Source organism: Rissa tridactyla, chromosome 4 (genome assembly GCF_028500815.1).
Source record: "Rissa tridactyla isolate bRisTri1 chromosome 4, bRisTri1.patW.cur.20221130, whole genome shotgun sequence".
NCBI lineage: Eukaryota > Metazoa > Chordata > Aves > Charadriiformes > Laridae > Rissa > Rissa tridactyla.
Window position 1 is genome coordinate 49106303 of NC_071469.1, and position 144179 is coordinate 49250481.

General features: G+C 42.8%; 2 protein-coding genes across 6 annotated transcripts; both read right to left on the bottom strand.

The window, feature by feature from the left end:
* Positions 1 to 38072: 38072 nt before the first annotated feature.
* Positions 38073 to 99409, bottom strand: TTC17 (tetratricopeptide repeat domain 17). Of its 3 annotated transcripts, XM_054198489.1 has the most exons (26): positions 99165 to 99409; positions 84002 to 84091; positions 83000 to 83169; positions 81873 to 81984; positions 80563 to 80694; positions 79772 to 79881; positions 79345 to 79489; positions 78825 to 78964; positions 78420 to 78580; positions 77994 to 78106; positions 76278 to 76418; positions 75778 to 75893; positions 74468 to 74642; positions 73812 to 73889; positions 71326 to 71550; positions 68943 to 69129; positions 67866 to 67949; positions 51349 to 51519; positions 50430 to 50680; positions 49621 to 49786; positions 47021 to 47141; positions 46527 to 46686; positions 45986 to 46069; positions 44167 to 44286; positions 41846 to 41989; positions 38073 to 39157 (listed from the first exon to the last, which is right to left on the bottom strand). In XM_054198489.1, the coding sequence occupies exons 1-26, from the start codon at positions 99378 to 99380 to the stop codon at positions 39026 to 39028; spliced, it is 3744 nt and encodes a 1247-aa protein (XP_054054464.1). In that variant the 5' UTR covers positions 99381 to 99409; the 3' UTR covers positions 38073 to 39025. The 3 variants fall into 3 exon arrangements, with proteins under 3 accessions (XP_054054464.1, XP_054054462.1, XP_054054463.1); XM_054198487.1 differs by lacking the exon at positions 67866 to 67949; XM_054198488.1 differs by lacking the exons at positions 67866 to 67949; positions 80563 to 80694.
* Positions 99410 to 100376: 967 nt separating this feature from the next.
* Positions 100377 to 117008, bottom strand: API5 (apoptosis inhibitor 5). Of its 3 annotated transcripts, XM_054199464.1 has the most exons (15): positions 116818 to 117008; positions 113165 to 113326; positions 112101 to 112194; positions 111006 to 111071; positions 110487 to 110638; positions 108951 to 109157; positions 108339 to 108443; positions 107556 to 107645; positions 106780 to 106961; positions 106470 to 106563; positions 105911 to 105967; positions 104932 to 105008; positions 104440 to 104576; positions 103990 to 104161; positions 102797 to 102881 (listed from the first exon to the last, which is right to left on the bottom strand). In XM_054199464.1, exons 1-14 carry the CDS (start codon positions 116884 to 116886, stop codon positions 104034 to 104036), a joined length of 1620 nt encoding a protein of 539 aa, XP_054055439.1. In that variant the 5' UTR covers positions 116887 to 117008; the 3' UTR covers positions 102797 to 102881; positions 103990 to 104033. The 3 variants fall into 3 exon arrangements, with proteins under 3 accessions (XP_054055441.1, XP_054055439.1, XP_054055440.1); XM_054199466.1 differs by lacking the exon at positions 103990 to 104161 and having other exon boundaries at positions 100377 to 102881; positions 116818 to 117007; XM_054199465.1 differs by lacking the exon at positions 102797 to 102881 and having other exon boundaries at positions 103978 to 104131.
* Between the last annotated feature and the right edge of the window lie 27171 nt (positions 117009 to 144179).

Consider the following 144179-nt stretch of genomic DNA (forward strand, 5'->3'; position numbering starts at 1 on the left):
GATCTTCCTCCAATGGCTGCAAAACCAGACCCTAGAGACATACTTCTGTGCAACAGGGATGAAAAGAAGAAAAACATTAGCATAATGAAGCTGGTGGAAAAGAGTACTAAGGTCTCAATACTGAGGATGATACCAGAAGAAAATCATACCACTTTTTAATAAAAGTTGAACCTATGGAAGAAATATGGTGAATAGACATCATAGTTCAGATACATGGAGCATAACCTTTGAGGAATCCTGCTATGAATTTGATGAGCCTTTACCCTAAGATTTGATTTTCATTAGCCTTTAAAATGGAACTTTTCATGAATAAGGCCCATGACCTTTAACATAATGTGCACACATATCTGGCAACCACCTTAAAGAAAGAGTTATAAACAAGAATAAAAGGATAAGACAACACTTTGAGGTGCATTATACAGGATCTTGTACTGGTAGAAAAAAGAGAAGGCAGTGATGAAGAAATGCCAAAAATCTGTGTCAGCTAGCCAGTATCGTAGCCAGTGGGAGAGAATGGGATATGGAGTGGGGTGATATCAAAGGAATTTAGGAAGAATTTATTTATTGATACAACAGAACATAAAGCCAAAGGGTCCAATCAAAGGAAAAAAATCAAGCTCTCTCAAGGAAAAAGACAGTGGGGTGGAAAACAAAAATACATTCATTTAGCTGCATTTCATAGATGGTGAGGTGAAAGACAAGGTGCGATGCCTAGGGTTATGAAGACACGGCCTTGTGAGCTCTTATCCTGACCTATGATGCTCCTGCAACACTGTTCTTTCCTAGTTTGTTGCCTCTGATTTGTTCTTCCCTAAGAGGCAGTTCAATCTAGCTATCAAAAATTACAACATAAAATTGCTACTCAGCCAGAAAATCCAATGGATATTTAATCCAGGACAGGATGGCAATTTTACCAGTCACTTCTCTACTTACCTTTTGGGTTAAGAAAACCTCAAATGCACACCATTCAGTAGTTCTGGCATTCCTATCTACCTAGAGCCCAAACTTCTAAAAATCCACATTCAGTAGGGCAGAAACATCTGGCGAAGTGGTTTCCAGTAACATCAGGGACAATTAAAACATGAATGAAGCACAAGGTCTAGATCACATATGACTTTTTGTCTGAACATCTATTTTTACCACCAGTTAACATGCACTGCGTGCTAATAGCAAGTTCAACCCTATAAACGGCACCAAGATCCAAGCTGTTTCTGCTTGGATCCAAGCTGTCTTTGCTATGCAGAGTTTACAAATTAAGCCACTGGTTCCCTGACTGTGACTGGCAAACCATCAGTGTGTACAGAACTTGTGGAAGTCCCAGGAGGACCAGCTGGCCAAGCAGCAATGGCTTTTATTTTCCCAGCTGCTGAATCTTCTCTATAGAAACTTACAATACTTCACGGCCTTTTGCTTTGCCAAATCAATGACTACAGCTATTGGTACATGGCGTTATTTGATCGTGAATCGGAAGGAGGTAATTCACGTGGCTGTGCATGGGAGTGGAAACATCTACAAGTTTTTACTGCTAAGACGTGCTTCAGTTCCCCTAGGGAAAACTGTGACAGCTGCTGGACTAACAGCTATCACTGAGAAGACAGGACATGCCATGAGCTTAACAGGAAGAGGGACACACTTCAATACTCGGAAGAGTATGGACCCTTAAGATAGTCTTCAGAAACACCACCGCATTGCATACACCTGATCACACCACTCCCACTAGCTGACAGATGGCCAAACGTGTGTAGTGGAACCATGGTGGTTTTCTCCATTTTGTCCCCTCACCAGCGGGCCCACCAAAGCAAAGGATGGGTAGCAGCTGTGTCTCTGTTCCTTACTGTGGCTGCATTTGCACTCTCTTAACATCCAGAGATGTGTATTAATACTTACCCAGCTCATCATGTGAACTGGATGGGGAAGTGAGTATCATACATAACTTACTGAGTATTAGTAGAATATCTGGAGATCCATGGATGAGCGAGAGAGAAGTGCAGGCTATTATCATACTGCTATAAATGCCTGCTGCAGAGCCAGCTGATGAAACACATATACTTCTGCAAATCCCTCACAGATCATCATTTTGGTACTGCTTTTGCAGTAATTGCAATTATTGTAGGACTGTATGAACAGAGATACAAAGTCTGAATTATATTCTGTGTAATGATTTTCTGAGTAGTTCAAGGTTTGCATATAAAAGCTATCCTGAGTTGTTGTTCAAGACTGACAATGAGTACTTAGCTAAATTTAGAAACATGTTATTTTTTTTTTTTACTTTAATATTGTATCAGTTGATTGCTTCTTACATTAGCAACACATGTGACAAGTTAAACTTTCAAACACAAACCTTGTTATTACATATTGGCAATCACAGATTAAGCTCCCATTCTGTGGGATGCTGTGCAAACACAGAATCAAAAAGTAACCACGTGGGACATTCTAGCTGGAAGCCAACACCTGAAAACAGAGGTTGGGGCATTAAAATAAAGCTGATCCTTATTCAGGGTGCAGGGGATGGGGAGGGGAGGGAAAGAAAAGTAATGACAGATTATGTAATTTTTACCTAACCATCCATGGTGTGGTGGGTACTGTACAGAATAAGGAACAAGAGACAGTACCTGCCCCATGAGGTTGCAAACTAAATAGAAGGGCACAGAACGAAGACAGAATCCAATGAAGAACAGAAGAAAATGACTTGTGTCCTGGCATGGTTTTGTATTTTGGAAGACACACGGTAAAACTGAATGGGGTATTTGCAGAAAGGTATTCCAGCTATGGGGATCATTTTGGTAAGATCACAGTAAAAGACAGACACAAGTTGATAGGAAGGAGATCTTGGGTAGAACAAAGAGGATTGGAAAGTCACAAGTGGCAAGAGCAAGACGAATGGCCTTACAGTTGATCTCACTGTGGAAGTCAACGGGAAGCCAGCCACAAAATTTGAAAAGTGGAAGAAACCAAATCTTCTATACACCGAGAATTTGCAAGAATGCATTGCAATAAGGCAAATAACAGGCGTGAGACAGCCTTACAGTCTTATTTGTGATCCTGGTGTTTCAAGGGGAAAAATGTCATGGAGTGTCAAAAATACTCCATGGAATATGTGGATGAGTAAAGCCGCTCATCTTGGCTTGATGCTAGTTTTTGAAATGAGAAAGTAGAGGTGAACTAACCTGGCAGTGAGATTGCGCACGGGTGTCAGTGAAGTTTGGAGAGTCTTTCAGAGAGGTCTGCGATGAAATTGGGAGAGGGCAATACCTCTGCCAGACAGCTTATGGGCTTATGCCCTCTTCCTCATTTTTCTATAAACTAAAGGTGAGTCCAAGCGATAAACTGTTTTGTTCTTCCAGTTATCCACTCATAAAGTACAGTATTTAGCACAATTGAAGCCTGATTGATCAATGGTCATAAAACAGCATAAGATGTCTGATGAAAGGACAAAATATAGTTGTATCTCACCAGCATTGATTTTTTTGTCCAGTCCTTCTACTATATACATAGTTGAGTAGAAGACAGAGTTTTGCTTCTTATTCCTAAAGTATATAAGGTAGTGTGGGGTTGCCTCTCTGAGGGGTTTTTCGTAAGAAACTGCACATTTAGCTGCTCATTTACTATGAGGAAGATTATACCTAGATCTCTAATAGTACTATGCAATTAAGGCAATCTGGAGAGATATGGTAAGAAGAAATGCAGGATTTTCATCTCCATGGCTGTCCACCTGACACTCAATATGTTGCATGGTGGCATATGCTACCACCATCTTGAATAAAAATTTCATTATAGAATTAGCTTATGAGGCCTCCTTGAGATAAGTGGCATCACAGGACATAGTTTGACATGAGAAAATAAAGAGTAGCAGAAGAAATACAAAGCAGGAGGAGCCTTAATGAGGCATAGCCCTCAGCACGAGCATCTGAACCTAGATAAGCACTTTCGGGGGAAGATCCTTTGTTGATGTAGTTCCATTCATTGCTGGACTAGGAGGAGATGGAAGTAAAGAGAAAGGACAGGGCAGAAAAAGAGGTAGTGGTTAGCTGTTTCAACACAGAGAATTCTTCTAAACCTGACATGAAAAGACACAGCATCTGGAATGCTGCAGGAAGGTAGATGAGCTGTGTGCAAGCTGGAGAATTCCCTCTATTGCACAAGCTATGCAAATGTAATTGTAGGCTAGAAAGTGCAGTGACTCATAGGTGAAGTGGATGTGAGAATATCTGGGTTAAAGAGAGTGTGTACTGAGAAGACCATGTGTAGGACCTCAGAAGTTCCCAGAGAAGGCAAAGTGAAAGGAGTTAATGAAAACTTATTACAAAGAGTCATCCTGTCACAGACTGTTGCCTTCATGCAGCAAGTGAGGAGCTCCTGAAGCTGTTTAAATCTGGTGGCATCTCAAAACACTCAGATACCCATATCAAAGATTTGGGGGTGGGGGCAAGCAGCCGAGAAAAGAAACAGATGAAGCCCAAATCTCAGAAAATGAGTGTTGGGAACAACTTGGTTTTTTTGGCAGGACATGATACAGGTCATCGAACCAGAAATCAGAGGTACTAATGCATATTATGAGGGCACAGGCTGGACTTAAAACAGCACCCCCAGGTGATGGACTCCAGCTGTTGTAAAGCTATGCAGAGGAAAGAAGAGAGTGGCACTGCCCCATGGCGTTTCACCTCCCGCAGTTCCCACTAATCAGATGACCCCAATGACGTACGCATCAAGATTCACAACAATAAACCACAGGATTTCCACCTTTTCTCAGCTGGATAGGCAAATGACAGATGAGGGGTGAACAGATGGCATTAGAGGCGATTCAAGGCCAAGCTAAGTAAAGAACTCCATGTTTCTGCAGGGGAGGTGGGCCAACAGTGCAATAGGCAGGAGAATTAATACATGAGGGCTTTGTAACCTCTGGCCCATTCCTGACAGATCTGTACTTCATGACAACGGGTGAACACAGTGCATGAGCAAGCAAGAAGGGAAAATGCTGCCTCCAAACCAGCTCCCTTTTGACTTTTTGCACCACCTGCCACAGCTTTGACTTCCAGTGCCACCTCACACTTCTGAGGCATTTGGCCACCACCCTGCAGTTGCACGTTGGGTCCCCTCAGAGGTCAGGCTGCTTCATCGCTCCACTGAGTGCCCTGAGGTTCCTCAGAAGAAAAGGCACTGCACAAGGTGTGGCACATGACTCACACGGTGCCCTGTGGCAGTTCTCACGCAGCGCTAGTTATTACTCTTTTGGTTACAAAGAAGTTGAGCGGGGTTCTCTGAGGGGAAAAGGCTTTCCATTGGTTAGAGCAGTCGGTCCTCACCGCAGCTACTTTGGAAACCTTCCCCTCAGACCGTGAAGATGATCCGACTTTTCCCGATTAAGAAACCCGCTTGAAATTAGCAATAAATCAAACCCACTCTTCCCAGGCAAGACATCTGTTGATTACCACATCGAGCGCAGCAGCGTTAAAGAAAACCAGGACATGCACCACAGATGGCTGCAGCCAAGGTGGAGACTAAGACTCGGTAGCTGCTAAACCCTAGTTTCTCCCGAGCTAACAGGCTCTGCAGTTTGCAAACCCCCGAGAATTAACTGAGCACTTTGGCATCTCGGCTTGCACATTGCAGAGCAGCAAAGTTTGGAGCATGTAATTCTCTTCAGTTTCTCTATAGATCAGCTATCAGAAATTACTGTGTATAAAGATTTCCCTCTACAGGTGGTTAGAGCTTGTAACAGCCTCTCACTTTCTTGCATCACTTTAATGAGTATTTTGTCTCATCATTTACTTTCTTATTATTTTGCCTATCCCCCCCCTCCCCCCCCACCTTTCAGTCTATTCCCAGTGGTAGCAAATTCTCTATGCAAGAAATGTCAACTCCCTTCTACCCTCCTTAAGCTTTAACGCTGCTGACTTGGACTCTTTTTGCAATGAAAATTTAATTTGCAAGCTCATTACCCGAGTGAGTCGATGCCTGCCTTCGCCCCCCCCGCCCCCCCCAAATGTGACAAAGTGAAAGTTGCAGCCTCTGCAAAAAGTAGGGGGGGGATGTCTTAAATCCATAGCTCCCTGGATGCAGTTTGAGCTCGCGAACTAGCATGCTTTCCTGCAGGAACATCAAATACACAGGACACACGACACAACAGCCTAGAGAACTCTTTGCAAAGAGGGGGAACGCAACGTTGTCCAGTCTTTTCAAAAGGCAGGCAGCAGAACAAATCAGAAAAGTCTACTTCTTGTAAAAGCATCTAACAACTGAAATCAGAAAACTTTGCAAAAAAGCAAAAGCCAAACACCTGCACACGCACGCACACGCGCGCACACACACACACACACACACACACAGAGAAACCTACCTTGCAAAATCTTCTTCACTTATTTTTGTATGCAAAGAAAAAAAAAAAAACAAAACCCACAAAAAAAACCAAAACAACAAACCAAAACCCCAAACCAAAACAATCCCCAAACCGAACAAAAATAAAGAATTCCTCCTCCCCCCCGCCCCGCTCCAAAACCGCTTTCCTCTCTTCCCCACGCCTTAGCTGGATTTCTAGGGAATTTGGGGACGGGTGGGAAGAGCCGAGGGCGGAGGGGCTATATAAATAAACTGGAGCGTTTCGAGCTGTGTATCGCGAAAGGCTGTGGGTTTCGCGTAATGTGTGCCTGCACTCTGCCAGGAGAAAGGCAAAAAAAGAAAAAAAAAAAAAAAAAAGAAAGAAAAAAAAAGGAAAGAAAGAAAAAAAAAAAGGAAAGAAAGAAAAAAAAAGAGGCAAAAAAAAAAAAGCCAGTTCGTGTTCAGAGCCTGACTTGGAGACAGGGAGAAGCAGCCCCCTCCCTCCCCTCCTCCCCCTCCTTTCCCCCCCCCCCCCCACTCCTCCCGCCCCGCCGCCCACGCGCCGCCCCCGCACCGCCAAGCCCGGCACCTCCGGAGTGACTGCGCGGGGCGGGCTCGCGCAGCCCCCGCACCCCCGCCGCCACGCGCCCCCGCCGCTATTTATAGCCCAGCGGCTGCCGGGCCGGGCGGGCACACGCGTGTCCCTGCCTGCCTCCCGCCCTGCGCGGGCACCGCCACAATAACGCTGCCTCGGGCAGGTAGCGGGGGGGTGGGGTGGGTGGGTGGGTTTTCCCCCCCCCCCCCCCCCCCCCTCCCCTTCTTCACTGCACTGCGTCTCATCACATAGTTTTTGTATTTTTTTTTTTATTTTTTTTTTTTTTATGGGGGGTGGGTGGTGGTGCTCGCACCCGTGGGGGTGGGGTGGGAGGGGGGGGGTGGCCGGGGAGGCGGCGGGGGTGCGTGTGCGGGAGGCAGGGTGTTGGAGCGGGCTCCCAGCCCTTGGCTCCCGGTAGCACAGTCAGTTCCTCCAGTGTGTGCTATTGACCTGCATTGACGTCATTGCGTCATTAGGTCTCCCTTAGAAACACTGACTTTCAAAAATAGTATCAAATTAATTCAACTGGCAGAGAGAAGCCACTAGCTGGAATGAGCCATAAAACTCCAGAATCTTCAGCCCGGCTTTGCTGTGCTGGCCCCCCCCTTCCCCCCCCCCCCCCCCCCCCCAGCCAAGTGGGCAGAAATCAGATTGTATGGAAAATACCACCGATGGAATAAAAAAAAAAAAAAAAAGAAAGAAAGAAGGGGGGGGGAGAGACCAAATTAGATTGCAAACCCTAGACCAGCCTCTCCCCCTCTCTTTCCTTTCTCTCTCTCTCTCTCTCTCCCCTCCTTTCCCTTTTCTGATCTAAAAATATCCCCCCTGCTTGAGCTGACTGCGGTATCTTTTGTGTTGCATCTTTCTGTTTTTAGCCTTTGCATGAGCCATTGAAGGGTGGCCCGCAAGAGATCAGAAGCACAAGATATTGATCTATCGATACCCTCCGGGGCCAAGAATTAATTTTAAATGAAAGAGCTGCACCTTGATTTTGGCAGAGGGTGGGTGGGTGGGCAGATGACAGGGGTTATTTTAGGATACCATTCACATTCTATGAAGCCGCAGCTTCCACTTTCTCCCTCTAGATTCATTTTAAAAATATCCTTCCTTCCTCACCCCACCTCTCTCACGTGGACCTGTGGGCAAGCACATGTCACCCCCATTCATACAAACACAATGCAACGGAGCAGCGGTAATTTGCAGAGATGGTACATTCACAAACAGCAACCCAGTCCCTTTAATGCAGGTTGATTTCACAGAAAGGACACCGCAGCCCAGAGGAATTTGATTAGACTGGTGATTTAAATTTGCAAGCTGCTTATTGGGTTCCTTATTGTCTTCACCCTAACTTAGCAAAACTGATTTAATCTCTCTCACTTCCTTTAAAAAGAAATAGGAGAAAAATTCCATTTACACTGTAAATGGAAGACCTAAATCTTAGAACTGTCGGTAAAGGACGGTAAAAAAACATCGACGGCGATCAGCTTCCAAGTGCTTTGCATCAGAGCCTTAAGAACACACCCATGGCAAGATACAGCTCTATCTATCTATCCGTGACCTACGCTATGCAGAGCTGTGCATACGTACCGTACAGCAGATCTAATCCTGCAATGTTCACAATTCAGAGGAGTGTTTGAGGCTTTTTTTTTTTTTCTCATCGATGAAACTATTCAGGAACAGAGGCACAGTGCTAGACAGTAATAATTTGCAAGATCAGGCCATAAATAGGGCTCTAGCCCTGCAAACATTTATTCACGTGCCAAGTGTTAAGACTGTGACTAATCTAATTTGAAATCAAGGGGATTACTCATAGTAGTAACATTAAACTCATGCATGTTTGCAGGATCAGGGCCTAAATGATTAATCACCACTGCAGCTAGGCACTATTGGGTACACCATTTATTACTTAGAATACTTCAGCACTGTAGACGCTCAGATCCATCCCGGAGAGTGTGCATTGCTCTGCTGTAGTGAAGAACGAGCATCATATTCTGCTTAACGAGGAAGCATGCAACACACCTCAATGTTCGCATGCTTGATCTGATTTTCGCGACGCTGATGAGCCTCCCAGAGGCCCTGGCTAGTACCACTTGGGGCAAATTTGGCGTCATTTGAGCAAGAAGTTGTGGATACGCCACCTGGCTCAGACGGGCATCTCACGTGTCACATTTTCATATGTAATGGCTACACATGTACTATGGCTGCAACTGTATCTGCAGGCTGCTGATTACTCCAAGTTTAGCATCGGTGTGCGCAGAGGCTCCACCCTTAGTTCTGAGGGTAAAATCAGGGGGAAGAACGAAAGCATGGCCATTGTATGAATCCTTCATTCATGCATTCATTCATCTTTGTATTACTGTTGATATTATTATTATTATTATTTTGCAAAAGGTGGTTCGGTCCTGTTCTTCGGTATTCATTTCTGCTGGTGCTCAGCACCCAGTGATGACACTCTACTGCAAAAAAGTGACTGACCTTTGAGCTCGAGCCCCCCCATCAGCTTGGGGCAAACTATCGCGTCAGAGAAAGCGAAGTGCACATGGGCAGTAAGACATGTGCTAAGGCAAGAAGGTTTCCAGGCAGCTTGTTGGTGAAATAACCGGGTGATTTCAGGTGACACAGGGTGTTGGCTGAACCTGAGCTACACCCCTGCACTGCGCAGGTGACTTCTCTTGACAGCTTTTGGGAAAGGAGTGATGTACATGCCTCTCGTGTTTTACAAGGGTGCCTTTTGTTGAAACCCCGCTATCTCTGGCTTAAAAACAACGTTTGTGATTTCTCTAAAATAAACAGTCCAGTGTTGTTTTAGAAACATAAGTAGTCAGGAAAAATCAGTAATGACTAACTGAGGGAAGATAGAAGACAGTTAAAAAAACAGGATTAGGTTACCTGGAGCAAGGAAAGTGAATGCAGTCAAAGAAAAACAAGCAACTTGGTCATCTGCCCCAATGAGGCAGCGATGCAAAATCCCTTTAACAAAACCGTTATGGAGTTTCTAAATTTTTTACGTTTTGGGGGCGGTGGTGGTTGTGAACAGAGGGAAGGCTTTGGGGCACGTGCACTGACTGAAGAGGGGCAGGGTGGGTTGGTTGGATGCAGAGAGAAGAAGGGTCTGGGGTGGAGGCTAGGGCTCTGGAGAGGCAAAAGGGATTAGAGGGAGGGGGTTAAAAGGTGGCAGGAGGAAGGGTTAAAGGCAATGGAGTAGAGCTGGGGCCCTCGCCCAGAAGTGTGATGAGAGGCCTGGCGGAGAATGAAGGCCAGGTAGGCAGTGAAGAAAGCAAGTTAGAAACTTTCTCCTTTCCTGCTGTGTGGGCAGAATATGTTAGTCAGGGGGAAACCTGCATCCGTCTCGCTGCCCTTGTGCTGAGCACCGAGCCCATCTCTGTCTGGAGCCGCTCAGAGGAGTGTTTTCCTTCATGCGGCATTTTTGCTCGACCAAGAACTCTGAAGTTCCAGGGCTGTCAACCCTTTCCCAATGCACCAGGAGCAGTCTGGGGCTGGACCCTGGCTCTTGTTCCCTGTCCTGCCCCTCTGCGCCTGGTACGATCACACCTCACAGCACTGCCATGTTCCTACTTGCCCCCAGTTCTCTCAAATTACCTCTGCGCGTGGGGTGGGAAGGAGAAGGGTAAAGCTGAGATGGACCTGTGGGAGGAGAGCTGCAAGCAGCGCATGCATGGAGGGGAAGAGGAGGGTGTCAGAAGACAAAGTATGGGTGTAATGGAGGGTATTTCAGAGGAGCTGGAGTACTGTAGGGGAGTAAAAAGAGCCAGAAGGAACACGGTGGATGAAAGCAGTGAAGAGAAATGGGAGAAACTGAGCAGTTGGGCTTCACAAACTTCACAACCAACATCCATACCTCACAGGGCTTTGTTTCAGGTCTCCTGCTTATTGTACATGCTCCCTTCACATTTGTCCTCTCCATCTTTCAAAGTGTTCTCAGTGTCTCCAGGCTACTGGAGTTGTCCTTCCCCAGCTCCTCCTCTGAGGCTGCACGCTGGTACCTGCAAACACAGGAGGATAAAGGAGAGGGAAGCAGCATGCAACACAGTGAACCAAATGCAGTGTAGGGAGCTGGGCTTTGGACAGGGAAAAGGTTCCTTTTTTGGCGGGGGGCGGGGTTGTGTCTGGGTGTGAAGTGAAGAAGGTTGGATGTTACAAAACTTTGCTTAGAGGGAAATAAATTTCCTTAATTTGCTTTCAGGAAGTAGAGGAGCAGAGAGTGGCTGAAAGCAAGCATGGAAACCCAGGAGACACAGAATTGCGTCGCACACACCGTTTGCAATGCTTCAACAAAGACTTCAACCCTGCCCTCTGGGCGCTGTGCCACAGCAAGGCCCTCACCCACACACCGGCACCCTCCCTCACCCCTCACCCGCCATTGCAGAGCTGCTGGAAACGAGGACGGAGGACTCCCAGACAAAGTCTAACATCTCCCTTGCAGCGGCAAAACACAGGAGAAGGTCATGCACAGCAAACAGGCACAAGCTAGACTTGGCCTACATTCAAGTGCTGAGACTACACACATCACACTAAAAGTTCTCTTGGCTTTTGCCTTTCTATACAGACTCCTTCTGCGAGACGGCCTTCTTCACCTCTCCCAATGACCAGGAGATCACACTGATGTACACCACCAGGCTGTGGACAATTCCTACAGCAAGAGATTACTACGGGCACATTGGCCAAACCTCTGTCAACAAACCAAATAACCTACGCTCCGTCCCTCAACATAGACCTTGCACTGTATCATGATATCAGCTTTTCCAAGCTGCTCCAACGGATAATCAATACAGCTACAGTCAACACAGTTAATACACTCAGAATAGATGCAGATAAATGCTGGATTTCCAATTTGTTGTCTGTGATTCTAATAATAGCACACCCAAAGAGAGCGTCTCAGGTCTATTTATTAGGCTCCTCGCTTTTTGCCATGCCATTCCCAGGACCTAATGACAGCAGGACACAGTTAAGATTGTGTTGGGGAGGGATGTTGCTTCTAGCATTTCGTTGCTGACTTCTCAGGCATTGCAGCCCTGTGAATATCGGAGTTTTCTAGAAGAGCAGGAAGACACCACACTAACTGTGCAGCAACAAATGTTCTGAGCACTAAATAATGGTGAAAGAAGGCAGTTCAGTGCACAGAGTTCTTTATGGTCAAGTATAGGAGAGCACAGGAGATTACAGTCTGAATGAGGAACCATACAAAGAAAAACAATTAGAAAGGGGGAGGGAGGATGGAAAAGGTAAGTTACCCAATTTAACTGTAGGTCGGACAGACACATCTTGCTATTTTCAGCTTTTTAATCAAATTGGCATCCTGTGTTTAAAGACTACTAGGAATTACTGCAGAAGGTTCAGTCGTGGAATAAGCAGCAGATTTTCAGTCTGGATGGGCTGCGTGGCACCTGGGTTCAGATGTGTTAGAGGCCAGAGGCCACACAGGCATCAGAGCACACGAGCAAGTGGCTGCACCTAGCCCCAGGCCAGAGGAAGATGTCTTTTTCCCTATGCAAGGGAAGGCTACCCTCACAACTTGAAGTCCAACGTAAAACTTCTGTTCCGCAGAGAGTGCAAGGAGCCTGAGGGATGGAGGATTTATGTGGAATTTAACAAAAGCAAAATCATGCTCAGCTATGGCACTACCAAAGCTCTGGCAACACAGTGGTAACACAGTGAAAGGCGTCCATCCTGCATCCTACCCAACCAAATGTGTCCCAGGGGTGAACTGGACTTCCCAAAGCTTTGTCCATGCCACACATAAAATGTTGAATGGTGTGGTATTGCCGTCAGCATCATGAAATAGTCACAGCGTTTCTGACAGGAGACCCCTATGCAGCAGCCTTGGATACGATGTCCCAGGCTTTAGCATACTTCAGGCTGGGTTTGTTTCCGCTGATCTCCTAAACAATTTTATCATAACATGCACATCACTGTTGCATCAGAGCATCGTTCAGGATAAAAAGCCCTTTGCAGGTTTATTTCTACCTCCACTGCATTGTAGCTCAAAGTCTCAGAGAGGCCATTTTGGGCAAATTCATTCAAGAGCTAAATCTGTTTCATACCGCAGGTAAATCCAGCCTGCTTCCCCTCTTCCTTTTTGTATAAAACCTTGCAGCACCTACATCCTGCTCGTACCTGTGCAGGGGGAGACATGGAGACAGAGGGCAAGGTTACCTTCTGACCCGTGTGACAGGGGCTTTCTGCCTTTTATAAGTGAGATGAAGGGGCTTGAAGGCTGAATCGTTGAAGCTGAGTAACGGTGGCTGTAGGCCTGGTCCTCCCCTGCGTGGTTACTGGAGGAGGTGCTCCCTGTGACGCACCAGCTTGTCACTATGGAGCAATCCAGTATCTCCCCTCTGCACGCTGTGGGGACAGCGCTGGTAGTTTTTCTTTTCTGCCTGGCTTTTTCCCTCCCACTCCCTGACAAAGAGAGGAAAGGGAGGCAGGACAATACAGGGAGCCCTCTGCAACCCTGCCCCTTATTGCAGTGCAGTCTGTAAGGGCTGCAGGAAGGGCCCCTGATGGCGTATGCCGGTTGGTCCCAGCTCATGGTGGGTGAAGGTCTGACTGCGTTGTCCTGACACCCAGAGGGGAAGGGCTGTGGCAGACGGGTACGGGCTCGCAGGGCAGGCAGAAGTGAGGATTGCTTACCCATACCTGATATTGCTTAGGACCATCCTGACCACCCCTCTTTGCCAAATTCATCCTTGGCTGAACTCCACTGCAGTCACTGGACTTACAGGCAGTGAGCTGCACATTTTGACTCATATCCTGCGAAGTTCTAAGCTGACTCCCAGCACATCTGGCTCCATTTTGGATCCAGAAGATAGGACTCTATGAAGCCAATAAAACAATTATTTGCTGTGAGACACCCAGCCAGGAAAGCTTCTGCTCATCTCGTGTTTTCTCTTATCCATTGCATTGAGAAATCTGTCTGAAAGCAGGACTTTGCAGCGGTCATCAGCAGTTCCTGGTCCTCTACTTCATCACAGCACCCGCAGGCACCTGATGAGGCCATAGCAAAGCTGGGCTAAAGCATGCCCAGGGGTCCAGGCTCCCCATTCAGTGCTCAGTCCCCCTCTTTCCCCTCCACTCTTCTTGCCCTTTGGTGTAACCCCCCAAACCCTGACACCAGCGCTGTAGGGCAGGAACAGACAGCAGAAGCTGGGGAACTTACCGCTGCGAGGACGGGCTCAGTCACACCAGGCTGGGAGACGGAGGCGAATGTCGAGTTTGCTGAGAAATAAATACTCGGTGTGTAAATATTCCTCTTAGCCATTAGTCTCCTCTCTCGTCTCACCTAGCAGAGGAATTAAAAACGTTTGGCAGCTGAGCGCATTTGCTACAAAATCTTAAAAAAACCAAGAAAGCATCCCCCGAGCCAGCTAAGGCTCCAGCCTGTGACTATCGCTAACGTCCTCCCGGCCTCGGCGTTGCTGCTGTCATTACTTTCAGTGGAGTTTGGGAGCAGAATTAGGCTCTCTGACTCTCCCCACACCAGAGCTCCCTGCAGGAGCGAGCCGCAGGGAGGCCACAGGTGTATTTTAGGCCCCCATCGCTCCTCCGGGTCCCTCTCTTTCCCTGCAGACAAGCCCCACGGCCACGCTCCCCTGTCACTACCCGTGTATTCCCCAGCAGCATTAACTTATGCACACACCATTCACCAATTGTTCAGCATTTTTGTCAATGAAGGCACATTTTATGAATTAGAAGAGCACATGCCCCCTTGTGGCTTGACTTGGCTCCCTGCTCCACGCCGCCAGCCCCCTCCGCCACCCCGGCGGGGGCTCTCCGGCAAGGACAGGCTCCGCTGAAACCCGCACACGGGTTAAAAACAGCCCACGGCACCCGGAGAGATGGCCGGAGTGTTTGAATGATGAGCCGAAAGGACAGCATGCAAGGAAAAGGGGAAAAAAAAAAAAAAGAAAGAAAGAAAAAAAGCAGTTGCTTGAGGAGTAAAGGGATATTTATTTCTACAGGGTTTTAAGAAGGGTTTAGCTAATTGAATCCAAGTGAGAAGCAAGGCGGCTGACACATATGCAGAATGCAGTCCCCTGTTCATCCATGGAGCAGGTACAGCACAGCAAATGGCTTCTGCCTGACCTATATGGCTCAGACACTCACTAGAGAGCACGAGTGGAGCTGATTCTTCACAGCCTTTTCTCTCCTCACCCCTTCCAGTCCCTAACATGGGATTTTCAGGTGTCAGCTATGGTAGCAGTTTCATTATGGGAACCAGTTTTTACTGAGAAGTAAAATGAACCCCATGACCTAATCCAGAGAGGAACTCCTGTGAGGACCCGGGTACAACACAGTGATTTGGGAAATAGAAGACCAAAGCGCATCCACCAGAGGAGCAGAGGCACCACTGACAGTGCAGAACCCGCCCATGAACCTCATTTATGATTAGGGTCACATCCCGTGGCTGTTATTCACAGCAAAACCCAAGGAGGCAGAAGCCAGAACAAACCTTCCAAAGCCAGTGAGAGCCCTAGTGTCACAGGTTGTGGGATTGCCGGCTCCAGGACTGTGGCTGGGGATAGAAACCAGGAATGCCAGGGTTCCGATCCCAGCTATCACGTCACTCCTTTCTTAGGCAAGTCTCTGTAAAATGAGTAGTTAGTTTTCCACCTCCTGGGGGCTGTGTGGCTGAATTATTGATGGTAGAAGGGGAAAAGCAATAAACAAGAAATCAGCCAAATTGCTAGCATGAGGGAAGAGCAGGTATTAATATAATTACGAAAAATAAAACCTTTGTTCCTGCAAATGTGGGAAGGAGTGCAGTCTCATGGTTACCGGAGGCAGGGAGAACCAGGACTCCTGGGCTGCAACACCGGCATGTGCGTGGCAGCTTGTTAGGCTCGGACTAAACGCTCAGATCAGTTTGGTCTTTACTTCCATTTGCATGTTCTTCGGTCAGGGATTTCCTCATTACTTTTGGGGGAACGTGTAGCACTGTGGGGCCCAGGGGCTATAGTGTGAAGTGATACAATGCCAGATGTAAAATACGTACACACACTCGTGGATTTGCATATTTGTGACCCCTTCCTGCAAACATACTTGTCCTGTGTACATTATCAAAAGCATTTTGGGGTGGGCACCTTACCTTTATGGCTGTATACACAAGGACCTCGATCATGATTAGGGCCCCTGAGAATGGACATAATAAGAGTTTAAAAATACACACAGTAGTGGGTGTTATGAGTGACCTTTGTTTCTTCTCCCTTAGACAGAAAGCCTTGTTTTTCAGTAAGCCTTACACACTCTTATATAGCTTGTGGGATTTTTTACTTCATGTGGCTGTCAGTTTAAAATACTCTGGTGGAATATTTAGCTTGAATGCTTTCCACCTTCTCCTCTCGCTCTTTGCATGAACCGGCACAGGTTTCTTCTCCTGAGTGAGCAAAGCGTCTCTAATAAAAAATATGGCAGCTAAATCTGGGATTGCTGCATATTCTCCTTCACAGGTCTTGGTTCAAAATATTCAGTCTTGCAGAGAAAGCCCCTTCACACACAGGGAGATCTAGAGCAGCCAGTAAACTAGATCATCTCTCTCTCCTCCTCAGGAATGCAGCAGAAGAAAGCAGCTTGCTAAGATGTCTTTCTTGGGGCCAGGGGCCAGCTCCCCTGGCTCCCAAAAAGAGAAGGGGAGTCAGCACTTGGAGAAAAAATCATAACCACCACCTGTTCACAGGAGAAAATTACTAGGACTGCAACCCAAATTTTTCCTCCACGCTTTTCAAAGGTACAACACACAAGATGCTACCCAGGAGAAGGCAAAGATGATTTCGCCCTCCTGGATTTGGAGCTTCTGCTAGAGGTGGCTGGAGGGTTACTCTAGTTAGCAAAAGCATCCTAAGGACCCAATATAGCCCAGAATATCTTTGGTGCTCCATGCTGCAGAGGCCAACTCTTCTAAGGCCCTTGTCTCATGCCCACTAAGTTAATGAGGAAATTAATACAAAGATGCCTCCGCTGAGATACAGTTCTTCCCTGATGTTGCTGGTACCTCTCCCTGCCTGCTTTGCCAACAGAAGTGGGGGTGTAGGAGAGAGGTCTAGGGATTTTCCTCTCTGTTGCCCAGAGTGCAATAATCTGCCCCTTTGAAGGAAAGAGCATCTTTTCACCTAAACTTCCTACTGTCCAGGCCTAAGCCCATATCAGACTGACCTGCTGCAACGGGAGCTGGAGGGCGGGGTTCAAGGCTGACCCCCAAGGGCACTGGAAGCCCCCATCAGCGCTGGTTCTTCCCTGAGGAGAAGTCCAGCCCTGCCGCTGCTGGCCACCACCGCTCCCAAGTGCAGTTCGAAGGGTTGCTCATTCTTGTTCACCACGTTTGCTCTGGTGTGGACATTGCGCACCAGGGACCTGGTCCCCTCTCTGTGCTGTTCACCCAGGACGGCTGAGATGAGAGTCCTTGCCCACTCACGCTGGGGCAAAGGTGCCCTTGAAGAGGAACTCTGCTTTCCCCTGCCCATGTCCCTGGAGCAGCTGGTAGCGCTTGAGGGGTGACACTCTACAGGTCTTTGCATCGATGCAGCCTTAAACAGGGGGTGGGAGGAAGCCGGCTGGTGATGGGCTGCAGAGCCCTTGGTAGTGACATCATTTCTGCATGATAGAAATGGGGGAATCCAGGTGGTTCATTCATTTCAGACCCAGCCTTAGAAGAGCGGATGGTAAGCAAGCGCTGCATAAACTGGGCAAAGGTACAAGGACGGAGGATAAAACTGTGCCATCCATTACCCCGCTGTAAACCCCAGTGGGGTCGGAGCAGTCATGTTGCCACAGCTACAGCCCACCAACACCTGGAGCTGTATTTCTAATTTTTCCTCCCCTCCTTTCCAGCTCCTTGGCACAGTGGGGATGTGACTGTCGGAGTCACAGTGCAGGTGGCCTCTTGTAATTTGGGAATAGAGGGAGGCAAGGGCACCAAGTGCCGGGGCCGGTGGTGGGGATGTGGGCTACAGTGAGGAGAATTTCCTATCCCACTGCTGGATAACTTTTACCTTGGGAATCTCTGGGGTTTCTAACGGGGTTGTTTGGAGCTTATTTGCCCCCTAGCACATAGGGCTTATGTGTCTGTGTTTAAATATAGAGTCAAGCTCGCCGAGTCCCTGGTTTCAGTGCGGCGGGCAGAGGCTGTGGCTCGGCGGAGCGTGGCTCTCTCCTCCCCAGCCTGCCCGGTGCCGCAGGGACACGGAGGGGAGCCTGCGGCAGGTGGAACCCTGTGTCCTGGGGACGGGTGGGATGTGTGCTGGCACCGTGCTGGTTTTGGGTGCAGGGCTCACGTGGAAGCCCTCCTGCAAGGTGGTGGTGTGTGGGTGTGTGGGGGCCTGAGGAGGCGGGGGGGGGGGGCCCAGTGAGGCCTCCCCCAGGCCACCCGGGCTTCTGGCCACCTGGAGGGAGCGCAGGGCAGGAGTACGGCTAAGCTGCGCTGAATCCCCTCCAAAAATCTGCAGTTTGATGTCTTACTGGGTTTTATTTCTCTCTCCTGTTCTTCTCTTGCCCTGGAGTTCTGTAGTAGCCCTGAATTAGCATGTCACGTGTATGGCATGTGGAAATGAATCAGGGGCATGTGAGGAGGAGGAGGACGCCTGTGTCTGTGTTTGCATCCAAGGATCTCCTCTCACTCTGTGTTTGCGTAGGTGTCTAGCTCCCTTCTCCCCCCTCCCATCCCTGCCTGCCTCTCTCTCCCTGCCTCCCTCTCATCCCTCCATCTGGCCAGCCCAGCTCTCCCTGCCAGCTCAAGCAATACCTCAAGCAGAAACTGCAGCTTTTTCTCTGCGCCCCGTTAGGAAAATAGGGTGGCCCTAGACTCTGGACACCTACTCAGGGGAAAGCACGCGTACACGTTCCCAAATGAGGGCTCCCTTTCCCGCTCCCCCCCTTCCCCAGATTTTTGCTCCTTAGTCAGCACCTCAAGCCCTGCAGACTGCACCAAGGGCAAGCTTATTAACGCTAAAAACAACAAAACACAGCCGCCAGCCGAGCCCCCGAGCTCTGCCGCTGTTACCGAGTAGGTTGCCCTCACCCCTCTTTAGGCAAGTGCCACCAGCACACGTCTGCACATAAAGCCAGGCATGAATCAAACCCACCCACGGGGAAACGTCCCCGGTGGGGCGCGGGAGACAGGCAGGACCCCCGGGGAGAGGGGCCAGGCGCGGCGGGGAGAGCAAAGGCTGAGCTCAGGGAGAGCCAAGGGGGCTGGGGAGGAGGCAGCGAGACCCTCTCGGGGGGGTTGTTGCACACATGCCGTGGCTCTGCCCCTCCACTCCAGCCGAGGGCAGAGCCTGGGACCCCAAAACAGGGAAGATACCGGGGAAGGGGTGGGAAGCACGCCCTGCACCCTGTCCCCTGCAGCAATTGGCCACACAAGCCCAGAATCCCCCAGTCCCAGTTGTAACTCTCACTGGACCAGTCACTCTCTCCCCGTGGGACAAACTCCGGTACCACTCTTTTTTGAACTCTCTCTCTCTGTACTGGGTGAGATGGGATGTTTCTGCATCCCCCCAGTCCGCTTCCCAAGAGGCAGCTCTCACTCTGACCAGCCCACAGGCGCTCCCAGATCCCAGGCAAGGGTTGCCCCAAGACAGTTTCATTCAAAGCCCCCCATCCTAACTGGGGAATAGCTGCCTCCCATCTCCCTCCTCCAGTCTCTCCCAAAACAATTTTTTGGCGCTTCCAGATTCTGTCCCCCGCCAAGTGTCTGAGATGGCTCCCCTTGTCCATCTGCTGTTCTTCTCCGTGCCATGCCCCCCTCCTGCTTCACATACCTCCTCTGCTCCGCTCCCTGCCCCTCCTTGCCTTCCAGGCTTTCTACTCCTTGCCCGGGGGCCCTGTGCCCTGCCCTGCCCCATGGCCTGCCCTGTCCCCTCCTGTCCCCCCCCGGGGGCGGCTGCTGCCGCTGCCGCTGCTGCTGCTGCTGCTGGCAAGGTGCAGCCTAGTGTGGCGAGAGGCTATAAATAGCTCCGTAAGCTCCGCTCTCATTGACACCGTTTGGACAGAGGATGGAAAAATAAACAAAGGAAACTCCGTTGGAGCCAGGCTCCAAGCGGCAGCCACATTCCTCACGCTAAATAATAACAGATTTTCCACCAAGGTGTGTGGGTAATATATAGATTGGCATGGGGTGGGGGGGGTGAGAGAGGGAGAGAGAAAGCAGGAATCAAAACAAATTATACACACCCAGTGCATGTCAATATTTTGGTCCCTCTCATTCTGCCCTGTAGTAGTTAAGCGCACGCAGATTGCCTATATTTAGAAAAGGGTATATTTTTAAATACTCAGAGATGGAGATTGTTTCCATTAATAATGGTGGAGCACATGGGAGGAGGCAGACCTGGCGAGGAACTGTCGAATGTTGCTTTAGTGACATATAGAGGCCTGAGAGATAAAGGACAGGGCAGAAGCAGAACAAATATTTTGAAAACAAGCAGTGATTACCCTGAAGTTTGCAGTTGTGTTGCTATTTTTACACAGGGGGTTGTTTGCACTGGGAGATTATTCACAGTTCCCTGGTGCAGAGACTCAGGCAGTGGGAGAAGAATTATATTATTGGGGGGTTATTTTATTTTGTGTTTTTTCCTTTTTTTAATTGAGGACAGAACATACACTGCAGCAGAAAGGTTCAGCTCAGAGTGACTGAAAGCAGGGATGGACACACGAAAAAGTAGCATTTATTACCTAATTCTGGGATGCTAACTCAGCCTGGCTTAGGAAAGGCAGTGTCTGCATTTTAACAAAATATTTTTTTTTTTTTTCCCCTCCATCCTGTCCTTCCCAAAATAACCTCTCCCAATCTCAGTATTCATACAGGGATTTTAATAGTGAATTTTCATTTATGTTATGAGAGGAGGTAAACAACCAAATAAGATCTGCACCGTAGCACGCTAGGAGCTATACATGCCCAGTATTAAGAGGCTGCCCAAGAAGCTTAACATGTGAAAAGAAGAGAAAGAGGAAAAAAAAAATAATTCTAAAGACAAAAGGAAAAGCCCTCTACACTTATTTTATAGCTGGGTAAATGAAAGTTGGGTGTCTCACGCAAGGCTATAGAGGGAATCTGTGACACTGCCGGGACACAAAGCCAGCTTTTCCATCTTAGCACAACACCCTCCATGTGATCAAGAAGATGCTTCAATTTTTTTTCCTCCTCATTGTTTCTGCTTAGCTATTTCACAAGCAGGGGGGTTTACAGAAGCAGAAATCCCAGAAATTTTCCTATTACTCTCTCTCGTGGAGGGACATAGCAGTCAGAGCCGCCCTCCTCCGCCAAGGCCCAGCATGGTGGGGGGACACGGGCCCCTCCAAGTTATGGTCACTCCTGCACTCCATCTGGCAGTGGGGCTCCGGCAGCCCCTGCCTCCACCTCGGCGAGCAGGCGGGGACACCTAGGGCTCAGGGCGGCAGATGCCTGCCGTCATGCCGCCACTGCCTGGCCCTGGTGCTGGTGGGGCTGCCCGGGTGTCCCCCCTCCCAGCCTCTGCTGAGCCGAGTCAGCCCCAGCCCAAGGGTTTCTGGTCCCTGGGAAGGTGATGGCAGAGGAGGTTCCAGCCTGGCGGCTCAGACACCTGGTGTGGGGGACTCTAGCTCTTCCCCCAGAGGGGTGTCCTGGCGACGATAGGGAAATCCACTCCTGAAGGGCCACGACCTGTCCCCTGTCCCCACCTCCTGGTCAGGGCGCAGCCCCGCTCCCCAGCCACACCAGGCGGGGACGGTGGTCTTCCTCTATGGCCTCCTAGGAGGGAGCTAGCCTTCACCAACTATGGCAGTTACTTAATTATCAGATCTGCACATGCAAATACACGCCTACCTCCTGGCAAAACCCATTCAGGTGCCAAGTTTGCCCCACACTGAAGTGAAGAGAGAACAGACGTAGTCTGACAGGTAGGAAAGCTCTGGGAGCAGGTGCTCCTCAGGCTTTCTCTTGCTTCTCCCATGGTCTGACCTGGGTAAGTCGTGCTACTTTACCCAGCAGGATAGAGCAGGAGTAGCTGGGGAAGCCACGGGGTGAGATTAATTTGTGAATGCTCCTGAACTCTGAGTAAATGAAATTTAGATGACGGAAGATGCTGAAAAGTTTGGGAACATGGAGGAGATCCTAACTAGAGGATTTCTTAACCTGCTCTGCACACACACACCCCCCACACCGCTAGGAATGGACAAAGCCCTGCCCCTTCCTCAACTGGTCTTCACCAACATCAGGGTGAACCTCAAGCTGTCAGCTCTCCTGTGAGGATCTTGGTGGGTTTGTTGGGTTTTTTTTATTTTTTATCTTGGAGTGCTCAGCCCACATATTTGAGCTTTTCCCTCACAACTTTCTTACAAACAGATATAGTGAGAGGCAACAGAACTGAGCTGCCTCCTTTCCCCAGAGGGAGAGGGGTGGATAGAGGTGGGCATTTCAGGCTAAGCATACTACACTTGCTGAAAAAATTTCCCTTTAAATATATGTGTGGAGTTCAAATCTATCTTCAGCTAAACCTTTGAATGAAAAATAAGTTGACAGCCTCATTCCACCCGTCTGAGGCACAGACGGCACACCCCACACGCACGAGCTAGGGATTTGGGGGAGAAGCAGTGGAGGGATTCCCATTAAGGAAACCCCACTCACTATCTGCTCGGGTAAGACGCGGGGGAGGGCTCCTCCTCGCCTCCCCAGTACTACGAACATGAGATCAGTTGCCTCACCGTTGCATAATTCCCTCGCTCATTTGGGAATTCACGCATTACTCCCATTTAGAGCCACTAAGAAGAGACCCCATCTTTTGGGGATTAGGGGCTGAGGAGCGCGACTCGAGTGACGTAATTGGGCTTGTGCTCCCACCGCCCATCTGGCACCTCATGCAAACTCTTCCCTCTTCCAGGATTCCCTCCCCAAGGGAAAGGGCTGCTTCACCTGGGGCTGGAGGCGGGGGTAAGAGCATACGTGCTGTGCGAGCCCCCAGGCACTGGAGCCACAGCACGGGAACTGAATGGATTTGACCTTCTAGCACAACACGGCTGCCATGTCAGCCACTGGTAGAGAACAGCGTAGTGTAGAAGACCAGCTATTTCTGGGAAACTAATCTTGCCCTCGCAACCTCCTTCTTGTCTGCTCCTGGGCAGCAGATGAGATGGACCCTCGTCTCAATTGTGGCAGGGTACCAACTTTTGCATTTGTGACATATCTGCATCTACACAATCAGAGGTTTGGAAGTACACTAATTTACTACGAGCTCTCTTCCCAAACTGAGAAAGGCTCTTGCCTCTTTACGTTTTGGTTGTGATGGCTCATCAAGCTAATCGTGGTGGAAACGGCTCTAAGGGGGTTGTCACAGAGCAGCAGGGCTGGAGGGCACCTGTATTGCATATCTAATCTGTGCTGCTAGCTGGAGTAGGGTCAACCGTAACCAACGTCATTCCTCACAGATGTCAGTTCAACCTTTTTAAAGGCTTTGCCAATATCCACTATGCCACAATCTCCGTTTCACAGAGGACCTCTCTGTGCTGCAGAAAGCAAGTGCAATGGTTCAGGCTTGGCCACATCCATGTCCCCAAATGGAGAACCTGGATGGGCCAGGCCAAGGTCTGCGGTCACACCATGTAAAAGGGACTTCATGGCCATGCATTGGATTGTTAATCCCGGCCGGCAGCAACCAGCTTCCCAGTTAGCCCAGAAATATTAAGGCAAGCGTAGGTTGAACCTGCACTGCGGAGTTGTTAGAGTTGTGGGCAATGTAACTACGAGAGGAAGAGACCCAGGTACCTACTATTACTGCTTTTGAAAACTCTCGGGATCATGAAAATCAAACGGGGGTGTAAAGGCAATGAAGAGAAAGACAGCTGTGGAAGACAGCTCTGAGGAAGAGTTGCGATAGGAGGCTGAGGTGTAGGATGACTCTTACCCGAGCACCAGGACTAAGATTTCTATTGGCCTTGATGACAATAAGCCTCTAGCTGACAACGCAGGCTGCTGTTATGCTCTCATATATCTACAGGGATAGTGGCACCATGCCAGCTGGGTGCTTTATTCATACTTTGCTACTCTTGTAAAGATAGGCTCAAGTGACTCATATGTCACTGGCCACATACCATACATTTAAATTCATTGTCATGGATTTGATTTCTGGGGGTTAGGTTGTCATTGTTTTCTTTCTTTTTTTTTTTTTTTTTTTTTTTTAATAATATTAATTCCTTTCCCTCTGCTCTCCTCAATTTAATTATGGCTGTGTAATCTGGAGATCTGTAAGGCTCTAGCATGAGGTCTCTGGCTATCAAGTTTCCATATTCACAATTAGCAAATGGAGACATGAAGAGCAGCACTGGAAGAAAGGGGTTTAAACTTAAGATCCTTAAGAGGATCTGTGATGCAGTGGTCTCATCGCTAACAGGAGGGCCATGGATGAGGAAGATTTTAGGTTTCTAGCCCCAGTTTTTGGGACACTTAAACCAATATGAAAACCAGTCTCTGTTGTACTTTCTAGCGGTAGATAAATGTTAAGCAATTAGGAGCACTAAAGGGATTTTAAACCTTCCTCTGTAGTGTTCAAGAAACATTGAGCCATGCTGATGTCTGCTTGATCTTAGCTGAGAAGTTCTCATTTCTGGTCAAATGCCACCAAACAGTGGCTTTTGAGCAACACAAGCCTGAAACTAGTGTTTTTTTCAGATTCTGATTGTCAGCTTCTGCTTTCTCCCTCTTTTCTCCCCCATCTCGTGCCACAATACCCTCAGAGACTTCTCTTTCAAACTTTGCACTTGCTCCTAGACAGATACCCACAAAGGGCAAAGTCCTGAGGCACAGTCAAGAGGAAGACAGGAGGCTTGGAAAAGTCCAGGATGTCAGGTATGGTGCTTCCCCCAACACTTCTACACTGCACTGACGTGTGGAGAGCACAAACACAATAAACACAAGGCAAACTGATTAGCAAGATCAGCCAGAAACTTGCTGGCATGCTTTTGAATTCAGCATCAGTCCACCATACTTTTCATACCATGTAACACCTGCATGTCTCATACCGCATTCCTGCAATGCTAACTGGGCATCTTCAACCTGGTGTTATCTCATTTTCGAATGAACTCAAAGTACAGATTCAGAATAGTACCATCTCAGAATCAAGAAAGGTAGAGGTGGTGTTTTAGGAAAATATTTCAATTAAGTGATTGGATACAGCTCGTGAACATTTTCCATTTCTAGAACAGATGTGCAGACGTGAGGAATTTCCTACCATAAATCCCTTCTTCCCAAGAACCCATTTCCCCCTTTTCTTTTGAGGGAGAAATTTTAATTTCCTTTTTTGTAATTTTCTTTTGGTGCAGTAAAGTGAAAACTAGTAAATATTTTACACTTGGCTTTCCCAAGGAGAACATCATACCTCTTATGACCTACCTGTCTCCAAGGATCTACCCTCTGTCATGGGATTTTCACTGCCGTCTCAGATGCTATGGAGCCTCTTGCTCAGGTCCCATTCTGTAGCACGGTAAGTGGTTATCAGAGAAACAGAGAGCCGATGTCTACACATCTCCCATGCAGATACCAGTCAGGCACCCCAAGATGCTATTTGTGTCCAGTCAGACCTGAAAGTAAAAAAAAAAGAGAGCTCAAAATTTGCTGATTAGGGTGAGAAGGACAACCTCATTTAGGCAATGCTATGCCTTAATTGTCATGGCAATGGAAAAATTCTTCTACACTGTTCCCATTTTTTCTGGCTGCAGCCACAGCTGAGACCTGCTATGGGCTGTATCCCTGTGCAGGTGGTCCCATGGTAAGACTTTGAATTGCCCACAGATACAGGGAAAAAAAATGGAATAGGAGTATGTGGTACATCAGGAAAAACATCAGACCTTCTCACTGTGCTTAAACATGGGACAGATGCAGTGACACAGTACCTGAAGCAAGCAATTTCTGTGTAATTCCCTCCTCGGCGATGATGCTCCATTGTAGAAATGAAGGATAACGCAGGTAGCCAAAAGCGCGAATCTCCTAGTCCAGTTTTCTAAATGGCAGTCTCCTAGAAAGGCAGGTGAGAGTCTGGAGGCTTGCAGGCTGCACGTCCCTCCACCCCGACGTCGTACCAACGATGGCAAGAAGATGGAGGATGCTGTTGCACGTTTGATACTGCAGTGGTCTGGCACTGCAGGTTTGGGAAAGGGAGGAAACCTGACTTGAAGGTTAAAGTCAAAACTGAGAATCCCACCTCCTAATTTCTGTTCCAGGTACTGCCCGTAAGGTGGCTTTACACAAGTCCCCCCTTGTGGCTCATTGCCCCTCTGTATAAGGGGGGTTAATAACACCAGCTGTCTCCTAGATGGGGGTACCTGAGACGCAACGAAGCAGTGGCTGCAAAGGGCTTTAGGAACCTCAGTTAAGGGGTGAGGCTAGCAAAATATTAACCGGTTGGTAGTAGACGTGCAATAGCCTCCCTTCTGCATATTTACTACAGGAAAGCAAAGGGGAAAATGACTCCAAGAGCTTTTCCTTTTCATTTTGCTTTAGACTTCCACTGCCTATTTCTTGTGTCTGCTTCATAAGGGAAATTTCTTTGGACCTGTTATATGGGCAGAAAAAACCTGGACCAGGGTTGTGGAGGGTTTTTTTGGGTGGAGGCAACTGCAGATAGGTACTAAGCCTGTACCTTTTAATCTCCCTATCTGGCTAGATTAAATACATTTATAGCACACAAAATGTGCTGCAAAGTAGAAACTAGAAGGCTGGCTTTGTTGGGCAGGAGAGAGTTAATCCCTATGGGGTGCTCATGTACGTCAGAGCAGGTTCCTGTCTGTGCAGTGCTCAGCTAGGATTGAGAGCTTTTGTTCCTTGTTGTTTTTCATGATTTCTTTGCATTTAATAGTGTTTGGATTTTTTTTTTTTTTAATACATTTTAAAGAGCATTTCAAACTGGCAAATGGGGGGCAGACTGAGAGCCCTGTAGACTGCAGTCCCCTACGTACCCTAAGACATTAAAGAACATCATAGACACGGGCAGGACAAGTCCCCACTGTGTCCATGGCTTGTGTACTTTAGCTTTTAGTGCCAGTGCCACACCCTGCAGGGGCAAAATCCCAGTTCATCTCCCACCACCTTCCAGGGGGCTGAGCTGGGACTATTAAATGGTCGTGGGACTTGAGGTGGGTTATGCTTGCAGCACCTCTCCAGCTCTGCCCCTCTAGGTCTCCAAACAGGCAGCTGTTCCCTGTCTCAGCAGGACTGGCGACCAACAGATGAGAAGCTCCGATGTTTCGCTCCCAGGTCCTGAGCCAAGCCCAGCCCTAAGCGTGACTCCTCTGTTTGATTTTTGACTGAATTTAAATCAGTTTGGAAGAAAGCGCTGTCATTGTTCTCTGAGTGTGAATCCAGCCTGAAAGGTTTGAAGCTGACAGAGCCTGAGGTGGCTTCTGGTCTGAATTACAGACATTTCAGGACAGAGGCAACGCTGGATAACGCCTCTGCCTCCTCCAGAGGCAGGAAAGGTGAGCAGGGAACTCCCTGCGAATAGGCTGTCCCCTGAGCTCTGGGGAGGTAGGCTGGCGTGAGGAGCTGGAGGGCACGTAGAGGTGAGGGACTGATCTGGTAAGGGAGCTGAGGAGGGTCAACTTGAAAGGAAAGATCGTGAAATTCGTGAAACATATATAGATTAGCCCAGCTGTGACTAAGGTTTGGGCCAAAATAACAACCTACAGTGAAAGGCGAGGGAATTGCACAACGCAGCCCGAAGGGCGGATCGGCGTGAGCCGGCACAAAGGAGCGTTTCGGTGGGCTGTGAGGATCGCCAGGAGACATCTCCTGATGCGCAGACCTTTCCCTCGCCCTATCTAGAGCTGAAGTAGGTAAACCCCTCAGAAACCCTTCAGAAACACAGTGCTGGACACCGCCTGCCCGGGAGGGGATCGCCGGTAACACCGCACCGCTCCCGTCTTTCCACCCCCGGCACCCCGGGTCCCGCATCCCCCGCCTTTTTAAAGAGCCCCGGTTTCCAGACTGCGTGGGCGGTGGAAAAGGTCCCCCCTCAGCATCCCGGGGAAGCCGCAGCCGCCCCCGGGGCCGTTCGCCGGGCGGCGGGGGCGAGGCGGGTGGTTTCCCTGCAGCCAGAGCTGGCACCGGAGCCGGGGGCTACCAGCCTGGGGCTGCCGGGCCACCGCCGCGCCCCTCGTCCGTCCCGTCGCGGCGGCGGGGAGCGGCCGGCAGCCCCGCTGCGCCCCGGCCAGAGGGGCCGCGGGGGTTCGCACCCCGAGTAGCTCAGACGGGGCCCCCCGGGTCTGACGGAGCGGCTAAAGCTGCTCAACCCGCCAGGGAGCTGCTCCTGCAGGGGGGCGAAGCGGAGGCGGTGCGCAGCCCCACGCAGGGTGGGTCTCAGAAACACCACAGCAAAGCCTGGTTTTCCCACAGCGGTGCCACGGGGTCTTCCACCGCCAAAAGAGCCGACAACGCGCCAGACAACCCCCCACCCCCTCGCCCCGACCCCGAAACGCAGGGGGTCGAACCTGGGCAGAGGTGGGCACCCCACGAGCACCTCGGTCACGGAGGGGAGCGGGGGGCGGCCCTCCCCGGCCGCCCGGGGCTGCTCTCCGACGGCAGCCCCCTCCCGGCTCCGCTCTGTGCCGGGGGGGGCAGCCGGCTGGCCGCAGCGCTGAGCCCCACCGCGCCGGTGGGGCCCGTCCTGCCGTGCCCCACGCGTGGGTCGGGCCGTGCTGTGGTGACCCGGCCTGTCACCCACCGGGGGGGCTGCTGAGATTTGGGACCCTTAAGGACCCGCGAGTCACATTTTGGGGAACCGCTCTGTGCGGGGGTGGGCTGAGCACGGCAGAGGGACAAACCGACGGGAGCCGTAGCCCGGCGGCGGGCACCTCTCCCCCAGCAGCCCGCAGGGAAGGGGGGTCCCGCTGCCCGGGGGGGGCACAGGGGTGGCCGTGCCCGGCAGCGGGGGTGCGACGGGGCGGCCGTGCCGTGTCGTGCCGCGGTGCCCGGCTGCGGGGCGCTGCCCCTCCCGGCCCGGCTTCCCCCGCCGCCGCCGCCTCCAAGTTGAGCTCCGGCTGCCACCTGCAGGCCGTGCGGGGGGAAGGCGCCTCCCCGCCGCCCCCGACCCTGCCCCGGGCTCCCCCCGCCTCCGGCGCCGCCGAGCTGCGGCAGGAGCAGCTTTTGCCTCTGCCGGCGAGAGGCGCCGGGTACTCTGCCCCCCCCGGAGGGGGCGCGGACCGGGGCATCTGCGACATGACACCCCTCCACACCCCCGGCGTGAAAGGCTTCCCCCCGAGGTGTTAGTTTACCCCGAAGCGGGGGGTACTGGGGAGTCATCGTGACCGTCGCCACCTCGCCCCAGGGGGAAACGTCCCACTGTCAAAGCCCAACAGGGAAAGGAGAGTTGCCATGGATCAGCAGCGAGGGGCTCAGCCCAGGGACCCCCTGGACGGGCAGGGTGGGCGCTGGGTGGGTATCCAGGAGGCTCCAGCATTGCGGGTGCGTAGGCACAAAACTGGCCTGCCGGGGAGGCCCAGGGCCAAAGCTGTCACACAAAGCCAGGCAGGGCAAAAACTGGGACCTGAGAAAGAGAAGTCAGTGGAGACCAAGACTGCGGTGGCGGAGGAGGGGGGCAGGGGGCACGACTGCAGAGCGGGAAACCTGATGCTCCCAGACTGGCGCAGGGCTGCGAGGCTCTCACATCACACGGGTTCCCCACGGAAGATACTGGGACAGTCTGTGGGTAAGACAGTGTACTGGGATGGAAGAATTCTTACCTGCTCCTAGTTGGATGGACCGTCGATCCAAGTCCAAATATGCCTGGAGAAGAGGCAGTAATCATTTTGTCCTTGGGCACTTCTTATCTTTGCTTCAGCTGCCCATTCACTAACCTAGAGGTACAGGGAATGAGGCAATGATAGTGCTGGAGTGGTTCGGTATCAGTAATGGCTCTTTTCCTGGCATGGAGAAAGGCAGAAACACAGTAAGGGAGGTGAGGGGATCGCCCCATGAGCCGCTGCTCACACCACTACGTGTTCCTCAGCCCCTTTGGCTACCTGGTGGGTGACAAAACCACAGCTGGCGGGGGCTGCAAAAGGGAGCAGACAGCGAGGCTGGGCTCTCAGCCCCCAGGTGCTCTTCCCTCTTCTTCCTCCCACTCCTCCCACCTCCCTCCAGCTGCTGGTGCTGCTCTTTCCTCCCACACAGCAGCTCTAAGAGGCTGGAGGAGACGGTAAGGAAGAGGGGAAGCACTTAGAGGCTGATAGCTGCCACTGCCTGGTTTCTTTCCAGAGCCCCATCTTCCTTCGACCTTCACTGTCCCCTCATTTGCTCAGAGCTCTCAGCGGTGCTCGCAGGGGTGGCTGGGCTGCGCGACGTGGATGAAGTGGGACACAGAGAAATGTGGGTGCCTGGGAGCTAAAGGTGGTGGTCACCACAGCCCTGAGAAGAAGCCACTTCCCTGTGAACAAGGGAGGATCCCAGGAGGATTAAAAATAAAATAAAATAAAAAAGAGTAAGACTCATCACCCCAAAACCAAGCCAGGATCCATTTTTCTGGTGACCTCAGGAGTAGTGTGGCAGCAAGGGTACAAGATGGTAATCGAGGGTTGCTGGTGGCACCTGGAAGCGAAAGAGTCACAGGGATGAATTCATTTCCACCTTATCTGCTGTGCCCTTGTGGTTCATTCTACTAAATATCATCTATTTAACTAATATTACAAATTCATTGACACTTCTCATTCCCCTCTCAAACTTCCTAGTGCCACGCTGACAATATTAGAAAGTCTTGTTCTTCTTTTTCAGTACCTTGAATGATTCTATGTTGAACAGACAAATCACAGTGACCTGATGTGCTAGGACATGCTATCCAGACCGAAAGAACTACAACTGCCACTCAGTCACCCAAAAAAAAAAAAAGTCAAAAAAAAAAAAAAGCTCAGGCCTAAGCCAATAAATAAAAAGAGGGAAAGAAATATGAAAGCCCTGTCCCTGGATTCGCGTAGCTAATGGGCAGGCTCTACTCCTCCACCAAGCACTGAGGAAGGTTGAAACTACGGGCAGCACAGAAGGGATTTGACCTGGCTTCTCTTCTGAAGAGTTTCTAAGGAAACCTCCACTCAGGGTTCCCACCCCCCACCCCACCCCCCTTTTCTTTTTTCTTTTTTTGCTCTTGCAGGTCCTCCAGTTAAAGGAAAAAAAGCCTTGCCTACACTAAAATATGCCCAGTTGTTTGTTCCTTTGGTCAAAATGTCTTTGAAACATTTTAGGGAAAAGTGGTTCATAAGAAACACTCTGGGTTTCTAAAAGCACAAAACACCCTGTTTATGAAAGGGGACACAGGGCTCTTTGTCAGGATACCGGCATCGGTGCTGCACTGATCTGATCCACTCCTGAGGAAATGCTATCTTTTCCGCCTCAGCTGGAGAAGCTGGAGAGGACTTCAGTCAGGTTGTGGCCACCCAGTTGTTTAAGAGCTTTTAGTGCTGCTGCTGCTAAGGATGGCTATTGTACACGGGTGGAAGGGGGCTGTCGTTAGAGAAGTTTAAAGGAAGGCCCATGTAAACCTGCAGTGACGAGGATAAGAACCCTTGCAGAGCTCTTGCAACCTGATGTGCTGACCAAGCTGCTCCAATTAATTAAAATTGCCCTGTGATGACAGTCGTGAATTAATTAATTAGGCTATGGAAGATCATTCAGTTCACCTCTCTCAGTTCACTGAAAAAGACCATAAGGCACTACCGTAATCAACAGGTAACACACAGATTACAAAGGTTTTAGTACCAATGCTCATTATGGCAGTCTAATAGTTAATAGAACCAGCTGAGTGAATGAATTGGTGATTTATTTTATACCCCGTGGTCACAATTAAACACAGGGTCATTTCTCATAGTGGTACACCGACGCATTCAATATCCTGGCACCCAATGATACTGGTATGGCAGGGCAGACAATGCCATCTAGTACAAAGTCTTCCAAAAAGCATTTGTTTGTGACCCCACTGAGCTTGTATGGCCAGACGCATGATCATCAAATGACCAGCAAACAGGTGTCCTGCTTCTGTAACATGGGAAGCCAGGGCACGTGTCATGTACTTTTTGTTATGCAAATATGTGCATCCGTCCATGCGTAGGGACGTACACACATGACATCATGCTCTCCGCTTGCATAGAAAACTCTCCCTCAGGTGGCCCCGCTTGCAGGCACGTCCCCGTGCCGCAGGACAACACACAGACCCCACTGCACCTGCAGGGCCCCGGGAAAAAGGGCAAGAGCCAGTGGGACAGAAGATGCATCTGGTGTGTGGACTGCAGACTGGCCACCCCAGTCTCAACACCTCAGTTACCCCAGTCACATCCTGACCTTACTTTTCCAGCAGTATTTGCAAACCAGGTGGAAAAGTCAGAAAAAAGGCAGACTGCAGATGCTGTACAGTCTCCTTTTTGCTGTTGAGCAAGTGTTCTACATTCCCAAACAAGTCATAGGCTAAAAGCCAAACCAAGTCTAGTCAGGCCTCGGTTTAGTGAAAAAGGCTTCTCTTAGATAAGCTTGTAATGGAAAAGGGGAGGGAAAACAACTCTTCGTGGTCTCTTCTAATACAAGAAGTAGGAAGCATCACATGAAACCAGCAGGTTCAAAACAAACAGATACTCCTTCACCAGAAACCAAGCTGAACTCTGGGACTCCCTGCCAGAGGTGACTATGGATGCTAAAATACCTACAATTTACAAAATGACCTGACAAAGTCATGGGACAGAACTCCGCAGTATTACACAACCGTGTTCAAAGGGAAGGATGCCGCCCTTCGGGCAGAGCAGTGCAGGCACACTGCCCCAGGCGTGGGGACTTCCCTTGGCACGGGGAGGCTGCTCTGGGACCTATCGTCCCATCGTCCGGGGGATGTTTCTGCGCTCATGTTCACCCCTCAGCACCCGTGCCTGCGCCTGCAGCTCTCATCCTCCAAAGACTACGAGGACACACAGCGCATCTCAACACGCAGAGGACTACGTGACCCACCGTCTGCAGCCGTCGACTCGTGGCTTCTCAGATGTCCTTCTTCCCTGACTACTCCAGACAACCAGAAGGAACCATTCACTCAGGCCACCTCTTTGTCGTTTTTACCTTGTCTGGTCCTGCAATAAGAAACAGTCGCTGATGCTACAAAAGCAGGACCCTCGGCTTCCTTGCTTTTACCTGGAGCTTTCTCTTCCTCCTCTGAATGTCTCACCACAAAAGCCTGGTTTCTTTTCCCTGTTCCTGGAGAATGTGATTTCTTACCTTATCTCCTAGTATGGCAATTGGGTAAAACTGGCTTAATCTGGGATTCCTCCATCCATTCATTTTATTTGGATTGCATCTGCCCACAAGTTAGCGTCTCTTAATAACTTTTAAATATTACTTCTTTGCTCCTCAACAAGTCAGGGTACAGCAAAAGGCACTCATAAGACATAGTGGTAACTCATGCTATCATACTGTAATCTGTAACACCCGCAGCTCTGGGAAATAATCTGTTTTTATAAAAAACAACAGTAGAATTAGACAATTGTAGAGAGAAGACAAGATTGGATTTAGAAAAAAAAAGCAGAATAGTCAAAAATTCAGCTTGAAAGTTTTCTATTAAATTGTACTAGAACGATCACTGCTTGATTTGGCAGAGTACTGTCTTCTCAGAGAAATGCGGTTTGTTTGGATTTTAAGCCCAGCAGTGGTGTTACTGTGGAAGGACCGCAGCCAGAAGGCTTGACTGAACAGCTGTCTGATCCTTGGCCATGGAACGAGCTCCACAAAGTCTGTAACCACTGGAAGTCTACTGTGGGCCAACGTCCGAGGCTGTACATCCTTCAGAGCAGAGACTGGTTCTTCTGTGGAACACCTGGCATGCCGTGGGCACAAATAAATATAAATAGCAAAACTCTATTAGACTAGTAAAAACCCAATTCTGAAGGACTGAACATGGAAGGAGCAGCCTGAAACTAGACTAAAGAAAAAAACTCAGCAAATGAAAACACCTGCCTTAAGACAATCCCCCTAGATTATAAATACCACAAAGCTCGTTCACCTGTATTTGAAACTGTTCCTTTCGTGGCACTGTCATTGCACCTCCCTTGGGACTACAGAACTCAGTTACTATTATTTTTGCTCTGCAATCTAGAAGCAGGTCATTAGGTTTAGAAGGTTTAAAAAATCAACTACTTGCAAAGTTCGAGGGGCTGCTTTTTTAAGCAGCCACCCTTATCAAAACACTGTTCCTAATCAATCCTGAGCTTTTCAATACTTAAAAATGAGAAAAGCTTAAAGTACAAGAACCCTCTCACTTCATTCAGACTTTCACTTTTTTAACGTCATATGTACGGACTATGGGTTGTACCACTCTTGTGCAGATTCCCTAAAAATAACAATAAAAATAAGTTGCCTTTAAGCTCACTGCCTGTTCTTTCCTGGTAGTCATTTGCAGGACAAGCTTCTGTTGGCTCTCACAAACGACCAGACAGCAGACTTCAGCAAGAAGACCACAGATTGACAGGAAAGCTTCATAAGCTTCAGTGTTCATAGACCCATTTGCTTTGTTTGAATCAATACCGGCGCACACTTGAGTACATTCAGCAAATTAAGAGGGAAAAAAAAAAATCAACAAAAGGAACCCCACAAAGCTTACTCTTTGGGGACGTTTCTTTCAAGAGAGTCTTGTTGACCCAAACAAGTCCTCTAAGAAATCAAGGCAACCTGCAGCACTCCAGAAGGACACCTCTAAGTAATGCTTGAGATGGGAGGACCGCCCTGAACCCGCCACACAACATCCAGTAGCTCTGGAGAAGGAGCTTGCATTTTTCCGAATGCCAAGGGAAGTTCTAAAGCATTTTCACTCTTTCAGTGCTGATACAGAGACTTAAACTCTTCCTCTTCCCTGCTTCATAGGTCTCCACACAGTTGTTTTTGCGTTGCTACTGTTTGTATTCTCTGGCACTACAACTGTTTCTCATGCGAAGACAGAAACAGCAATGATTCCAGCTCCAAAACCCCCCATATGTTCTAAAAAGACATCAGACAACGTGTGGGAGGGAGAGAGGTAGAGCGAGGAGGGGAAATGCCTTGCCTAACGTCATACAGGAGGACAGTGACAAGGGTAGGAACGTTACAATTCATGAAGCAGATCTAAACCCAGGAGATCCTAAATTGCTAGCCAGACAAGTTCATGGCAGCTACTGAAAAGCACGGGAAGCAAAAGCATCACGATACTGCAACAGAGCTGATATACCATCTTTGGCTGTATCATACATTTGTTAGGGAGACGTTATGGGGGTCTTTTGTTTGTTTTTAATCTTTTTCCTGGAAGAGGGAAGGAGGGAGGCTTTGAGAGTGGGGAAAGGTCCTAAGCTCCATCAGGAAACTTTCCTGATTAGTATTTTCATTCTGTTACAAAAATTGGCCATCATAGGTGATGCAAGGTGTCCACAGGTGATGGTAATTAAGATCCCAGCCTCCATTGCTTTGTAAAATCTGTTGTTTGAATGTGATGCTATAGTCGCATTGGGTGCTAACGTGGTATTTTTGGGTTTTCTTTTTTCTATGGCATCAATGTAGCCCTGAGCAGTAGAACTGTGCCATCCATGATGAATCAAAACCACCACTCCATAGACAGAAGGATCTGATTCTCTTCCCTTAACTTTTGCCTCCAAAAGCCCCTGGATGTCAGGTGCATGATGCTATCTGCAAACAAATGGAGACGTTTTTCCCCACCTATACTTAATTTCTGGGTATGCTCTGAAAACAACTGAGAAATAAACTTTTTGGAGAAGAGAGGATTTTGCCATTTACCTATGGTTATGTCATCCCTAAATTAGACTGCTTTGGTGATATGTTTAGCAGAGCCAGTCAATATGAGATGAGTTACTAAGTCTCATTATCAGAAATCATATTGAAGTTCAGTTGGTCAAAGGTACCTCAACAGTCAATGGAAAGGAACAGGCAGCTCAAACAGGCAATTTGTCACACTGTACAACAGGGAGGGTGGATCACCCTCTCAAGATAATAATCTTTTCCATTTACTGAAGATAGAGCCTAGACAACTACCTTGGCTTATTTTAAAATAGCTTAAATGGAAGGAGATGAATGCCATCCTTAAAAAGCTAGCTCACCCTGCAGAGAATTGCACCTTTGCTCCGTAAAAACTCACTGGCTTCCCTTTCAACACGCTGCCTAACTTGTCTTCTGTTCATAAGATCAGCATAATTAGTTTTTCTTTGACTAACATTTGAACACAGCCAAACCACTCAAAACCACCATTCTTTGTATTTATACAGGAGGCTCAAAGACATGGAGATGAGAAAGGAGAGCCTTCCATTTGACATCATTCTCCAGCAGATTCATCAATAGGTGAATTCTTTAAGACACACTCTGTTGCTAGTGTTAGGTCAAGTTTATGCTTGAGTAGATCTTTTTTGCGTCCCTCCTTCAGTTTTATGTACTGCTTAGGCAGTACACTTAGAGAAATTACCTAAAATTCCTGAAAATACAGTTAAGAGGGAAGCATGGACTATTTTAAAATCAGTCGTATGGCAGATACAGCATACAGTAGCCAAGTAGCAAATGAACAGCCGTACATAGAAATTTTACGAGAGTAAGGCAGAACACATTCCTTTAAAGTACTAAATCAAGATTAAAAAAATTACATGAAGTCAGACCACTGCAGTTTTCCAGAACCATTCATGATGTGCAAGTTCTCTAGAAATGCAAAGAGAGCAAGGAGAGCAATAGCCTGCTGTCTCCTTGGTGGCAATACCGATCTATAGTATGGTGACGCACACAAAACTTACCGTTTCTGCCTGTTGTGTGATGTTGGTATACAGTGCACCTTACTGCATTTCTTAATAAAAAAAAAATAAATATTGCAGTAAGCAAAATGTAAACTGACAGGAGTATTAACGGCTAATTTTAAGTGCCGTCTATGAGAATAATCCTTGGTGATCCAGAAAAGGTCTATTTTAACTCCATCTTTTGTCAAAGCCAAGGATGACCATCTGTGCTCCACATATTGCTGCTTCAGGTTCTTAAGGACCAGCCTTGCTCTTCACTTAAATCCCAGCATCTCCTATCATCAGAGAGACAGATGCAATAGAAGAGTTCAGCATGTGGCCGTCATTTGATTTGACCATATGACACATTAGGAAACCAAGCAGCAAGGTGGATCCTCTGTACCAAGAAAAGTTTTTGCATATTATGCTTTAAAGCTAGCATGTGAAATGGAAGATTTACCAAATATGTTTAAGTGACACTCAAGTATTGATCAACCAATATAAAAGTCAAGCAGATCAGTTAATGAAACTGAATGAAAGCAGCCGCTCTGTACACTGCCTTAGTTCAAGGAAAAGCCTTTGCTCTAACTTTTTTCTAGCTCGAATGGAATGTCTTCCCGTTTACTTGTACGTGCCTTACTGGTTTCCCTTCCCACACCTTTATGTGACAAATCTCTGTAATTCATTATCCCAGTCCATGATTCTAGTGGCGGTGTATCAGACCTTCCAGAAACCGATCTTCCTCTCGGAATTTATATAGATACAGCTACACCTGTCTCCAGTCAACAGCATCCAGCCTTCAAGTAGCCTTGGAAAGGGAAGAAAATCTGACACGCTGTTGGCTCTGTTGACAAAAAATGAATGTATTAATTCATTTTTAATAAAAATATACCCGACAGCAGCACTTGCTCATACCTCTGTCAGGCTTTGTAGATGAACAAAAATTACTTGCAATAAACCAGGTAAAATTTGCATTAGAACTGCTCATCTTCAAGTGCATATAAAAATATTCAGGGATCCTTTATTGAAGTAGAAAACTACAGTATTGAAAAAAAATTACATTGACGTCATAGTTTCCACACTGCCATCACTGAAAGAGGACAAAGACTGAAAAGAAAAAGAGTAAGTTCATAAACATTGTTAGTTCTGTAAGAAGAATCACTAAGCAGTATGTTTAGCATTAATAGCTGGAGGGTAGGTTATGTGAGAGACAGCTGATTTAGTTAACTTTCCCTTATTTCCTTCTGCCATGGAAAAGGAGTCAGGCGCAGAGGTGCAGGGAATTTTCCATGGATACGCAGAAAATCATTGTCTAATCAGGAGTGTTAAAAGCTTTCCTGCCTCCCAGTTCTGTCTGCTCCTGAGGAAAGGCTGTAGCTCCCCAAGCCTAGACTCTTGCAAACGGCGCATGACACACACATTAGAGGAGAAGCTGTGATTTGTTCATAAACAATTTATTTTATTTCAAATATGTGCCCTTGTTGATTCAACAATGTCTGGAGAATCGTGTCCTCCACCAACCAAAGACAGAACTGATTTGGAAATCTTCCACCTGACTTATTTGCTGATGATACCTTGACACCGCCTCCCTGCTCCTCCTTGGCAGCTGAAAGTGCGGCTCAGAGTGAGCATAAACTTGCACCTTATTCCGAAATGGCTAGAAATACAGTGAACAAAGAATTAGTAAATCAACCACTCAGGGAGGCAGAGGGCTATGAATATATAGACAATGTAAAACATCTCATTGGGATTTTTACCAATTTTTTTTTCTGCAAGTAAGATTAAAAAACACTTTGACTTTAGTATCCTGCTGTTCCCTCCTCCTCATTTCCTCCTCATCCCCCAACAGAAATAAACAATTCCAGAAATGCTTGATGATCCTAATGTCTTTTTATAAACATTTAAAATCCTGTCCCTCTCCTTCCAAAAAAGCAGGTAATGTGGTATGGAGTGAAGAAGACTGGACAAAGCATGAGTTTCACATGGATGAATTGCTGATTATCTCTTCTTACTATTTGGTACGGGTGTGTGCTTTGCATTTCCATTGACTTAGATTGTAAGACATGAAGCCAGTTATTTTGGATGCTGATGCCAATCTGAGCATTAAGGAAAAACTAACAGTGCCTGGGTCCTGGTACAGGTGGTCATGGATTCATGGAAGTTTCTCTGTTTAATATTTACACGGATGTCTTAAAATTATGGTCTGTGAAATATGTTTTCCAAAGATGCTCCTATATTTGAGAAAAAAAAATAAAAGAACCCTTGATCCAAATCCCATCTCTTTTTAAAAGTCTTGTTAAAAATTTTGATTCATCAATTTATCTTAGCACACTTAAAAGCAGAATAGAGAATAATGACATTTTTAAAAAAAGCGAAAGATGCTGATCTCTAAGGAGACCGTCGCTCTTTTTTCAGAAGTAAATGACACTGAATGGTGCGGATTCGATTCTTTGCTGGGGCAAACTCCGGCTGAAGTTTTAGTGTTGACTCATACCATTTCATCGCCTTTTCAAACTCTTCCTGTAAAGAACGAAAGAAGATTGCAAAGAGTCAGATTCTAAAAACACTAAACACATTTTTTATGCCTTTCCTGTCCTAAGTAGTTGAGTAGTATGGTATGCACGAAAGTAACTAAACCAGTCCTTGTGCTTTAGGATTTTTTTCCCCTCTCCCCCAAATAACTCTGATATTTTCTTGGGCTAATGACCCAATTCTGCATAATCCATGGAAGGGAGTCAAATCACTGCTGAGCGTTATTGACCAATGTTCTCACCCTTTCCTGCTAATAGTAGACCTTAGCATTCTTGCTGTAAAAGTAACTTTTAAAAACAGATTTCAGTCAGAATTTACATAGATCAAAGCTTTAAAATCTTGGACAACGCAAAACCATCAAATTTGCTGAAAAGCTAACATTTTTAGAAATTACTTTAAATTATTTTTAAAAGATGACTTGAAATAAAGAAAGTAAAAGCAAAACAAAACAACCCCAAAACTTAAAAGACCATACAGTAGGTTAAACAGCTTCAGTTGATAAGCTGGACTCCAGAATGGTAGGAAGAAGCATTCATGCTGAAGTAACACCTATTTTTATATAGCTGAAATCTAATTACCCATGCCACCCTGCTTTTTTATTAACTAGGAAAGTAGGCCAACATCCAGTAGTGTATTAGAAGAAAAACAAGAGGGGAAAAGACCCAAACCATTCTGGGTTTTTCAGTCACTTTCACCGCTGTCTTTGTTCTCTTAAGTTCCTTTCCTCAGTAACTTTATTTGTGCAGTAGAGATAATATTAATTTCTAGACACATTATAAACACTAACTAGATCAATGTGAGTTGTAAAGTCTTGATTTTTTTAAAAAAGTGTATTTTAATAGTTTCAGCAGAAATTAGAGACAAATCCCACACTAGTGTGTAGGAGCACTGAGAAACAGCAATGAAAACAAGAACCAGATTTTTCCATTTTTAGATGTAATCATTTACATTTGCTGTGATATGATATTATTTTGATGTTCCTTTAGATTCCCACATCAATAGTTTCTATAGTATCCATCCAAAGTTCTCAGTCCTTAACACGGCCAACTGTTTCCCTTTTGTAAGGCAACTAACTTACTGAAAAGTTCTGCCAATAAAGGAATGTTGGCCTCTATAATGCTATACTATTAATTAGTATGACATCTTCTCTTTTCTGTGGTGTCCTGCAACAGGACAAGAAGTAACAGGCACAAACTTGAGCATAGGAAGTTCCATCTCAACATGAGGAGGAACTTCTTTACCCTGAGGGTGGCAGAGCACTGGAACAGGCTGCCCAGAGAGGTGATGGAGTCTCTGTCTCTGGAGACATTCAAAACCCGCCTGGACGCTTCCTGTGCAACCTGCTCTGGGTGACCCTGCTCTGGCAGGGGGGTTGGACTAGGTGATCTCCAGAGGTCCCTTCCAACCCCTGCCATTCTGTGATTCTGTGTGATTCTACAACCTGTCGGTCAGACTCAGCTCTCAAATACAGTAGGGTTAAATATGACGTAAAGAAACTAAATTGTCTTTATGTTAGTATAATTTGATCCAGAAGATGAATTTTGTCCTGTTGCTAGTCACTTCTTATAACGAATATGGGGCTTCATTGACAAATCTCTCAGATCCAGGGAGAATGAAGTTATCCTTAGGCACTGTGCTAACTTTAAAAAGACATTGGCAACTCAAGCATCAAACTTCTCCTTCATTTCTTTTGAACAACTGTCAGCAGTAGTACCTTAATAAAACAAAGTCACGCCTTTCTTCAGTTTGTTTCCATTGTGTGTTTGACAGCACTGTGCATTTCAACTCTTCTCAACCCTGATAGTCGTAATACATGATTACCTGCTCAACTTGCCCTGTGATCCCCTCAACCACTGGAGCAAAACATTAAGGACAAATCTATGACAAGTGATGAAAACTCGCAGGGATACATAATAACATGTGTAATTGAAAATACTTTTGACACGGACATATATATATCTATATATACGTATATCAACTATGTCTCAGTTTAATGGTGCCTCTTTTACACTTCAAATATGCTGGCCCTGTTAAAGATCAGGATGAAACACACGAGAACCAATCCAGCATTAATAAGATAAAAGGAACGAACATTTTGTGTTCAGAGTAAGCACTAAAAGCTAAATTGCAGATTAGAATATATAGACAGTATGAAGAAATTTGAGTTTAATCTGTAAATTATTTGGGGTGTTGATAATCTGGATGCTGAAATTAAACTTCCCTTGTGTTTGTTCACCACAACTGTGAACGGAGTTTTATTTATTACGCTAAGCTCAGCTCTTCAGGATAGAGACCCAATTTATCATTAATTTTCCAATATTATAAAAATATCCTGTGTTTAGACGGGCAGCCAACCCAAATTACCAATCATTTGCTACTGTTTTAGCAAAGCTTTACAGAGAGCATTCTGAAGCCTGCTTATAAAAACGTTGGCCTTCAAGTGCTAAATGAGTAATAAGAGTAAAATGAGTAATAAGAGTTTTGGCATTCAAAAAAAATATTCTTTCTTGTTTATCCTACCCCAATTTCTTGAATGCTGCTCCTTTCAAAATTATTTGTGAGAATAATATATATATACACACACACAGATTTTTTTATATATATATATATATATGTATATATATGTATATATATAGTATACCAAAGGCAGACATAACTGGGTGACAGCACACTCACCATTGCTACATAGACATTTGCCAGTGTGAAATGATTAACCACAAAGTGTGGCGCTATTTCCACTGCCATGGTAGCCACAATGATGGCATCATTCCAGAGTTTTGCGTTGTGGAAGATGTTTGCTAGGCTTATTAGTGGTACATCCTGGAAGAGAAGAGGAAGTGATAAACAGTGAGGTTCTTTCCTTTGAAACTGTCTCAGAATTAGGAAGACAAACAGAAGACTCCACCACCTGGCCACTCTCACTTGCTTACTACCCACCTTATTATCTGGTGACTTTGAAAGTGATTAGCCAGACCTATTTTACTATAAAAGGGCATTTGGACCCGAGTTAAAAACAAAAAACCCCACATACACACATCTGCTCACAATAGTGACAAACACTACTGTTGCATAGACAAACAACTCAAAAATTAACTCACTTAAGCGTCCTAGAATGTACAGTTATTTTTCAGATGCTGTTACACTAGTTTTCTCCCGAAAGACAAGATGCATTCTCAGAGACTGAAGAGAATCTGTTTTGTTTGAGCATCCTCCTTCAGCTTTTGCATAAAACGGGAAGAAATATGAACAAAAGGGGACTGCAAGGAAGTGAAAAAAGGGTCTAACCATTAGTGCAACTGATGCACTGTTTTTTATCCTGCCTTTGCCAAAGAATTCCTATATGACACTATAAAATTTTCTCAGCTGGCCACCGATGACATGTTTTTATTTTCTGGATTTCCAGACTGTGACCTTGTCTGACTGACAAAACTGTTGAGCCCTGACAGCCATAACAGACTCTCTGGGAGCTGGGCTTCACACCTTCAAAGGACAAAATACTGCTTAGTAACAAGTCTTAGGTGCCCTCAACAGGACAATAAAAAATTCTGGATGTATTTGATCCCTGCCTCCTTGACCTCCACAAGGCAAAGAGTACCTTTGGTGGATAAGTCATTCATGTTTGCAAAGCAGATATGGAAGTCAGAATCACAAAAGAAGCCCCCAGGAAAATTAATTACCTCTGATTTACAAGAGACAAGGCAAGAGAAAGCAGACAGAGTGCATAAAACCAAAGAGGAGGATAAAACAAAACACTAAATAGCTGTTAATTCAGTGTTAACGCTCACTGAGTTCAAGTCGCAGCTGTATCTTTACAAACAAGACCCACAGTTTTCTCTGGAGGCAGCTTCAGAATGGAGGACAAAAACAAGGCACAAATTCAGAGAGTCAGCCAGTTCCAAATAACATTTTATCACATTTCCAGAAAACAGCACTACTACACCATAATCTTGCCAAATTGTAGCTTCCAATCCATACTCTGACCCTTAAAAGTCACATAGCTAAAGGCTCCATTTCTGAGGAACCATTCCCAGTTACATAGAAAGACAGGAAAATAAGCAAGAGCTTGTTGCGTTAGATCTTGGTTCCAACCTTGTTTTAAAAGGACAAGTGCAAAAAGACAGAATTATAGGGGACATGGAAACATAGATACATGAGGCATTTCTACTGTTAATGGCTAGATCCTTCTAATAATATCCTCCGAGTGTAAACTACTATGTCTCTTGATTTTCAGAGAAGAATTTAAGACCAAGATTCAAAAAGGAGCATACATTTTGCAGTGCTGCACAATACGTTGCTCAGGACCCAAAGTGAAATCTGCAATGTTGAGTGAGGAGCCTATATCACATTTATCAGTCTGCAAGGGGGATCTTGGTGTATAAGAATAGACATTATAAAGCTCAGCATACCATGTGGCAAGGTGAAGGGTACAAGACACTTCAGTCTGAACTGAAACACTAACTGAAGATTTTGTCTAAAGCACTGCCTTTTTTGGAGTAAAGTACAGAACTGCTGCACAAAGTCAGGCACTAGTGCCCAGCTGAGATTGACAGACCAAACACGTAAGATCTAAGCATTCATGTTGTTCCTTTAGATATTGCCTCCTCCCCTCTTAAAAAGCACAACCAGAAAATATATTCCCCACGTCTTAGGTTAGAAGACTGTCCAGACAAAGGCTGATGAAGATTCAAAGTCGTACATAACAGGAAGAAGTTCAAGCCCACATTGCCCAGAACGGTATCAAACCCACTGAACTGCAGGAAATGCCACTGAACCCCTTTTGCAGCTGTCTTTTTAAATTATTTTTCTTTTTAAAAAAAGAGAGACAGTCCACACTAAACGCGTGGTGAAAGTCTTGAGGTCTCACCAAAACTAGCTAATATCTAGTACATTATAGACACTTGATACACACAGCGTTGGCCTTAACTATAGTCTGTGAAAGCTCTATTGTGACAAGCAAAACATTATTTCATCTGAGTAGTGGGCACATGTGTACATACCTTCATGTGATGGGGTGCATAGTGCAATGCTTGCCGTAAGCAATCAATTGCCTTCTTTCCTTGGCCTTTCACCCTCCAGTAAAGAGCTGCCATGCTAGAGAGGACCCATGAAGTCTGATTCTGGCAAAAGAAGAACACAAAACCCAGTCATGTAAACACCTGTAGTGAACAGTCTTCCTGTCTTTCACTCTTCCAATTTATTTGATATATTGAGGTAGAGGGTGTTACAGTTAAAAATAGCATTAAACTATTCCAAAGCAGCAAAAAGTTTCTTATCTAACAGCATATATGCAACAGCAAGGTAAGTAAGACTGCCAAACGAAACACAAATTCCAAAGGCAACATCATTTTCTTAAGAAAGGAATAGCAGCTAAGTAGCTTTAAAAAGCAACAACAGTTTCAGCAGCCACAACAGCTTCTAGCCAGGTGTCTGATGCTGAGCATCTAGATGTGTATACACATTACCCAACATAAAGCAAAAAATTTAGCTAAGTTAGTTGATTGGACTCGTAGGCTCTCTGTAGTCACTGGAAAGAGAAAGGATGCTCTGGGATGCAGCTCAGAGTAGAAGCCTGACAAGCCTAGCTGATTAATTTTGGTGCCTCTAGCTGGCTGACTCCCACATCACGTGTTAGAAAGGAAAATACTATGTGCTTGAATTCTGTGGACTCAGATACAGTAAATGAATGTTTATGCTCACATATGCAATTACATAAGTAGCCATCTTGATTTGTTTGATTAGCTCTTGTGAATACTGAATGAGCCTGGAGACAGAAGAACTGCATTTTATTTTCAACACAGCTAGCCTGACTGAGAATTCTGTTTCTGGTCTCAGCACTAAATTTGCAGCTTATTTGGATAAAGCTTGCTGTCTGCAGGGGTAACTGTAGCATGCAGGAGAACAAGTTAGTATACATCCAAAGTGAGAAGAAACCAAGTCTTGTAACAGGAGCACAAGAGTAACATCTTTACTTTCTGGGAGTGACAAGCTATACTGGTTTTAGTTTCAAAGCATATTAAGTTCCTCAGATGGCTTTTGGTACAATAGGCTAGGGGCACCCTCTTTTTTATAGTGGTTTGGGATATCCTCCCCACTAGCTGTAAACATATAACAACAATGCCTGCATCTTTACGCACCTTGTAGATCCTGGGAAAACTATGTCCCCAATCATCCCCTCCTAAGGGCCTCAGCTGAGATCCTAAGCAGCCTTAACCTAGCTAGGACACTTGGCTTTTTCTGGGGAGAACGGGAAGCGTCTTTCTCTGGGGAGAACGGGAAGCGTGGCCTTGCACATGGTGCCATACCTCTGCCTGAACCCATCGGACTCTTTAGCCCAACACTGCATAAGGTAAAAGGAAGCAGGCAGGGAAGAGAGGAAGCCCCTGCCTGTCGGCTGTCTGACTGCTGCATGCCAGGAGCATAACCGGAGAGCTTGAGCCATGGCTTAACTCAACTTTCCATAAGCTCCAATACAATGTAGCACAAAAAGAAAGCGGAGGGTCGAGAACCGTTGAAATAATTTAATATATATCAACAACCAGTAATACTGCTCACTACAGGGCTGGAAATGCTGGGAAATTTGACAAGCTTAAGTTTTAGTAAAGAGATATGCAAGACACTTGACAGCATAAGCACAAGATATAGCTCAACAAAATACCTGTGAGGGCATTACAGATGCTGAATAGACACAAATCCCTAGTCCACTTACTAATACATTCCTTGACTGGGATTTCAGACAAACCGTTCAAGACCGGATTGACCACTACATCAGTCACGAGCGGTAAGCCCAGACTTCTCATTTTTCTCATTTGCACATACCTTTTCCAAAGCTTTGGCTATTCGAGTACCAACTTGTTCTAATGACTGTGGTGAGTACTGGTCTTTGCCAAGATTCTGTAGCACCTGCGGAAGAGGACGAACAAGTGCTTAGATACTGGAACCTTGTAAGAGATGTTCCTCACTTGTTGGTTGCTTTTGTCGCCAGCCTTTTACAAATACTGTAACCTATTCCAACCTAAACATCACTGCCTATCTTTATCATGACACAGTGCTGTAACTCCATGGCACTGAATACTAAGAATGCTAGAAGTTAATGTATGCTCAGTTGGACTTCTCTTTCACTAATTCATCCATCAAGAGCTATAAATAGACACACACTAACGGTGTTTTAGGATTTCCCTCAGGCCAGATCGTAGATGGCCAGGAAAACATTCTGGTAAAATACTGCTTTCAGCCTGCATTGTTCGTACAGTTTTATACTGGCATTCACTCACTGAAGGTCACTTCTGGAGAGAGGCGCTGAGCTAAATGCACCTTGAATCTGGCCATTTTTGTGTGACAGCCTTCAACTCTGGCATACCTCTTTCAGTTGACTTTCTCCAGTGTAATGCAAGCTGGCCCGGCTAGAGACACCTTGCAGATGGTCCAAAGTATGCATACTGGCTGGTAGATTTGAGTTACAAAGGGGCTCCATGGCTGGTTCTTGCAGCTGCGTGGCAAAATCAATGTGTTCTGTAATGCTACAAAGGTCATAAAACAAGTTGAATCAATCAGGAGAAGAAAACAGAAGAGTCATTACAAAGTTCTCAAGTGAGTGTAAACTGCCCAGGACCTGGCAGAATCTCATCTGAGTAGCTCAAGAAGCAAAAGAAACCAGATCTTCCACCTGTACTTGCTCTTTTCTTTGCAAGTCTACAGATGAAATACCACATAATGTTTTCAAACTTCTTTGAAATCCTGGCAGTTCTTTCTTACTTTCAAGAATACTAAAATCTTCAGTTTATGCACACTGAGGGCTACGTAACTGTCTTGCTTTGTGTAACTTATTTAAGGTTCATATAACAAGATACTTACTCAATGTTTTTAGCGGAAACAGCAAGCCATGTGCTGGCTACAGTTGTAAGCTCTACCCTACGGAGTTTCAGGCATTCATCAGGACTTGGCCAGCCAAGGCTACGATAGTCACGCCTTTTCCCTTGAGAAAGGAGAAAAAAAATATAGAAGAAACTGTCTGGAAGCAGAAAGACATTCTACTTCAGTACAATGATTTAGAAAATACCTTACACCAGCAGCTACATTCCCTATGTTGCAGCAGTCACGGTCCTGCAGCCATATTTCTTTAAGAACATTCCTGACCCTAAATGGACTGAATGGAACTTGTGGGATCCAAAGACAGAACTGGATCCTACGCAGGACAGATTAGGAGGTGGAGTTTTAAAACCTGTTCCATTACACTTTTTCAAAAGCTACATATTAAGAACAATCACCACTCTTGTTTACAGGTAATGTCTCTACTTAAATGTCCTTAAAGAAAGTTCATAAGTGACTCATCATTTATGTTCCACAGCTACAGTAAAAACTCATAGAAGTTGATTGCTCTATCTTCTGACAATCCAGGGTGAAAAATACTGCTGCTTCTTTTCAATGATTATTGTTTAAGACATACAGTGGCTTTTATCGCATTCGTACACTCTTACACTCAAGAAGAGAACATTTCTGAAACTATTAAGTAATTATACTTCAGCCCTCCCATCTTGCAGAGAAGTTAGCCAAGGCAGGGAAAGGTTAAATAACTTGCTTTATGTTAACAAATAGATCACTGGGAGAAACAAGAACTGATCTTCGTGTTTGAACCAAAGGCTAACTGAAATCTTTCCCTTACATTTGGTGGATACTGCACCAAGTCCTAGGAATCCAGCTTGTGTTAACAAGTTTACACTGTTAACTTGTATTCTGATATGAGAGGAAAACATTTCCTCTCATATCAGGAACATCCGAACTGTTTGGAACATAAGAAAAATTCATTGTAACTGTAAATTTACATAGCGGGAAGCCAAGTTTAACAACGTGCCAGTCTACTGCAACAGCTACATAGGCAGCACTTCAGTATTTATTTTTAGTTACCTGAAATTTTGCCCATTTGGATGTAAATGCCATTTCCCATCCAAGGTATAGTAAGCCGCCTCACCATAGTTTTGCAAAATAACGATGAAGTCTGTAATGTCTTTTGTAAAGTATTCTGATTAAAGGAAAATTAACTTTGAGAAACACTGGGAAACTTCAGAGGGGACTGATCAGTTCTCATCACCACCACTGTGAACTATCTGATTGTGAGTTTTTCTTTGCATGAATGGCAAAAGACAGCGAGAGGTATGGAAACGCTACGGAGCTAGATCAGTAGTCTGAGATGTAGTCAAACACAGGACAGCTACTGCGGTTTCCCTGTTCTACCAGGAACTCCCCAGGTGACCTCCAATATGTTACTTAAACTTTTGATGATTTAATTCTTGCAAAGAGGATGTCAACAGACACTGCTCACAGGAGCGTTAGGAAGGTAACTACTTTACAATAAAGGGATGCTATGTAATAAAGCCACAAAAGTAGCTCAAGGGATGAGAAGATATATCGAGGAAAGGACAAATGTGCACTCACAAATGATAGTCTGTTTTCATGTAATCCCTCCCCCCTATTTAAATATTTAATTCAATAACTTACATTTGTCAGTTGCCAAAAAAGGAGCTCGTTAAATATTTAATGCAAAAGCCTTCAAAATTGAAATCACTTTCCAGGTCATCAAATCGTCAAGGACTAAAATGTATTGGAGAATACACCTTTGCTTATAACATTAGATTTTAGCTCCACTGAAATCAAGGTAAGACCAAAGCAATCAGCCTCCATTCTTTTTGGTCTCTTCTTTGGCATCATTAGGTTCCAGCAGCTCTCACGTGCTGCTGGTAGCAATCACGTGCTGATGGTTTCTGCCCACCTGAACGCACCAGTGGAACTAGCTTGCACCATATTAGTAGACCACTCTCCCAATTCCTGTTTCTCAGCTAGCAAAAACTCCACCTCTCTCTCCAAACCTCCTCATCTATGTTGGTGCAAAACTCTGCTCTTCTGTAGCTCCAGTATTCTGGAAGACAGTCTCTAAGTTTTCTCTTATAACATTACCAAACCAATTCACAGCAGAACACTTAACAGTTTTAAATTTATTTTGTTTTTATTAGACCAAGCTTTCTGCTTTTTGTTTTTGAGTTGTATGTCTTACGTTTAGTCAGTAATCAAATCAAGCTCTCATCCTGCCTTTGTCCCCAAAGGGGTGTCTCTCATCTAGTAAACTAACTTCTCTGCCCATTCAGTTTTAAAGAAAAAGATCATTAAACGCCCTTCTCTCTTCTACTACCTCTACTCATAATATCTACCTCTTTCATTCTTCACTCTTACCACCTCATCCCCAGAAGTTCTGGGAATTAACTGGAAAGCTTTCACTCAGCAGATAAAGTTACACTGCACTTCATGAAGAAGGTGCAGAGAGAAGAGATTTCTAATTTTTCCTTGTACTCATCTAGAAGGCATATTTTACTACGTAGTCTTTGTGACACATATTTATGGTAACAAACCAACGTCATATAAAAGCTGCAAATGACTTGCTTTCTCTAGAAGCAGCAGGTTACCTATTGGTCCAGGAGAAGGTATCTTTGGTCCACTAATCTCCAGGGCAGTTTGGTAAAAGTTTTCATTTTCTCCATTAGTCCCTTCTTCTCCGTTTCTCCCAACTGGCTCCTGGAGATCCAAGCTTTCAGCTTTTGGTTTCTTTAAACGTTTGACCTGAAAAGTGATCTACCAAAAGAACAGTATTAGCCAGGTTAACAGTAAGAAACACCAGGAGCGTTACCAGCTCCAATACACTACCGGTTTTAGCCCAAAGATTCAATTTCAAAGATGTTCCAGATGACATCTTTCTCTTTCTCCCTCCCTCCCCATCTCAACCCATTCTCTAAGCCTGCTCACTTTCACTGCATCACACCATGCAAACAAAGTACACAACTTCAGTCTCCAACATAGGAGAAAACCAATTTAACTGCTGTGGAACTGAAAGGCATTTTTCAGTATATATTTTGTTTGTAACATGATGACAACAGATATTTCATTGTTTCATGCTAACTGGAACTTTTGGTTAGAAACTTTTCTCCTTTGTAACTGTAAGCAAGAAGTTTGAAGGCACCCAGCATCATTCAATACCAAAGCTCTTGCCGCTAATAATCAAGACGTATGATGTCGTTTTTAGTGATGTGGAGGCCTTTCTGTTAGAAGATCGATTGAAACTACTTGTTCATTTCACACAAGCCATGAACCAGCTTTTAGGCCCATAGGGGACGTTCCTCTATATATTCCAGTGTTAAACCCCCTGAACTGTCCTCATCTTTCCCTCCTCCGCAATAGTAAGTTGGTACAAGACTTAAGTAAGCTCATCCAAACTTACCCATTCGGCTTCATCGTCATCACCACAGTCCCCAAAACAGGAGCTAGCCAGTCCATCCTGAGATCCCTTCTTTAGGACCCGGATTCCCTGCAAGTCCATACGACGACCTTTTACCTCCAGCGCCCCTTCAAAAGCTTCCTGAGGCCAAGAATTTTCAAACTCATCCACCAAAGCCAGCATCTCTTCAGACATCTGATCATCTTCTAAATCCTCCACTCCTTCTGAACCATTGCTTTCTGCAGTGACTGTGTCTGAGAGGGAATACCACAAAAACTTCAAATATTCTCTTCCTAGTGCTTCCACAAATTGTATAAGAAGGATCTTTTTTCTGTGACCTGGCTTTTCCAACTTGCACAAACCAAACATCACTCACTACTCACTGCATGCTGCAAAAGGAGAAGGGGACTGGAGAATGAAGACTTCCCCACTGCAAATAAGCATCAACTGTTGCTTCAAAAATCAACAATTCTAGACCACTTTCATAATTTTCCTTTCCAAACTAGAATTCTGCCTGTTTGAGGGAGTAAATAGGTGGTGTCTTTTCTCTATATATGTGCATTAAACACTGAACAAAGCTCTCTGTACCTTAACCATAGACACCGTTTTTCTTCCCTTCTGTCTGGCACAGTTGATACAGAATTCACTGAGGTACAATCAACGTGTTTGTAGACTCTTGCAAGAAACTACATCCTTTACTCTGGAAAATGTCTAAACCTTGATCTAATTTTTTTTTATTGAATGCATTTTGATACTACACTTGGAAAAGAAGAACAGGGAACTGAATGAAACTGGTTTTAAGGATTACTTATTACTTTTCAGAGGGGGTGAAAACATAGCTTCTTGGAGGAAGGGAGACAGCTCTTCTGAAGAATCTAGAACCAATTCATTTACCAGAACTGATTTTGTAAGGTTGACTTACTTTCCAGTCTCAAGAAGGAGGGATCCCTTGCTAAACTCTGAGTAAGAACTTCTGGATCTTCTGTACCTCCCTCAGAGTGTCCTTCTGTCACTGTTGTAACTGACTCATGGTGGTCATCGAAGTATTTCTCCTTGTCATGACTGCCATCTGGATTTTTCTCATGACAGTGGCCTGAAAGAGAGAAATTTAATGATACACTATGTAAAACCACTCCTCCTGGATACAAGCGCAGAAGCTGTAGTGCGGAAGCTACAGTCTCCTAGTTTTCTACATAAGGATTAACAGAATAATTCCACAAGGTATCAAAGACTTCATTCAGTGATTAAAAAGCTGATCTGCCTCTTGACAAGGCAGATCACCTAAAACAGTTACAGGAAAGTATGTTATTAGGGATATACTGTGAACTACTAATGAAAGCAAAATCAGTTCTCTCTTGAGGGAAGGTTGCATGTTATGTAGGAAATTACTGCGTGCTGGTAGCCACTCCAATGAGCATTCCTAAGACATATTTTTAGTGACAATGCACCACACATGGGGGTTGCCTGCTGTATGAACTTCACTTAGGCACCATAATGCTCACCATGCTTACGTGCAAGAGAAAAAGGGCCAAGGCAGACTGATACGGGCTTGCCAGGCTCCGACCTTCTGTGCCAGCAACAGACAGTATGTAGGTAAGACTAGCTCACTAAATAGACAGACAAAAGCCACGAGTATTAATCTGTGACAAAAATCAGAAGTTTATTCAGCTGAAAATCTAACATCTATAATTCTGTGGTCAGGTTACAGGCTCACATTCCACCAAAGGCAAAGATCTAGGAATAACATTGGAAAAATCCAAATGTAGCGCCAGTAATGAGCAGGTTAAAAAAAAAAACAAAGTACAAACTTGCAACACTAGCCTTTAAGCATCCTTCAGCGAGACACTGTTAAGCTTCCAGAGAGTTTATAGGGTAGCCACCTGCAATTTGTAGCAATGTTTTTGATTTCATATACCTTTTAACTACAGACCTCAGATCTTCTAACAGTAATTCCTTGCCAGTGTTCCAGGGCAAGAGGTGTTTAGAGAGCTGCTCCCCTGGCCGACCCCCAGAGCCCCACAAGTAGAGACAGGATTCTCCAGACGCACGAGAGGCTGGGACCTGCCCCACGCCCCACTGCACAGCTATGGGGCCGAGACATCGACCAGGGCACCTGCCTCTCATCACACGGGAAGCCTTTCGCCAACAAGAAAAACAGATCCCGTGCACAAAGCTGCTGCTCTCAAACCCCTCCCTCCTTTATTTCAAGTCACTTGTGAGTGAAAATAGCATACATATACAAACGAATTAAGAAGCACATAGCGAATCAAAGTAAGCTTAAATTAAAGATTCTTAAGTATGTTCCCCATTTTACACTCATGAATGTGAATTGTATCGCTCCATGCATATCAAAAGCATTATTTTTTTCAACTGGCAGCATATAATATGAAGAATGTGAACAAAGTAGATCAGTGACTCCCTTCGTCTACATGCAATGATCCTGTGTTACAAAAGAATATTGTTAAGTCTCACTCTTACCAGGCGCAGCAGGACGAGGTGATGGTTGTAACTCTTGTGTAAGGGTAACCTGTTCCACCACTTCTCAGCAAAGCCAAACTATAGCTTTTTGCTGTACGCTCTCAACTTTTACATCTGTGAACACTCAGGTGGCATCTTTTGAGAAGAAACAGACCAGCACTGTGTGTGTGCTTATGCATATGTTGGCGTGTTACCAAAATCAAACAAATCAAAATGTATTCATAAACTCCCAGTGAAAACTATTTCTTGCCCTACCTTTTCTGCTGTATATAAAGGAAGTCAAACAATGGTATTTTATAAGTAAATACGTAAAACAGAAGCAGTTAACTTCATAAACTCTTCTAACATGTGCCACACAGTTACAGTCTGCCTTTCCTACTCTATCAGTCATTGACTCTTTCTTTAATCCCCTCCCCATCTCCCCCATGTTGTCAATAAAAATTGGTCTTCATTAAAAAAAATAATAATAAAAATCACTTCAATATATGGAGATCCTCTTTAATTTATGAGAAATAGTGTGCACAGAAACCTAAAGCTGAAACTAGTCCCCCTGCCTAACATCAAGCCTGGCTGATTTTGATGCAAGTCAGGTGCTTCTCAGTAATGTGATGACTGCAATTCCCTTTGCTGAAGGTCAACTCATCATTAGGATAAAGGAAAAAAGCAAAGGGTCTGAAAAACAGACATCTGGTTTTAATTGAAATAAAAATGCCAAAAAGAGAAAAAAGCTGGAAATAGCAAGCAGAAGGAAAAAAAACCAACCACGCAGACACTTAAAATTCTACTTAAAACCAACTCCGTTAATATTAATCTACAAACAGTGACAGCTAAAAACAGACTAGATGAGAGTACTGGCTTTCTTGGGATTTGAGAACTGCTATATATAGAAACCTGAGCAGCCTAATTTTTTCAAATTGCTGCTTTCAGTTGTCTGACGTCACAGGAGGAAAAAAATGCCGGTTGAAAAACCAATGGAAGTTCAAGATCTCTGATGAGGGCACCATGAAGCTGATGGTACTGAAACACCGCAAGTCACAACTTTATAGCTTGTATCAGCCTGAAGACCAACAGGGAAGACCCACCAGGCAGGAGCGTGAGACCAGCAAGGGAACAATGTAGCCCCGAACTCCAGGCACGTGAACTGGCTGCAGAACATCAGCTGTACCACTGCAATACTTACAACACCTTAGCTGCATGAAGGACAACAGTGACCGTCACCCTGCAACTGCTCAGCTATGCTAATTAACAGTTCACATATGTTCTGGTTATCTAAATATGCACATGTGAATTTTAGGTGTAAAGTCCTGACGCAGCTACAAAACTTAGAAATCTAAAACTACCTCATAGTACTTGATCAATTCAGCTTCCTCCATCCTGAAAACTTTACTACAGAAGGATCACTTTCTTGCTCATTCATTTTCCTAGAGCAGCTATTGCCACTTTTCCTACTGATTCTACAGAGCCAAGAAAGCACAGAGGAAAAGCGGATCAGAGTCTGTCCTACCTTGTGCATTATGAAACCTGGTTACTATGTTCCGGGCAGTGAAACAAAAATGCTATAGAGATGACACAAAGTAAGTGTCTGGGGCTTTATTTAAGTGGTGGAAATAATACAAATAAATAGCCTGATTGTGCCAGGTCAATGTAGAAATTGGGAGGAAAAAAAAGAATAGTTCCTAAATTATAAAGCAATCTATTGGATAGAAAAAGCAAATACAAACTCTAAAGTGCATCACGGAGACCTTGGAGATTAAAAGCATAACACAGTGTTAGATATTAAAGGCCTCTTTCTCATATTGTTCTAGTCTGTAATTTTTGTGGCCAATGTGAATGCACTTAGACAGCACTAGCATGGCACACGTTTTAAATATAAAACATATCTGCTAGATCATCCCTCCCATCTAATATTAACCACCTGCTTGATTTTCAGGACCCCTCCTGAATGCCCACTGAAGATGTGATACCTACTACAGTTCGTAGGGCTAAAAAAAACCCAAACAAAAAGTGAGACTTAGGTTCTTGTTTAGGAATTGGATAATTCCAAACTTTTAAGTTGAAAACCACTTAGTTTAAGGAAAGAAACACCCAGAGTGTTGACATCTGTAGCAAGGAAGGAGAAACAGTAGGACAGAGAAGTGATACAGCAACTGACATTGAAGATCTGTCCCACCTATAAGGGGATAACAAATATTTATTCTGAACCATACTTCATATTGCCACATTTCTCAGAAAAGTCACACTTGGAAGCAATTATGAACTTCCCTCATTACATACAAACTTTTTTAGTACTATGTAGGGGTTTTTTTTGTTTGTTGAAGAGCAAACTTCTGTCAATTTAGGTGACTCCAGACCCTCTGACTGAAAGCCGCTTACCTGAAGAGCAAGGAAACAAATGTGAAAAGTATGGAAAGGGGAAAGAACAGACCATGCCCCCAGTGTATCACATGGAAGTGCTGCACCTTGAAGAAGGCCTAGAAAGTAACCAAACTTTGCCATTAAAGAGGACGCTGATTGTTTTAAAAATCTAAATTAACTGCCACTGTAGCTGTTTGTGCCTTGTGATATGCCTGGCAGAGAGAACAAGGCCTCCATAAATATTTTCACCATCTGATTCCTGTATAGCAACTTAAAATAGATCAACAGCATTGGAAATAAAAAGTAAAATTATCTCCAAGTGTCTTTGGTCAGCACAGAGTTTTTACTGACTGTTTATTCTTTGTTTGATTGTCAGTGTAGAGCTTGCAAAATATGGTATTCCAGAACTCCACCATTTACGTTCCAACAGACTAGGTTTAAAAAAATTTAAATCCCTAACTTCATGGGGTGGGACAAACTCATTTCCTTAAATTATATTTAGAAGCTATGATGGCAGAGCAATGCTTTAAAACTAAAAGTCAAGTAATTTAAAATGTTAGGTACTGATTTTTTTCCTACCACGTGAAATAAGCAGAGCTGGATTATCTCTTGAATGACTACAAGAGTTGAGTGACTATTGCTGTAGTCAGTGACTTGCATTAGGTTATGCAAAATGCAAGTTATCTGGAGATAAGTGTCACTTAAATGATGCGCCCCTTTACGTTAAAACAGTAAAAAAGAGAGAACTGTACTTAATACAGATGTAAGTCAGCCTAATACCTGAGTTGTCAGAGTACAGAACAAACTGAAACCAAGCTGCTACAGGAATTATTAACTCCATACTTATTTTTTGATGCACGCTCAAAACTAGTATTCCTCACAGTGAAATTTAGTAAAGATGGTTGTCCTTTTTTATAGCAGGAATGACGTTATCACTGAGCTTAGTGGAAATAGGTTTTAATCCCTGCATGCAGATGAATAGTCTCATCTTCAGACATTTCAGGAGCAGTGCATCAATAAGCAGGCTTCTTTTTACTTTCGCTAGTCACTATTTACACAGATGAAGAGAGACTCAAGTCAAAGGGGATCACATATTTCCACTTTACATACGAAAATGTATAACAACTAATGCTGCTCCTAGGTTATGTGAAAACTTTAGGGGTGCTAACAAGTCCCGTTCAGTGCTTCATATCACAGGCAATATAGTCTACCAGAGTTTACAAAAATATTCTGGAATGAACAAACTCACCTATTGTGACCCTTTCATGCATCTAAAACTACTGGGATCTCAGTCCTCAAATTTTGGGCCAAACTAGCACCTGAAGAACCTTTTTGCACCATGGTGACATCACTGCAATATGACATTAACAAGCCAGGGTAGCGTTATGGGGAAGTGCTGTTTGAGAGACCATCCTTCATATAGAACACAAGCTTTGACTTTCATGGCAGTGTTAACACTGATGATTAACACACTGCATATTCAAATTACCTTTAAGTTTCAAGGTGAACATGATCATTTCCTAAAGATCTCGTGAGCTATTAACAGCAACCGTGTTATTCCAGTCACATATGAACACATATTTGATTGCAAAACATTTGTTAATGGAAAAAAATCCATGCCAATTGTTTTGAGATGAGTTCTACACGGAACAGGATGCACAGTAATTAGGGAAGAGACCTATCTTTAGCAGCTATTGCTGCTCTGCTCACCTTAATTATAAATTAACATAGTTCTATTAAGATTTTGCTCTAAAATTCATGCATTCCTTTTCTTACTGTCTTCCTGAAAAAATAAGTATTTACAGTTCAAAATAAGTCCCATGATTGAGCTTTGAAAGCAGAAACTGCAAACCACTTATGACTAAACAGGAGTGTCATTAAAAACATCACAGAAAGGTCACGAGCCATAATTGCTGAACTACAAGATAGACTGCGCTCCAGAAGCAAAGAAAATTTGGTGCTTTCCACACAGAGAAGCACGTAAAAAAACCCCACAAAACAAACCCAAACAAAAAAAAACCCCAAAGAGTTCTCAGTTTATTTTTTGTGAAAGACAATCAACAAAGTGACAAATGGAGCAGGGAAGTAAAGGGAGAAGAAAAGTAGTAGTTCTTAATTACAATTGCCTGACTATGCAATACTGACCTGTGAATGTTTGATAGGTCTGTATTTAACTGAAGAGAAACACACAAGTCCTACTACACATTCACTGTGCGCTATAGGACCAGGAAAGATATAAAGCAGACAGGCAATCTATGTCTGCAGAAGCATTAAATTGTTCGAAGCCTTGTTGCAGACTCGAAAACAGCCCACCCAGTGGTCAGTCGTGCTCTTTCTGAACCTGACAGTATCATGCTTCCTTCAACAAGGCATGACCACGCTCCACACCAGTAACACAAGCGTACCACCAGTACCTTTTACAGCTGTAACATACTGGTTAAATCACTAAAACCAATGTATCTACTACTGACTTATCATTATAGCTGCTCTTCTGGAATAACAAAGGGCAGATTGTAGTAAGTTCCCTCTCTGGTCATAGAATTGTCTAGGTTGGAAAGGTTCTTTAAGATCATCGAGTCCAACCATCAACGTAACACTGACAAACCCACCACTAAACCATGCCGCTTAGAACCACGTCTACCCGTCTTTTAAATACCTCCAGGGATGGTGACTCAAACACTTCCCCAGGCAGCCTGTTGTAATGCTTGATAACCCTTTAGGGGAAGGAGTTTATCCTACCTGGGCAGCCTGTTCCAATGCTTAATAACCCTTTCAGTGAAGAAATTTTTCCTAATATCCAGTCTAAACCTCCCCTGGCACAATTTGAGGCCGTTTCCTCTGGTCCTACTCCTTGTTACTTGGGAGAAGAGACAAACCCCCACCCCGCTACAACCTCCTTTCAGGTAGCTGTAGAGAGCAATAAGGTCTGCCCTCAGCCTCCTTTTCTCCAGGTTAAACAACCCCAGCTCCCTCAGCCGCTCCTCATAAGACTTGTCCTCCAAACCCCTCATCAGCTTCATTGCCCTCCTCTGGACCCGCTCCAGAATCTCGCTGTCTTTCTTGTAGTGAGGGGCCCAAAACTGGACACAGTACTTGAGGTGGGGCCTCACCAGTGCTGAGTACAGGGGGGACAATCACTTCCCTAGTCCTGCTGGCCACACTATTCCTGATACAGGCCAGGATGCTGTTGGCCTTCTTGGCCACCTGGGCACACTGCCAGTCAAGTATTTCAAGTTAAGTATCAGTGTGGGTACTGGCAGGGAATGGTGAGTGTAGTGTCCAAAATTTAGACTAAGCTTTTGGTGTATTTACTGCCCACAGAGAAACACTGCTCATTTTTAGCTTTTCCCTTTACCATAAACACTCCTTTGCAAAACTGGAAGTTACAGGACAAAAATAAACATTTTCAAAGGACAGTACATACTGCTAACTGAAAAATAAATGCTAAGTATAGAGAATAAATTAGGAAAAGCAATATGAAGTACTTTAAAAGTTGATTTTCATGAATTCCTACCTCTTCTCTAAATTCCCCCCTTAGATAAGGGGTCAGTGGCCCTTCAAAGATGATGACAGGCATGCTCAAAATCAAGTAGTGAGAAAAGTGCACTACATAACAAGCACTGGTTTGATGCATAGCAAACATCAGGATGATTTATATGGCCAAAATTTAGACTCAAGCACATAAAATGAAGCATACAAAAGTTCTTTTTTTTTTTTATTTATTCCAACAACAGGTTTTCAATTGAGAGGATTATACAGTAAAAAAAACTGTTCTCACTCGTAGGGAAATAGTTTTTAAATATGATTGGTAGCCAAAAGATGCCTCTAAATTGGCTTAGCTACAGATTTAAAGATTATCTACTTGTCTTATTACAGAAGTTCTGATTAAACCTTTCAAAACATAAACAATTGCCAACAATACATAACCAGATTTCTTGTTCATACTAAGTGAGAAAAATACCTCACCGTTGCGTAACAGACCAGTCCCTGATGAAGACACACAAATTCTCCTTATGAAATACAAAGAAGTGATAAATAAAACACAGAAAAAAATTAATTAAAAAAACCTCACCTACATTAGATCACAGTATGATGTATGCTATGAATATCGAATGACTAACACTTAGTTCCCTGCACACAACGCACTTCTGAAATCTGTTTCTGATCAAGCCAGGGAAATTCTTAGTGTACGGATCACTAGCATAAGCAAAGGCAACACTGGCCTGCATTTGTTTTGCTCTCTTTCTAATCTTTCCTCCATCATAAGCTACATACCTCTTATTATGCTAAACAGTAAATATTTTTTTAGATCCTGTTAGATCCTACAGCACCTATGAACTCAAGTTTAAAAGGGACTTAAGTACAAGAGCAACCCACTCAGGAGAAGTGGCATCATGTAGTTGAACTCCACAACAGTTAACTAACCCCATTATGAGTTATTGTAGCTTTCCACTTCTCTCAACATACTGGGATGACATTATAAAGCCAAGTAATGGCCTTATGTGTGTGTCTTTTGACTACCACTCTGTCTGTAAGGTTTGCACCATATGCTGGAATTTGAACAGTATTCCACAGGGACCCGATTTCACATTTTTTATTTTAAGAAAATATTTTTCATAAGCTGTATTATGTTTATCTGTGTATCTCTTCACTAGGTTGTACTCCTCAACAAGAGCAGATTAATGGACTTGATCCATGACAATTTACAGATTTGCTTGGGATAGATATCCACGCAATCTTCCTCCTAACTGGGGATTAAAGCAGACACACTCAAACAATGTGTTAACTTGTCAGGTAGGTTTCCCCCTTATTAATCTAAGATAGGTTTTAAGTGCTTAGCAGTTTGTCTGACAGGCAACGTTTTTACACAATTCCATGAAGAAGCAGAGTTGTTGCTGTAAATAAGAAAAAAAAAAATATCAATCCTTGTTTTGAGAGAGTGACAAACAAGAATTGGGTTAGCCTTTTCTTGAGTCCAGGTAAGGAATACCTGCAGAAGGCTGTTTGACAAGAATACTGCTAACCACCCCAGTTTAGGATTCAACAGGAAAATACTCTCCTCACGCTGCCAGAATAGTACAAAGCTATAGAACAGTGCCTACAGAAAGACTAGGAATTTTTGGAAGAATGTCCCTTCTCCTCAAAACTGCTACAGGCAAGAAGAATCAATCTCTTCCTTTAGGGAAACTTCAAATTGTCCTAGTTTCAGTCACTAGTAGCCAGAACAGATGATAGATTTAAAGCTTTGAGGACAGTCAGAGCACAACACAAACTCACATGAACCAGGCAACTGACCTTAAAAGGAAAAAAACAAATCAATAAAGTAGACAGATGAGGGGTAGTTAAGTGCCTGGCACTCCATGGCTCAGCATGCAGCACTCATTTTAATCCGAGCACATGGCATGGCATGCTGCTTTGAGACAATCCCAACATGACTCATTACAGGCTGAGGCTACACATCACCACTTTACAAGTTCTCAGATTTAAGCCAAGTGAATGCAGCCTTCGAGGTCTTGGCAATTTGTTAATGACACTAAACTATGTGTTGTCAGTTCTCCCATACATGGGGACCATATGGTCTTTCTCTTCCAAACATGCTTTAACCAACTCACTAGTTCAGTCTGTACAGCTTTACTATGAAGTTGTTTGTGAAACTACATCTTCCTGGAGATGTAGCTGGGGAATTACTATTCCTCCTAAAAAGGCTGTTGAACATATGCATTTGTTGGACCTTTTTAAAAAGGTCCAGCTCCAGGTAGTGCACACTATTCAGGTTCAATAAGAATTTTTAGCAGCTACTTGCAAGAAACCACCACTGGCAAAAGCAGCTTCCTAAAAAGAGAAGACAACACAGACAGTAGCAAATAGCAAATGTCTCGTTTTGTCTAAGTTCCTATCACAAAAAACCCACCAAAAACATTGTAGAGAAATGTTATACATCTGATAACGGAAGCTATCAGTTTTGAAATATTTAGTTGGAAAGAAAACCTTTTCCCTTCCACTCTAACCCCTGATGATCCCCCTCCTACTACAGGAACACGTAGTTATGCTGAAGTAACTGAAGGATCCAGATAACTTATCGTGAAGAACCATTTGCATTATAAAGGCAGATAAAAATGGGAAATGTCATATTATATTTAGTTTAGTACTGTATTGCTTTTCCTTCATAAATTAATAGTTTTGCATCAGTAAACTCTCACCGAACTCTCCTACAATTCTGAGTTCTGTTCCACTGTGCTATCCCCATTTCCTCAGTTACTCCTGCAGCTGAGGCCATGACTTTCTTCTCCCTCCTCTGCTAGCCCGTGGCCTTCAGATCATGGGAAAAGACAGAATGAATACAGAACACTAAATATTGCAGGCATACCGTTCTTAGCAGTGCATGATGCAAAGTGAGACTCATGACTGTTGGGAGAAGTTGTTAGGTACACCGCTATGCGGTAAATAAGCAGAGTAAGTACATAAGCTAGCAAGACAGACTTTGCATGAGGTAAAGAAATCACCTAACATCGGCATAAAAAGAAGCTGCAGACCAAATTCACCTATTAGCACCTTTAACAAACGCAAAAAAAGAGTGATATTCAAGCAATAGAGATATACTTAAAGACAGCACGCTTTGTTTGCTGGTTTCAGAAACCCTAAAGATGCGTAACAGCTTTCCAGCAAGCAGTAGCTTGGAAGCAATGTGCATGAGCAGTGGGTATGCAGCCTTTGGATAGCTAAAGCATTTTGGCGTAGCTAAAAATGCCATGTTTAACATAGCACCACATTCATTGATTTTTAAATTTAAGAATCTCAATCGAGACACCCCTGCATAGTTTTGAGAATAAAAATACATGGAGCTTGGAAAGGAAAGACAGGTTTCAAAGTGAGCTTGGCATGGTCCTTCACCTTCAGCTACTCAAGAGACACTAGACAAGGACTTTTCAGGGAAAGATCTGATTTATACAGCAGACACTAAGTCAAATAATAAAAGGTATCAAAAAGCCTGCATCTGGTCAACTATCTTCCAGATCACAGTACTAAAATTCTAGGAAAGCCGTGATTACTGCAGCAAAGGTAGGAACTGTTTTGCTCCTCGCTGGGCTGGTGCTGCAGAAACGGTATCACAAAACTGAAAGAATAACTGGGTCACGTTACTCCCACAGAGCACATTCTCACATAAGGTTTCTCCAGGATCTTACAGTCAGAGGCATGTCTGACATTTCCTGACATCCCCACCCTCTAGGGATATCTGCATCCAACAGGATGAAAAGCAGTCCTCATTCTCCGTATCTCCCACCTGCCTCCATTCAGTAAGATGTTTTCATTCTACACAAGTACAATTTAACCTCCTCTTACTCCTAAGACCCCAGATATGGTGGCCTAGATTCCATTTGTGGAGCAGCAACAGTTCTTTCAGACGGACTGACACTGTGTGGTATCCCTTGACAGAGAGGCTTGTGGGAGAAAGAATCCAGCTTGATTTTCAGATTGCCGGTGGAACTTGCAGGGTGAACAGTAGGCACACGGGTGCACACATGAGCATGTAGGGGGTAGAAATAAGCAACTGAGTACTTCACTTCAAATGATAACATTGATTTTAAGTACTGATACTGTTTAAGACAGAACCCACTTTCCCTATGCTACTACTAAATGACAATGCAAACATTTGCCATTGATGTGTTTCTGATTGCTCTGACAGGTTGCTCACATGCTTCATAGAATTCTGCTTGTTTAAACAACCCTACTGGTGTCAACTATTCTGATTATACAGATGAACTTTCCCATAAGACAATGGAGAGAGTGTAAAAGTGACAGATAAATGAATGGTCACAGATCCCATCCCTTTCATTAATATAATCAGATAAATAAGAGTCCTAACATACCAAAGTACTAACATCTGTGCAGTCTAAACAAGGCTCGGGAGCACTCAAGAATTCTGCCTTCACATGATATGCAAGTCAAAGAAAGAAAAAGCTGAATTTTAAACATACAGTAGTGTTCAGTTCAGAATCCCATACAACTGGTACAGATTCTGGCCTTTTGCTTCAACTAAAAGAAGATTAAATTCTGAGCTAAGCTTAACACCCTTTGCCCCAAGAGTAAACATCCCCTCTTTCCACCTATTAATACTGTAAGTGATGAGCGTTCCTCAGAGGAAAGAGACACAGCAGCTTGAGAAGGAGGAAACTAAAATGCTAGGATGATAAAAATGTCTAAAAGGACCTCATGCTATAGCAAATAGAAACAAAATTTAGCAACCCCTTGCTGGGACTATCAGGTCAGTCATAACTTGTAGGGGATCACCGAGTAAGTGAAAGGTGCATTTAAAAATGCCAATTATTTCACATTTTATGTTTTAACACACTATTGTAAAGAACATGTAATGATGCTTTTGCTTAGTGTTTGTGTATCTGAAATCACTATAGGGAATTCAAAGTCACTGCAGCTGTTAATAGTCAGAGGCTTAAACTGTGATGTTGATTTAAGCAAGTTATTTAATCTGTCCATAAGCTCACTATCAGTTTCAAGCAGAGATTCTCCTTTCCGGTCAACCTCCCCTCTTCAGGTCAATTTGCTTAAAGGTCTAAGCTTATTAACTTTGTAAGAACTTAAGTGCTGGGAGACAACAGAAAATCTATACACTTAAAAGATCAAATACCTTTTCCCCATGTTTTATTTTAAGAGGAAGTAGATGAAATAAAACAGACTTTCGATTTCATGCGGTGTAGGGTATTTCTACCACAAGAGGGCACTAAAACCATACTTAAAGTGGATAAGTTACTGCTGTATACATTACACAACTAAGCCATAAAGTAAGGAAGTATGCATTGCTTTCAAACGTACACACTCACTACATAAAAGCCTTCAGATATCTTCATGGCATGCACATACATTCGTAACATACTCACACTGCCACTACTTCCAAGAAAGCTGCACAAAGCTTTTTGTAAAAGCACTATCTTGCCAAGTAATGAAAGGCAGTGAGACTAAAGAAACTTGAAGCTTGAAACAAGTTGTGCTTCAGGTTTTGAATAGAATCGTAGAATGGTTTGGGTTGGAAGGGACCTTTCAAGATCATCTAGCCCAACCTCCATGAAATCCAGTAGCAAGAAAACTCACTCCAATAATAAAGTTTAAGACTTCCAATTTTGATCTTGTCTCAAAGAATGCGAAGGGCATAAGCTCATAATGAACGCAACTGTCAGAGGTAGATGCTAATGGTCAGATAAAAATATTTTGGGTACAAATGACTTCTGCTCCTCCAAGCAGCAATTCTGTTTACACACATAAGGAAAAGTCTTATGCAACAGCAATTAACAGATCAGCACGTTTCAACGGCCAGCTGACCATCACACTAAAAATATGCTTAGTATATTGTAACCTTTTAATAAGGCTTGACAACATCTGAATGTTCACATCAGCCAATGAAGTGCCACAGGAACAATCCCTAAGGCGTTAGTTGGATATTGCTCTACAGACCTTATCACATGATAAAAGCTACTTGCAATTTTTAAGCCATAAAGGTGTGCAAAACCAATCTTTGCAATGCACCATTTCAACATCAGATAAAAATAATGCTGGCTTTTTCTACTGGCTTAAGCAGCAGCACAAAGCCAAAGTATCCCATTTCCGCAGCTCTGAGAGCTGACCATGTTTTTCACATTAAGTTTTTTTACACTCATTATGCAAGTCTCCTGGTTCCGTTATTTGTGTGTCAGTATGGCTGCTTAGGTATACGTCAAGCAACATAAAGTTTCTTCTACTTAATCTCCTTCAGGAATTGACTTGCCAGTAACATAACAGTTGATCACTCAGTAGAGCAACATCCTTAACATTGCCAAGTCACCTCTGGAAGGACCACCACAGGATTCTCCAATAACAATCAAGTCTTATGACCATTTTCTCACTTATTTGGGAATAAGGCAGTATGTGGGCTGTTGGTCCAAGTAATACAGGCAAATGTAATACTGCAGCACTGTTGCTGTATAGGATCCATGTCAGTTGCAACTTAGGCAACTGCAGTTGCCTAAAATACATGTCATACATGATATAGTTGTTTTGGACACTTCACATACCCCCTCTATAAGAAAAAACCCACCGAAAACCCTTGCAGATTTGGAAGTCCTTTTATAATGAAGACAGACATTTATATAAACTTCAATACAGGAGGCAGAAGTTAAGTAGAAAAGTGTTGGTCTGAGGTTTTTAATTCCTCTTCTCATATGCAGGAAGTGACTTGGGTTTGACATACAAATTTCTATCCAGAGTAGAGGCAAGTTCAAAAAAAAAAAAGTACGGGGCAGCAGTACAGACAGGAGCATACAGGCAAGCATCCAAGTCAGCATTAGTGTATCACACTTCCAAAGTCCTGTGCTAACAGCACATGTCCCAACATGCTTGAGAAAATTCCTATTTCACTTACTTGAAATTTACACCAGACACACACTGTAATCAAAAATCAGACTATAAATTCGGATTTTTGATCCCATATTCCATCCCATGCTAGCATGACCACTTGTTGGATTCTGCCAATGTCTCACGGCAGCAGAGCAAGGAACTCCATGTCTCACTAGTTAGTTCAGTTCTTGTGAACAGAGGTTTTGGACAGGCGAAGCAAAACCACAGCTATCACATGGGCCTATAACCCAAAGCACAGGCAACTCTGCTGCTGTTACTTTCAGAAATACTGAATGACTGCTTACCAAAACAACATTTGACATTCCAATTTCTTGGTAAGTTTTTCAGCATAACATATCTATCTCCAAGGAGATGGATACAAATAGTTATGATGTGCCACCAAGTGTATAACAACGAGAGGAAAAACTAAATTCAGTAGTTTTGATTTGGCTGTGAAAATCTCCTGAAGTAACAATCCAGCAATACTGGGATTGTCAAGCATACATTTGATCCATGTATTTAAAATGTGCATAAACTCTGTTACCTAAAGGCGCATTCAGACAGGTGTGTAAAAATAGTGTTAAGTTTGCATCTTGTCATCAAAACATGCCTTTCAGTCTGTCATGGAGCCAAGTAAGAGCAGATCATGTTGCTTTATGAATCTTGTAAGTCTATATGATAATAACATTTTAACAAATGCTGTAAGTGCAACAGGTAATGTTAAATACTAACATCTAAATACAGTTTGCATTTTTTAGGTTTTATGTAGTGGTTGAATAATTGTATATACTATTGCATTACACATGGAGGGTCAAAATTCAAACTTAAAATCTCTTTTCAATTGTTTTCTTTGGACTGAAGGATGAACAGAAGACTCCCAAAATTTCAGGATATTTCAAAGTGTGAAGTGTGATTTCTGGGCATGCATTCTTGAAATAATGCTGGTTTTGGAGACTTAACCTCACTTTCATACAGCCTGCCGAGGTTGCTCTTGAGTCAGTTGTAGTTTACAGTGGGGAAACAAAATTTCCCCCAACCTTATAAAAATAAGACAGGCAAATCTACCTCTCCATTTCTGAATTCTGAGTTTTGACTTAGATCACAAATCACGATCAAGGTTGAATTAACTAATATGTTTATTTTACACTCTGCACAAGAACGTACAAAGAACATTTACACTCTTTGTCAGGTTCATACTTTCAGGTTTCTTGCACTCAGACAAAAGATGACCTAAAGGATATTATAAATAGAAATGAAGAGAAAGAAATATTAAGACAGGAAAAGGCAAAAATATAAATATAGAGTGAAATACTTAAACACTGGAATACTGAAATTTAATAAGCAAATTAACGTGCTAAGGCGTATTCATCGCTTTCTTGATTTAGCAGCTTCACAGATTCTTTAACAAACAAAACCGACCCAAATGTACCAGATGAATATATTCACCCTCACTTTGTTAACCTGCAGCCAAGCTAGCCGAAAAGGAAAGAAAACACTTTTCTCATAAGCACTTTTGATATGGGTCTCTCCTCACATTTAAGAAACACAAACTTCCTAAACAGTATATGCAGTAATAGTTGACCTCAAAACCAACATCCTGGATCAGGAATCAATGCAAAGAGCAGCCAAGAATTAACCAAACTAGAGGAGTATATTTTTAAGTATTACAACAAGTTTAAGGAAGAAAAGCAAACAGAAGAAAAGAAAGATGTAAAATACAGCCATTGCTTGCTACCATCTCAGTTCTGTAAATATACTTTTAAATTACTTTCTGCTTAACTTCAAAATCAAGTGGTTCTCATTAAGGTTTGACTGGAACAACCTTAACCTTGTAAGTTACAGCCATTTTTAAAGAAGATCTTAATAAAAAGTAAACAAACATTGAATTATTTTCCCAGAACAGTAAGCGTGTCTCTTGTGATGATACGTGCAAGTCCCTCTACTGCTTACGGTATCTGTAGGGATTTTTAAGGGAAGGGCAATCTGGTATGAAGAGATTCAATGAAAGATAACAGTGTAAGAGTTGACATTATGGAAGTCAGCTAGAGACCCATCAGTTGGGCCATAATACCACTAACTACACGACATTTAGCCAAACAGCATTCGTCTCTCTGCACAACTGATGTGCTGTCAGAGCAAAAATGTGTAAGGCCATAAAAGATAGTATTACTCTAATAGCATATTCTTGGAGTTTCACCTACAATGGCATCATCCATGCTGTACCAGGAGATATGACGGCCTCTAGCCTATGTTTACACAGTGTAATTCTAGATGTTAAATCAGAGGGGGTTTCTCCATGTCTTTCCACTGGAGAGGGAATTAAAAAAAAAATAATTCCAAGAAAGTCCCGACAATACTAAAAATCAAAAGTATTTCTCTCGTGTGAGGTTTTCATTTAAAAACAAAGGAAAGACTAGATGGAAAGATACCTTAGTAACAATTTGGGAGAGAAGGGATTACAAAATATATTCATAAATGTTCTTCAGGATTGCTCAATGAGCAGCATATTAGCCACATGCAAGTATAGACAAAATACTTGAAATATGCCAGTGGAATTCACTGAAATGAAAGAATCCATCTCCAAAAGCTATTATTGGGTTGTTTGGGTTTTTTTTTAATACAAGTAGCCACTAAGGCCAACAAAGCATTCTATCTCAAGTTTTTTAAAGTTTTTTTTTTTTTTGGTGGAGAAATTGTGTTCAAAGTCATTATTCTCACAGATTTTTGGAGGGTTAAAAGCAGTGACCACAGACCTATATAAAAAAAAAATGTAGACACAACGTAGTCTATTCTGTAAAGACTGAACACTAGAAAATGACATCCAAAGTACTGAACACACTGAAAAGATATGAACTAAAACTAAGCTGCTCTTCAGCAAGTTCTTTACCTTTAAGAAAATACATCCATCTGACTCTAAAATTTGAAAGGATGTACAAAGGGGCTGTTGAGTAGCCTAGCAGCAGTAGCTGTGCACTTCCATAAACAGTGAATCCAGCATTCCTCATTTACCAGTAAGAGATACCGGTGAGGCCGTTAAGGTATTACTGACACACTCGGGAAGTAATTTGCAGTTAGTGGCAGCCCTCTAGATATTCAAGTCATCCTCAAGCACTTCTTAATGGACTGTAACTTTTCCATTAAAAGCAGTGCCTCAACCTTGGTCCTTACAGGGAGAATGCACTATAAAGCAAAAGGGAAGATCCTTGGGCAAAAAAGTAGAGGAATCATGAATTTCAGGTGCAACACCCAAGACAGATAGACACTATTTCACTTGTGGTCCATCTTTCAGCAGTTGCTTACCGCTGCACACAGAAGTGGTGATGTTGTATAGAAATGGATAAAACTGCAAACAGCGGATCATCTTCAGGCTGCTTTCACACTCCGAGCACTTGGTCGTCAAATCCAATGCGTGTCTGAAGGCCTGCAGGGCTCCACTAATGTTGTTCAGAGCCAGATATGCATTTCCTAGGCTCAAAAAAGTCAGGGGCTGCAAAGAGAAAAGCAACATACCCTAGCATAAGTATGGTCACTGTTCAAAATTGAAGCCACCTAGGAAAAACCCTGTCAATTCATACCCTCTCCAATTTGGCTGAAAAGAATTTAGAAAACTTCTCAAATAGGGACTGCTTATTCTTAGAACGGAGAACTACCAGCTTGATATACTGGTGCTAAACAAAAGCTGTTTTGACATAAGGCTGTGTTCAGGATTCCATCTTCCTACAATGAAAAACAGATGTTAAATACACACAAGCTGAAATGAAGCATTAAACACTTACTTATAACCCATCATAAACATAATGCTTTCTGCATAGAGTAGCAAAGAACTAAATTGAAATGCTTAAAGACATTTTAAAATGATTAGAAGTCAGCAAAAACATAAAAATATTACTAGAGTTCTAGTAGGACAGATGCATTTCATTTGTCAAGAGCGTTCAGGATTTACTCGAGCAGAACTAGGTTACTGAAAACACCAGTGTCACACTAGCTTAGGGGTATACATTTATGTTTACTTTCAATTCCTTATAAAACTTAAGATTTTTTTTCCACTGCTTTTGGCTAGTCTCCCTAAATGAAGTATTTTTTCTTAAAGTACAAATTATAAACACCTTTTTCACTGGGTAGAATTTAATTAGCACTTTAATACAGGCATATAGTAAAGCATTATATTTTGTTTGTTGACTGAAAATTCTTTCACTTACACAGAGTAATTTGCTGCAATTAACAGTATAATGCTATAATAATGACTGTAATATTGTAACTTAGCAGTCATTTTTTCCACTGAAACAATTTTACATTATCACCTGAAAATGTGGAAACTGAGCTTGAGAACTTTTCAAACTGATCTTAGCTTGTACTACTAAACATCATTCAGAAAAAGGTGCAAGCTGAGCAACAGGATTTTTATTTTTTTTTAAAGTTTTTTTCAATGTAACACGTCCTTCGCTCCCTGTAGCTGTAATTCATTTTAATTTGTATTTACTTTCCATTATATTCCAGGAAATACTATTCAAGTACAAATCCTCCTGCCAGATTTTTTGATACGATAGGTATTACAGGACTAAGAATGCCTGAAAAAAATAGGACCAGGCATTATTGTAATGAGGTAGAACTTGCCAATATTTTTGAAGAAAAACCCTACTCACACAGCGTGGTCCTAAGGATCCTTAGGCCCCTCCCCTCCTTGGAGGTTGTGCTTTCAAGTGTTCTTCTTAAGGCACATCATTCAAGCACAGTTGTTTCTGTAGTTCCTTTTTGCACTCTTACCTGCCACCCAAGTTGGCTAGATTCCTTTCCAACAATTGCAAAATTGTTCCTCGATGCTATACTGAAAAAGGTTATTCTGTTTTTTTTGCTTTTTTACATGCTAGGTGACTGGTGGCCTGGCAGGTTTAAGCTCTCTGTTTATCTAACTACAGAGCTAGACACACAGGAAAAAGTCACTTGAACTTCGTACTGAAGTATCTCGAATGTAAGACCAAAATTACTCGCCACAGAAAAGGTTACCTCACAATGCCTCCCTCCTCCCTGCCCTTCCTGTTCACAGCTTTTCTGGCCAGTCCAGTAGTTTACATAGATTATACAGCAACTTTTTATGTGACATAGGTGACAACCTACAAAACGTTTATAATGTTACCATTCAGAAATACAAAAACCTGTTTTGAATCTATGATTGGAAGTAAAGTCATAAAACCAACTAGAACACAGCTTTTCCTCTAGGTATATAGATAAAAACTAGGCACAAATAAAACAGTATAGATAAAAAGTCAAGTGGCACAGACAGATGTCTATACAGCCAAAGATCTTGGTGACATACGTGCTACTGTAAGGGTTTTAAAAATCGAGACACAATGCTGACAGCATTATGGATCTCTATTTTAGATGAAAACATTGCCAAAACACCAGGATTAGATTCCTTGGAGCCACTGCGGATAATACAGGTTTTGGGAGGCAAAGAGCCTGTCATTTATTTTAGAAGAACTTCTGCTCTAGATGTTTATATTCTCAGCAATCAGCATCATCCCCAGTGTGATCAATAAATTAAATGAAAATTAACATCTGTTGCAAATCACAAGGTGGAAGCTGAACTGCATGCACAGGTAAGCAAGCACAAGTAACATGTATTTAGAAAATAATAAAGGAAAGAACATTCACTGCTGAACGAACACAAACTCCATCATCTTACCTCAGAGGCATTGATGGCCAAAGCCTTCAGCAGGAGCCTGCTGGCATCCAAATGAAGACCATAATGAATCAAGAGGTTAGCGAGATTGACCAGAGGGATGTCCTGATACTCATGTGGAGCCAAATTAAATGCTTTTTGCAAACAGGTGATAGCAAAGGTGCTATTTCCAACTGCACGCCAGTACAATCCAGCTTCATTAAGCACAAGCCACAGAGGATCTTCCGGCTATAGGAGAGTCAGGGAAAAGAATGAAAACACCCACCAAAGAGGTTTCTCAGGAAGACAGACTTGCCTGCTCTTCGGTAAGAAACATACAAAACTCGGCTCCTGCATACTACCTTATTAAGTAGATACAAATTACACTTTGCTGTGACTGCTAGCAGATTATTCAATCTGCTCTACCCTACTCAAATTGACCCTATTTACAGTCTGAATTGTAATTTAGTAGCAGCTGCGGCTCACGCTCTACCCATATGACTGCCTTATATTATCACCACAAAGTCACTTGAAATACACAAGTGATAATGGTTAGCTCGCTTCAGGAAGCAACATTTGTGAGCCACATCAGAGTCTTAAAATTACATTAATACAGATCTATGCAGAAATTACAATTTGAAGGCCAGGCAGCTTTTAAATTGTAGTTAGATGTGCTTCCAGGCCCGATATCCACCATCAAGATTTCCTATCAATTCAAGGTTTCAGAATTGTTTTTTCTTAGATTTAGTTATCTATTTGTCTGATGAAAGTTGACAAGTGACATGCATTAGATACTGTTTAAAGATTATAAACCAGCAAGCAACAAGTGAGGGCAGGTGGAAGAATGGAGAAAGTGTCAAATGCACCTTGAACATTCCTTCCTCCTCTTTCACCTATAACAGAAAAAACAAACACTCATCCTACAGGAAAAATAGCAAAACTTTAAAATACTGAGAGGTGGACAGAGCTATGTAAAACATCCTCTTTCAGATGGATCAGTTTGAAATGGTTCAGAAACACTTACATTCTCGTTTTTAGTATTTTCAGCATTCCATGTTACCCAATTCTACAAAGAGTTTAAAGCATAAAGGCAACAACTGAAATTAATGTCCAATCCAACCTACACATCTGAAGCCCAAATGCATGCATGAGTAAAAAACACGCAGCTAGGATTAAAGACGCGGAACAGATAAGGATTTTCACAGTAGTACTGTATTAACACAATACAACTGGCATTGCAGTAATAATGTGTTGGAAAAGTTAATCAGTACAAAGATTTTCTTCCAGATTTTAAAAACAACCTCACACTGGAAGGTTCCACCTATGGTTCAAGATGAACTGCAAGATAGCGATAGGATATATTACTTCTTTGTTTGGAATACCTTACATAATCTGTAATTGTAAGAGTATTTATGACCCCGATTTTGCAATGTGCATACATAACATTACTTGCATGTTTTTCATGCTAACCTCCTCACTGAATTACACTCCATACGCAGGCCTCAATGACCTTTCTTTAACTAAATCATCAGCAAGTTATTGGCACTTTGTCTTTCCCAATACAAAAATACCAACTGCGGCACTCCTGCTCTACAAAGTTTATCATTAGCAGAACAGGCATGCCGACACAACAGCGTTCTTACATTAGCATCTAAATGACTGAGAAGTTCAGACTTCTAGCATGGAGGCAACAGAATACTACAGTTAAAAACACAATACCTATGCACTGCGGCAGTTAAGACATTAGACACGTATAGGACTGTTCTGAGCAGCATAACAACAGGAATCAACTGCTACTGTTAATTTTTCTTATGGGTAAGACAGATGCACATAGTAAATGGTACTGATTTTAGACTAAAAGTAATACATACACACACTGCCTTGCCACAACTTGTACAAGAGAGAATTTCAGAAATATGAGCTTGACTCGTCAAAATGCATCAACCTCTATTCTCAATGCCTCCTGTCATTTGACTTGTGATGCCTCTCAAAGGCCCCACACAAGATGGAGGTGGCATTCCACAAAGTGTTATACAGATGTATATTCTTTGCCCCAGAGTGCTAATGATCTTGACAGATGATTGACAGAGGGTTAGTTTCTTTGGAGAGTGGGGTGGAGGATGACACACGGTAGTGGGGAGAAGGAGGAGGAAGAGCAAAAGGCAGGCATGGAGGGAGGGGTGAAAGATGGAGAAGTAATTCCACGCTATTTCTCTCAGTTAAGCAAATAGGTGCCAGGATTAGCTAATATATTGTTGCTCCATGTCCTGCGGTCACAACAAGAACTATAACTACAGGTCTGTTTGGTCCACACTAAGCTAAATTAAATGGATACTTCTCTCTATGTTTGTGCTGTACTTGTAAACATGGATTTTTAAGGTGGTTTCATCTCAGTTACAGGCAGCAAATAAGCTTATTTCTTGCACATCACTGACTGATTTCTTTGGAAGTATAGAAAAAAGCCTCAAATAGGAATTCTGAATTTATTTCATGCTACAGATTTTACATACCTTTTTCATGGCATGATCTAGAAATGCTCCTATCTTTGCCTGCGTAATAGATTGATTGTTGATACGAGAATGCAAGACCTGGACAGAAAAAGATTTTAATTTTTTTTTTTAAACAACTGAAGAAGTTTTACAGTATATATCTACATTGTTCATTCAAGTATTACTTCCCTAAGTATTTCTTTAGTACGGGGGGGGGGGGGCGGAGAATTGTTCTACATAGGTGATGTGAACATGTAACGATTAAAGCAGCCAATCTCCAGAAAGCAGTATGAAGGAATAACTTCAGCCGAAAGTTACCAACTTGGTAGAATACAGTAGTTACTGGAAACCCCGAGAAGTTGAATGATGTCAAAGGACTGTTAGAAGTTTTAAAAGAAAGCACTAATTTTAAATAGTAAATTAACTTTCCTACTCTGTGTACTTTTGGTCAGCATTTGAAAGAAGTCAGATAACAAGTCTTATGCTGAGTGACAAGTTCTCCCTTTCTCCAGCTCTACTGGAAAGCACTTGGTTCCCTTTTTTGGAAGTACTGATTGGCTTGTGATATCAAGTAATCTTTTAAATACCAGAACATGAAAAGTTCTGAGTAAGATTTTTAAGACAATAGAGAGGAGAACTTTAAAATAGAAGGGAATCAATGGGAAAATGTCTCTTACTTGTCTTGCTTGATCATCCGGCATCTTGAATTTCAAACCCAGATTACTGTCTAGTTCCTTGATCAGTATGTTTAGAGATTCATTGTTACGAGCATCAGTAATGGAAGAACAGTCTGGTGCCTGGGTTTCTGCATGCCCAATGGTATCTCTTGGGATACTCAGGATTGGCTGGACTCTAGCAATAAGGAGAACCAAGACAAATTAATAGCATGTGTTCCATGTCACTAATACATAAACATAAGAATCAGCTACATTATCAACCGACAAATCTCACACTGTAGACTGCCACAAGATATGAGTAGCAAACCAGTAAAGTTCAAGGACAACTCTTCCATTGAAAAGTCATCAATAAATAAGGTCTTTACTTTCCATTTTTAAGCACAGAATACCTGCAAATAACGGACAACGCAGTAGAGATAAGACACAGAAGATTCTCATATTACGCTTATAAGAACTATATGAAGTTTAGAAATAGATAGATAAGTAAAAAAGAAAATGCTGAAGTTTTAAACTAAAGTTTGATTTCAAAAACATCATGAGGTAGCTATACTATTTGCGAGAAACTTTTTAAGCTGAACATTGTTTTTTTTCAAAGGAAGCTTCAGGACATTGGTGGGTGGGAATCTTTGCTTTAACACCTGCTCAATACTAGAATTATACTGACTAGGAGAAGAAAGCTTATGTTGTTAAGTGAGCAGGATATTATGAAATTGCATTGATCTATGTAAGGTAGCTATTGCAGCACAGACATATTTATTTTATCCTATGTAATAGCAAGTATTACTGACAATTCTACAACTAAACTGGTTTTCTACCTCCATCCCAAAGGAACAATCTGGAGCTTTCCACTCATAACCCTCTTTTAGCATTTTCTGGTCTTCACAATTTTCTGTTATCATAACTAAAGCTAAGAGGATGTATGCAATGTACAACAGTTAACTGTAGTTATTAAATAGACACCTCATTCTCTCTCTCTGACGGTCTTTTTTTAAAATATACTCTAGAAGACATTCAGGCTTGCGCTTAAATCCTCATTCTTTTAGCAATACTGTAGATATTTAATGTATTCACCTTGTACTAACAGTCAGAGAAGAATCACCATGAAATTGTATCTGACTGTTACAGTAAAGACAATAATAAAGGAAAACACCCTCCCTTCTGTGGAACAGCCAGAGAAGGAGGTCCAAACACATCTGTGCTGTTGATTACTAGTTGCATCCATCCTCTCCAGAAAGAAAATGTTCATTAAGACTTTAGTGTGAAAATTTACGAATATAATAAAAAAAAAAAAAAAAAAAATCAACACTTGCCTGAATCCCCTATTTTCTGGAGGCAGGAAATAAGTCGGAAGTTCTTCTGGATCAGGAATTTTGGGGAAAGATTTCATGCAGTCTGATCGATGAGGCCAAAGAATATGCTGTTTTTCCTAAAGGGGAAAGTAATTATTTTTTATTATTTTCTCAACATTTTTAATATTCTAATTAACAAGCTAATAAGAACATAAGGAACAGCCTGGAGTAAAAAAAGAGCAGAGATCTATTAAACTATTATCTTTTCTGGAGTAACAGCAGTTCCATTTTCTATCTTTACTCAGATGTATGGTTTGCCAAGGTACCTAAGAACAACCCCCTCTGCACTGCAGTAGAGTTTCAAATGACAGGAAACTGGTACAGAGAAACTACAGAAATGCTTATGTGTTGAAGAAATTCGCTACGTTCTGAAGTGCTGCCATACATCAAACCTGCAGCCCAAATGCTAAGAAGTTTCACATAAATAAGGACAAGGTTCACTCTTCCACAACTCCACTCACTCTATTGGATTCTACACTCCACACTGAAACGACAGAACGAGCAACAGGGGAAGACTGCAAGGACTGGCTGTGGTCGCTTTGGTTTGCATGAAGATCCAAATTCACAGATGTCATACTAGATGTTGAAGAGTCTTCACCAAACTAGAAACGACAGAAACCCAATATTTAATAAGGAAAATATATAGTATATTACTGGCTGAATTTCTGCACGTTATTTTTCCCCATTCACCGTTTATATTATGTTAAGCCTCACTGATGAGCTGAAATTTGGGTAGCAGGAAAAAAATGTAAATTTAAGCCTCTTGATCCACTCCACGGAAAAGTAATATTCACGTTGTAAGTCAGTCAACAATGAAAACACAAGTGCAAATCACCAAAAAAATGTTAAAGCTACCAAGCAAACATTCCTAATACACAACAAACAAAATCTACGTATGTAAACTGCAGCTCTAGTTCAAGTCAGAGTTACTAAGACTCATGGCTTGCAAAATTATCTTGATAATCTGAATTTATAATTACTATAATAGGAAGAGCATCTAAGCAGAAAACACAGCATAATTAAAAATAATTATTCCTGTTTCTTAAACTAGTTAAGGGGAAACTCCAGAACACATTCCACATAGCAAAATAAATTTAACCATATTCTTTATCTGTAGTTCTAACACAGCAGCAGTGTTGCCTGGGTGGCTTTCATTATGGATTTTCGGTATTAGTGTACACCCTGCTTCCAAAACTTCTCAATATTGCTGTATCAGATTTCCTTGGTACACTGTGTAATTCAAGATATGCAAGCAGCAAATACTCACAAATTACTACTCACAAAGGCTAATTTTTGGGCTGCAAAAGCACTCACTAGATTCAACACCACTGAGCTCTGCTCTCCCATTTGTTAATTGCTTATGGCAGTTTTGTGCTCCTTCTGGTAGGAAAAAGAGATTAAATTGGGAGGAGCATGCAAAAATTGCCTGGCTTGAGTCATACAACAGTGTAATAAACAAAAAATATTATGATACATTTTATGTAGTAGAACTAAATGATTGATACAATATTATTTTAAAAAGACTTTTAAGCTGTTATATTGGAATATTCTTTCCGCTAAAGAATAACTCTTGTTCTATATACCACATGCACAAGAGTGCATAAAACCTTAGAAAACCTTTGCCTCTTCATTAACATTAGCTGCCTAATGCTTTTTCTTGTCCTCTCTAAAGGAAACTAAACTGGAAAATTAAACATGTTATGCTCCTGCTAGCATGCCTGCAATGTAGTATCTTTATGTAAGAGAAAGCTGTAATTCCTCAAGCGGGGATTCTTGTACTTCTTAGAAAGAAATACATGGCTGTTCTACGCAGGCTGAAAAGGCAAAGGAGTCAATACAGAAGTAGTTGATATCTCACAGGAAACTAAGACTTTGGACTAAAATAAAGTTTTTCAACTCAAATAACTCTAATAGTTCTCTTTTTTAAGTAAAACAAAGTCTTAAACAATAAACCCTCTAAGTTTCTATAATCCACAGTCAATCTCAGCTTGTATTTCTAGCAAAAGAAACTAGCATTAAATACTTCACTCTCTGGAAAGCAGACTAAATGAATTCTCACTATAATTACCACACCCAAAATGTACTCCCTTTGTCAAGCCTCAAAAAAAATTGAACTATTTTGCTAATAAGGCAAATGTGATGCAACTTAAAGGAGTGGTATTAATTCACAGACAAACCTGAACATATTCCACGTTTTCAAAAATGTCTCCGCGGTGATAACGAACAGGCTGGTCCCACTGGCAGTGCAAGCTATGCTGCTGATTGCCCAGTCTACAAATCTGATGGTTCCCTGCAGAGCACAAAACATTTTTCTGCTATGTAAGTCAGGATTCCGAGGAGACAGAGGCAGCATACAGTCAACCCCTCTGCCCTCAATTTGGTCAATCCTTTTTATTTATTTAATCAGCACAGAGAAAATTCTGTCTTCAGAAGACTCAAAACCAACCCTGTTCAAGAACATATGGCAATCCCTTGCTTTAATAAGCAAAGCACAACAGCCACTCAGGGCCATCTTACTATATAAAGAAGTTACGTCCCCACATTAATCTGAATATGTGCAATTCTTCATTGCTCTAAAGAGCATGAAGTCTAAAAAGTTGTACCTAATTGAGCTTCTTTTGCCATCTGTGTCTCGTGAATGATGTTCCTCAAGATTTGTTCCTCCTGGATGAGCTTGTACTTGTCTAAAACATCTTGTTGCCTAAGGTAATGGTCATGTTGCTTTTGATATTCCTTCAATTCATTTAATGTTCGCTGAAGTGATCTTGAAAATTCAACAGTAGAAAAGATTTACTTTGAATGCTTTTAAAAATATCAGCTTTTCCCTACAGTGCTGTACAAAATCAACTTTGGGTTTATTGAAGTATTCTTATGAATAATTTTATTGCATAGTCAAAGAAATACAGAAGGTTGAAAATCATTATTCTATCTGAAATGTAAATAATTGCTGCAACAGAACAACAGAAGTGAGATTGTATGAATTGCCACTAGGATGCTTCATAAGTTACCTATGCTGGGCTTCCAATTTTTGCTCAAGTTTTTGCTGACACAGGACAGCATGCTTCCTTTTTACAGCTTGCTCAAACCCTGGCTTGGCCTGTAGAGCATGATCATAACACAGGACCGAGTGGTTGTACTCTCCAAGCATCTGAAGAATGACCGAGAGAGAGAATTAGCCATTGTTCAGTAATATCTAATAAAAAAAATATTCCATTTTTAAAGAAGTCATTAACTCAAATTTTAATTTGTGGTAACAAGAAGCCTGTTGTTTCTGAAACTCAGGCCACTACATCTGCTAAAGAAAGGCTGCAGAATTTCCCTGTGACTTATTTCTAAGCGCAGATGAAAATCTTGGCTGAAAGACAGACTTTTGGATGAAAATATCTTGACAGAATCTTAAACATCAAGTGTGAAATGCATGTGGAACACCAGATACACTGTAAAAGAGTAAAGCATGACAAGTAAAGCCAGAAAGATGAAATAGTATTTGGTTTTCTACAAGCCTCGGAAAATAAAGATAGTATTTACTGCATATATATTTCCCAAAGTGTAATAGCTGGTAAAGAAGTCACTGTAATCCAGCGCTGCATGAACCACAATAGCTGCATCTGCGGAGAAGTGAGCCCGGTGCAGAATATTTGCCAAATTTACCAGTGCGATATCTTTATTTTGCCTAAAAGAAGAAAGAAAAAGAAAAGAAAAAGCAGACATTAGAAGAAGGTCAGACTGTGTAAGAATCACGTACAAGGATACATTCATTCCTCAGTCACATAGTAAATATGTAATTTGATAGGAAAATGCCTAAACTATACATATGCCTAGTATAGCACATAAAGACTAAGAACAAATAACATGGATTATTCCTTAGGAAACAGTCTTAAAAACTAAAACCTATTTACTAACTAGGATAACTAGAAATGTCATCTGAAAAGAAATCTTTATTAGCAATTCTTACCTTGAAGAAAAATGAAGGGCACGCATGGCACATTCTACTACTTGGTATGGCTCATTCTTTATTCGCCAGTAAAAAGAAGCCATATTATAGAGTACCCAGGAAGAAGAGTTCTGCAGTAAAGAGAAACAAATGAACTGTCCTAACTACTAAGACATGAACTAAAGGGTTAACCAGGGCTTTAATTACTATGGGATGGAAAGCTGAGCTGTTGTCTAAGCTGTTATTCTCTTCCTCTCGAAAGCTGCCATTTGGCAATAGCTGTGAATGTTCAGGAAGAACAAACTAGCATATAAATGTATTAAAGAACCAGAACTTCTGCCTTTCAGACAGGTAAAAATTCAAAATGAAATGAAACAAGAAGTGACAGTAGTTTAAGCATCAACAGCTTAGCCGGAGTTCAATGAGAGTTTCTACATTTTGCAGGAAGGCATTTCATAAAAATATACACATTTCAGTACTATTATTTCATCTTTGTTCTTTAAGTACCTGCATTTTTGTTTAAAAGCTCTTATTACCTTGAGAGAGCAATGAATGTGGCTTGCCAGACCACACAAATACAAGAGTCATTAAAGATGACAGTAAGTATCTATTTACTGGCTTTGCTGATGCCTTCTCCTACCTCTGCTTACCTAGCAGAAAATGTTATTAGTCTGCCTTTTGTAACCGAAATGTAAACCAAAAACATATGTGCAAAACTAGTACTGGATCTGATTGCATGAACAGGCATATCTAATCTTGTAAGACCTTTCTAGCAGTCTTTTTGTCCGTACAGCAAGATTACAGTTTCATACCTTCATTAGCCCATCATAAATACGATGACCTATTTCCTCTATACTTCTTCCCAGCCTCCGTGATAAGTATGTGAAGATTGGATCTTCTTTAGGTAACAAGGGTGCAGAAAGATTAACTCTTTCTTGGACACCCTGAAACAAAAATTGAATATATGTATTTGCTGAGACTTTAACTAAAAGTAGAGAAACACAGACAAGAGCATGACTCCCAGGAAAACTTACAGCTTGATTATTTTACATTCTTATTATCCTTTTATATCAAGATCTTAGAGACTTGACAGGATAACGTCACCTTTGACAGATGAATAATATATATTATTATAGATAGGCAAACACTAGAAACAGCCAAAAGCAGCCTCTGCTTATGAATGCTATAGGAGAAAAATTCATTTCTGGTAGCACTGTATACCTGGCAGCTATTGATTTCGTTAATGACCACTGAAGCACTTAACTCATGTTTGTCAAGTTACATGCACACTATGAAAGTATCCCTACATCTCCTATTCTTTTTCTTCCTTCCCCAACAAACCACATACTCCTTTGAAAAGTGCATCCAGACCCAGGAACAGAGCTAGAGAACTTCAGCTCCTGTTTTGTTCGTATGAAAATTACTTATTTGTAGATGAGAAGTTATTTTAAAGACTTGTAATAAAATAAATATCAAGATACAAGCACTAAAGCCATGTCTGTTTGCTTTAGTGCCAAATTTAGAAAATTTGCTCATACAATACTCTTGAAAAAAACAATTTTTGCATCACACTTCTACTGGAACCTTTCTAAAGCAGATGAACTTTGTACTAGTAAAGAACAATTATCTCATCCTCTGGGTTAGGGCTTGGCATTCAGACACCAGAGAGACAGTCAAGTATGTCAGGAACTATTGACAAGTCTGCAAACAATTTTCTGACCCTGGATCTTCATACAGTTTAATGACCCTGTTCAGCACCCTCCAATTTTCAACTGAAACAATTCACAAGTTAGAATAATTTCCAATGAAAGCTACTGTTTTACTAATGAAACGTGTTATGAAAACAAAATACTCCATTTTCCTAACACTGCTCTCTAAAATAAGGCAAACACTAACAAAAGAGAAACAGGATCTGTGTAACTGATGGAACTGCCCTCCTATAAGCAGGTACTTTAAGTGGGGCATGGCTGTGGTTTAAGAAAAAGAGTCTGAAACAGTCTTGAAAGATTACAATACTTTTCAACCTTGACTGAGAACTGCCAGTAAGAGTTTTCTATTCCTCTTCCTGAGGGGGAAAAAAAAAATAAAAATAAATCAAACATACATGGATTTGCTCACTTACCCGTAAGTGCTGAAAAGCATGAATGCTGTATGGAAGATCTAGAACTTTTGTACAGTCAGGCTGCTGCAGGTCTGGAGGCACTGGCGACTTTGTGTCTATATAGTCTTCAGGGCTGAGGACATAACAACATAACACAGCAGGCTCCAGATTAAAATACTGCTAAAGTTCATAAGAGACAGTATTGTAGTTGACAGACACAGTATTCCGATTTGACCATTAAAAAAATTCTGGTTTTGAGCACATTAGACCATTTCTGATGTCTTCCCAGATTTCAGTTTTATCAGGATGTCATCACTGTAGGATAAAGTAAATACATTTTTGTCTGCTTTAGAGGAAACATCAACATTTGGACAGCCTCCAAAATGTATCAGCGTCAACCTAGTGTATCACTACTATGATTAATGATCTCTCTACCAGGCAAATGGCAATGCATGCAGATTAGAAGACTCTGCAACTGAAACAAACAAACAAATCCCAAGTATTAGTGAGAAGCCCAAATGAAGGTATCTGAGGATAAAATTAATCTTTTTCCCACTTCAAGTACTCATCTGATTACATTAAAAAAATAAAACTAGAAAAACAAAACAGTCCGCCCTGAAGATGAATTACCAACGAAGCTGAATGTCGAGCAGACTGTCCACACATCCTTTATTTGCTAAACACAGCAATATGTGCATGACCAGAAGGTTCAACAGCTTGGTAATCAACAGAATTTCATTCAAATTTAAGTCAAGACAGCTCCCACTATGAGAAGTGTATCTATCTTAAAATACCCAAAGAACACTCAAGCAAGTTCAACCCCCTTCTACATGTTGCACTTCAGTTTAATTCACATGTCTGGTCATATCAGTACAGAGTTACAGTGGCAGAACTGACTGGGAGGCTGGGAACAGAACGGAGAAGTTTCAGGGTAGGGCATGGACAGTTTGGGGGAGACAGCATTTCTGTGTTGTACCCTTTTGTAATTAGTGGCAAAGGTTGTTTCAATTTTCTTTCACACTAACAAAATAAAACAACTGTCATATAAAGAACAGTCAGTGATAGTATTTTTCTTTTTAATTGCATTTACAGGTTTTGTTGATTTTTTTCATTCAGTAAAAATCTTAAAATATAAAGCATCTCATTACCGGATATCTTTGCTCTCTAAGGTGATGTACGTGCCATCGTATAGATCTAGGTCCCCCAAGGGCACCTTTGCTTTAATGCAGTCCGGATCCTCTTTATTATGCCTTTGTTCCAGCCCTGTGTCTCTGTCCTCATTTTCCTCTATATGAATCTTTTGAGCAACTAACTGTTTCTGTAGGAATAAAAAAAAAAGGAAACAGAAGAATGTATACTGATGAAAGCAAATGCTAGAGTTGCTAGGAGTTGAACAGTCCAACTTTTTCCTTAAAACAAAGTCCATTTGAAGGAAATCTAAAACACTGTAGGACATTTTTTTATTTAGGTGGAATATAAATACTTTCATTAGAGATAATATGACTTAAACAGCCCCTCATTTCTCCTGCTGTACCTAAAAAGAGGGCTAATAGCATTCCAAATTCATGGTAGGCCATTCAGAAAAAGAAAAAATAGTTGTTAACAGTGTGTCAACTTTTCCATATTTGGACCCTTTTCCTCCACTGTAAAACCTCATGGTTCATTACAGCCATTTTCAGAAAGGTGTTTTCAGAGCCTTTTTCAAAAATAAATGGGTTTGAAGAAAACCAGAGGTGACCTGCTCTCTGATGTGTCCTAGAAAGAGCAGTGGAAAGAAAGGCCCTACAAACACAGAGATGAGCACAGGGAAATTCACAGCCTACAGGCAATACTCTAAATAGCAGCTATAACAAATCTAAGACAACACTTCTACAAATAGTTCTGGAATATAGTGGTCAGCTACAGAATCCAGTACCTAAATGACTTTACTTAAAAATGTTAGGATTTATAGATAACAACAGTGAATGATGTAGCTGGGGACAATGATAACCAATTGAGCAAACTTAAGGCACAAAATTCTTGAGATCTGAAGAATTCTTCATCCCTTCACTGAAGCACAATTATACCAACAATGACTTCTGTTCCCCATCTAAATCTATCACTAAAAATCTCATGAAAAAAATTTCTGTATTTTTGGAAATATGCTTTACCTCCAGTTCTTTGAGGTAGTTAACTGTTGTTTCTTGTCTCATTAGTATTACCAAATCATGTGGGTTCCTCAAGTTCATTGGTGAATCCACCTGCAAGACATTTCAACAGTTCATAAGGTAAGACATTCTCCTAATTAGAGCAATTTTAAAAGGTAATAAGTTACGTTCATTCAACTACAGTTTGTCTGTTCAGAGGTTTTCTGGCCACTCAGCATTCATATAATCTCCATATTTTAAATCTGTATTTCAAACAACATTGTGATTTGAGAATCCAATTCAAACCACGCTTTAATTTTAAACCTATTTTAGTTTATTCAGGCACACAAATTCTAAGCATAAGAGGCAAGTAAATTTATCACAAAAAAAATTACTAAGAGTACCCACTGCTGAAATACTAGATACCTTAAATTGAATCGCAAAAACCTGTTTTCTTTTATAGCTTTAAAATTCCTCCATCATGTCCCTCAATAGGCATAAAGTACCTCAGCTTCAAGTCAACTCCTCCATGCAAACAATTTAACACACTGGCCTAGAGTTAAGATCTATTGCCTTCAGGATTAAGTAAATGAACAAAATCAAGAGGTAAGCAGACGAAGACTGAAAACTCTGTTATAGAAAACGGTGCTACAGCTTCCGCAGCTAGGCACAGGAGTTAGCAGCTCAATGAAGAGTGACATTATGGGTAAGTCACAGACAAAAGTGGTTACATGCCAGACCTTTACTGGTCTGTAATTGAGCTCAGTGAGCTATGGCACTTCACTCCGCAGCTGAAATACCCCGGCCTCGTCCTCACACCAAATCAGTTCTCCTGCCTGGGTGGGTGTGGGAAAGTCATTACAGTCGAGAAGGTGGTGTATGAGCAGCTGAGCTGATCTGAAGGCTCACCTCCAGGGTTCCAGCCCCATTTCCTCCACTCTGTCAGTGCGATACCAGCTAGTCCTGCATGCCAGCTCTAGCACCCACTAGGCTCTCTTGTGAGCTAACCCAAACTCAATAGTTGAACAGGACACAATCCCCTATCAGTTACTTTATCTGAACTAATAAATTAAATTAGCTCATGGAGGATTCAGTGAGTATGAGAAAAGAAGCAAGGAAATGGACAGGAGTATGTGATGACAAGGGTGAGAGGAAGAAGGGTGACAAGGACAGCAAGATCTCCCATTTTTAACACAATGACTGTTATGGTAGACAATCTACACCAAGTTGTTCCTGGATATGCTCAGTTTCCATTCAAGCTTTCAGAGTACAGAACTAGCTACTGCATGAAGATGTAAGCAGTACCTATGTGCTTGCGCTGATACCTCCACACGGGCTGTCCACCCCCATGAAATCTGTCCAAACTTGGTGACATTAGAATTTAATGGAAAAGTCTGACATATACACATGTGCAGGAGAACCTCCTGAGCTCCAGCTCTTAATTTTTTGTCACCTTGATGAACAACTTGAACACACTTCTGGGACTCTCTCTTATTGTAGAAAACTGCATCTCCAGTAGGAAAACAGCAAATTTCCTGGTCATTTTAATGTGTCCTGTCAACAGATTAAGCCTTGGGCTATGTTCTCTTGGCTGCAAGTCAAGATAAGAAGCTCAAATCTACTTTCTTTGGACTCCGGACTGTGAAGTCTAGATTCCTTGCAAGCCTCCCTACTGAGGGAGGCTACCGATCCTGCTCAGTAAGGATCCTATCCTCTGAGACAAAAACATCCGTTCCCCCATACCTCAAAAAAAACCAAACCAACCCTAAAGGTGGTTTTGGATAAATTGGGCAAAATATTCCTTTCTAAATCAAAAGCTGAACTGCTTCTTTTAGCATGGAGCTGTTTTGGTGGATGGCTACCTACACAGTCCAGATACTTACACGTAACTCATTTTCGGCCTTAAGAAATTGCCTAAGATCACCAGATAAATAGAAAATAATGGATGCTACTGACACCAGTTAATTTTTACACTATGAATTTGGAAATTACGGATTCAACTGTTGCCAATAAAGGGTATCCACAATGATTCAGAGAACCACAGAAAATACCGTATAAAAAAACCTAATGATGTTGTTAGTTGAAGTATTAAAGTCTACAGCATTTTACTTTCTGTCGTATTTCTCATTTCCTCCTATGGGCCCCACCTCACTTTGAACTGATTGCACACAAAACGAGTTACGTACTAAATGTAGCACTTGTTCATGCCTCATTTGCTAAAGAAACTACTGTGGTATGTGCAAGCAAATGAGAGATGAATTTGCAAAGAAAATAAGGCAAAGTTTTACTGTGTTTAAAGCACTTAATTGCCCATTCCAAAACAGCACTGTTCCTCTGACAACTAAAGGCTGCTTGCATGATACTACACAGACACTGAGAGCAAAGTCAACTATCAGCTCCACTTTCAATGACAAACTGCACCTGGGGAGCAATTTTTTGCAGAAAGTTATGCAGGCACCACCATTTAGAAAGTCTTACTCTGGAAGACGAAGGATCTCAACTTATCATTCATCCAGAAACAGAACGCTATTCAGGTACAGCTTCTGCTTATAATTTTCAATAAAACAGTCTCATGAGAGTTAGGTCTGAATTTAGTGTTTGGGAATTTCAAGAGTTATGTTACCAAAGCAGCACGCACGGGCTGACAGAAAAGCAATGCAAAAAGTACCAAATTCCTATCAACTATTACCTGGCAGCAGAAATCAAAGTGACAACAACAACAACCGAACAGTAATGGTGCTGAATTAATTCATAAAGTTATGTCAATCCACCAGGAAATAATCTCAAGTTAAGCAGCATGCATATTTTTCTTTAGTCTTCAAATTTACACTTCCAGGATCTGACCTCTGGTTGTCATGAGATAATGAGCACTTTCTAATAATAGGAAAACCCTTCAACCTAGTAGGAAGTTAATATTACTAAATAACCTTAGCAGTCATTACCTAAAACCAATGCAGTGTGTAAACATAAAGTTCTAAAACCAAAGCTTCAGTAGTAAATCCAACCTTACACTTATTTACATTTAATAATTTCTGATTATGAAAGTTCAAGACTTCCATTGCAAGAAATTACCAGAGTAAAGACTATTATTAGCTCCTAAAAATTAAAATCCAATTTAGGTGCAATAATTTCTGAGAAAGAATTTTAATGGAGAAATTTAGCAGCTACACTGGACAATGATACAAGGTTTGCACAAGAAACTTGAGCCAGCACATCCAATACCTTCAGAGCACTTTTGGCAGCTTGTAAAAGTGAGCCAAATATACTCTATCAGTTCTTATACTCTTCAGTTTATAAATTTGCAGTATAAAGGCATTACAAAACAGTAACTGAGGAAATAAAAAGCATTCAGGTCTACAAAAAAAATGTTATATGACACAAAGGAAAACAGACTATTAACTGAAACCCACAGGAGACCTTATGATATCATGCCTGCAAATGGGGAAAATAATGCCAACTTGGTCTTCAACAGGCATCAGTTTGGAGGATGATGGTGCTCAAACTTCAGAATTTCATAGAATTTAAAGTGCAATTTCCCAATCTTGCTTAGACTGATGCAAAAAATCACCCTGCTGCCAAGTAGGGGATTCCTCCCTTTTCTTACTACCAGTAATCTTGTAGCTCCACTGAGAAACAGGCCAGCCAATTCAGCTGAAAAATAACTTGAAAGATTAAACAACTAGTTTTCAGCCAGATCAGCAGGCTACTCTGAATCGGCCTCAGGTAAGCACTTCATCACCCCCCTCTCCATAGCGACAGCCGCATTGCTCTCGAACTACAACCTGTTCCTCTCAGATCCAGCCAGCAATACTGTCAAGATTTCTGGTTCATTATCCAACTTTTTGCAACCTCCCTCCCCCACCTCCACCCGCCCCCCGATCAAACATTTTGTTTTACAGTGCCAGTGGTTTCTACACCTGGAAAAAAACAAAGCTGACCTACTCAGCCGTGAAGAGCACTAATACTGCATTTGCCATCAAGGGCAGTAATGCCACCTCAAGAAGAATTTAGCACAGTGAGTAGCAAACAAAGATATAACATTCACAAAATCTACACAGCAGAGGTAAGAGCAGCAACAGTAAAGACAAGTGGGCAGCAGCACGTGCTGAAATCGAGAATGCACACTTGGAGCCCTGCAGGGCTCACCTTCCAGGCGCTCACCCTTTGCCCCATCCTCGCTGCTGGTACTGCCCATGCTTGAGTGCCACCTAGCATCTGCCCGCTTTCCAGGTGCAGCCATATTCCAGACCCCAGAAAATTATACCCTGAATAAAAACATAAAACATGCCAGAACTTTCCTGTGGGCTGCTGCTTAGAAAAATTTAAATGACAACACACCCCAAAGACTTAGAAAAGCCCTCAGAGCTTCACTCACTTGTCAAATAATTCTTTAGTCAGAAATACTACAGTACAAATGAAATTTATTTAATGGATACGTGGAGACTGTTCTGGATTACACCCCTTCCTTGCTACAAGAAAAATCCTCTGAAGACTCTAGGTAGATTTAGAAGATACTGATTTCATTCATTCTCACGTCATCCCTGTGCTCTTACAGATGCTTGCCGCCTCCATTTAATAATCACCCAGAGACTGATCTGGTTGTGGAAATGCCTCCAGTCTCAAGGAAGTATCTAAAACAAAACAAGAAAAGGCTGGTTCCACGAGAGAAGTTCTGCATAAAATATCAACTTAGTTTTCCTTTCTTTATGTCTGTTACCTTTGCACAGTTGAACTACATCTTCATTGCATCCGTTAGAGAAAATATTTCTTTAGACAGAAAACAGTAAGCAACATGAATGGTACTAGATCATTCTGAGGAAAGAGCACATTATATCCACAATTGCATATGATCTTATGGTACAAACAGTATGTATTTACTAGCTCATACCCGTGGCTTCCCTCTTCTATGATAACTCAGGTATTTGCAAATAACTGTGTATTGAAAGCCTCCTGCTCCGAAATAAAGGGCATATGTGGCCCCCATCTTACTAAGCTTCACCAGATTGCTGATGATACAGCTCTGGGACTGCTGGAATGAACAAAATTTTGTATTTGTTCTGAGCACTGCTGAAGATGTGTGTGGTACAGCGTTTGCATTTAATTTTTTAAACAACTAACTAGTAAGGAAAACAGAACAAAACTTTGCTCTGGAAACCAGCATAGGTCTGACTTCAACAGTTAAAACCTTAATAGAGGGCAGGTATTATTTCAAAAGCTGTCATGTTTTATTTCAACACTGGGACAGCTGCAATCAAATACCCAGGTGTTCTCAGACACTTCTTTTTACCTTGGGATTGAATCTATTGCCAGGCAGGACTTAGTCTTACCTTAGTGTGTTACACACTCTCCCCTACCACACAGAAAGTTGCAGATATCTGGCCCGACCCCCCCCCCGCCCAGTGTTAAAAACCACTTCAGATTTGATGCTTCCTGTCACATTTAAGACAGGAGCTGAGGACGTTACCATATATTCAAATTGCATTAGAAATGGCATCTTTGCTTTTATGCAACAATAGGACAGTGCTCCGCTAACACCACAGAATCTTCACCCATTCATGCAAAGTCTGTTGTGCCGCATCATCTGATTACGGGTGTGAAAAGAGTGAAAAAACAGACAGATATTATGATTTAGCTCATCTTTTGCAAAATGTAAGCAATTCCCTGCAAGACACTGAAACGGAACAGATGTCAGCCTGCAGAGCACCTACAGCCTCGCGGTGAGGAGAGCGAGGACTCCTGCACCAGAACATACTTTTCTTCCAACTTACTCATTTTTAACTCAAAGCATTAGGCTGATGGCAGAGCACCACATTCATTTACTCGTCCCCCAAAGTGCTGAAACTGTGGCACTGGAGATGAAGTGCTTGAAATGCAAGAATCTGACTTCGATTCAAACACAGTAAACAGGCAAAAAATAGTGCTGAAGAGCTTTCCTTGAAACTGGTGGCTACTATAGCTACCCTGCAGAAAGCCTGCCAGTAAACCCCTTTCAGAATAAACGCTCTCTGTTCAACTTTGCCCAAAGGTGAAAGTTTCTTTATAAAGCACAGTTCAAATTTATTCACTGTCACAAAGTACACCAAGAACCTGATTCAGCAAGAAACACACAGAATTTGTGTAACAAAAATAGACATCGGAGTTGAATCAAACCCTGAATTTTTAGGGTGTCTCTTATGTTACCTGCATATATTGAAGTCTCTGAATAATCACACTTGGAAGTTTTGCCAAACCTTCCAGTATATTTCTTCCCCACAATCCATATATATTGCAACAGGAAGTAAATTTTTTAAGATGAGGGTCAATGAATGCCTCAGTCAACTATTTTTAAGTAATGCTTTTTTTAAAGTAAGGTGGAAATCCCACTGTTAACTGAGGCACAGGAACGCCAAAATCAGAACAGCTGGTAGTGCCTCTGTATGTCCTAGAAGCTTTCTACTACATGCAGAAGGCAGATTATGACAGAAAGAAGCTGGAAAAGATACTACATCAAACAATGGCGTACAGCTAAATAGACTCTTCATACTTGTTTTATAGATAGTAGATCTTCTGTCACCGTACTTGCTAAATGAAGGCAATTCCCACTCATATAGGCTGGAACTCCTTGCAGTTTCAAGTGGCAGCAAAGGATCTAAAAACTGATGCTTGCCTTTTGGTATATTCTTGCTGTCTTGAGATACCCTACACTCCCAACACGATGTTACCATGGCATTTCTGAAAAAGCTGCAAAAAAAATCTGTATAGGTTTCAGTGCGAGGCAAGCTACAAAACTGGAAAATATATGCTGTGGCTTACCCAAATGATGAGCAGGGACTGTCCGAAGACAGCTGTTCAAAGGCATGTCACCGAAAAAGTCACACAGAAAAAGGTGCTGAATTAAGTTTTTATCATAAGAATTGAGCCATTTAAAAGCTTACAGCTGCAGAATCTGTTAACAAAACAGCATAAGGTGTTGGACAGTATTAAGAGTAGCTGCCTACCAGGGAAAACAGAAATTTTAAACACTGTAGCACTTCAAACGTTAAAATTAACAAAGTTGCAGTATTACTGACTAGGTCTGCTCAACTGAGATCACTTCCAGAGAGCACACCAGCTATGAGTATTGTAGATAACAGATCTAAATACATCAAAGGAAAACAAGACTTCACTTGTCACACCACTTGTCTGCAATGTGTTGTTGGTCATACTTGAAGGTAAAAAACAAATTCCCAATGTCTATATTCTAGCTAAGGTTTATTTTCTACAGTAGCCAAACAGATGCCAGCCATACACTCAGCTGAATAAAAACAAGAGATGGAGAGATCACTCACATCCATCTGTAATGAACAAGTATTTGTTTTCATAGAGGCAGACTGGTTCCTGCTGCCTGATCACTGCAGATTTCTAAAAATATTAAGTGTTGTAATGCTGAAACTACAGAAAAGGAAAAAATACTAATTAGACTCACAAGATACCAAAAAAAGGTTAAAGCTGAGCAGTAATTCTTTCAGCAAATGAACAGCAGACAACCCATTCGTTCTTCTGGTTAAAGTTTAAGGGAAATTACTTTATCCAGTGACATATTTTTTGGGCAAGTACTTTATACTATCGTTCTCATTTCCTAACTGGTTACTAACAGGTAGGGATTCAGCTTTAAATGTTGGGGGTTTTTTTTGGTTTTTTTTTTTTTTTTTTTTTTTTTTTTTTTTTTTTTTTAAATAAAATAGAAGAGTTCAACTACATGAAATAACAGTGGATTTCACAGTCCTGCTGCATTTGTTCTTTTGGGCTTTGATGGGGCCTTCATGCAAACATGTGCTTGGGCCACTTCCAGGCTATACTTTCGCTGTGAAGCTCACAATATGGAATCACAGAATGCTCTAGATTGAAAGAGACCTTTTAAAACCATTGAGTCCAACCATCAACCTAACACTGCCAAAACCACCACTAAACCATGTCCCTCAGCACCAGGTCTACATGTCTTTTAAATACCTCCAGGGATGGTGATTCCACCACTTCCCTGGGCAGCCTGTTCCAATGCGTAATAACCCTTTTGGAGAAGAATTTTTTCCTAATATCCAATCTAAACCTCCCCTGGTGCAACTTGAGGCCATTTCCTCTCATCCTATTGCCTGTTACTTGGGAGAAGAGAGCAACCCCCACCTCACTACAACACGGGGAAGGCATGCCAGGCACCAAGCACAGCTTTCACCACAGAATAATCAGTTCTAAACAGCTGATTCATATCATATTGTCAGTTTGTCCTACCCTTATTTTAAGAGTGATGGAAAACAGGATGAGAGGCCAGGACACTGAAGTGTGAGGATGCTAAGAGAAACGGGACCTGGGAGCCACCCTGTGCCCAGAGGACAAAGGCCGTACGGAAACACCAGGAGTGGAGGAGCGAGCAGGACATGGTGCCTACACACGGTCAGAGCCACTGCTGGGGCCTTCTGGACTTAAAACTGAACCACCTGGGCATGTATTATTATGCTGGGCTAAATCCAGACATTTTTGTATCAAAGCTTTGCTGTCAGCAGTCAAAATCTGGCACAAGTTTACCCGCTAGACTGCGGCAGGCCTGAGGGGCGTGGGCACCAACAGATGTATTTCAGTGTCCCTTCGGATGTGCCTCTCAGCTCCTCCACCTCAGATGCAAATCTTTCACTGCTGAGCTGAGAATAGTGAAAGCTACTTCTCTACGACTGCCCCAAAGAACAAAAAATTTGCATTCCTGACTGCGCTCCACATACAAGCTACCACAAGGCCTATTTTTATCAAGCTCGGATCTAGCCGTCACCTTCACAGCGACACAGAAATACAAGGCTGTGCTCCCCCACGAGCAGGCAGCGCTGGTGCAGTTCTAGGTCAGCAGCATCCCATCGGGGACAAGGACATTAAGAGTCTCAGCCATTCGCTACACCAAAGTGTTTAGGTTCAAACTTTTCGAATACACTTAGGAAAAGGCAGAAAAATTAAAGATAAATTTGGTTTTTTTTTAAATTATTATTTTTCACACTAGATGAAGGCCTAAATCCCACAGTTTTTGATGATCAAGAGAGAAGTTTTAAAACAGAACAAGTTTCCCTTTTCGTGAGGATAAGCTGATGTATGCTCCAAAATCACCATGCTTCAGCTCATCACCCTGGGGCTGGAAGACATCTCACGAACTGTGGTAGACTCACACCAACCTCCAGCCTAGGTCTCTTTGCACAGACTCATAAAGAGGCACATTTACTGACAACTATTTTGGGGAAGGCATGCTACATTACACACTTCAGTAAAAATGAACAATTGTTTTGTTTAGCACACAACAGACTTGGAAGAGTAAGAAATTCAGTCAAGAAAGAGGTCATACAGCCAAGCAAACTAACCTTTAGAGAAAGAGCAAAGCAAACATCCACCTGTCATTTTCAAGACAGGACTGAGTGACTGCTTAATATACTGCAGAAAATGCTTTAAGCAACAAATAGCTTTTTATTTGTCTGCACTAGATTTTCAGGTTTCCTTGGTTTTGGATGGCTGCTTTTCCTCTTGTCTTGGTGTGGTCTTGCATGGACCACTGTTCTCACCTCAACCTGTTAGCATATGCGTGCAGTCAGACGACAGACATCAGTAGTGCATTAACCAACTCTAAAGCAATCCATTAATTATCTTGCCTTGCTGCAACTTGAGGCACACTTGCATTCAAATCCACAACGAAACAAACAACTGTTAGGCAATGTCTCCCCTCGTTGCGTGTACTGAGCCAGAATTAAGCCCACTACTGCACTGCATGAAATTCAGATGTCACGTTTATTGAGCAGCTAATCTTCTTAGCCCCAAACAGGCTAACCAGCATTGCTTGTTCACTCTCTTCTCCAGATCTTCTCTAACAAGCTTCAAAACACACGACAGTGCATTAAAAACAAAACAACTTTTTGCCAACTCAGATTCCTTGCCAGAGGCTCTCTGCTCCTGGCAACACTTCCCCAGTCTTGCCTTGGACCATCTGCCTGGTAGGTTTCTTTGCTTCTTTTAGTTTAGTTACTCAAAACTAACTTTTTCAGCGTTTATAGCAATTGATGTAAAGACAGTCCTTTGAGTCCCTGCCAGTTTGCTCAACTTCAATCGCCTCCATCAAGGGATCTTTAGAAAGACCCTACCTCAGCTCTGATATGTCAGGTCTCAGAGATGATAGTAGCTGGTCCCCACAAGTAAAGCCATAAACGACTACTGAAACTGCTTCCTGCATTACATCTAATCTGTCACTTGTTTGTCCTCTCTTTACGTCAAGTTTCTCCCTTCTCTTGAAGTACACTAGTATTTCTGTAGAGTGACTAGTTTCCCTACTGGCCGACAAGCACTGTCTAAAATCAGTTATATATTAGCCTGAACTTTATACTACGAGTTGTGAAATGAGAAGGCTTATAAACATGTGCACCAAGCAGATATAATCTCATTAAAGAGATGATTACTCAGTCCCTGGCTTTGCAGGAACACACGTTTGAAGGTGGACTCAGACCAAAAGAAGAATATGAACTGATCCAGAGAATAATGTATTTGACCTAAAAACAGACTACTACAGCAACAGATACAGCTTGATGGCTTTTCTAATGACAGCTTACTGAGACAATGAAATGCTACATGCACTGCTGGGAATTAATTTGTTTCTTCATTCAGCAATGCTCACTAGAAACTGTAACAGTAGGGCCTACTTAGCAAGCACTCCCATTTACTAGAGAAGATCTTGCTGACGTACGGAAAATTGTTTGGTTTGCCTTAATTTTGCCACCCCTGCCAGGTTGTTATACCACTGGGAACTCCAGCTCAAGTCTCAGTCAGGGTACTGCTAGCTGCCTTATGCCACAGGAAAATCAATCTCACTTGAATATAGTCTCATATTAAAGGCTTATACCCTTGCTGCACTACAAGGAGAAACAGCTAGCAGAGATTTTAGGGCAGTAATATAAAATATTCTCACACTTATTCCCTCAAACAGATTCTGGCTATTATATTTTGTATATGGGCCAGGATCTGTAACCTCTGCTTTCAGCTCCTCACTCATAGCGTGCTTTGGTAACAAGAAAGAACCAGTGAAACAGTTTGCTACTGGTTCACAGTGGCAAACTAAAAGCTGCAGTGAATTCACTTGTCATCGGTGCTTATCTGGACATCCACAGCTAGTGGCACATTTAGCAGGGTAAATATCTGGGTCTTACTACCACTTAAGTTTTGCCCACATCTTAATCAATCCTATGGGCTTCATTCAGATAAACTGAGGTAGTCCTAGAGAAGACTAAGCCTGTCTCTGTATAAAGTTCACAATCTTTAAAAATGTGTTTCAGACTGAGAATGCTAATATTTCGAAAATTAAATAATGTAAATGCTAATTAATACAACCACTCTTAGCCGCCAGACAGTACTAGCCACTTACAGTTAGAGACTGCTGTGCTGGAAGGGTTGCAATCAGCAGTGCAAAGTCCAACAGTGGCTGGTCACCAGCAGTGTCCCTCTGGAATCAATACTGGGGGAAAAAAGCCTCAGCAAGCTCGATGTCCTCTGCAAACGTGGGGCAGGGGTGCGGTTAGAGAGAGAGCTGGAGACACAGGCTCAGAGGGACCTTGTGAAGTCAATAATGGCAAGCACAAACCCAGCGCCTGGGATCCAACAGCTCCGTGCAGCAGGAAAGGCTGGGGCTCAACAGAAGACAGCTTTGCAAAAAAGGACATTTGGGCTCTGGTGGGGATAAAGTTGGCCATGAGCCCCCAAGTGTGCCTTTGCAGCTGAGGCCGCCAACTGGCTGCAGCAGCAGGGCAAGGGGAGTGATTATCCTCCTCCACAAGGCATCCGTGAGAATGCACCTGCTTCAGCTCTTTGTCCCCAGTTTCAAGGACAGCAAAGCCCATTCGAGGTGGTGCAGGGCCTGGAGCGTGTAACCCGCAGAGCAGCTGAGAGAAGCAGGCTGGCTCAGCTGCAGGGAGATGCTGCTGCTGTTTTCAGCTTCCTAAAGGCAGGGTACAGAGAAGACAGAGCCAGACTCTTCTTGAGGTGTGACAGTGAGAGGCATCATACATCTGTTGCTACATGGGAAATCCTGATCAGAATAGACTGAAAAAAAAAAATCACACTGTAGCAGTCGACCACTGGACCAGGTGCCCAGTAAGGTCATCAAAACCCCCCACCTGGACGCAAAATTCATCCAGGCAGGACCCTCTGCGACCAGATCTAGCTGACCCTGGTTTGAGCTGTAGGGCAGGTGGCGTTACTCTGTGACCCCATTTAGACTATTGTATCTGAACCAGCAGCAGCTGAAGCTTATTCCAAATGCAAGTCTTGACTCAGACAGCTGTCTTCTAGTAGGTAAGGTGCTTCAAAATCCAAACATGGGCCGCTGTGCAAGTAGCAAGAACTAGCACAATGGATCAATACTTGGACATTCAAAGGAGGAGTCTAGAGTACTACGGAAAAATCCGATGCGACAATATTTTTCTACAAAACAAGAGTAGATTAATTAGAACTAGTAGACAAGCTAATAAGATGACAGGCAACGCTCTATGTATGCTGAGAATCTGAAACACCATACCACAGAGAAACACAAGAAGCTGCACAGCCAAAGAGTTTATGAGACAAATGTGGACAAAAGCCGCACTGAAAACGCACAAAGTAAAAATAGCTGGAGAGAAGGACTGAATGGCTAAATGTTCTCACAATAACTTAACAAACAGTATTCTTAAACTATTAGGAAAAGTTAGAAGAAAGGGATGCTCCGCAGGGACATTTTAGGCTTATGTCCTATTAATACGTACTTACATCTTAGTATTAGCAGAAGGATAGCTCAAATGTTTTGAAATACTGTGGTTCTACCAATGAATTAATAAATCAATTATGAAGCATCCCATTGCCCATGAATCATAGAATATCTCAAGTTGGAAGGGACCCATAAGGATCGAGTCCAAATCCCTGCTCCTTGCAGGACTACCTAGAACTAAACCATACGACTAAGTGCATTGTCCAGATGCTCCTTGAATTCTGACAGGCTTAGTGCCACGACCACTTCCCTGGGGAGCCTGTTCCAGCGACCAACCACCCTCTCAGTGAAGAATGTTTTCCTAATGTCCATTCTGAACTTCCCCTGATGCAGCTTCATTCCATTTCTTTGTGTTCTGTTGCTGGTCACCAGAGAGTGATCAGCACCCCTCCTCCGCTGCCACCCTTGAGGAAGTTCTAGACTGCCATGAAGTCACCCCTCAGCCTTCTCCTCTCCAAGCTGAACAAGCCAAGTGACCTCATCTGCTTCTCTTAAGTTTACCATCTTGGTCACCCTCCTCTGGACATCATAGTTTGATGTCCTTCTTATACTGAGGTGCCCCAAAACTGCACACAGTACTCAAGGTGAGGCTGCACCAGCCCAGAGTGGGACAACGACAATTCCTTCCCATTGCTGGACAATGGAGATTATCTGATGGTTTTGCTGCTAACTACTGAACCACAATTACATTTTGGCATTTAAAACACCATTCAAGTTCACTCTAGAAAATACCCACTCTTCTCATCCCCCAAAATACAAATAAGTGCAAAAAATGAAATTCGAAGGTGCTCTGCAGGGATGGCAATGGCAATGACCACAAATTTAAGTATCATTTGCACAAGAGCCAGGGATATGACAGTAACAGGTGCTGAAATACATCTTAATACAAAAAAAAACTTGCTGGACAATTAGCAGCACTATAACCCACTACTGAAGAATCCAGCTCCTCATATTCCAACTGACACCATATTTATAATTCGAGTTTCTGTGCCGGAAATGGATGGATTAATTTTAACTGCACAGGTAAGAGAAGTTATTCCACAGATATTATTTTATCACCTCAGCTATAGTCCTTTGGAACTTTATACACGGAACACGGGAATGCCCCTGCTCAGACAGCACTGGTAACTGTAATGGAACAGCTTACTGCACAGCCATGGTACAGTGGAAGTTTCTACCTGTACCATCACTTAACTGACATCATAAAGAGCCATTTCTAAAAATCAGTGCTGAATTTAGCTAATCAGATTTCCAAGTCATTTTAGTTAATTTCATTTTTTTCAAGTCACAGCTGCTTTGCATGCAATAATCAAAATCAACACTTCACCCAAATTTGATAACATACAATTAGTATACATACACAGATGCTTCTACACTGTTATCATATACTCTCACCACTTCCATACTACATTAAAGTGGGAAAAGGAGGCAAGATAGCACTGGAAGTGTTGTCATTCCTCAATTCATGATTAACTAGGGTGAGAGATTGCCTGGATTCATGCAGACAGCTGAAGTGCCCGAGACCCATAAAGACAGCAGGGGCTTCCTGCATAGAAAGCCAGTTCCACCTGTTTTGATGACCGTGATACTTTCTGATGGGAGACACCACCAACAATTCTCCCCAAAGGAAGGTGATGTTAGCAGACACGAATCTTTTTTACAGGGGGAGGCCACACTGCTTGCTACAGCAGTTGATTAACTCTTCGGCTCCAGAAGGAAACTGAACTGTCAGTTCTGCTTAAGAGCAAAGCAGATCTGAGACGAGAGTGGATTTATGGTGCTGTTCTCCTTGTGACAACAAGGGAGCAAAGCGTGTAAGAAAAAGCCCAAACACGAAATGCACATCAGCTCTCTCAGCACGGCCCGGTAACAAAGTCAGAGGCTTTGACTGAACCCACAGAATCACCGCAGAAGGCCGTGATGCTGCTGCACCCCGCGGATATCCCACCGCTCCTCTTCCCTACTTCCAGGGGGACGTGGGGCGGGGGGGTTGTGAGAAATCGCAAACTCACGGGTAACTCGGGCGGCAGCAAAGGAGCCGGCGGGGCGCCCCGGGGAGGGCACCGACCGCACGGCGAAGGGCTTCCCACTCCACGGGAAGGTTACAGCCCCGTGTTACGGGTCAGGGTCGGGGCCCGGCCGCTTCCGCGACGACCACAGGACCCCGCGGCACGGCCTAGCGAGCCTGAGCCACCAGGGAGGCTGCAGGTGAGCACCGCCGCCCGCCCGGCTGCAGCGGCTTTCGGACCGGCAGGGACCAACGCGTCCCGTCCCCCCGCCGCACAGCTCGGGGCAGGCGGGGGCTGCGGGTGAGAGGGGCTGCAGGTGAGCGGCGCCGCGGGCTCTCCCCATCGCCTCAGCGGGCCGCGACTACCGGGGCAGGCGGCGGTAGCAGCTCCCCGCGCCCGCCGGGCCCCTCACCTGCTGCTGGATCTTCCCGTCCTCGGTGACCACCCAGTGGGTGGTGGCAGCGGCGGGCCGCGTCCCCGAGGCCAGCAGCGAGCACAGGCCCAGGGCCCAGCCAGAGAAGACCCACGCCCGACCCAGCCCGCCGCGCCCGGACGCTCCTGCCGCCGCCATCTTCCCCAATCCCGGCCTGCCCGCACCACCCGGAACCGGAACCGCCCCCGCCGCCATTTTGGGAGGGGGAGGCCCGAGCGGGCGGTGCCTCGCGCGGCGGGGTGGTGCCGCCTCTCTGAGGGGACGGTGCCGGGACAGGCCCCGGGGCGGCCCCGGCCGCTCCACCCGCAAACCGGGCGGCCCCAGGTGGCTACCTCAGACGGCGCCGGCAGCCCGCCCCGCCCTGCGGCAGCCACTAGGCGAAGGAGGCCGGAGCTGCCGCGCCAGAGCGAGGCCTCCGTGTTGCGGCCGCCGCGTATCGGCTGCCCCACAGGCACCTACCCCGGCCCGGGGCGCCGAGTCCGGGTCACTGAGCACGTCAGGCGGGCACCGGTACCGGCAGAGCCGCTGCCCGGAGCACAAGGCTGACTTTAAGCGCCAACAAGCAGCGGGTGGCGCCGCGCGGAACGCCTTTATTAAAGCACGCTGAAACGTTTGCCAGGACAGCTCGAGGAAACGGCTTTCTGCCCAAATCAAACCAAACCGTAGCTGCAGCTGTCCACAGTTAATGCCAGTTCACCGAGGAGCCGGTTGAAGGTAGCTCTGAAAAACACAACACGCCTTTTTTCTTCTAATGCTTTTCGGTGACACAGAAAAATCTAAACTTTTCCTTTCCTGTGCCAGTTAATGGTAAACACCAACCCAGCAGCGGCCACCTGTCTCCCGGTCCTCAGTGAGATCTAAAAGCTGCCAAATTCAAACATGGATCTGTTCAACCTTTCTAAGTTTGCAAGCAAACTGCAAGAGTTCAGCTTCTCAGGGATGCTAGAGTCCCCAGAGCCTGTTAAACAGTAAACTTTTACCTGTAACTCAAACCCATTAAGTAGAAACAAGAAAAAAGTTTACAAATGGTGTCAGAGTGGTTAAACTAATGCAAGGGATTAGTTTCTCTCAGGACAAAGAACATATTCCCACAAGTATGACAGTTCTTAGTGCTGCCAGAGTTTTCACATCAGGCTTATTAGATATTTCACAAAAAAAAAACCCCAGGCTGCTGCTCCAAGGCACTCTTGCTCTATCGTAAGACAAATTTTATTGCACTGTCAACATCTAGGAGGTTGAATAAGACAATGAATCCTTTACACACAATAATTCCCAAGTAAGATGTATGACATGCAACTTTTGCTGACTATTTAAATTCCTATACAAAATTTTGCATTTAAAAGTTGAGTTTCTTAAAAGTTGAAACAGTTGATGCAGTCTTGTTAGATCTGTTTGTTAGTGGCAAACGGCTCACTGCATCTATAGCAATCTAAGGAGTAAGTCACTAAAACAAAAAGGTACCACAGTACATTTTTACTAAGCCAACACAAAATGTTGCAGAGTAACTGGGAAACAATGAGCCAAACAAAATTACAAAATGAATTTATTCCAAAAGCGCAAGGGAACATTTACAATTCATCAACATGGCAAACAGGTGTCTCCACAAGAACTCACTGCATTAAAATTAAATATGAAACTGTGTGTGGGTGGGGAAATCTAACTACTTCTGAGGGCACAAGAACTTTGCACATCACCTCTGAAAAACAGGAGTCCCGTAAAGAAAACTCACTCAAAATTCAGTGAGAAAATAAGCTGCTAGTACCTAGTTATTAGTCTAAATACAAGCTATGTTTAGGCTTTGAGATTACATTTTTAAATTATAGCCACTAGTGCAAAATGTCTATTTTTTCCCCCCAGTGGAAGCTTATTACCCATCTAGTGCCTATTTTCAGAGTGATGTTTTGATCTCATGAATTTGTCCGTGAAAGCTCTTCGCCAAGTTTGTTGGTTTTAGTGACAAATCTTGAGTTTTGCAGCTGGCATGTAATCAGAAATACAAAGCCAGCTCACATGTCCTGGAATGTCCAAAGTTGTCTGCCTACTGCTCCAGAGTTAAGCAAAAATAGATTTCTAATTTAGCATTGGCAATGTCTCTAACTTTGACATAGTTTCAGTATTCTGACCTTCTGATGGTAGTGACAAATATCAAAGAGTGTTAATGAAGACACCTGATTCACAAGCAAATACAAATGGAACTAGGTGGGGAAACATCACTGTCAGGCATTTGTCTGTGTCTGTGGATATCAAATGGCTGGACAAAGAAAAAAGGAGGATAAGAAATAATCTTCATTCATCTAAAGCCTAAACTATTTTACATCAACACACCCTGGAACACGTATTAAAATTCTTTTCCTCTGTCTCGACTTCTTTTTACTATCTGCTAATTCCTTTACAATGTTGAATGACCTGAGAAGTAAAAATTTTGATTAGTGAGAATAAAAAAAAAAAAAAAAAAAAAAAAAAAGCATTGTGCTCTTACATTGTATTTTCTGGGTGTACACCAGTAAATAAGAATCCCAAGTTGCTATGGAAAAAAATAGCATGGAATTGTTACCTTTTCCACTTAAATTGAACTACATAGCTGGTATTTTTCAATGTTACACAAAATACAATTTTATTTATATATTTTAAAATGTAACTGTATTGGTAAAAAAAAAAACCAAAAAAAAAAGTAATCACAGAACAAAAAAAACCCAACAACCAGCCCTCAAGTGCCAACTAATCCAGAAATCTGCAAAACATAGAAAAGAGCCAGGTATGCTATGGTCCAGCTCCAGCCTACAAAGCTTAATCACTGCATCAGTCTTTACCCATTCCTGGAATAATTTTAGTAATTTATTGTTTTGTTTTTCCTGTTCATTTACTGAAATTTCATGGCATAGCTATATGCACATATTCATAGTAAACATTAAAAATTCATTTGCAAAACATCATTTTTGCATTACAATGCACGGAGAAGAGTAAGATGTGCAAACCAAGAAACACCACATTCTCCACATCTCTAAGTAAAAGGACTACTTCATGCTATAAGCAAAATAAATTTCCATCCATATTGCAAACTAGAAAAAAAACCAAACCAGCACGTATCTCATTCAATTCCATTTTAAAAAGTAAATCAAAGCAAATTTAACAATAGTACTCTTCTCCACATATTGCAAAATATGGTTACAGATGAGGAAAGGACTACTTCAGCTGCTAAGCCTTATCTGACACTTATCTCTGTTGTCATGCCTTTCCTGTCCATTACTTAATACATAAACTCAATTATATAGTTTTAGTTATGCAGTAGCTGATTTTTAGGTTAATATACAAACTGTCAAGATGTAGCTTTTGATAAAACATCTATGCTCTTCTCCATTTTTGAATAAATCCTGAAGACACTTCAAAAATAAGAACCCAAAACTGCTGACTGTAAGCATCCAAAAATACAGTTGTAGTTTCACTATGGACAAGTTGTAGTCCGTTAGAAAAGTAGATCATACATACAAAGGTATAAAGAACATTTAAGTCAGTCTTAGTGGAAGGCAGTCCTTGAAGGAAACAATACTCCAAGCAAACTTGCTGAGTAGCACTTTCTCTTTAGCCCTTCAGGGCCATGGAAGATTTAGTGGTTTACTCAGTAGATTCTTCCTCGGCTACGATTACCACGTCCTCCCCAGCCTCTTCCTCTTCCACCCCGGAAACCACCTCTTTGCTCTGAAATAAAAGTCAAAGTTTTTCATACAGAGTTTATGCTGGATACGGATTAAAATTAAATAGCAATCACTGGAGGTACTGAAGTCTGACTGAAGTGCCTGAGGCTAATCCTGCTTATGTACCATAAGATCTCAGAGTTACGCTTTGATGGACAATGGACCCTACCAATCATAAAAGGAGGTCAGGAGAACTAGCCTGTCTAAACTAAACGTAGTCTTTCTGCATACTAATACTATGATACGTAACTGTCACATTAATTTAGAACTATATTTGGGGCAATCCTTTATCACAGAATTGAAAACTCGTCTGTAAAGAACTTCATTAGGCTACCTAGCTTATCCTTCTGTCCAGTAACACCATGTCAATCTTGAGGTGCTTGTCTGACTTGCTCCTAGTGATTTTATAAAATGATAGAAAAACCCAACTTCACCAGTCTATCTGTCCTTTTTTATCCTTAGCAATAAGTTATCACCAGCATACTTAAGTTATTTTTGCTGGGCTGGTATCTTAACTATATCCAATTAAAAAATATCTTAGACATAGACAGATACAACACAAACTGTAGAAAATGCTTCCTTTCCCTTTGTTAAGAACAAATCTGATTACAGCAAAAAAAACCCCACAAAATATTTTGTTAAAAGTTTCACTGGACGTGTTTGAAAATATATCAAACTCTAATTCTCCTTCAAAAGCTGATGAGAGGCCTAAGCATCTCACTAACAAGAAACAGTTGCAAGCAATAAAATGTTTTTGGTTTAAAAGTTCCTAATTTTCAGAACCGCAGGACTAAAAGCTTATCTTAAAAGACACAGGTGTATCCCTTGAAGTCTGCAGTAAGAAATTTGCAGAAGATTTTATCTTTTGTCCTTGTTTTATATATAAGACAGTGCTTTGTATCATTTTTTCAACCTTTGGGCATGGCTGTAATTTGTCATAGCAGGCCGTTTACTTGACAGAGGTAGGACCAACGGGCCTACAGGGAAGACAAGGATAGGTTGCTGCCATTGTTGGGCCTATTCATCCAGTCCGCAACTGCTCTCATGTTTTACCCAGAAATATGAGTTGCAGAGAGACAGAATCGCACTGACTGGGAGCATGAGGACGTAACTGTCTGTATGCACAGGGAACCCGGCAATTCCCAGGAGTTCTGGATCAGGTCTGCAACATCAGCAGTGGCTGTAATAGGAATTCAGCACAGGTCCAGTCATCTGACAGGAGGTGGCCCAGCTCTGCCACTTGCAGAAACTGATCTGTCCAATGGGAAATTTGGGGTGTGAGTGCTGTGTGTCATAATAGAGAACACAGTAGTTCAATTACTAACTCTATGTATTAAAACACTATTAAAACTAACTTGCAAATGACGTATAGTTTATAGGCTGGTAACACTCAAACACTGTAATAGATCAACAGCTACAAAGAGACCATTGCACATAAAAATTGGTGACAGCACGATCTGATCTTCTGAGAATGTGATTGTAAGTTGGCTTAATTTGTTTGTTCCCCTTGCCCCAAGGCGCAACCGTCACTAGACAAAGTTTTTCCAAGCTGCCTAACTTACCGTAAGAAAAACTACCCAGATTACTGCTGTATTTTCCACTGGGAGGGTTATATATTTGCCTGGCATCCCTTTTTGGTCCTGCCGAAGCCTTCTTTGGGGGTGAACTTGAGGTTGTATCTTCACTTGCTCTTTTTTGACTGGCAGAAGAAAACAAAAACAGATCATTACATCCCTGTGGTGACAAGTACAGAAATAGCAGTTCAGCCTTAAGATTAACCACTGGAAGCTAGCAGCAGCTAATGAAGATGCCCTGAATAATACTTCAAAACAGGACGTAAGCTCGTCTCCAGTTGATTCAGCCTATTGTATCCCTAAAGCAAGACTAAGATTGTCACTCCACAGCCTTAATTCCTTCCAGGATGGGTGTTATTTTTGGTTGTGAAACATCTAGCTATAATACATATTTTATATATACACAGCTTGGGATCTTTATTTTGTAAAACAGCAAAACTTAATACCGCTATTTTTTTTTTTTTTATGAAAAACTCTTACCTTGCATCTGCCTTCTGTACTGGTTTCCAGGACAGCGTAACTGTACTTTTGTAAGAAGGAGGAATGTGGAAGAGATCCTATGGAGGCAAAATCGGACAGCTTATTCTACAGTTAAATTCATGTCAATTGCACTTCAAAATTTTAGCTACTTATTGAGACTCCAGAGTAACAGTTACTTTCCAACAGTCTTAAATCTTTTTTTAAGTCCCACGGCAGAGGGAGAAGGCAGCAGTAACTACCTACCTTATCTGGCTGTCATAGCCCATACTAGGAAATTCAAATGAGATTTATATTAACAGAATAGTGTCTTATACAGACGTAATATGCTTTCTCTCCCCCTATGCACTTTAAGCATCTTATAATGAACTACAATGGCTCCTGCAGGGAGACATTTGGTATCCCTGCTATGATGGTAAAAGATATACTTCTCGATACCACGGGCAAAGTTTTTGGTTTATCACGGTGATTGAGGGTGAGAGATGAGAAGTGAGGGAAGAGACGAGAATGTGGTCAGAAGAAATCAGAATGGTTTCAAGGGTTCTGGATGGAAGAAGTTTTCTGCAGCTCATCTCTCCTAGACCCTTTGCAGAAAAAAGGTTTGTATAGCAGCTTGCTATTCCTCCTCCCTCCTTTACATCTCCTTGCACCTCTTCAAACTATTCTTTACCCCTCCCTGCCACTGCAGGAAAGGGAAATGACAAGGAAAAAGGCTCATCCAGAATCCAGAGATCCCTAAAGCAAGGTCTTTTTCTCTGGCGGGCAAAAAAAGGGCCTCAACACCCTATCCCAACAGCAGCGGCTAAGCACCTTGCATAAACAGCAGATCTATGTCTCCTCAGAAACAGTAAAGAGGGCAGCAACCCTGAGCTGGCTAACACTGACTAACTTAACACCATACAGCTTAGTTCAAATCTATTCCTTTTTTCTGCACAGGTTACTCTACTGTGTGAATTTACTCCTTCGTAATGTGAGGACTTACCTTGATTAAAACATTAATGTTATTGGTTATTTTCAAGGCAACCACTTTAATCTTGTTCTGTAAAAAAAGAAACACTACTGAACACCTATTCTAGTAGCTTTTAATTACGCCAACTGCATTTGATGAAGTCGTAACATTAAACTGACTGCTCTTCCTAGTGAATTGCTACAGCAATAGTAACAGCATGCACACTTCTGAGTTTTTGTTACAACTATCTTTAGGCTTCTTGCAGTTTTACTCTAACTAGTTGCTTTTAATGTTCCAGTGTACTTCCCCCTAAATTTTTTTCCCCCCCAATATATGAAAATTTCTCCTTCAAAACAAAACACAGAGCAGTTACACCAAATACATCTGGAGGCAGAGAGTAACTAACAGATCATCTTAGCTTGCAAAATGCACCATCAGGTAAGATGTAGTTGTGATAGATGTTAGCAGTATTATTTCCTTTATTCCCTCAATCTATTCGCACACTTACAACAGACTACAGCCCGCTAATGTGTGCCAATGGTTACTTCTGTAGGCTCAATTAGAAAGATCAGAATTCCTGAACAATACTTGCCTCCTCTGTTTTCAAGGCTTCTCCTGTTTTTCCTTGAAGTGCTAGACGAAGCTGTCGAATATACACCTGCAACCCTCGAGCAAAATACTGTAGCCTAAAAAATTTAAAAGCAATCTGTTAATAAATTTTACATATTCCCATAAAATAAAAGCGTAAGCAAAGCAAAACCGAAATCTCGCCCCCCTACCCCGCCTTAGGAAAAATGCTTGAAATAAGTCTTCTATCAACCTGATTTGTGCTTCTTTGACATCCAGACAATAATAATTCACAGTTTCTAACAGAAGTCTATCACTTGCCTCTAAATGATTACCTGATTTTAAAGTCTTTCAATTTCTCTGCATTCAGCTTGGCTGTGAGGAAGTCTGGGAGTTTACGACCCAGCTGATGGAAGCTATACAATAAACACTCCACATAACTGAATTGCAACTTGGGCTCTTCATTGCCAGCATTCTCCCCATTCTCTGCTTCCTCTGGAGGAAGAGGCATATACTCCTAAGGAACAGAAAGGAAAAACTAATGCATGAGACACATGTATGCAGACTGACTGTTCTTTTGCAGTTTTTGAATTGGAGAGTTTATTTATGCTGACAATCTAAGAAGTATCCCCCATCCCTATACTAACGTGATGAACTGCTGCATGAAGTCCTGGTGTAGGTGGTTTGCCTACACTTACATGACTCGATACCTCTGACTCAAAGGAAATATTATGGTTGCACTGCTACCACAGGAACCAACAACGTACTGCCACCAATGCTTCTCAAACAGTGCTGAATTTGCTTAAAATTGTCAGCGCAGATACGGCCTTTAATGAGATCAACATGAGTCTCTCATGACTATAAAATTTAAAAAGAATAAAACCACATGAGTTTACTGGATTAAAAGCATTATGCAGGTAACAACTCTCTATTTCTACAAAGGCTTTGAATTGCAAAATGATATTTGACCTTATATCACAGACAGAGCTATCTTTGAAATAGCCACTTCAGAAAAAGGATGAAGAGATTAATAGATAAAAATAACTTGTTTTGACGAAAACTTTTTTTAAAGTGCTTTTTTTCACATGAGTAAAAACTGAATTAGTCTTACCAGTAATTTATCAAACAACTTCTTCAAATTTGATTCAAGCTTTTCCATATCACCACAAAATGAACTCATTTCAGCAAGAAGCTTCAAAACCTACACATAAGGATAAATGGGGTTTTGTGTGTTAACTGAAAAGCACAAAGACTTAACTTTCAACTTAAAAGTGATTATCACATTGCTATGGCTGGCCCAGTAGAGGTCAGCTATTACAATTAAACCCCTCCCAAACATCAGGAAAGAATACGAGGAGGAACATGCCTAGTCTGTTTTTCATGTCCTCAGAAACACAGGTTTGCATGTCTAATCCCAACAAGCATAATTAGTCAACAAGTGAACAAAACTTCAGCTCCCACATCTGCAGCGCAGCTCACCTTCAAAGTGAGATTCACAGAGATCTAACTGAAGCTGCAGCACTGATTAACGTAAGCAAAATTACAGACATTAAGCCACTCCCTTAGGGGGATAAATTAGCACAAGCCACGCAACAATCATTTCAGTAAATGCTATGTGCTTAAAAAAATTGACAGTAATATAAAAATTATTACAGTGATCTACTTATGCTAGCCTCGCCTCAAAAGCTTGGGACAAATGACACATGCTTTAAAAGGCAATGCTCAGTCATGCCTCAACATGGCAAACATTTTTTTTTTTTCTAGTGTAGCTAGTTTTCTTCCAAGCCAAGAACTGAAAACCACTTAAGAAAGAAGACTGTAATTTTTAAAACAGCTGTCTTTGCCCAAGATGCTTATTTTTTATGATTTGAAAGATATTTTAGCTTTTGCTTACCTCTAACTGGATATCAAGACCCTCCACTGGAGTAGTCAAAGCACTGAGGTTTGGCAGAACATGCTCACAGAAGTAAGTAACAAATTTTGTGGAATGAACATTTTTCTGCAAAAAACACCACACACAATTCCTTCAAACTCAAAGAGTAGCCCGAATAAAATGTTTTTCCCTCATTACTCTGCCACCCTTATATAGCTTTATTAAGCTTCCCTCTAACTCCTAAAACACAGACACTCTTCCACGTAGCTTAAACTCAGAGGGTCTGCAACAGAGGCTGAAAAGATTGCCTATAACCTAAGAATAGGGCTTTAAGTGCTGAAATGGCATGGCCCTAGACTTGAAATAATCAAACTCATACACGTATGAACCTAACGTAAGAATCTTGTCAAAATTCACTGTAACATCTTAAATGTTGAAGAGCAGAGAATAACACAAAAGCTCTTTGCATTTGGAGGCTTTAAGGATGTTTTCCAACATTTTAATACATTAGAAGCTGAAGGTGGAGAAGTACTGATATGCTGTCCTTCTAAAATAATTGCTGAGAACACTGAAGAGAAGGTACAACTGTTGACTTCCCATGATATTCCTCATGCAAAGCAAATAAATACATACCGAGAAGAGCGGCACTGCCTGCCGAGTACACTGCAGAAGTCTGTCCACACAATCCGGATCAGATGGATTGAATGTTTGTTCCAGGTCAGCTTGTTCAGCTACCAGCTCCACTAGTTGTTGCCTCCCACTTACTGTCTGTAAGCTTTTTAATCCAGACAATATTTTCATGAACAGAACAAATTCTTCGCCTGTCACATCTTCCAGTACCTAAACAGAACACCAGAAAACATATTTCTATGGTGATAGTTTGCAAACCTTCAAGTCAAACCTACTTGATTTGAAAAGGTAAAGTATACAAATATTTAGCTTCTAGTTATTAAAAAACACAAGTTTAAAGGAACACATGAAAATACGCAGCATAATTGTATGTGCCTCCAAATTAAAGTAACTGACATCAAGTTGTGCATAGGAAACATAATTTTTCTTGAACTCTAACCTTAAGAATAAATTTCTTATCTAACAAAATCGTATGCCTCAGGCAGAATAAATGCTAAACGAATATCTACTCATTACTGGTTGTTTTAATATTTTTGTATTTTTCTCAGCTTGGGGAACGCACAGGAATCTCATGAAATTCAAAGACAAACACCAAGTCCTGCACCTGGAATGAACTAACTTCCCTGCACAGCACACGTTGGGGACTCACTGGAGGGGGAACTGCTCTGCTGAAAAGACTCTGAGGGTTCTGGGGGACAGCGTAAGTGTCATCAGCATTCCTTGGGTGATGAACAGTGTCCTGGGCTGTGACAAGAGCACAGTCAGTAGACTGAGGGAAGCAAAGGGATCGAGGATTCTCCTTTGCTATGCCCTCATTAGACCAAATCTGCAATACTGCACCTAGTGTCGGGCCCTCCTGTAAGAGAAGTTGTTGATAAGCTTTAAAAAGCCCATTCAACAGGGTGATCAGTGTCTAGAGAACACGACCCGTGAAGAGAACTGGTATTTTTCAGCCTAAAGGAAAAAACTCATAAGGGGGTGAGGCAACCTAGCACTAATCTTCTGATACTTAAGAACAAGTCACCAAGAGTAGGAACCAGGTTCTTTACCGAGGTGGACAGGGTGAGAATAAGACAATGATACAAAACTGAAACAGGAGGTTCCAACTGGATAAAGGGAAAAAAAAAGATAAAATCATGTTGAGGATAACTAAACATTGAGACTGGTTGCCCAGACAGTATAGGAAACCCTTAGAGGTTTTCAAAACCCAACTGGACAAAGTACCGAGAAATCTGATCTCAATTCAGCTGAGCATGATTCACTGAGGTGATCTCCCAAAGTCCCTTTCCAACGTGAATGTTTCTATGACTCTAATAAAAGTTACTCTCAGAAGATGAGAGGAGCCTAGCACTGTTCTAACATTCCCACAAAAAAATACTGCCAAGTTTGGATTGTAGCAGAATAGGATAACTAGAAGACCGCATTTGTACAATGCTTAATGCTCTACATGTGGTTTAAACGAACAGACCTCCAAAGCAGTGCCAGTGATAAGGAATGGTTCAAATAATACTTAAGTTTATACAGAAATAGGACACTCACCTTCTTTGATTCAGTCAATATGAACTCTTCTACCTCCTTTGTCATCACCTCCTCAGGCAGGGTTTTCAGTTTTGTGGAGAGGAACTTGATGGCTCGCTCTCTCACAATATCCTCTCCCTGAAGAATTTGACTGAATAAGCCTCCCAAAGTCCCTGAATGGAGAATAAATCAGGTAATGCAAATTATTTTAGAAGTTAAGAGCTGAACCTTCTATGCAAAGAGACATTTCCACCTGTAAGACTCCATGACACTTTTTAAAATAACTGCTATACTAACTTTTAAGAGAAAACGCAATTTTCACGTAGCTTGACGTAAGAATCCACGTTCTTTCATTAGTCTGTATAATTCAGATCCACAATTCTCAGAGTTCAGTATTGTTTGTAAAACCGATCAATCAATGAGTATGTGTGTCTAACTTTTGCCTTGTGCTAAGAACATACAAAATTGAGTCCTGTTCTCATCCTACTACAGACTGCAAAGTATTAATAAAAGAGATTTCTAGAAAAATGCGACATTTACCTTTAGCATCCATCTTAAATATACTGAGCAAAGCATTGTTCACCAAATTGAATTCTGCAGAATCATCTGAAGAGAGAAAAACACTTGAAATACATATCCTTAAAAAGCAAACATAAGAGCAGAAAAACAAAGAAAGATTTCTGACATCACACAAAAAGTATTCTATCCTCAACATTTAATTCTAAACAATATAACTTGTATTTTTAACGACTACTAGACTGAGGAAGTAGAAAACCATGACTATGAAAGCTGGAAGAAAAACAAAAAGCCATTTCCTCCTTCAGCCTCCCTGCCAAAAGTTTTAACATTACAAACTTGATAGGACTGAAACCTTGAAGGGAAGTGATTAGTCCATATATCTAGTAATTTTAAGGAACAGTTGAATAAACAAGCTGGCCTTTACTAAATTAAGGTAAAATAAGTCATTATAAACTTTTAAGTAGTCTACAGTACCTATAGATGGGAGAAAATTTTCTTCTTGAACTAAATGGAGAAATGTGCAAGTATCAAGAAAAAAAGTCTCTTCTGAGAAGCCTAGAGATGCAGTTTTAATACAAATTTGAACATCTAATATTTAGCACTGTATAACTTAATGACATTAAAAACCCCCAACATATTGTATATTAAATTCTGAATTAAGTATTTTGTACCAAAACCACATTTTATGGAAGAAAATGCCTTCAGGATTTTTAAACTTCCTGAGTACCTGAATTAGAAATCAAGTAACTCTTTTTAGAAGGCAATTTGCTGCAGTCCATAACAGGGCTTTCATCCCCTCCCCCCTCCCCTCCCCCCCCGGCTTTTTCTACAGATACTATCAGAGAAATTGAATGAAAAAAATCTGTTATATTTAAAAGGAAAGATTTTCAGTTTAGATTAGGATAATTAGTGACCTTTCAGCAGAAGTAGCAGCATAACTGTACAGTAAATATTGAAGCTGGGGGAGAAAGAGCAGAAGCAGGACACAAACAGCACTGTGACAGACTACTTTGTAAGAAACTATGAATCAACAGAAAATATTTTACATAACAAAATTGTATACATTTTTAGGTAGGCCACAAGGAGATCAGCCAGGAAACTATCGAAGCCTCTTACCTGACTGTAGAAGCTGGGTCAGTATGTCTGCTACCCGAGGAAGATTATCTCCAGTAGCAAACTGAGGCAATTCCTTGATTGCTTGTCGCCGGATCTGTCACAATTGTTAGTATAAGGGAAATAAAAAAATTAAGAAGTTAAAGCAATTAAAAAAAAAATTAAAAAAATCAGGCAATTCATCTACCAAAGTTTGGCAGAAAAATCAGCCAGAACTGAGAAAATTACAACTTCTTTTAATATGAGTATCATATTCAGAAATCTATGTTCAAGTTTCAGACTTCAACGGCAGTCCAAACTTCATATTTGCTATGAAACTATTATTATGTATTTATGATGAAAATAATATATTTTTCTTAGACCTAAGCGGCACTGGAGAAAAAACAAATTCAAACAACACCTCTGTTCACAAAATCATTCATCTGATCAACAAAACAAAGGGCTGGAATCTGTCCTATTATTGAGTCCTATTTGCTAATAGGAAGCACAGTTTTACAGGTGTGCATAGGGCAGAGATAACCTCTAGGTTTTGTTCCCAGCACTGACAAACGTCCTTGAATGATTTGCCTAAATGATTTAAGATCTGATATCCAAAGACGCTTCACAGGTACAGCTTCTAACACCACCACAGAAGCAGCATGAAACATCTCAAGACTTCTGCAAGAATAATACATTCAGAAATACATCCACATGGTTCTCAGGTGTGAACAAAATTTTCTTGCCTCTCAGCAGGATTTATTAGCATCAATTACCAAAAAGGTCTTTTTGAAAGGAAAAAAATATAATAGATACTCAAATAACCATATCTTAAGTTTCTCTCTACAGAGCTATTCCTTTGATCAGTGATGGAAATGAGAGAGACAAATGAAAACTGATGTATCTTCCCATGCTATCACACAATAGATTCTTCTATTGCAGGAATACAACTAAGTATTCTTAAGTTTTCTGAAGACCAACACTCCCCTCCCAAAAGACATAGCCTATAAAAGAAAAAAAAAAAAAAAAGAGAGAGTAACAGAATATAAATTCAACCCATTAACTTGCTGCTACAAGGTCCTTATTCTTACAGAAACATCTTCATCCTCACAGAGGTCCAACTGGGCATTGATAGCAGAGTCCGCTAGCTCAGGAAAATGCTTGAAGAATTTAGGAATAAACTGGGCTGCAAGTCTCTTCTCCTTGGCACCTCCTTTAACACCATCCAAGATCACCTGGTACGCATCCTTATGCTGAAAGGAAAAAAATGGAGTACATAAACAGAAAAATCTTGGGATATTCTCAAGCCAAGGAAAGGATTTTTTTCTCTCCCATTCACTTCAGGTATTTAGGTAAACTGTATTATACAAGCTTCACACAAAAGAATAAAGTTATCTCTTAGACCAATATAACCATGCCAATTTAGTAAAATTTGCCTCTGTTGACTGTTTTTTACTGTTATTCTGGTTCCTCCGTCTGTTCAAGTGCTTACTGTTGAAATTGCCAGCCCTGAGGCTAACAGCTTTTGCACACCACTTGTGATTAGATTAATGCAGACTCAAGGAATTACTTCATCACCTTCACTGAACTTGGGCAGTTTTTGAAGGAGTTTCTGCCTTCTGTCTGATTGTTTATTGTCTCTCAAGTAGAGGTTACCTCTCCCAACAACTGTGCCACTGGAATGGATCAGGAATGATTTTTTAATGCATACTGCACTAAAGCATCTTTGGCACCTATTCAAGCAGTTAACTTAATCTGAGGTAAAACATAGTTCTTAAAAGCGCTGTTAACATAGAATAGATAAAAAAAAAGAATCCTCCAGTTAAAATATAGAAATAAACACTTAATCACCAGAGTAGAACATTCTCTAGCTGCTCGAACTAGAATCACACAGGCATTTCTGATTTTGCGCCCACAGGACTGAAACTTTAGAATAAATCAAAGTCTTTGTTGTGGTTTGCTATGTGTTTGCAAAATAAAAGTCAGCACTATTAGGATGCTAGCAGAAATCAGAACCTTCCATCATTAATTTTCCTCACAGTTGTGAAAAGAATGTTTTATAGACAATTTATCCTACTTAGAACAGCAACATCAACAGCACAGGACACTGTTTATTTACATTAAATTTCCCGCAGCCACATGTATCATCACCCTTACTCCACACAGAAGTTCACCCATAGCAAAAAGAGATACTAATTTACAAAGCAGTATGCTGCATTAATTCCCTCTAAGTAAACTGTATTGTAACACAGCACCAATGCTCCTTAAACACTCCCCACACCTTGTTGACAGGTCTCCCTGTTGCCAGATTCTGAACTGGATTGAGACACTGATATGTAAGAAAAATAACCAGGGGGAAAAAAATCATTGCTTTTCAGCTGATCCACATCCCCATCTGGTTTCCTCTGTAGTCGTGCCAACACAGTGGACTCAACAGCAAAGGCAGGAATGAGCCATCACAAACTAACGATGAAATACCCATTATTATAGTCACAGGTTCTCAGACTGCACATTAAGAACAACTTTTTTGTAGAACAAATTACTTAATACATACCAAAAAAGCATTCATACAGCAATGAAATAGAGTAGTTTGTGTTCCATGAATTTGTACTACTGCATGCTAACTACTCCTGTCATTCAGGCAAAATACAGTTCAGGCAGAAGTTTGTTTTACCCTGTACCTGGCAGCACTGAATGCTCAAAAGAAAAGCAGGCAACTGGAGAAGCAGTGCGATCCTTTAGTTTTGCACATTTCCTCCCAGTCTGTAACAAAGGAATGTCCTAAGCCAGAGAAAGAATCCAGACCTTTATTTTTAATAACTGTCAATTGACTAATCATCCGCTAATTTCTCTAGATTAGTTCTTGAACTCATTCATACTCTATAATGTCCTGTGACAAGTTTCACAATGTGTTATAGAGAAAAGTTTGTCTTCCCCTTTATTTTAAGCCTGCTTCCTAATAGTTTTTTTCAAGTTCTCACTTTCATGCCACTCATGAGGTAGACTCATCATACGTGAGCCCCCTTCTCAACTGAAACACTCTTTTACAAGCTGAATGATTATGGTTTTTTAAATTACTCCCCTTAGTGTCCTACTTCTGGTTATCCCCTTGCTCTTCTCCTCATGTTCAAAGTTTCTTTCTTTGAGATAGGGAGACTATGTAGTCAGAGATCACGTTCATGAGGTTGTTAAGAGATAATAAAGCAATAAGTGAGATAAAGCGGATGAATAAGGAACAATTGCTCATGGCTTTCAGAATACAAAAATTGGAGACATCAAATAAGATTACAAAATGACAAGTTCAAAGGAGATAACGCCTTCACAAAGGTTAATGAATTAATGGAACATCTTGCCACAGAACATTTGCATGCCAGAAATATAACAAGTTAAAAAAAGCATCAGAAAAGTTCGCTGAAGAACAATCTAGCAAGATATACTAATTACAAAGACATTACCTCTGGCTCTGAAAGCCCACAGCTGTATCTGCAAAGCTGTGACAGTGTATCAGGAATCATCATTCCATACTCACCCTCACAGGCTGCACTTCTTAACTACGCTGGAGTTTGTTCTACCTAAGATGGCCATTCCTATCTTACAAAAGCAACTCACAATAGTCAAAGTCATCATGGACTATGTATTTGTAAGATGGGACAGTAATAGCATCTGTTTTATTCTGCATCTCTCCACATAGTTCCCAACACTTTAGTTGCATTTTTTGCTTGACTCTGAGATGATGTATTTGTTGGACTGCCTGCAATGGTGCTTTGTTGCACTAGGGCATAATTACACAAGCAAACTGAACAGACTTGAATTAAAAAAAATAAAAACTAAACAACGACCATATTATTTGTTCCCTTAAAGAACTTTCCAAATGACCTTGCACAGTAATATCTCGTTTAAAATCCACTGACAGGTATGTGCAACTACTTACATATGTTATGACCAAAAAAAAAAAAAGAAAACTGCTACTTTTTCAGGTAGCCATGTAGTACTAACATGAGAGCCTCATGCAATTCAAAAACTAGCTTTAACTAACCATAATATTTTGTACTGGCAATATATTAAGCCATACTCTTTTTTTCAACTAATTCAGTAACGGTATAAATAAACAGCAGATCTTGCCAGGATTTTACAGGTAAAAATCTCCTTTAGCTGTGAGGACCGACCTTCCATTCTTGCCTTAAGCAAAAAAAAAAAAAGCCTATAAGCAGTTCTCAAACCATAATAGACTTCACCTTCCTCCAACAAGCCTTTTAGCAAGAAAGCCTGCTAGAAGCTCTCTGGAACTGTATCAGATCTGGATGACCACCGATGTCTTCAAGGCCTGAATTCACCAGGCGAATCTCCCCGTCCCCACGCAAACGGCAATTTGACTCTAGCTAATGACTAGTTAGTATCCGCGACGCCACATTTAAAAGGAGAGCTCCTGTCCCGACAGGACGGAAGGAGAAGGATGCTACAAAAGCGACTAGAGCTGCTACCGTCCTTGCAGAACCGCAGGCGCGAAGCTCATCTCTACCCGCCCCGCGCCCCGGGTCGTGAGGAAACCTACACTGAGAACAGCCCCGGAGGTTAGGCGGTTGTCCGCCGGGGCAAGCACCCCCTCCGGAGGCACGCCACCCCGCTCGCCCACCGACCCCCCCCCGCCGCCGCCGCCTCAGCCCTTCCAGTCCGGAACTCCCCGCAGCGGCGCTACTCGAGTCCGAGGCCTAGCGAGGCCTCGCAGGCCGCAGCCACGCCGCACCTGGCCCGCCGTCTCGGTGGCGTCCGCCAGGATCCCGTAGTTGCGGTAGAGCTCCTCCACGGTGGGCATGGTGCGGCGGAGAAGGGGCAGAAGCCGCCGCTGCAACCGAAGCCGCCAATGACGCCGCCGCCGCCGTTCAGGCCGCCGTTACCGCTCAAGCCGCCGCCGTCAGCACCAACGACGCGGAAGCCCTAGAGCGGCCCTTTGCTGGCGCCTGCGCAGCGCCCCCAGGCGGCTGGCGGTGGAGCTGCCGGGACGCGGTAAAGGCGGGGGAGGGAGACCGTGCTTCCCCCCCCGCAATGTGTTGTGTACCGATGGAGTTTAGGTGATATTATGATATTAAACGACAGCTCAATATAAACAGGAGTGTCCCGGCTCCTGCGTGCGGGCTCGCGTCTGGGCTTTTCGTAACCGGGGCGCAAAACATAACGGAGCCTCACAAACGCCTGCAGTTAAAAACGTTTCAAAATTAGGTGGTTTTCGTCCTCCTGGCTCTCAGTCTTGACTCACGGCACCCAGCGGCTTTCCCTGCTGTCAGGGGAGCGGAACGGGATGTGTGCGTTTGCTCAGGGATGTGCCATGTCCTTTTCCTTATGCAACCTTCCTTTTCTTTTTTTTTTTTTCCCCGTGGGCTTTTCTTCACACTGCTCATTATTTCCCCGAGTGCTCTCTTCCCCCGGCTACTTGTTTCTGTATCCCTTTTTGTCTCTTGTATGCAAATCCTACAAAAAAAACATATGGGAAGTGCCTGTGACACACGGATCTCCTGGTGTAAGGAGATGGTTTCCTGTGATTTGGTGACTTTCATCTTTTCCTGCAGAGGAAAATGCCCGCTAATTCCAGCGTATAGAACCCAAAATATCTGCAACTAATGTCAATGGAGGCAGCACGCACACAGGATTCTCAAATGACCTAAATAGAAATTGTGGCAAAAGTTAAAAAGGCTGTAGCCATGTCTTCCCCTCTTCTCAAGATGCTTTAGCATCCTGCTGATTTCACAGGCACTTAAGATGAAAGAGGATTCCCCTCACGTCAGCCTGAGGCCGAGCTAAGCGAAACACTGGACTTCTCCCTCATATATTTTCCAGCAGGATGAAGGGCGCTTTCGGAGGCGTTTGAAGCCCCGGTCTCTCTCCAGAGCCTGTGCAGGCAGACTGCAGGCAGGAGGGATGCACAGCGGCATCAATCATTTCCCTTCCTTTCCTTGTTCCTCTGCTCTCGCAGCGTTTCGGCAAGTGGCAGCCGTGACCACATCGGTGGCAGTGATGTGGCAGTCACACACCTTTCTCCCCCTCTTTGAATTGTGTCCCGGTGCCATTACCAGGTGGATTTGTGTGGTTCTTGCATGCTCAGACGGGATCTGAGGGCGCGGAGGCTCGTGGCTGCTCTCAGATTCAGATCCTTGGTGTGCTTCCGACCACCGCATTTACCCAAAGTAATCTGTTTAAAAGAATATGCTGGCTAATCTTAGTAGTGGGAACAAAACCTAACACGAGAGAAACATATTTTTAATGCATCCACAGAGCTACATGCATGATTAGCTTACCTCAACCTTTCATTTTCTAGGAAGGAGCGGCTTCCTCAGGCAGCCTGGCAGATATTAAGAGATGTCAATCTCTTGCCCTCCAACATCCTCCAGGCAGCATCTCCTCTGAATGCAGATTTTAAAAACGCTTTATAATCACTTTTATCAGCACTGCCATGGCAAGCTTTTACAACTTGGCCAGGAAGGAGGAAAGATGAACCTCCCATTTAATTGCTTTTTACACCCCCAGTAATGTTTACAGAGATGCAGGTGCCTCGTTATCTGCTTTTCTTGTTTCCTCAACAGCATGTTATTAAACTGTGATTACATTCTATAGCAAACATTGATAATCAGATAAATATGTAGCATTTATACGTTACTGTATGAGAGCTGTGGAGAAAAAAAAGTGGAGGAAAAAAAAGGAGAAGTAGGCATGAATGAAAGTGGGAGTGGAGGGCCGTGTGGCTTCCAGGAAGGACTGGCACTCAGCGGTGGAGCCGAACAGGCGACTGAGGTACCAGAGAGTGATGGAAAAGGAAGGGGAACTCCGCTGTTGGCCTCTGGCTGCACTACAAGGAGGTTAATTATATCTATGTTACAGGGAGATTGTTATATCTAAGTGTATATGTAATAGTTTAATCGCATTTATATATATTGTATTGTAATAGATATTGTATCATAATACTTTGTTCTTCTTCCATATCTCTTTGGTTTTCTCTCACCTGTTTCCTTGTTGCTTTACATCATTCTTATCTCTGTTTTTACTCTCCTTACAGCAATTTCCATTTTCCAGTCTCTAGTTTTTACCTTACTCATATATGAAATATTTTTTATAGTGAACCTGTTTAAAATTAGTCACCATTAGTCTTTAGCATTAATGTAGAAGGAACATGAATGAAGAGCTGACAGTGTTACAAGTCCAGGAGACGTTGTTTGAAATTTTTCAAAGTTAGGGACCTCCCGGCCTGTTAAAGTTGAGATATGCTAAAGCCGGAAATGTATCTTTAGAAACTCAAAAGCTTGAAATGCACGTTTGAGGATGGCAACATAGGTTTTGTAGACTCTGCAGTGCAAGCCTCCTAGTTTCATGGAACATGATTAATCTGGCTATCAGTCGGGATTTTCCACTCTTCTTTCTTTTCAGTCTCCTCATGCCAGTGGATAAGCACCCTATGATAAGTTACAGACTCTTTTGATAACAAAGTCTTATCATTATAAATTTGACTTCCATTCCTGTGCCCTGCCCACTAATCCAGGTACACTGGAATCACTGCAGATCTCCGCACAATTTTCAGCAGATTCTCCAGAGGAAAAATAGTTTACTTGTAAAATCACTGAAATTTGCTTTTCTCCTCAGAGGAAAAAATCATTCTGGTCCCACAACTGCCCTGGTCTGTGGTCGACAGACTTCAGGCAAAGCCATAGACAGGGGCAATAACAGACTTCTGTTGTGACCATGACAGAAGGACAAGGCACGCTTAATCAAAGTTTCACATTGGAACAGTGGTTTAATCACATGAATCCGCAGGTACTGAACCTGGAAGGTTTCCGTGGACGAGATCCCCAGTGGTTATTAAAGTGTCTGAAATTGAGTCCATTTGTCAGTTTATACCAGGTGTGCAATCAGTCCTGAATTCTTCTAATTTTCTGTTTCTCACTCTGTAGAATTGGGCTTGAATCACTAATACAGCTCGGTTTTACAAATGATAGGATACAGCAATTATCCCCCATCCATCTTAAAAAATTCTTAGTATTTCTCAAGAAAAGGTGTTCCATGAGGGAATACAGTGAACGCATAAAAATGTTCAGAGATGTAAAACCTTTTAAAGCTTTTTATTGGCCCACATTAAAAGTATGGTTAGAAGTGTCTAACTGCTGTCTTCAGCCATGCAGAGATTTCCCCAAGATTCCTTCTAGCGTAATCTGATTTTCTTTTCAAAATTTCTCCCTGGCAAGACTGCCCACTTATTTTTGCCAGAGGAACGGCAGCTCCTGAGCCTGGTGTGAGGACAAGCAGCCCAGGCCCTGCAGCCCAGGCCCGGCAGTCCCGACCCGCAGCCCAGGCCCCACAGTCCAGGCCCCACAGTGCTGGTGCCCCAGCCCAGGACCCTTAGCTAAGGCCCTGCAGCGTAGGCCCTGCAGCCCAGGCCCCACAGTGCAGGCCCCGCAGCCCAGGCCCGCACCGTAGCACCCACAGCCCAGGCCCCACAGCACAGGTGCCCCAGCTCAGGCCCAGCAGCCCAGGACCCTCAGCCAAGGCTCTGCAGCCCAGGCTCCCCATCCCAGGCCCCACAGCATAGCACCCGCATCCCAGGCCCCACAGTGCAGGCCCCGCAGCCCAAGTCCCACAGTGCAGGCCCCGCAGCCCAGGCCCCACAGCGCGGGCGCCCCAGCCCAGGACCCTTAGCCAAGGCCCCCCTGCCCAGGTCTGCAGCGCAGGCCCCACATCCCAGACCTGCAGTGTAGCACCCGCAGCCCAGGCCCCACGGCACAACTGCCCTAGCCCAGGCCCAGCAGCCCAGGACCCTTAGACAAGGCCCCACAGTGCAGGCCTGCATTCCAGGCCCTGCATCCCAGGCCCCGCAGCCCAGACCCACATCCCAGGCCCCGCAGCCCTGGCTCCACAGCGCAGGCACCCCAGCCCAGGACCCTTAGCCAAGGCCCCCCTGCTCAGGCCTGCAGTGCAGGCCCCGCATCCCAGACCTGCAGCTTAGCACCCACAGCCCAGGCCCCACAGCACAGGTGCCCAGCCCAGGCTCAGCAGCCCAGGACCCTTATCCAAGGCTCCGCAGCCCAAGCCCACAGCACCGGCCCACATCCCAGGCCCTGCAGCCCAGGCCCCGCAGCCCAGGCCCCACATAGTCCCGCAGCCCAGGCCCGGCAGCCCAGTGTAACACCTGCATCCCAGGCCCGGCAGCCCAGTGTAACACCTGCATCCCAGGCCCCCACGGCGCAGCATCCGCAGCCCAGGCCCCTTAGCCCAGGCCCCCTGCCCAGGTCCGCAGCGCAGGCCCCTTAGCCCAGGCCCGCGGCCTTAGCGGCAGCAGGCGGCGCTCTGTCCCCGCGGATGCGGCCGGGCGCTCCCGCCGCGGTTGCCGCCGGCCCTGCCAAGTTCCCGCTCTGCAGAGAGGGGAGCGTGTCTCATCAAGTGGTGTCTGCTCCCATAAACGGAGCAATGCCGAGACGTTATTAAATGATTTCTGCGCAGCATTGGGAACTGCGTCGCATTGCTGTCTGAAAAAACGTTACACCTAGGCTCTTCCAAGTAACATCTCCAAATTCAGCTGGAAAATGAGATTGGAGAAATAAAGTGGTTTGTTTTTTTTTTTTTAATTTTTTTTGCTTTTTTTCCAGGTTGCTGCCTTTGTACGTGTAATAGCAGTCTGATTGTACCCATCATATTTGGGGGTAGAAATAGCTATTATGACTGGACCATACCAGGATGTTTGGAATATCTAAAGAAAAAATCTCCCAGCCATACTTCTATTGATTCCTTATAAGCATCCACAGTGAAATTTCATCTCAGAGTTTGAGAGGGTTTGCTTTCAGCAGCTTGGTTTAAGCTCATATCTTGAATTGGGCAGTATTAGGAAATTACAGCCCATTAGTGGTGCCCAGTGACAGGATAAGAGGTAACAGGCACAAACTTGAGCATCTCAACAGGAGGAGGCACTTCTTTACTCTGAGGGTGGCAGAGCACTGGCACAGGCTGCCCAGAGAGGTGGTGGAGTCTCCATCTCTGGGATTTTCAAAACCCGCCTGGACGCGTTCCTGTGCAACCTGCTCTGGGTCACCCTGGTCTGGCAGCGGGGTTGGACCAGATGATCTCCAGAGGTCCCTTCCAACCCCAACACCATTCTGTGATTCTGTGTGATTCTGTGATATTGCTTACTCTGCTACGGTGTGTAGAAATCTTAGAGTGTCCTTTTAAATGATTTGTGAGCCTGTTAGTAATGCTCACTCTGTTCCGTAGTTCAGAAGCTGCCACAGCCCTGACAAAGCATTTGTGCCTTGCATGTTAACTGTAGTTAATTGGCACTATTATTTGGAGCCCAGAATGTTGTGTCTTTCCACACAGGCAAGGTTGTGTAAAGATTGAAAACTCAGCCCTTGCCAGAGTCAATTTGATTCTCTTGTTCGTGTGGAACGTTCATGCAGCAGTAATAGAGAGGAAAGATCTCGAAGGGTAGAAAAATATGACTGTGAAATATCATATTTGGCAAAAAAGGCTTAAAAATTGGTGTAACATCTACAAGTTGTTCAGCTCAAAGAGCATTTATGGAAGGGGGACAGATGACCGGTCTATACTGAGTTTATTCTACTTTTGTTGAAGACCTCCACATGTATACACTGCTGGTTAAAGCACATTAATGGTACAGATAACGAGTACACCATTTTCCTTTTGAAAAGATATAAAATTATTAGGATGTTAATTTTCTACAGGCTGAACTTCAGATGCATTGTGCCTCCCTACTAGCATGGTCATCATCGACTTGCCATGCCGTGATCCCTCCTACCTCCTGGGACATTTAAACTTGAGCGTGCTGCTTCTCTGGGCTCATTCAGGCAGGTTTCGTCTCTGAATTCTGACTCCAGGCATTTGCATTTCCGTGCTGCCAGTTCAGGGTCAGTGTGCTGGAGCATGACTGCAGTAGCCCAGCAGCACCCACTGTTTACTTTCAGCCAGTTTCTAGAGTCTGGGCAAGGAGGAGGTTCAGAGGGCCTTGAAAGGCAGATTGGGAGGAGGATGTTTAGAAAGTTGTAATGAAATGGTCAAGGGGAGGTTGAAGAGTAAGGATATGGAAGTTGCAACAGTTTATAGGAAACCCGCTGGAAGGGCAATGAAACACTGGGAGCTCTAGGACTGACTGGCATAGTGACAAGGAAGAGGTCTTGGTCACCCAGGTACAAGGGCTAGAGAGGAAGTGATAGTGTGCTTGCAATGCTGAAGTACGAGCTCCCTTATGACTGCCAAGGAGGGAACCCCTTTCTGTACTTGTCTTTCTTTTAATCGTTGGTATTCATGTGATTATACATCAGTGCCAATAACTACTGTGATTCATGATGGGATTTTCTGTCCTGTCATTCTAGCCTCTGCCACTAAAGGAATGACTGGGTTTGCTTTTCATACTTGTCAAAAACCCCTTTCACTTCTACACAACCATTAAAAAAGAAAGTTATTATTTTCAAAAATGGTTTGAATTAAACATGAGCATAATTGAAAAGCGGTAGTAATATTTTTAGGAAACTTTCAAAAGGAAAGTTCCATAAAACATACTTTCCAAACGTTGGAGTATGGCTAGACATGAAACTTTTAATGCAATTTCATATGAATATTCATGGTATATTTAATGAAATATTCCCTGCCATTCCAAGGAAGTATTTCCACAACTTGAATAAGATGTAACTTTGGAGTCACACAAATCAGACCATACAAAATACTCATCTAATGTTTTGTGAAATATTTCAAATAACTGCATAAAATATTTGTGCTACCATCCATGAAGTATTCACTCTCAATACCTTGTTGAAGTCTTAAAATTCATAGTAATATTAATGGAATATTACAGAAAGAAAGCAACACAGTCACATGTGCTCCACAGCATTTTCATTTACTACAAGGCAGCAACATTTCCCCTTTTGACACTCGGTTGCTTTGTAATGTTATTCTTTAGCTACAAATAATCAAACAACTTTTTTTCTAGCATGCATGTTATCAAGTAAAAGATTTAATCACACATAAAGGGTGAGAAGTCTCTCCAGGATTACAGGGAGAATACAACAACATTAATGTTTTTTACGGTGACAGGAACAAATCAGCAGTTCTGTTGAATATGAGTTTGAGAATCCCTGGCGTTATCAGAGTCAGGACTGTTTCTAGACCATCTGCATTCATATCAGTAAGTCTGCCATTGTGCTCATCCAGGTGTTGCAGCCCCAGGCAATGGGACCCATTTCTACTAACAGCCTCTGACACCTTGTGCAGGAGAAAGAGAGAACAGACATCCAACATTTCTTTTTTCAGGTGCCCAACCATGTGTTTACAAAGCCCTCAACAAGCTCTGAACATCTGTTGATACTACCTTTTTAATGCCACTGCCCACCTGTGTCCGATCTGTCTGCACCACACTGAGCCGGGGCAAACAAGGACGGCAAGCTTACCCACAGGAGCTCTGGTGCTTGGGCAGGCAGCAGTGAATTTGAGCTGAACCCTGCCCAAACATCCAAAAATTTGGTCTGTCTTACCTGGGAACTCAGCAGATGCTGATGGTTGTCCCAGGACCTTCCCCACCGCTTGCCTCTTGCTTGATAAATTCAGAACCAGCATTTCAGCCATGGATGCTGACCCAGCTCCCACACTGAGCATCCTGGCGTCCCGTGCCTTCCAGGGCTCCTGAGGCTGCTGCTGGTGAGACAGCTGTTGCCACTGCTTCCAAAACCGAGAGAGTGGCTCCACAGCACAGCGGCAGATTGGCAGTGCTAAAGCCACATGGCAGCAAGCTGTGAAAACTTCTCCACAGCTTTTGTTTATCTGCAGTGGCATTTGCGATGGCATGGAGCAGTGTTTTCATCTATGCTGGCTGATAAGAGTGTGAAAATGACACCGGCTATGCAGAAGGAGCTAGACGGTGACAAAAGAGAGAGAAGAATCATGAAGATCTGGGGGTTTTGGTTTTAGCTGGTTTTGACAATGTTCTCCAGAGGTACTTCAGAAAAATCCCAGCAGTGGGGGTGGAATACCTGGAATACTTGGAATATATGTTCAAAGTAGCACTTAATAATAAAAGGTCCTTGCCACTTGGATGAAATATTGTGGGCTGTATCAGGCTGTGTAAACCTGGCAACAGAAACCACAGTCTGCAGCACTTACTGTGCTCCAAATCATAGTTCAAAATAGGATCTCTGAGTATCCAATCCCTTTCTTTCCTTGGAACTTGGCTAGATTTGAATTAAATAATAACCCTCTAATGCTCTGAGCCACTCTACTGAGAAAAATCATCCTAAGTAGATTTAGGCCTTTATCAGTGGAAAAAGTTTGATGGTAATTTCTATCTCCAGCTACCCTAAAAGAGAAGCAAAATATTCCTTTACCTTTTTCTGTTTCTTGAACTAGAGAAATTAGACTGCCAAAGAATTTTTTTCTGGCATAGCTCTAAGACTTTTGTTGTCATGGGGATGTCAATTAATAGGGTAGTTTGTTATGTTCTTGACCTAGTTGCGCCAGCTAAACTTTTGCATGTAGATCAGGTCTTACACTAACCTGAAAAACTCATAAAAATAGGAACTGGGCTTTGTGTTTAATGAATTGTTTTCTGAAGACTTCCCTGTACTCCTTAATGTTTTTCTCCTCAATACCATACTGTATTAAGTAAATGAATGTACAGGCAAGTATTGTGTACATACAGATTGGAAGATGTAATAAACCACAGAGGGTTTGTTAACGCACACAGTTATAAGCAATCTGAACTTTATTGGCACGGCTGGCCGCATGCAGATCCTGCAGGTACATGTTGTAAGGTGCAAGCTGTTCCTGTGCCTTGTATGGTCTGTAAAGACACTTGTGTATAATGTAACGCACACATACGTGTATATACAAAATGTCTGGCATCATGCATGTGCCATATATATAGGCACATGTGTAACGCAAGCCTGGGTACATGATTACATATATTGTTGGGTAAATTGCAAAATGTTTTATACTTTGCATACCCACGTGTCATAAATGTGTGGAAGTGTATAGAATTCCATTAAAAGATTTTAGAATATGCAATGTCATGCATACGTGTGACTTAAAGCCCGGAAAGCATCTTTGTGAGCACATCTAACTGTACTGCATTGGCAAGTCTACCTTTCCCATTAAAAGTATTTTTTAATTATTTAAATACTCAATAGAGCTCTCCTGTGCCTACCAGGGAAGTTAGGATTGCTAAAGGACTGTAAAAAACCCTGGAAAGAAATAGATATTACAGCATTTTCCTAGATGTTTTGCACTGGAGCTCTGCAGCTGTCTCCTCTACCCCAAGAATCTGTGCTCCTTGGAGCACATGAATATTCTGTGCTGAGTAGAAACCCTTGCTGTCTGCCAGCAAAATGTTGACAGTGCCCTTTGTTGGCTTCCCCAGGGAGTTCATGCAAATCACTTTGAAATACAACAAACCATAGGATCCTTAAATGCTTCTAAACAAGACCAAATTAGAAAAAGGCTTCACATTGAAAACATAATTTTCAATTAGTGTCTATTCAGTGGGAATGAGAATGGGGCGGGGGAGAGCTGGCATGTGAGATAAGCTGGATTTGTTAACATGCTTTGAAAAGGCTTGCTGGCTAGCATGCCTTTTTTCCCTTGCAAATGCTCACCTTGCTGTAATTTGGTGACATTTCCACAGTTGCAATATGCTCTGCTCTTGTACTTCAGATAGAAATGAACTCTGCCCAGCAGGAGGTAGACTTGAGACAACCACCAGCAGACTGCATTTATGTCATGTACACAGGTGAGCATTGCTGCACCGGCTGGAAGTTGGGAAAGAAACAAGTCCTTCCTCTCCTCGGTCCATCCCTATTAGTATCAACCAGTGCATTTATGAGAGCACTGAACAGGGAAGCTGATGACTGAATGGTCAGAGACCAGAGTCACATCTCATTCCTTCCAGAACAGCACAGCGTGTCTTTGGTATAACTGATGTGGGAGGTGTTTTTTCCATGGATAGACAGTGCTAGTCTGCAGGAAAGGTACTGGGAACCATTCACTACCGGAGTGCATTTTATCATCAGTATTCCTCTGTCCTGACAGAGGAAGAGAAGCAAGTTAGTTGCTGCTGCAATTATAGCTACTAGGAGAGGCACGAAGTAGATAATAATTAGTTACTGTTTCCTTTACCCCTTATTCTTTTATTCTTTCTGTTCTCCAACATATGGCAGCATTGAGCAATTTTCCTAGTATTATGAATAAGGTGAATATACCTGATCCTTTTCTCCCTGCTTTGGTTTGCTTACTTATGCTCCTTGGGCTTGGACCTCCTTTAGAAGACCTCCTTGCCTTATCTTATTTTCTCTTTCCTTTCTCACCTTGTTTTGTTTTGTTACTTGTTGTTACTCTTGTTAGAAATTTTCCCTTCCTTGCCTTTAATCTCAGGAAATATCAGCCTTGCCACCTCTTGCCAAGATGTATTTTAAGGATTTCTTAAAGAAGTGTGAGTGTTTAATAAGTTTGCCTGCTGACAAAGCCTTTCCTAAGTTTGCCATGTGCATTTGCACTCAGGTATTCTTTCTGCAGTCAGTTTGACAAAACCCAGGCTATTTTCCTTGAGACTTACTTGCCCGTGTGCTTTTCACCTCTAAATTTCTTGACCTCCCTTAAAAGCATATGCTCTCTGTGCATGACTGGTTTGGGTTAATTTTGTGTGAGCCATGGAAACATGCAAGGGAACAGTTACCTATCTGTAGGTCAGTTCATTCCTATGAGAAAAAACACTAAAATTTAAGTTTTAGAAGTAGACGGGAATGTTGCAGAAAGGTTAGTCTACTGAGTATAAATATCAAGAAATTATTGTCATACACACACAGAGAAATGCCAACACTGTATTTTGAGCAAAGTAAGTGTAAGAGGAATTTCCTCGTAAGTCAAGCCATTACTGTAACACTCCAGATAAATTTAGCACTAAACTTCACTCTTCTTACTTCTTTTATTCTCCTAGATTTTCAGTTCCATAATTTTCCTTGGCATATCTGCTCTGTAAAAGCTGCTGAAACCAGGCTAGAAGTTATTCACTTATCATTTTGTGCCAGTGCTTTAACTCTTAATGTACTTCTCACATTCTTTCTTTGTTTCTCTCATCTCTTTTCCAAAGCTCAGAGGCCAGAGGAGCTCATTATGTACACCCTCTTGTTGTCTTTAACATCTTTGACAGAATTCTATAAACTCTATAAACTGGCCATTTTCCTCTCTCCCCAACATCTCATCTGTAATATATCCCAAATGAGCACCAGCTCCTTGATGTAATGCCTCTTTTGTCTCTACATTCTTTAGAGAATCTCAAGCAACTGGGTCTCTAGTATATTTACATCCTTTCATAACGAAAATCTGCAATTACAATACAATCTTACACATACTAGGGAAAACTGAGTACAATACACAGTAAAAGTGCAATATTCACATTAGAACAATGTTACAGGCATCATGTTATCTCACGACAGTTTGGGAGAGGCACAGTGGCTTGGCCTCAATTCCCACTTTGTCTTTTTCAAAATGTGTGAAGCAGTGACTAGTTTGTGTAAAGAGTAAAGTTCATGACAAAGTTTGTAGACTGGCTAAACTTCTTCCTTTATTACTCTGAGTTTGTGACAACAGGGAGCCACTGAAACACCTTCTCAGCTTTTACCTCCTGTTGACCAAAACAGCCATTTCTCTGTCCAGACTGAACAAGCCTGATGAGAAGATCCTTTGCAGCTGTGGATCTCTTCCTTGGTTGTTCAGTGTGGCACTGAGAATCACCTCCTGTAGGGCGCAAGTAGGGACCAGCCCTCTTTGGCTTAGGAAACAGTCCAATCTTCTGCTTCTGGCATGGGTTCAAATGTCTTGATTATTTAGTGCTTATAGTTTGGCTAATAATACAGTCTGGAGCACGAAGAGCTCTGAAAGAGAGACCTATGCTTCCCCTATTAAGATACAGACAGAAATCTCAGCCATGGGCAAGGAGACAGAAAAAGGTTAAACTGCTTAACATGCACTCTATAGAAGTTTACAATACAGATTGTTTCCTCATTAGTCTTATCGGTCCCAGCGAGCCATTCCAGCTAATCCCTTTCTCTTGCCATTGAATTTGGCCCTTCTGGCAGCCAACTCAACTAGCAGTGGGTTATTTATATGTAACTTGCAAAGGAGAAAGACAAAATTAAACGTCTGAATCACAAATAGAACAGAGACTTTCAAGTTTCTGGGAAACGCCTGTGGTTTTCTCAGAACTCTCCATGTCAGAGATGAATGCCTCTGATATCCCGTGCAAAACAGGAATTAAGCTGGTCTGTTCTCTCTTCTGGATTTGTTTAGCCTCTCCTGGAGCCAACAGGCAACCTAGTAAAATGTCATCTTGAATATACTTCAAGTGATGTATAAAGGGGAATTTTCAACCAATCTTGATTATTCAAGATCCATGGGCACCTTTTGACCATGCTGGTGCTCAAATCAAATCTCAGTTCTCATAGTCCTGCTTTATATGTGAAAGAGGAATGGGAATCTCTTGCATCAGATATTCACATGTAACCCTTTCCCATCTGGATGTCAGAAAAGTTTAGAGTCAGAGATGAGCTAAACCAAACTTTTTGGTTCATCCCTACTAAAAGCCGGTATAACTTCAATTGCATTTTTAATTGTAAACAGGCTGTGGGTTTTTCTGTGCTCTTCTGAACAGCTGCAGTGTTCTCCCCTGTGTTTGCTGCATTTCATTGGCAAGTCAAAGGATTTATGAAAGGGATTATATGACATTGTTGCCTGTGATAGCAGAGGACTGGACTCAATGACCTAGGCAGTCCCTGCCAATCCTATGTCCCTATTTTTCTGTGACTCCTGTAGAGCATGTAAATTATATTAGGATTGCTGGCATGAAAGCCACAATGCTCATCTTTTTTATTATTGCTTTATCCATTTTAAGCTGGCATATCCATATCACAGCACTTGGATTTTTTGTTGTCTTGCCGCTTATGCTGTCATTTAAACTAACCCATAAAGGGTGTCAGAACTCAACTGAATCAGAATGGAAGAGCTTGAAGTTCATTTTGCACAGATGTAAAATGATTACCTAGGCAGGGGAAATCAGTCCCCCATATATATTTTGATACACCAGAGCTCCAAAGCCATTTTTGGGCTGTTGATCTGTGAAGTGTCCTCTTTCAACGATTTAACACTTCAAAGTATAGACACCCCTCTGCAAACAGAGGATTAGGATGTTCCAGGCAGAGGATTATAAATGCAGGAGAACTTTCACGCAATGAAGAGCTTCTTTGCAAGAGAATTACCATTGTAAATAGACATGTAGTTCTGAGAGCAAATGAGCTAATGAAGTCTGGTTTCCTATGGGTTTGTGTATTGTGGTAACGTATTCTGGTTTTTGTATCTGGTAGCGTACAAACTGCAGGTGAGACATTTCAGACAGCTTTTGTCATGTGGAATATCTAATGTTGAGTGAGGACAATCATATCTCAAAAATCCTCATTTTCTCAGATAGGAAAAATACCAGGTAAGCGCAAAATTTACTTCCCAGCATCGCCACTGGGCATACTAACTGTGAGAAAGAAGCTGTAGCCTTCCCTCCCATCTGTCCATTTATATGGCCTGGTACAGTGCACTACTGCTTGATTCAGGAAGAAATGTGCTGCTATGTAGCCCATCTGTATCACAGGCCACAACCAGTATTGCAGCTGTTTCGTTGGGAGAAGTTAAAAATTTAGAGACAGGACTGCACATTCTTTCTATGAAATGTTGGCTTCTCTTACAAGTGCTTTTATAAAGCATGCTGTGCCTGCTTTCTGTCACCCTGGAACTCATCGCAGAATAAGCATTTTTTTGTAATGATGAGGGTGTAATAAAACACCCGTGACTCACTCAAACGTGTGAATCTTCAGCGTGGTTCTAAATAACTCTTCAGGTCTTTCATTATATTAAGGCCCCAAAGTGAGCATTTTGTCGGCCTCTGTGGAGCAGGGAAAATTAGATTGCTTTACACTGCATGGTTATTTTATTATAATAAATGCATTGAAGATTGAGCTCTTTAATTAATATCTGGAAAAGAAAGGGAAGGATCTACTATTGAAGCCCTTGGGCCATTTCAAGGAGAGGGTGAGAGTTAGAATTAACGGGAGAAAAAGAAATAAAGTAGCTTCCTGAAAGACTTCCTCCTTTATACTCAATTTATAACCAAACACCATGGGAAGCAAAATGTTTCTTCAGTGGAGGACACATCCCAGGAACATACACAGAGAAAATGATGGTGTCATTGGGGTCGGCATCACATTTTGTCTTTCCTGAGTCACTTTTTTCTAAAGGTTCACAAAGCAACTGAACAATGACAGTTTGGTCTTTTACCCTCTGGAAATCTGTATGTAAGTGTTGTGGTCTCCTTTTTCTACCTGGCAAAGTGAAGCACTGCAAGGTGACAGAGCAAGGTGACAGCAAAGAGATCAACAGACTCCGAAAAAAAATGTTCCTGCACGCTCTCTGCTTCCGTCTGTGGTGTGAATGCAGCTTGCCAGTTATTTGTATTTGCAAATTTAGAAAAAATCTACCCTGTTTTTGCTGGAGAACCAGAAAGGTGGACTGGCAACTTTCACAGTTGCAAACGGAGAGGCTGGGAGGTGTTACACTTCTGACACTTTTAACCTTTCTCCCAGGCTGGGTCACTAGTACCAGTGCAGGCTTCTTACAGATCTAATACACAGCCCAAACACACAGAAAATTGGGAAGATTAAATACTTTCCAATGAAAACTTTGACAGGCAATACTTCCTTCATAAACATTGAGTTTTCCTATAAAATAAAAGCAGAAAGGAAGAAAGGACACAGCTAGTCTTTGATAAAATACAACAAATCAAGTAAAGAATAAGTGAATGATAAGTACAACACAAACCCTTCAGTCTCTTTGGCAGCTGTTGTTCGTTCAGCCTTCCAACTTGCCAGCATAAATGCTCAACATTCAAGAGGCCCTTTTATACCACTTTCCCCCTTCCTGCTGCTGTGTCCACTTACAGCTTGATATCAGATATTATAACATAAGGTACAGGGACGCACCCAGGCCAGTTCACCTTGAGCTCAGAGGAAGAATGCTGCCTGACTTTTTGGTGTCACCAACCTGTGGTTTTTTGCTGGTCTCACCACTGGGGCCCTAAAGCCGCCCACCATTTCATTACTGCCTCCAGCGTTGGAGCAGTTACCATCTCCATCTCCATGTAGGCCACCTCTACCCCGCTGTTTGTCGCACTGTGCTGCGTGTCAGTAGCACTAGCATCTAGCCAGCTTTTGCACATCAGTCCTAAGGTGCTGGTGGGTTACATCCCCCTGTTGCTGCTACTGCTACCTCAGTATTAATGAAATCAGCTATTACTGATTCACTGAACTGGAGGAATCCATCTCCTCGTCACTGACTCTAGAAGCGTCTCTGCACCAGTTCAAGACATAGTTCACTTACCCTCACTCATAGTGGTTTCAGCTCCAGTAACTGTTGTATGGTACTGTGAAAAGCGGTGGTGGGGATGGAGTTCTTACAGGCTTTTCATTTTTGTATATTTTTACATATCTTTCATTTTTAACTTGTGCCGTTTAGACAGAACAGCTCTAGTGCTTCTGGCTTTGGTGCCTGCTGTGTGGGCATTAGTGGGGGTCAATGCACAAAAGAGTACTGGGCAGTGCAGACAGAATTTGGTCACTCTCATTCCTAACATCCACGGGCTCTGAAGGAGCTGTTTCAGCCTGGCTACATTTCAGGCAGAATCAACCAAAAATATTCATGCTGCCAGGTTGGGTGAAGTTTAAAAGGGCTATGGTCCAGACCCACAAACTTAGTTCAGATGAGCTATTTCAAGGACTCACTCGTCCTTGGGAAAGTAGGCTTGCAGCTCCATCATGGACAGTGCGGCACAGCAGCTGCTACTTGTCTTTTTTCCAAACGTGTTCCAGAGAAGCTTGAGGAGAGGCAGGATACTCAGGGCTGACTTGAAGTAGCATCCTTTGGTAATTAAGATCTGACTGGCTGAATGACTCTGACGAATTTCTGAAGCACTGAACTGAAGGACCAGGAGCAGATTCTCTTTTGGCATGCTAATACAAGCCTGTGCTGTGAGTAGCTCCAAAGAACCATGTAAATGCAAATGAAGCCAGATGAGTTTATGGAACAAATACCAAGTTTGTCTCTCATTCTCATTGCTTTGATTTCTGCTACCAATTAAAAGATAAAAAACTTTTAGAGCACATATAAGTCCAATTAGATTTTGTAATGAAATCCTCAAGTGTTATCGAGGTGGAACTTGCAATAATTAGTTTTGATACATAAATAAAATTTCCAGATGCAATTTGTTCTTTTAAGCTCATGTTCCTCTTTCAGTTCATAGTGTTTTATTATTTCACTGATGTGTGAGAAGTAGCTTCCAATGTTTCTGTTCCCTTGGTTCTTCGAGCCTCTACGCTAATGCATTAAAAAGAACTAGAATTAATGACAAATCTAATAAGCAATTATTCTAGTGGCAATGCTATGAACGAGAATTCTAACTTTAAGAACAGGTGAAAAACATCCATAGCCCTTTAGTTCTACACCTTCATCCATTCAGGGAAGGGCAAAGAAACTACTGATCACCAAGGTACTGAAGGCATGATGTAGATTTTGCAAGTGAATAGTCAGAAGCCATGGCTGGCTATGATGCTGTGCCTGGAGTTATGATGAGTGTTGTGAGCAGCTAATAATTTCACAGGCTGTAGTAAGGACCCTCTGCTTGGTGAGGTTGTTTGCATAAACCCCCTAATATCTCCCACATCCCCTTTTTTTTGAAAAGATTTAATGAAGTTATGCAGGTAGAGCTTAAACCATATATATTAAGTAGAACTTTTTCACTTGCTACTTCACTACATGCTTTTAAGACTTATTTCCATTTAAACAAAGTAAGATACAGTCTCATAGTTTCTACTGGAACAACAATACACAGAAAAGATGGTCTTTTGGCTAAGGAATGGCACAAGAAGTTAAGATTGTGCAAGCCCCCTTTTCCACACTGCACATATTTCTGAGTTGATGTGGACCATCAACTCAGAACGTGGTGAGATTTTGGGGCATTAGCTTGTCCCTTCAGAAGAGTAATACTTCGTGCTCGCATCAGCCTAGGTCATTCAGGTGCTTAAATCCCTGTTTTGAAGGAGCAATAAGGGAGTCAGACATCTATGTGATCTAAACTACAGGCATAAAATTGCATCTCCTGAAATGCTCCTTGTTCACAACATAGAAATAATAATACTTCTGTACCTTGTAGCTGTGTTGTGAAACTAAATACATGAATATTTATAAGAAATGGATGGAAATCCCGATAAAAATTGATTTAGTCATTCTTAAACAGTAATGTTTTAAGGTGTATGTACCACGGTACTGGGAACTGTGTGACTGCATACAAAAGATAGGGAGACACTAATTACCATTGCTCATGTCCTGCTTATCTTCAACAGCCATAGACATTCAAAGGGCAGGTGCTCTCAGAGTCTTGCAGGATTCAAGGCATAGTATTGCAGATGCTACCAGGTTTGCCTCTTCCAAAAAGCTCTGTGCCCAGGCTGCTGCATTTCCACCTCAAAAGATGCTTCTCTGAACTCCAGTCTTGGCTGCCTTATCAGTGTACTTATGCTTGTCTTCTTGCTTTCTCCTGACTGACATTCTGGGCAAGTAATCTTAGCTCTGTCAAAATAATTTAATGCTATGTCCTTGCTGCATGTCTCAGGTTTTATCTTTGCTGCCATAAAGGGAAACTCGAGTAAGGTTTGGGCATGTACATTTCAGACCTAAGTCAGTGCAGACAACAGAAGAGGGAAAGGCCAGGCTTATCACCCCGGAACACAGCCTATGGCCATGAGAAACCCTTCTGAGAAGCAATCCATCAACCTGCAAGGGGCTTCGAGTGGTGGAGATGATACAACAATGTGGCTTATACTCCGTGATAGCCTCTGTTGATTAAACCACCTTCCTGCCTCATACCACAGAAGTCCATACAAAGGACTGCTCACCTGATTTGTTCTCTAAATATGTTTAAAGTGAATACAGGACGGCCAAGCCACCTCTGAACCAGAGATAATGTTTGTGCCAATGGGAATATTTTCAGCACCCCAAAGGGTGGATCCAGCCCAATGTATGCTGCCCACTTTAGCAATCTTGCTAAAAATTGCAGAGTCTTAATCTCTCTGACTGCACCAGGATTGCATCAATTTCCATGGCTCTCAGTGGGGATGCACTCAACCGTCTTCTTTACATCTAGTCTGAGATGTTTAAGTCAGGTACTTTACTGGGGATCAAGATATACTGAAGTATCTAGAATCAAGGGAAAGAAAGAGAGGCACCTCCAGAGGATAACTCAGATTTAGCTAGTGAGATGCAGTTTTGTAGGAACATGCCTTAGATTAACAGAACATGACAGCTAACTGAAGTAACAACACCTGGAGTCCCGAAGCCATATAGATGCATTAACATGGCTTTGTATCCCAAATTTACAACAAAAGCACATCTCAGAAATGTGGCGGGTTTGAATGATATACACTGTTTATGCACTCTTTCCAAAGTACAGCTGGAGCCAAGCCAATTTACAATGTTGTTTCGGTACCTTGCAAATAACTGTCAGTGAATTCCCATCTCAGAATACAGCTAATAGCAACATGGTTACAAAAGTCTGCTTTTCTCATAGCCAGCAGACAGCAGGCATTTTTCATCCCAGGACTGTTTAGGCAGTGAAGATATTGGCCATTCAATAAGATGCTCCTTAGTGTAATTTGCAATAAATTTGTGAAAACAAAAGAAAAAAACTTGCGTATGATCACTCTCAGCATTCCTGACCATAATAAAAGGCAATTTGTAAAATGAATCAATCAAAATCTCATTTTTGAGAGAGCAAAAGAAATAGCCAAGTACCAAACACACTGAATCCCATAAAAAAATGTGCTAGGGACACGTTACAGGCTACCATTTATAGGATATGCAAGTTTAGTTACCTTAAGAATTGCAGGGAATCTGAATATTCACTGCATGTTGTCCTCAATGAGTTATTTTCATTCAGCAACAACAAGTGAAATGTCCTTTTCAAACCTACACTCAGGAGCCAGGCTCTCTTTAGCAGCACAGTAATCCAAGGTGTCTGGTCTCAGCGCTTATTAAAAAGTCTGTAAAAACAAAGCGGCATGTGCGTGATGTCCCAGTGCTCAGAAGCAGGCCGGCAGTATCCACTTAGCCCATGCGCGCAGCCCCAGCAGCCAGCAGGGACATTGGGGGTGGGTTGTGACCCCAGATCTGCCAAACCAAAGTGGTGTATTCCTCAGCTTGGAAGAGGAGGTACCCCTGCAGTGGGCATTTCCAGTGCTCTCAAGGAGAAAATGGGAACTGGATGATAATCATAAAATCATAGAATCATAGAATGGTTTGGGTTGGAAGAGACCTTAAAGATCATCTAGTTCCAACCCTGCTGCCATGGGCAGCGACACCTCCTACCAGACCAGGTTGCTCAAAGCCCCATCCAACCTGGCCTTGAACACTTCCACGGATGGGGCATCCACAACTTCTCTGGGCAACCTGTTCCAGTGTCTCACCACCTTCATAGTGAAAAATTTCTTCCTGATATCTAATCTAAATCTGACCTCTTCCAGTTTGAAGCCATTACCCCTCTACCTACCACTACATGCCCTTGTAAAAAGTCCTTCTCCAGCTTTTTTGTAGGTGCCCTTCAAATACTGGAAAGCTGCTATAAGGTGTATCCTTCTCTTCTCCAGGCTGAGAAATCCCAGCTCCCTCAGCCTGTCTTCACAGGAGACGTGCCCTAGACCTCTGATCACCTTCATGGCCCTCCTCTGGACCTGCTCCAACAGGTCCATGTCCTTCTTATGTTGGGAGCTCCAGAGCTGGACACAGGATTCTAGGTAGGGTCTCACAAGAGTAGAGTAGAGGGGCAGAAGCCCAGAGCAGAAATAATCTTTTTTTTTCCACTTTTTAAAAAATGTTCACGCTCGTAGTGGCACACAGCTTCCCTGAGTTTATCCCTTCCTAGCCAGGCCCTTAGAAAATGATAAGATGGGTTACAAAAGGCACCAAGAACAACAGCATGTTCTGTCCTTGTGTGACAGTGGCACCCAGTTTCAACCAGCAATGGCAAAACTCCCAGCTCACGCTCGATTTCCCCATGTCCTTGGCAGGATGGTGCGGACTTTGTGCTGGAGAGGAGCTGTATATCACAATTCCAGCCAACAGCAGCGTGCTCTAGTGCCTTATCCCCTTGGTCAAATAATGACAGAATTAAAACAGGAGCAAAGGTGCTAATAGACACACAAAATAGGACTTTTTACTTTACACACAGGGAGCTTTTCCTTCTCCCTCATCACAGAGATTTGCTCAAACCTGCGAACATGCTTTTAATTGAAGAGTCTAAACCATCAATCATATAAAAAAGCTTGCCACATTCTGCACTGCCTACCAGCTGCTTATGAGGGAAAAATAGAAAGTACCAAAGGAGCATATGAATTGAATTGTATTGAAAATTTACTCAGTCAATCTTTCGGGACCAATTCTTGTCTCTCAGAACTGATTTCACTGCACTATTTGTCTTGGTAATATAACCAGAAGTGCTTTCTTCCTTCTGGGAATTGAAATGCCTCTTGCTGTAACCTCTCCCGCGCAGCAGCTGAAAACACAGGGGCTGCATTACCTACTGGGCAAATTCTCAGCCATTAAAACCTTTCTACTCTCCTTCATGGCCCACTTTAAGGTACGCTCTGTTCTTAACAGAAAAGGCAGTTGTTGGGGCCATTAAACCATTCCTTCAGAGTTGTGCAACCCAGTGTATGCCAGAACTAACATGCCCTACTGTCCAGCAGTGGAAAGAGATAAAAGATTGTTATGGGCCATGAAATAGCAGCCTCTGCACAGAGTTTGATCACCAGGTCCAGTTAAATGTTGCTGATATTTTACTTTGTTCCTGAAGAAAAATTGATTTACTTGTAGCTAAAGCCTTCTTGTAGTAAGAAGTGTAGTTCTGAAACTGCAGAGTTTTGGTTGCTGTTAACACAGAACCTGTGTTAACACATCGCCCTGTCATATTTCAGTGTGGTGCCTCAGCCAGACTGAACTCAGCTCTGTGGGCTCAGACAGCAGTAATCTGAAGATTACATTCCTATATCTAAGCAGTATCAGTCTCCCGCGTCTTGGGGCCACTCTTACGGGCTGCTGTCGCAACTGCTTTGCCAGTTCAAGAGTGCAGAAGGGAGGCTGGATCGGCTTAAGAGCACTCAGGAATTTTCCCGAGTAGATGGGAAGAATCACTTTTTACTGATGAATACGGCCCCTGTGTGGCAAAGAGAGATTCAGTGGAGAGAGGAGAAAGGGGCAAGATGAAGCAGGCAGGTCAAAGAAGCAATATAGAGGAACGTGGCCTATGTGGACCAGAGGATGCAGGTGTTTGAGACACCGGCAAGAACGAGTCATTAAGACAAGGAGGGCCTGGTGTGCAGGCGGGTGACACTTTTCAGTTAGGTCTCAGCTACCAGTATTTTTGCAAAGACATATCTTCTAATATATTTGTATTGATCTTTGAAGTACAAGAAAACCCTTATGACAAGAACCAGACTTTCTTCCTGTCTTAAACATCCCCCCCAAAAGATGTGTTCCCAAACATCCTTGGTATCATTTCTTGCCTTTTTCTGATACTTCTTTCAAGTCTTATTCTAGAAGATTGATTTGTCTGTAGTGTGCATGGGAAATCCTCCCATGTCCACTCTACACAAGCCTCTAGTCCAAGCAATTTCTCACCTGCTGCTACTGTGATCTATGGGAACAATATATATTGATTAGTGGCTGGACATGAAGCTGTGTGAGGCTGAAGGACGCTTCTTTTATTGAGAACCAATTCCCTGCTTGCTCCATTTTCCTGTTATGAGCTCCAGAAGCAAAGATTAATGACAGCCGTTCCACTTGTTTAAACAGCTGATGTCTCAGGCCTAGATCCCACCTGGGGCTCCCTTCTGGACAATAACAACAGACCATTACTGAGCTAAGCAAAAAACCACCATAAAAAATAGCAAAGTTTTAGCTTCCAAGTTGGCAAAGAAAATAATTTCTGCAGGAGCAGAAAACCCATTGAAGGTCAGAAAATGAGAACCACTATGGGTAGCAACAGAATCTTTGCTATAGTCCATTACTATTGCATTTTCATAGATGCAGATTGCCAAATGCAGACATTGCTGGGGTGAGATGCAGCTGTTGGATATGAAGAGACACAATTGCCATAACTGTACAATGGATGTGTTCACAGTGAATGAAATGTAGAAAATGACAGGGTCAATGATAATAGATGTATAGATGCAGAGGAAGAAGCTGGAAGAATCTAGCAACCAAGAAGATCAGGAAAAAAAGGCACAAGGAGCTCTTTCAGGCACCTACGGCAAGTGTTTTTGACACAAAGAATAAAGAGAATGTAGACAACAGGCCAGCAGAGCTGGACCATGGATTAAAATCAGTGCATTAAAGAGAGGTGACCTAGAAGCAAGCCTTGCATTTCTTGCTTCACACCCAAAGACCTGGATGAAGATATATAGGATAGAAAGGTTGTAGAAATAAAGGATACAGGTTGCTTTGCTGCTTCTTTGGCACCAAGAGAAAGAAGATGAAGACAATAATGAAATACGGAGAGACTGTATTGCTCCTGCATGTGCTACAGTTATTCTTTGGTTAGAGGACTTTGGTTTCGAAGATTCTTGCTTCCTTATTTTTTACCAGTGCAAAATTAATTTATTGGAAAAAGTGGTCAAGGATAAAAGCTAATTAAAAGGACTACTTGAAATGCTCCTACAAGTGAGTAGTAAGAGTTCATTGCTTTCTGCTTCTTTAAAACCTCCACAGTCAGGTTTATTGGGTTGTTACTATGACATAATATTTTTTTTAATGCATAATTTCTCACTTAACTCCCAAGTACAATCAGAGAAATAAGAAGCCTTCCAATTATATTTTCTTTCCTAATTCCACATGAAAAATACCAGCTGAGCCTTGAGGTACATTGCAAACCATTGAACTAATGAATGTTACATCTTGTAACTGCCACTAACTTGCAGAGATGGGGGAGTTTGAAGGGTGTTATTTGGCCATTTGTTTGACTAAGGAACAAAAAAGGAAAAGACACACTGCACCCTCGACCCCTGCCATCACCACTTTGTCTGTCTCCATCTGTCATCTACGTAGGCTGTGAGTGATGAAATGTACAAGCACATTGAGCACATTGAGCGAGTACTGCTGAATCAGGAGAATCGCAGTCTGGTCTCAGCAATGAGTTAATCTTTTAAGCCTTGTGTTAGTTAAGAGACTTTTTCAGGTCCTTGGTAAAAACCCGGCCATAACTTTCAAAGAACTTGTGAGCACCAGAGCAGAGGACCTAGGTCTTAGATTCCAATTCCTGCACTCTGGGGCTTTGGGAAGGAGGGATGAAGCAAATGTGATTTCTCAGCAGAAACCTTGTTTGCCTCCTTTTCCTTGTTTTGGGCTAAGGAAAACTGCTGAACCTCACCAATAAGGTGAGAAGGCCAGGCTAGTTTAGCATAGCCCCTCTGATGTGTTCAAAAGGACAAACAGAAGAGTTGGAGGGGACTTACTCTGTGAGGCACCTAGGCTTCACCGAGCTGCAGAGCAGCCTGTCAGAGCTGCCGCTGCCATGGCCGAACCAGGTGCTCCTGTCTGATGACCTGATTGCTCTATTCTCCAGTGACGGTCCAAAATGGCAGAGTGTTATCCCCATTATTGGTGATCTGATAAAGGCTGCCGTTGCCTGAGCTGCCTGGGAGACAAATAAAGATGGGAACTTCTCCCTGGAAATTTTGTATTTTTTATTTATATGTCAAAGAAAACCCTGGCTTTTGTGCTTACTTAATACTGTCGCTTTGGGCCTTTTTGAAACTATCAGGCTTCTGTGTGTACCCTGGTGCTTCAAAGAGGTTGTCTTGTAAAAGTCAAATAACGCATCCTCAAAGGCTGAAATTTTGAGACATCAGCTAAAGGGTTTTAAGGACAGAAGATGGTGGCAAGTTGCATAAAATCTACATGTATTCTGCTCAGAATAAGCTCGAGAGCAATTTCAGGTAATGCAATCCTGCTCCTCAAGTTGGGACTATATGAAATAAAGCTCCCTTGATCCTTCCTGAACCACCTTGCTAAATCTAGTCTGACTCTTCAAATAGCACTCTTCAAATAGCTCCTGATAAAATGGAGACTCAGCCTCCAACATAAGTCTTTTACCCACCATTTTCCTTCTGCAAACAACACATAAATGTCAGAGTGGTTTTACTGACCTCAATAAATGCCTGTGGGCAGGCAAGGAAGATCCCAGACACTTCCAATAGGAGGGCATTAAGATTCATGTTATGTTTCCACGGCCCCTGTCAGCTGGGAGGACCTCTAAGATTTTATAGTCTCTGGGTAAGTTTTGGTCTGGTGGTATTCAGGCAAGTGACTGGGGCTGAGGGAAGCGTGGGAGGGAAGGACAGGAGATTGCCTTCCTGCTTTCCCTGTCTGGGAAGGGCTGAGCATCACTCAGCATGCAGCTCTTGCACAGTCAGGTGGAATAGTGATTGGAAAAAAGCAAGGTGAGAGGGAGAAGACGCAGAGATATTGTTCTGCTTCCTACTCTGTACCAGCTAGCAGAGCTCTCTGGTTGCGTGGGTGAGAGGAAGAATATGCTCTACCCCAGGAAGGATTTTAGGACCAGGAGCGGTTCCTTGCATGCCAGAATGCTTTGACTGCTTACTTTTGAGTCCTGAGGGGCAAATTTATCTCTAACATGAGTCAATGGATTTTCATGAGAGCTGAATAAGCTCTGCTCTCTTTTGTAAGAGAAATAAGAACGTTTTCAGCAGCAAGGCCAAAAAAAAGTATAAAGAAATATTACGCTAGCTTTGAAATCAAGCAAGCACCTGGTAAGTTGTTTCTGAGTGGCAGATACAAGTGTCTTTCCCCTGCTCTCTCCAACAGCTTCCTACCCAGAGGACACTCCAGATATGCATGTCCCATGTGTTCCAGAAATCCCCCCGTGGTAGACAATGGGGTAGCAGAGCAGCACGTACGCGCTGGCAGGGCTGTGCTATGGGACATCTGGCTGGGGAGCATCGCAGCCACTGTGCAATGACAAATTCTCTCAGGCGTTTTAGAGTGAATCAGGCTCTGGAGTGAGGTATCCAGTACATCCTGGCTATGTTCCAGTTTCCTGGTGCTTACTTTCAAAGCCTCCATTGGAGAACTTTGCTTTTTTAGTCTGTTTGTAGTATTGCCCTCTCATTTTAGATTTCCTACTGTATTTTACATGGATTAGCAGAAGAAGGTTGAGCGGAAGGTGAGAAAACAGGTTGCTGGCTCACATTTATTGGTGAAACAGGAAGTCTGACCTCAGCTGGAGAGCAATGGCTCCTGTAGAGGGATAGCGTATGAACATTGGTGCTTCGGAAACCCCAGATTATATTTAGTTTTCTGTCCCAAGAACAGGAATGCCGCAGTGCACGTAGAGACTCTCTCTGAAGATGCTGGACCACCCAGAATTGGCACATACTTTTACAATGAAGAAATTTTGACCAGCGCTAAATAAAGTTGGATTCTGGTCTCAGTTATAGCAGCAAAAACCGGAATAGGCATTCTGATGTCAATGGCATAATTTTGGATTTGTTCTTGAACACTGAGCTAGTCTCTGGCTCTCAGTCCTCCCTCCTTTATGTTCACAGGAACCTTCTACTGAGCATATGCATTAATTTCTATCTATCTTTTCATCTTCCTTTCAGCATGTAAAACACCAGCTTCAAAGTAGAACTTAGATGTAGCAGTCAAGAAGCTGATGGATCCAAAGGAGATACAGAACTCAAAATCTGATTTTTTCTATACAGATGTCAGCATACAAATGCTACCGAACTTGGCGAATGTCCTTTCCAAGTTTATTTCAAAGGCTTCCAGTATCCTGCAGAAAGCTGGCTTTTGCCAGCCCTTCCTTCTTACACTGTCTTCCCTTGCTATCCTTTGAAATCCTTCACTGTTTCACAGGAGCTTTTCTTAGTCTAAGACATTGTCTTCGCATTTTTGAACAGAGCATAGACAAGGCAGAAACAATTGCCAGTTCTTTCAGAATTAGAGTGAAACTTACTTTCCAAGCAACTGCACTTTGCTAGCCAGGCTGTGGGTTTGACAGTCCTGAGGAGTGGAGTTTCCTGGGGAGTGGATGTCTGTGTTAAAAAGCAGTGACTCTTCAGAAACCGGTAAAGAAAGCTTTCCCAGAGAAAGCTGCATCTCATCTCTTGGGGAACTCCAGCTATTTTATGTTTCATCCTTTCTCATCTTTCTTTTTTCTTTCTTTTCTTTTTTTTCCTCTTTTTTTTTTTTTTTTGATTTCAGAGAACAACTGGTTTGGAGGAAGCATCTACTTCTTCATGTTTTAGTCTAGTTTAAGTCAACTTCCCAATCACAACACAATGATGATACCATATTTGGTGTGTGCTCATTTCGGATTGTTTTCAAAGACTTCCAATATTTTGAGAAACTTCTGTTTTAGACGTATCTTCTTTCCTAGTCTTTTCCTTTATACTTTATTTCCATTGTTTCTCTACCATCCCAAAATGCCATGTTTGAATCTCCTTTGCATTGTCCCTTTCTGTAATAGTGTCCTGAAGACTGCTGTTGTCAAATCCCAAATCCCATATTCATCTTGGTTTTATTTTTAACCTCTCTGGAGATTTTGAACCTCAGCATCTCTGGCCGTATTTAAATGACTTTAGTAAAGCCCTTTGTATATGGAAATGTGCTAAATGATTTATCTCAGTAGCATTATGCAGCTGCAGCAGTTCCTTCCTTCCCCCAGAGTCCCCAGCCAACAATCCCAAGAGAGCTACAGGCAGCCAAAAAAATAAACCCAGATCCTGGGGAATGTGAATGGGTAAAATTTTATGAGCATGATCCTCATGAGGAGTGTTGTTGAGACTTTGGGATCTATCTGTATTTTAATTAATATGGTTGTCCTACATTGTCTTCTGGGAGAAGGGCAAAAGAAAGCAATTTTAATGAGATCCCATAGGTTTTTGCCAGGTAAGTGATAATATCCAAACAAAA

Bases quoted from the DNA above. Each gene is read 5' to 3' on its own strand.
- TTC17 (XM_054198489.1), bottom strand. From the start codon at position 99,380: ATGGCGGCGGGGGCGGTTCCGGTTCCGGGTGGTGCGGGCAGGCCGGGA. The intron at 78,581-78,824 runs GTAACTTATGAA...TGAATTTTCAAG, and splicing joins AAATTGGAAGCCCAGCATAG to ATCACTTCAGCGAACATTAA. The intron at 46,687-47,020 runs GTAAGTATCTTG...TGACCTTTGTAG, and splicing joins GTTTCCGCTAAAAACATTGA to CATTACAGAACACATTGATT.
- API5 (XM_054199464.1), bottom strand. From the start codon at position 116,886: ATGCCCACCGTGGAGGAGCTCTACCGCAACTACGGGATCCTGGCGGAC. The intron at 108,444-108,950 runs GTATGTATTTAT...TGTTTTTTGCAG, and splicing joins AGGCAGTGCCGCTCTTCTCG to AAAAATGTTCATTCCACAAA. The intron at 105,009-105,910 runs GTAAGTCCTCAC...TTGCCTCCATAG, and splicing joins ACATTAATGTTTTAATCAAG to GATCTCTTCCACATTCCTCC.